This window comes from Oryza sativa, chromosome 1, assembly GCF_034140825.1.
Source record: "Oryza sativa Japonica Group chromosome 1, ASM3414082v1".
NCBI lineage: Eukaryota > Viridiplantae > Streptophyta > Magnoliopsida > Poales > Poaceae > Oryza > Oryza sativa.
Genome location: NC_089035.1, coordinates 19,790,241 through 19,892,876, shown reverse-complemented (window position 1 = coordinate 19,892,876; position 102,636 = coordinate 19,790,241). Strand labels below are relative to the sequence as shown.

Below are 102,636 nucleotides of genomic sequence, written 5' to 3'. Positions count from 1 at the left end.
GGTCGGCCTCCTCTCTCTCTCTCTCCCTCCTCCGGTCTCGCATCCCATCTTCGGCCTTGCTTTGCCTCTCCCGACTCCTCCGCCGCGCTCGCCCGCCTCCGCTTCGCTCGCAGCCCGGTGCCGCTCTGCTTCCGCGCGGGCCCATCGCCGCACTCTCCCGCCGCTCGCCAGCCGCCGACCTCTCTCACTGAAGAAGAGGAGAGAAAAGAGAAGAGAAGGAGAAGAAGAAAAAAAGATGTGCAACTGACATGTGGGCCCCACATACTTTTTTTAATTTTTTTCTGACTAGGATGCCACGTCAGCAAAACCACCCATATATACTGGCATAGGACCTTGAGTGCACGGTTTGCGTGAGTTTAGGGGTACATATTTCTGGTTTTATGGTTAAGGAACCTAAAAAATCTCGCTGTTAAGTTAAGGGACCTCCGGTGAACTTATTCCTAATTGGATCCATGCCATTATAAATTAGCACATTTGGAAATATGCCACTACAATTCGCAAAATCGAAACTACCATTATAATTTAACAGATGTTTGAGATATGCAACTAATCACCTCTTTGATGCAATTTCTAAATTTTTTTTGACCAAAATACCCTTGTCTTCTTCCTCCATCAACTTCTTCCTTTCCTCTCTGTCTAACCTCTCACCTCTAGCTGCGGCCGATCGTTGCCCCTATGGGGCATGCCTTCACTCCACAACAGGCTTGTGGAGCAAGCAGCTATAGTGCTGGAAGAGCTGTTGCAGGGGCACCACTGGTGGAGCTGGAGAGGACCGGTGGTGCCTCTAGATCCGATGGCTTGACCTTGCCGCTGCCGAGATCTCACACCTAGAGCTTACTCACCCACGTGACTCAGCGTCGCTGGAGCAACAAGCCAAGAAGCGGCGGTGCACAGGGAGATTAGCGCTGGCTGCAGTCCTCGCCCTCGACACAGGCTCTAACATTGTGGTCGCCTGTAGCTCATGGACACTGCAACCGCCACTCTCTTCTAGCTCCCCCGGTGACGGTGGCTTGTTGCAACCCTTCCACTATGTGAGCTCATCGGCTAGAAGAGAGGAGAGAGGGGGAAGGAAGAAGGGGATGGATGGAGAATGGATAATTTGGTCCTAAAAATATGAAAAATGCAGTGAATAGGTAAGTAGTGGTATATCTGAAGTATATGTGAAATTTTAATGGCATGGTTCCAATTTCGCAAATAGTAATGATATATTTTAAAACGGGTAAATTTATAATAGGATGATCCAATTAACCATATTTTATAACAGGTGACGGTGGGCTGAATCGTGTACCTTTTTCTGGGCTAAAAGAGCCAGATGTTCTTGTACGAATTTTGAATTGCTCCACCTTTGCAATCTAGGTCTATTATTCAACCAAACGCTTTTTGTACAAACTATAAAGAACGCAACACTCATGATGGACATGGCAAAGCTAAGCATCGGGCAAAGCTAAGTGAGTACAATACTCCTCCATCTATTTTTGGTAGTCATATTTTAAATCTGAAAAAAATATTTTTGATAGGCATATTTTAATCCAACAACCTATCCTCTTAATGATTTTCTCGGATTTAATTCGTGACTCTCAATTCTTTCACACAAGATTGGCTACATAGGCATCGAGAAATATAAATATTAATAAATTACTTGTTTACGAGGAATAACTAGTAGCATGTTTAAATAAATGATAAGTAGAGTTACTTATCCTTGGTCTGTGTGCCAAGATGAAATATGACTATATGTAGATGTAGGATAGATGTAGGGAGTAATATTTTGCCAAAGTACCGAACTGAAAAAAAAAAGCCCTTCTCTTTTCTTTTTTAAATTTGAACTGAAAAAGTAGGTACTTCTACTACCTCTGCAATCGGATTACATTGGACCACGGGACGTGTCAGATCTTTTGATCGCTCGGAGATTGCTCGAAAACGCCCAAAGTATACGATTCCAGTCCACCGTGGCGGTGGCGCGTCAGCTTTCCAGCCCAGCCAAGCCCAGTGGCACGCACCATCCACCCGCAAGAGTGCAGAGCCGTTGGGAAAACTAACGGGCGGCGCAAGAGAAACTGATCAGTGCACGTCTGACGTCTCGTTTATTGAACAGCTGAATAATAATACGTTTAGTATAAAAACAATCATTTTAGAACCACTTCCGTCCCATAATAATTATATTATAAAATTTTAATTTATTATAAAATATTTGCTTAATTATCTCATTAATCATTTCTCATTCAAATTTCCTCATATTCTACTCTCAACCAATCTTTCATTCTTACCTATATATATTTACACAATTCTAATCTTTCTTCTCAAATCTTAATATCTTAATATATGCTCTACAATTTAGAATTATAATTATTTTGGAACGGAGATAGCAGTTAATTTGAAAAAAAACAAATATATTTTAAACCTCTTAATAATTAATAATTATATGTTAATTACATTTCAGTTTTACATGTGGCTAATCATCCAAAGCTATAGTACTCCCGAGAAAGCAAAGCACCGCACCTCCAACGGCCGAAACTCGGAGTGAGAAAGAGAAAGAGAAAGAGAGAGAGAGAGAGAGAGGCGGCGAGCTCGATTCCTTGCTTCCTCCTCGCCGGGGGGCTCGACCGACTCTCGAGTAGGGGAAAGGAATACCGCCCGCCTCCGCAAGCGCTCCTCCCTTCCCCTTCCCTTCCCGCCGCGCGCCGCCGCTCTCTCTCTCTCTCTCTCTCTCTCTCTCTCTCTCTCCCATGGCGTATAAAGCGGCGCCGACCGAGCCCTTGCTGCTCACACCACCACGATTCGGGGGGAGACGGCGATGGCGGCGTCGACGTCCACGGAGGTGGTAGTGCCGGCGGGTGCGGGTGCGGGGGCGGGGGCGGGGAGGTGGAGGCGGGATGCGCTGGCGCACACGCTGGGGTCGCGGAGGCTGCCCGAGGGCGTGGCGGACGCCGGGGAGAGGGTGCCCGACGCCGTCGCGCCGGGGGTCATGCCCTTCATCCGCGCCGCCGACAAGGTCGAGCAGGATAGCCCGCGCGTCGCCTTCCTCTGTAAGCGCTCACCCCTCACACACACATTGTGATGAATCCCTTTGTGGCTAAGGTCGCCGAAACCCCGGCTTCAAATGACGTCTGTTTAAGCTGATAATGCTGACTTGAATTGACTAATTCATTCATGCCTATTCCACATTAATTTGAAGTAACTTGCGTTTCCGCTTCATGTGTCGAATATGATGGGCGCAAGCGCAAACCATTTCCATGCTGCATAGTGCATACTATTGAGTTGGCTGGGTTGGGTTGTTTGTTTCACACCTTGACAGATTATTAGCGGGAGGTCCTGAAAATTATACAGCTAAACTTTGTACTGTTTGGCCTACATTGCGATCTCGATATTCATATTTCGTTGGAACGTTTACCCATGCTTGTTGTGTACAGCAGACATTCATGTTGACATGCACCTCTGGTGATTGTGTGACTAATTATGGCCTGAGTAACTCATATGCATACCAGGGTTTGATAGCCTACTTTATAACGGGACAGGATAGGAGTTCTCGCTTTTCAGTGTACAAGAGTGCAAAGGCACATTTATGCTGGATTTGAGTAGTTTTTTTTTTCAGAGAGCAGATGGTTTAATCCTTCACTTCCATCAAAGCTTAGATGAAGTCATGAGAAGCTGAACTCTCAACAAATACTGCACTTTTATGTGTAAATTTACTTGGGACAGCTAGTAGTTGGGTATACCGTGCAATACACACGACAGTTTTATAAAAGTAATCATGAATTCATTTTGTTGATACAAATGCTAACTAGAAATTTGTTCACTGCATGCCATAGTGCATCATGATTCATGAACCGATTTGGTACTAGGTGGTTGCTTCCGTGTTTGTTTATCTTATCAGCTATTTGGTTCCTTCTTTCATGTATTGTGATGTACAGGTCTTTCTGATATGAGTTTTGTTCCTACATGCATTTTTGTATCAAGGTCGCCGATATGCGTACAACAAAGTCCAAAGAATGGATCCATCATCAGTCCAACGTGGAGTTCGACAGTTCAAAACATACATGTCAGTTAAGCTAGATCAGGTATGTCTGAAATTGTAATGTTGCAGGTACCCTCCCTCAGTGTAGATAAAATCTGCATCTTTCTCTTTGAGTTTCTGTTGAAACAGCCTTAGTGCATATTTTCTGGTACTGAACTTACCCTTGTTCTGGTTAATATGTAAATACACTGTCTATTAACTCTTGTTTTCTTACTCTTCGGAATCAGATATTAGATAAGTCTTCTATAAAGAACAATTACGATGTAGATAATCTTGCTAGTCATTTACAACCTTACAAATGGGAGCAGGTGCCCTCCAGGGGCATTAAAACCTTATTCTCTTTCAAATGGCTGCTTAATATATTGCCGTGACCCATGAGGCCAAATACGTTCTTTCATTACTTCATTTATCTTGATATTAGGGAAAAATATTCTTTTCAGCTGGCATTTGAAGCAGTCAAACATATAGAGTCCTATATTTACATAGCCAATAACGGCTCTGGCAATCATTCATGAGTCATGACTGTGTATCATCCTTGGCATGGAACTCTAAAATGATCCTGTTGTGATTATGTTTGCAATATTACCTTTACTTTGATTAAAATTATCTTTATGTTCCATTTTAAAAGTGTTTTCTTTCTCATAATATTTTCTCCAGTGATGAACCCTTGAGTTTACTCTCTGTTTAACAGGACGACACCCAAGTTATGGGCAATGATGCAAAGGAAATTCAACGATTTTATAAGAGTTATTGTGCTGAGCTGAGTAGGATATCAGAAAAGAGAAACTTGTAAGTATCAATGCACTGATTAGCTGTTTCCTTATTGATGATCTGTTTTAACCACCTTTTGTGATGTTGAATGCTCAGTGAGGAAGTGGCTAGACGTTACCAAGTGGCATCTGCTCTTTATGAAGTGTTAAGAGATGTGACAAACAACAAAGTTGATTCTGAGGTACTTCTTGCATATTGTTGCTTAAGGCCCTGTGCTTCACTTGTTACTGGTAATATTCTTCTCTACAACCTTCCAAACTTTGTGTTATAGGTGATGAAGATTGCGAAAGTGATTGAGGAGAAGAGTGTTCATTTCAAGAACTACAAGTACAACATTATTCCCCTGAACTTTCCAGGTTCATCTGAGGCAATTGTGGAACTCCATGAGGTTAGTTATAATTCTTCACACCTATGTTTGACTCCTTGCTCACACTATTTCTACCTGTATATAAAACCTTTTATTAATGATGGTATTCTTGATGTAAATGATATAGATAAAAGGTGCTATTGATGCGCTAAATAGCATCGATGGCCTTCCAATGCCACACATGTCTACTATGCACACGGATGGGAATAAATCCATACGAGATTTACTTGACTGGCTTTCACTAGCATTTGGATTTCAGGTAAAATTTTTAACGTCTATGTATATGGTCCGCTGGTTCCAAATGGAAGTGATACAATGTTATTTTCTGCCACATGTCAGTTTTATTTATGTGCATGTTATTATGTTTGACAACCGTATTTAAACATTGTGACATTTGAACTTAATTATTCTCACTATAGAAATCAAATGTGGAAAATCAAAGAGAAAACTTGGTTTTGCTGCTCGCAAATATTGGCACAAGGACTGCTGGGCAAGACCATCCTCTGGTAAGATGAATGCTCTTTCTGTTTCATTTAAAAGATATATGCTTTCATGCTTTAAGTTTATTATGTGCTTTTCTTTAGCGAGCTACCAATTTTGGTATTCACATTAAAAAGGAAATCTAACAGTATGCTGGCATGTTAACTTTCAGGTTGACACTGTGAATAAATTATGGAAAAAGATACTTCAGAACTACCAATCATGGTGTAGCTATTTGCATGTTAGTTCAAGTATCATGTACGTTCAACAGTTTATGAAGATTTTGCTTATTTCTCTTCTCAATATCCTTCAATATTTAATGTCTTCAAATACCATTATTCTGTTTTCTGGAATCAGGAACGTTGAGACAGTCACACAAAATAAACAACAATTAATGCTCCTTCACATTGGGTTGTATCTTCTTATCTGGGGTGAGGCCTCGAATGTTCGTTTTATGCCTGAGTGCCTGTGCTACATATTTCACCATGTAAGTATCGGCTTGAATGGAAGGGTTTTCCATGCTCGATTTCATTTACTTCTGTAAGGGCTTCTAGTTAAATAACTTCTTGATCATGGTTGATCTAGACATATTCCACCATGTAAGTATCTGTTGGAACAAAAGGGTTTTCCAATCTAAATTTTCATTTATTTTTGTATTCCAGTTTGAATAACTTGTTAATCATGGTTGATTTATTTAATTTACATATATAATGTTTCGTTGCTATCTTTTTCAACAAATCATTAAATTATATGCCAGTTCACGCTTTCAGAAATTCAAGAACTGACCCTGGCTTGTTTATTCTATGAATTATTTTAACAGTCTCATGTACTTTTGGTTAATGTGGGGTTGGTGCTCCTTAAACATTTGCTTCTTTATAAATCACAAATATGCCATTTTACACAACGAAAAAAATTTCTGCTGAAATATCTGAGGCATGCTAGCAAGAGTGTTCGATTTTATCTTCTTCTAGATTTCGATGCCGTATGGGCTCAACACAAATTATTTTGGACTTTATGGTCTGAACAAATTCAGTCCAAGCAAATGGAAATAGCTCAATATTACTGCTAGCATTGTAGATCTTGTGTCCATTGCATGGCTACTGGAAATGATAATATGACTATGGGAGTTATTCCATGTGATGCAATCCTTGCCTACATCAAGGTTCAACTGTAAGCATACCTTAATAATGAATTTGTGAGGTGATTGAATTGAAGCCATGAATGTGTTATCAAGCTGTCAAGGTGAATTAGTAATAATATCCAACCAGCTACAACATCCATTCAAACCATCTTTCATCATGAACCATCACATAAGTTGCAATATCTATTTTATGGTTTTCTTATTTCTCCTGTATATAAGTTTTGACTGTTACTTTCTGATAATTTGGCAGATGGCAAGACAGTTGCACAAAATGATCGAAGAAAATAATTTTCAATCACCACCAGGATTTGAAGAAGAGGGATCATTTCTGAAAACTGCCATTGAACCTATCTACAAGGTTTTGCAGAAAGTGAGTATTTAAAGTTTGATAAATAACTTAATTTTTCCTTGCAGGAGAAGCTCTTGTGCTTACAAACTGTTATTCTTATTTTAACCAAAAAAAGGAAGCACATAAGAGTAAAGGTGGTACAGCTGGCCACTCTACTTGGAGAAACTATGACGATTTGAACGAACACTTTTGGTAATCTCATAATCTTCTGTGTGGTTGTTTATTTTTTCAGTCTGTGAGTTTTCGTTTTCTTCCACGCAGGTCAGAGAAATGTTTTGCAAGGCTTAACTGGCCATGGGACCTTACAGCGGACTTCTTTTATCAAGGGGTAAGTAGCAGTTATTATTGATTTGATTAATGTCAGCATGGTGCAAATGTGTGGTCCCTCATCAAAAGGATAGAATCTGGTTGTCTTATTAGGGAGATCGCACCAATAGTTTGGTGAACCACATGGTGATTTCATCATTTTTAGATAATAGAATTTAACATTATAGTTTCATTATGAATGTATGAATAGAACTTTGATCTTGAGAACAGTCAAAATGATACTTATAATCAGTGGCATGTTTTGATGGTTTTATTTTGAGGAATCATACTATATCCTGCAAAATTATTGTGTTCCTAACAGGCAGTCTGCAATGACTATAGTTCAATACCTTAGGCAAGAAGGCTAGTTCTTAGTTAAAAAGAAAATTTAAGCAACTAGACTTGTCCTTATGTTAAGTGACTTTCACAATTGGGTAAGCTTGTGCTCGCTTTCAAATGATTTTGGGGCTCTTTAAGTCTTAAGAGATTTTTTGAGCCATAGCATATACATTTTACTAGAAAGGAATATAATACAGGAGAGCCCCTGCCGTCAGGGAAGAAAATACTAGTTACAAATTATCTAGAGGTGGAAAGGAGCTTAATACATAGCTAGACATTGTCATTTCTAACCTTATTTTTATGAATTCACCACTAACTCTTTTGAAGATTTCTTCGCTGTTTCCGAGCCTACATTAAGGGGAGTAACTGTTTTCCATAGTGACCTGTCTGCCAGAATCTCATCTTAAGACAAATCTGTTCCATTCAATCCAAATATGCCTGTGCCAAATCACGTTCTGTTGAAATATTGTGTCAGAGAACTTATCACAGATTTTGCTCTAATACAAGTGAAAAATATTGGCTGGAAAGAAATTAATTTGACAGTATGTGATTGGCTGGTTGCATGGAAAGATTATTTTAGGATGATAAGTATTCAGATCTTGGAACTGTTTCATGTTCACTTGAAATAAACAGTATACGCTAGTTGCTTTTTAGCTAATGTTTCTTTGTTTTTTCTTCTTACAGCGCACTACATCAACAAAGCCCAAAACGAATTTTGTTGAAGTCCGCACATTTCTACACATATTTAGAAGTTTTAATCGAATGTGGATGTTTTTCATACTAGCTTTTCAGGTGACTCCTCTTTCTGAAGTACATCAGAATCTTTTCAACTCTTTAAACTTGCAACACAAACACCTTGAATTTCCACTTCCAGGCAATGCTAATAGTATCATGGAGTTCGTCTGGATCTCTTTCTGCGCTTGCTGATGCAACTGTTTTCAGAAGTGTTTTAAGTGTCTTTATAACAGCTGCTCTACTCAACTTCATTAAAGGTGTAGTACTCTCTTCTAAATGCTTTTCATTTTGTCAGGTTGAACTATTTTGTTGTACTACATAGTATTCATTTCAAAGAGCTATGCTATTTCTATAACTCCTATTTTCTACTCGTGCAGTAACTCTGGACATAGTGCTTACTTTCCAAGCATGGGGGAATATGGACTGGATACAAATAGTCAGATATCTATTAAAATTCTTCGTGGCCATTGCTTGGATAATAATTCTTCCATTAGCATATTCTAGTTCCATCAGATACCCATCTGGTGCTGGAAAACTCCTGAATAGTTGGGTAGGAAATTGGCATAACCCGTCAGTATATAATGTTGCAATCATCATATATATAGTCCCGGACATTTTGGCTGCCTTTCTTTTCTTGTTGCCACAACTTCAGAATATCATGGAACGCTCAAACTGGCGTGTAATTGGTCTTATTATGTGGTGGATTCAGGTCAGCGTTTCATATTTCCTTTAACATGATGCACACATACAAAACTAATTTGAGTGTTGAGCATAATTAGCGCTTACATGATGTTTTGCCACATATCAGCCAAGATTATATGTTGCACGTGGTATGCATGAAGATATATTGTCCATTATTAAGTAAGTGCTTCACCTTTTCAATTTATTGTTTTCCTTTGAATTGAATATGACTGTTCATTTGGATGCAACAGGTATGTCTTCTTTTGGGTCGTTTTGCTCACCTGCAAGCTTGCATTTAGTTTTTATGTTGAGGTAAATTACTGAAATATTGCACTATTTTTCAGTACATATTTGAAAGTTGTCAATTACTAATGCTTTCGCCTGGTGCAAATTAGATAATATTTTCAGAAGATTGCCAACTTGTTTGAAGGATTACATTTGTCACACCGTACTATTAGGATTTGGATCCTCCAAAAGTTTCTTCTCTGATTTCTGTTGGCAAACTGTCACAAGTACACAACTTACATACCACTAGTTAAGTGTGTAACAAGAAGTACAAGAAAAGCTCATTTTTTGCTAGCATAAGACAACTCTAGGTCTAGGCAATAATATCTCATAAAAAATGTTACCAATTAACCTCAAGGTTGAGAAATTTCTGTTGCAGAAAAATAGAAAACCATGTGTTCATTATTACTTCATGTTGTTTTGGCTTGGCTAGTGCCACTTCCAACATGTTAGTGAGAGTGATGTTTCCTTGTTCTTCTATCCAATGTTGTTCCTCTCTTGTCTCTCCCCTGTGCTCTCATGTACAGTGATGATAGTACAAGCCAGTGCCTGCTACACCAGTGAACGTGCATCTAATGCTCACATTTGTCTTAGTGGCTTGATTATGCATGTTGGCTCCTGCATACTCAGCGGTTTGGGTAGGTGTGGCTAAATGGGGTCTGACATGAGCTCCTGTACACAGAGTCGGGTTGGCTCGACCTAATGAATGCACCGCAGGTACTACAACTTGAAAGTACAACACATGCTGTACCATGCTGGGCGTGAGTACCGAGTAGTCTTATGGGCCAGAGACTTAACCTTGTTTGCCCTGAAAAAATGAAAAATCTAGAAAAATATATACAAGTTTGAAAATGATATGTCTTCTTTACCATATAAAAGGAAACAACTATTGAAAATCTAATAATGAGCTATATTAATGTTTACACAGCTGCCAAGTAAAAAACTCAATTTTAGAAGACCTTGACAAAGAAGTACTGTCTATTATTTTTTGTTTCAAAAAAATATCTATCTTCTATTCTGCAACAGGAATTACGATAACAGTTTTAATGTATGCAATTTCTTTTTTTCCTTACTCTATGGAATGTGTTTTCGTTTTGTGCAGATATCCCCAATTATTGGTCCGACAAAGTTCCTTCTTAACCAAGGAGTTGGGAACTATGAGTGGCATGAAATCTTCCCTTTCCGTAAGTATCTTGTGATATAGCTAGATTGGACCAAATGTTCAATGCAATCCTGTCCCCTCTGAATTACTCTAATGAGTAAAGTACACCAGCAGTACCACAAGTTGTAAGGTGGGTGCAATTAAGTCACTCATTTTGCAAATAGCTCAAAAGAATCACCCATCTTGTTTCCGAGGTGCAAATCACATAAAACATATGCCATGTGGGATGTTCATCTTCGAAGTTGGATGCCATATTAATTTCTTTCATAAACATGGCTACAAATAAACCAATGGTGTAAAAGTATTGACAGTAAAATCCAATTTAAGATGAATTTTGTTGTTTTATTGCTAAGCACTATGCGATTGTGTTGACTGAAAGCATATGCATGTAGGAGTGCACGTAAAAATATGGAGGTTAATTTGCTTAACTTGAAACTTGTAACCTTGCTCTGCGGTTCACAAGTGCATCAACTTACGCCAAAAGTTTTTAATTTAGCAACAAATAGTTCATGTGACATGTACTCTGTGATATTTGAACCCCCGAAACAAGTTGTGTGACTTGCTTGAGCAATTTACAACTGAAGTGCACCCACCTTTCAAGTTTTAGTACCCGTGGTGCATTTTACTCTAATCAAAACCACCATAGAATAGGGTTGAGGGTGTTATCTGTCCAGATTTTAGAGTACTGGGGAAGACAGCCTTTTTTGAGTTCAGAGTGAATAGCTTTCCAACAGAGGTTGAGGGCCAAACTTGATTTTGTTCTCTTGCAATAATGTTGTTTCATTTGGTGATTTCATTTCCTATAACATTAGATGAAAACCCTGTGCATTGCTGCGTGAATACTGTACCACAATGATAAAATATGGTGCAAGATAATTGATTTTATATGCTTTTTGCAATTTACACCTTTGATCAAACATGCAAAGGCTAGAAATAATTGAGATGATGTGACTTTAAAAGTGAAGAGAGATAATTTGCTGCATAGGTTAATCATCCAAAGGTTAGAAACAATTGAGGCTATTTATAAGAGAAGTGAGACAATTTGAACTGTAGTTTGATCATCCAAAGCTACAAACAATTGAGGTCATGTGGTTTCATGAGAGAAGAGAGAAATACATTAACTACACTTAGTTTTCTTTATTTTTTATGTGTGTGTGTGTGTGTGTGGCAGTTGGGGGAGGGGGGCAACTATATAATTAAGTATATGGGGCTTCTCCTTATTTCTTTTCTAATATTCTCTTGTTATTTTGGATATACATGTTATCTGCATGGTTCTTATGGTGATTATATTTTACTTACAATATTCTTGTTAATTTTTAACAGTGCCACACAACCTTGGTGTCGTCATTACTATATGGGCCCCAATCGTCATGGTATGTAATTATAATCATGAAGGTTCAATTTTTTTTTCTCGAACTTGGAAGGTTCTAATATTGTTCCATGATTGATATAACCTACTGCTCTATTTATAGGTGTACTTCATGGATATACAAATATGGTATGCTATTTTTTCAACTGCATTTGGGGGTGTTTCAGGTGCCCTTAGTCATGTTGGTGAGGTTAGTGACTCTTTTATGTATGACAATATATTTGCAGTGTTAAAAATGTTTAGTTGTAAGATATCTTCTTTTTCTTTTAATGTAGATACGTACCCTTGGCATGTTAAGAGCCAGATTCAAATCAATGCCAGAAGCTTTCAATAAAAGCCATGCAACAGCGCATAGAGAGGTTTGTATTTTCCTCATGGGACTGCTAATCATGGTTAAAAAGTCAGATTGATGGGTGAACCCATCGCTGACAGTCGGTCTAGGCAGTCAAACCGTGGTTGGTTAATATTAATATACTTAAATGCAGTATATGTTCCATTTAAAATGCAGCAGCCTTCATGGTAGGATGGAGAAGGCACACTGCTTTGAATCTCTCAACCAGGGATCGGATCCCATTGACACACCCTTTACTGGTTTTTTGACAAAAGAATGCTGTGGTGGGCCTCGAGGGAAAGGATTAGGATTTTGTTTGGGCCACCACAGACACTCTTCCTTCCCCAGCCAGGCCAACCTGTCCCAGTTTAATGCACATTGGTTCTTTCGGCACAACCAAACTGTGTTTTTTGCCAAAGAAATTAAGCTGTGGTGGGTCTTGAGGGAAAGGATTAGTCTTCCGTTTGGCCCATTACAAACACTCTTCCTCCCCTGCCGGCCCAGCCTTTCCAGGTTTATAATAGCCAGTTCACCTCATGACCTCAAGACTGTTGGTTCGAGCTGTTCAAAGGGGTCCAAATGCACATCTGGTCTTTTGATGCAACCAAACTGTGCTGAGATCTGGTTCTGGTTTTTCTGATTGAACCACCAGTCTGGTCCCCTTTTTACAACTATGCTTAACACGGACAGCCTAAGTAAATGAGACTCCACTCCCCTCATCATCTGATAGCTATCTCCTCTGCAGAAACCCCCCTCTACACACGTAATAATTGTCATCTCCCTCTTCATCCCTACCGCAAAAGCAGAGATTTTTTCACATTGGCTTCACAACTTTTGACTCAAAACTTGAAATATTTCAAGTGAAGCAAATTCATCTTGTATTTTCAGAAAACATTTACTATGGAAGTTTCAAATGTCATTTTGAAACTTTCAAGCATGGAAATTTCCTCTTGTTGGTAGGAATAGGATCACTTCTGAACTGTACTTTAGTCTAGCTGAAACTGAGCTGAAAAGCTTACTAATTTAGGAAGGGTACACGCCCTTCTACTGTAGCACCGACTTAAAAGTCCTATAGAAGGACATGTACCCTTCCTAAGTTACTAAGCTTTTCAGCAGCACATAATCAGGTTTTCAGCTAGACTAGCGTGTGTAGTTCAGAAGTGATCCTACCAACACCTCTAAGATTGTGAAACTTCCGACTTAGTGAGACTAGGTAGGCTGAAGCTATTATATAAACAAGAGATCTGGATATCCGAGTTTACCCTTTTACATGCAGTGAGAATGAAAGTGTAGGTGGCTACAATGCATACAGGGGCCATCTTTTAGGGGGAAAATCTCCTCTGACGTACTGCCCTCTGATGTGGGTCGCTGACATATGGGCCCGCGAGCTAGGGGCCCACATGTCAGCCACTCAAAGTCAGAGGGCAGTAAGTTAGGATCTGTTTCCCTTTTAGGTGGGCTGAAGACATAGAAATGCATAATTTCTTTAGTATTTGCTAAAGGCACTTGAATTTTGAGTGATTTTATTACCTTCATTGCAGCAAGCATGTGGTGAGGGGAGATTTTTTTGTGTTTGGAATTCATTCATCAATTCCTTACGAGAGGAAGACTTCATAAGTGATAGGTTGGAACTGTAAACTTTTTTTGAATAGTATTCCACTATGCCATTCACTGTAGGGTTAACCCTCAACTTTTATTTTGATAGAGAAAGGGACATACTGATGGCTCCGTCATTTTCAAGTAGTTTTTCTGTTACTCCATGGCCTCCTTTCCTTGTTGCCAGTAAGGTGCGCAAAGCCTGTTTGCTCAGAAATAGATAATAAATTATCCAATATTATTTGATTATTTTGCAGAGATGCTCATGGTCTCAGGAATATACCAGGTACCCACAGCTCTTCACATGGCCATGACTTCTAAAGAAGGGGATTACCATGAGTTGATTGAAAAAATCAGACTAGACCAAGCTAGATTCAATGCTGTCATAGAATGCTACGAGTCCTTGGTTCTTATTCTTAAGAATCTTCTGCTAGACAATAATGATCAGAAGTAAAGGCCATACTCTTTCATTTACATGGTGAATCTATTCCTCTGTACAATATATTAGAAATTACTGATTTGGCTCATTTGACATACTGCTGCAGAATCGTCGATGCCATTGATAAAACAGTGCTTGATAGTGTGGAAAATAATACACTTTTGGAAGATTTTCATATGGCAGAGATTGGCAAAGTCAGCAACACGCTGGCAAAATTATTGCATCTACTGGTAACAACTGTTATGCCTGATTCATTTTATTAGTTTGTTTTCTGCATATATTTACATTTAACGCAGATTCATTTAATCACTCGTTTTGCAGAAGAATGAATGGATTTATTTTATTAGTTCCTTTTCTGCGTATATATATATTACATTTAATCTGTATTTATCACTCATTTTGCAGAGCAATGAATCTACTGATGGTACTGCTGAGAGAAAAATCATTAATGCTCTGCAAGATTTTATGGAAATTACTACACGGGATTTCATGAAAGATGGACAGGGGTAAGAACTATTGTAATTAATAAGTTCCTTAGATATGAAATGTGTTGGTTTAATTGTTTGAAAACTGTGGCAGTATTTTGAAAGATGAGAATGAGAGAAAGCAGAGGTTCACACATTTAGACATGGATATGATAAAGGAATCGTTTTGGAAGGAGAAGGTGTGCAACTATCATTGTGACTTCTCTGAAAGTTGTTTCTTAATTGTTTAATACTGAAATAGATGTTTTGCTCCCAGTTTGTCCGGTTGCACTTATTGTTGACTATGAAGGATTCCGCAATGGATGTACCAACAAATTTGGATGCTCGGCGTAGGATCACCTTCTTTGCAAACTCACTGTTCATGAAAATGCCAAAAGCACCTCAAGTTCATGATATGATTTCATTTAGGTGTGCATTTTATCATCAATGAACTTTTATTTCAGAAGTATGGGTAGATTTGATTTCTAAGTTTATTCTGTCTGCATATGTTGGTTACAGCAGAAATTGATGAGATTCTGATACCTGCCTAAATCTATAAGACCATTAGATTACACCATATTTGTTTGTACATAACATATCCTAATATATTGGTATGTGGACTAATAAATTAATTAAATAAAACTCTGTACGGCGATTTTTTATAATATGACATTCCGTGCATACATGCTGCATTTTGAATAGTTAACTATAATGGACCGACGGTTAAACTGGGGAAACTAGAGCCCGTACCTGGTCTGGTTTGCATAAAAGACTAGAGATGCAAATGAAACAGTAGTAACCGGTTGAACCCGATAGTTTTGCTCAGAACCAAACTGAAAATTGGGGATGGTCCGATGCCTGATAAGGTTTTTTTTTTCCCTACTGACTGAAGTTTTTTTTTGGGAGGGGACATCAGATTGTTTGTTAGATAAATGGTTATAGAGCTATATGCACAAGTGCTCGTCATGTGAACATTGAGACATGGACAAATGTATGTTCTTTTTAATTAACCATATTCAGATTCATGTCTTTCGAAATAAATCATGTTAACGATATGATGTTTTTAATTTTTTATTATATCTTCACTCAGCCCTGTACACCTGTACATAATGCGCAGTGTTACTTCTGTTATTAATTTACTATCCTCTGCACTCATTTTGAGGAACTTCACATTCTAACAAACTCCACTATTTAGTGTTTTGACTCCATATTATAATGAGGAAGTGCTCTATTCTTCTCATGAACTGAATAAGAAGAATGAAGATGGCATTTCAATTTTGTTCTATCTACAAAAGATTTATCCAGGTGAGTTGCAGATTCTTTTTTATCAATAAAAACTGCTGAACACAATTCGTGAAGGATCCGCAGATCAATGTTACAAATTAAAAATAGTGACATGATAAATGTGAAGAGTGAAAGAGTATGTGTTCCACCAATCTGGTTTTCCATACTATCAACCATCTTACTCATCAGATTTTAGTGTATCCTAAATGTAGTTCATCTTATTTCTGTGTTCATAGTAAAAATTTAATGAGTAATGCTTTGTCACTTCACCAGATGAATGGAAGAACTTTCTAGAACGCATTGGAGTTGACCCAGAAAATGAAGAGGCAGTAAAAGGGTACATGGATGATGTCCGTATCTGGGCATCTTACCGTGGTCAAACACTTGCCAGAACTGGTACTATGAATGTTTCTATCCTCTAGTAAGCTGCCAAACTTATATCTATTCTCCAGATCTTATTGTTTTTATCTTCTTATGTCTAGTGAGAGGAATGATGTACTACAGACGAGCTCTTGAACTACAATGCTATGAGGATATGACAAATGCTCAAGGTTAGGCAGATAGTGCTCTTGTTACAAAACACTGGTCCTCCATTTTTCATTTTATGTGGAAACAATTAACTTTGGCTACATTGTTATACCTTAGCTGATTTAGACGGAGAGGAATCTGCAAGGTCCAAGGCCATTGCTGATATAAAATTCACTTATGTTGTTTCCTGCCAACTCTATGGCATGCATAAGGCATCAAAGGATTCCCGTGAAAAAGGTCTTTATGAAAACATCTTAAATCTCATGTTAACGTAAGTTGCTGAACACCCATTACATTTTATAAAGTACATATCTTTTGTGCATCCTTCAGCGTTATGTGCAATACAGGTATCCAGCATTGCGTATTGCTTACATTGATGAGAAAGAAGTGCCATTACCAAATGGTAAAATGGAGAAACAATATTACTCAGTTCTTGTGAAAGGCAATGATGAGGTACTGAATTTTCATTGCTTGAACTCAAATATCTACCTTTTTCTGTAGATATTTTATTATCCATGATAGTGATTATAGATCGGTTTTACCTTTAAGTGATAAAGTGCTTGTAGATCAAGTTGTGGATAGTAATATTTATAAAATAAATTGGAACAGTATTCAAATGCATAAAGACATCAACACTGATGTCAGGGTGCAGTTGTCAACATTCCAGGAAATGGCAGCGAATTGAATAACCTCTTAATTGCTCTGGAAATATGTTGCACACTAATGAACTTAGAACAAATATCTCTTGTAAATAGAGCTCAATATTGTTGTTAACCGAGTCAGTACATGATTAAGTTAAACTGACTAGTGATGCCTTGCAATTTGACATTTAACCTTTTTTTAGGAAATTTACCGGATAAGGCTCCCAGGTAAACCAACAGATATTGGCGAGGGAAAGCCTAATAATCAAAATCACGCTATAATCTTCACTAGAGGAGAAGCGCTTCAAGCAATTGACATGAACCAGGTATGCAATCTCTGTGTAAAATAAGTCCCACTTAGTAGTTTATCTTATATTCTCTGTTGTGCAGGATAATTACCTTGAGGAAGCATTTAAAATGAGAAATCTACTGGAAGAGTTCCTTATTAAACACGGAAAGTCTGAACCAACAATATTGGGTGTTCGCGAACATATCTTTACTGGGAGGTTTGGCTTTTCTTTTTTTCTATTAATCACCTCTAGACTTTAGCGCGCCATCAATTTTGCTGATAGTGTATTTATTTTTTTAACTCCTTTTGTACTAACATTATGTTGTTCTTACTTGACATATAGTGTTTCATCCCTTGCGTGGTTTATGTCAAACCAAGAGACTAGTTTCGTTACCATTGGACAACGTGTTCTTGCGAACACTCTCAAGTATGTCTCCTTTCACCTTCAAAATTATATTGGCCAATTCATTTTATACAACTTCTGCAATATAGTCACCATATTGCACAACCTTAATGTCTGCTTGATTCATATTCCTTTCATGTTGTTGGCTTCTCCTCAAGCATTCAGTATGGTTTTGTCTAAGCTTTGATCCTATCTAATTCATGGCAGAGCTCCTACCCACAAATGTGTAGCTTTCATATTATTGGATTTTGATAACTACTAAATGTTCCATGGAGCCATAACCAACCACCAAACTAGAATATTTTTATGAGTTACACAAGGAATAAAGGATCAATATATGCTGGGAGATTTACTTGTTAAGGTGTAAAGGAACTATAATTTTGAACAATAAATTGCTAAAATTGTTAAATGGCATTGACTAGCCAAAATCATAGCATAGCAAAGCAAACACAAGGCCATGCATGCTATGAACACAGGGGTTGAAGGCAATATACTTAGAATTTAGAAATGATAATTTACAGCACATAAATTCAAGGAACGTACAGCTGACAGGGTTGTAAAGGCCTGTGGACCAGCCAGTTCTTACCTGTTTATGGTCAAACTGGTCAGATGTGACAAATCAATTATTCTTGTTATTTACTCATCTCATTTTCAGTGAGTTAGTAATGATATTTATACCAATTTACTCCCAAGTTAGACTGGTTTGACTAACTTGAACAATTTTCATCAATCCCAAACTGATTGGCAGTGCCTAGAGTGAGTCTAGAAACCACCCAATAACCCACCAGTTTTAGGGAACCAGTGGGGGCTAGGTACTATCACAATTCTCACCGTGTAAAACCTGATTTTAGGTACAATTTATCGTGTAGGAGATAATTTTTTGAGAGGATAGGAGATAAATTGTTAAGTAAATATAGGAATTATAAAACTCAAGTGATACAGGTTAGGCTAGAATGATTTTCACCTTGCTGTGTAGATCTTTGTACAATTGTACCATGAGCAGCGGAGTTATTTTCTTTGGTTATTTTTCCAAATTTCTTATGCAGGGTACGATTCCATTATGGTCACCCTGATGTTTTCGATAGAATCTTTCACCTCACAAGGGGTGGCATAAGCAAGGCATCAAAGGTTATCAACCTTAGCGAGGATATCTTTGCAGGTAAAATTTCCAGAGATTATGTGCATCATGCAAATTAGTTTTGTTCTGTGCAGTAAGCTTATGGTTGTTCTGATTAAAGGATTCAATTCAACCCTGCGGCAAGGAAATGTTACTCATCATGAATATATACAGCTGGGTAAAGGACGTGATGTTGGAATGAATCAAATATCCAACTTTGAGGCCAAGGTGGCAAACGGAAATGGTGAACAAACACTCTGTCGAGATATTTATCGACTAGGGCACAGATTTGATTTCTACAGGATGTTGTCTCTATACTTCACTACAGTTGGTTTCTACTTCAATAGTATGGTATGAATCTTATTCTTTGACACATCAACTTAGTAACATATAAAGTTTCTGGAGCTGCAATAGCTGATTGGTTCACTTTGTGGTTTGTAAAGCACGACAACAAACAAGATATGAACTAGAAAAATCTTGCCACTAAAACCAATAACCAACCAGTATTATTGCAAAAAAAACAAAAAGTCCCAGGAAGATATTTGGATGTGAAGTTAAGTTTGAGGCACATTTAGCATGTTGGCCCAATAATTATGCTCCCTTATCTTTGCATTCCGTTTGAGGAGATAAATTCTCTACAAAGAAAACAACCTAGTAGGGAAATAAAATGGTCTATATTGTTCTTCATGATTTTTAAAGCAGTGACCAGCAGATTATAAAGAACTAAAAAATGTGACATAAGGTTTGTACTTTTGTACAAAGTGTGCTAACGCATTTTATGGCTTTGATTACTTTCAGGTGGCTGTTCTTACAGTGTATGTATTTTTATACGGGAGGTTATATCTTGTTTTGAGTGGCCTAGAGAAGTCAATTCTCCAGGATCCACAAATTAAGAACATCAAGCCCTTTGAAAATGCACTTGCAACTCAATCTATTTTCCAACTTGGAATGTTGCTCGTCCTCCCTATGATGATAGAGGTTGGCTTGGAGAAAGGATTTGGCAGAGCCTTGGGAGAGTTTGTAATAATGCAACTTCAATTAGCTTCTGTTTTCTTCACTTTCCATCTTGGAACGAAGACTCACTACTATGGAAGAACAATACTTCATGGTGGTGCAAAATATAGAGGTACAGGCCGGGGGTTTGTTGTGCGCCATGCAAAGTTTGCTGAGAATTACCGGATGTATTCCCGGAGCCACTTTGTGAAAGCACTGGAGCTACTCATTCTTTTGGTTGTCTATCTAGCTTATGGCATTTCGTACAGGAGCTCAAGTTTGTATCTATATGTCACAATTTCAATATGGTTCCTTGTTTTCTGTTGGCTGTTTGCACCTTTTGTCTTCAATCCATCATGCTTTGAGTGGCACAAGACTGTTGATGACTGGACTGACTGGTGGCATTGGATGAGCAATAGAGGAGGTATTGGCCTGGCACCAGAGCAAAGTTGGGAGGCTTGGTGGATAAGTGAACATGACCACCTGAGGAATGGTACAATACGTAGCCTGCTGTTGGAGTTCGTCCTCTCCCTTCGCTTCTTGATATACCAATATGGTATTGTTTATCATTTACACATAGTGCATGGGAACAGAAGCTTCATGGTACTTATCCTGACTAGAGTGCTCTGCATCAATGTATGAATTCTGACCGGACTAATGGTTTTTCTTTCTTTTTTTTGTTTCCACAGGTGTATGCACTATCATGGCTGGTTATAGCTATAGTTCTTGTATCACTTAAGGTAACAGTTTATTTGGTATTGTATTATGTTCTTTGCAATAGTAATCCTACAGTTGAGCATATTTCTTCTTCCAGGTCGTCTCAATGGGGAGAGAGAAGTTTATTACCAATTTTCAACTTGTATTCCGTATCCTCAAGGGCATTGTCTTTATTGTCCTCATCAGCTTGGTGGTCATATTATTTGTTGTTTTCAATCTGACTGTCTCTGATGTTGGTGCCAGTATTTTGGCATTCATCCCTACTGGCTGGTTTATTCTTCAGGTAAGTGATGCATCTGTGCTCACAACTTCAACCTGATTTTTTCCCCCTTCCCACTAGAATTGTCCACTCATTTGTCCATTGTATTCAATCATCACATTCACTTTACTCTCGTAGATTGCACAGCTCTGTGGACCATTGTTCCGGAGATTGGTGACGGAGCCGCTCTGCGCCCTGTTCTGTTCATGTTGCACCGGGGGCACCGCATGCAAGGGGCGTTGCTGCGCCAGGTTTAGGCTGAGGAGCCGGGATGTGCTCCGCAAGATCGGGCCATGGGACTCCATCCAGGAGATGGCGAGGATGTACGAGTACACCATGGGGATCCTCATCTTCTTCCCCATCGCCGTCCTGTCGTGGTTCCCCTTCGTCTCCGAGTTTCAGACTCGGCTGCTCTTCAACCAGGCCTTCAGCCGGGGGCTGCAGATCTCCAGGATCCTCACCGGCCAGAATGGTAGCGGCTCAAAGAGGGACTGATCATGATGAATATATGGGTTGTGCTTCTCTGCAGGTTTGACTAGTACAATCCGATGTAACTTTTCCTGGCACCGATATGGCGGTTCTGGGATTTATTTGTTTCTGGTTCCATCGTGTTCATATGAGGGCATGTGTGTAGTAGCCCCTATTGTTTTATTGCTTGGTTGCAGTGTTTGGGGAACAAAAAAACAATGAGAATGACGACCAGGATTTTCTATAACAATGAATTTCATTTTCAGAGCGCAGTTGCTTGCTGCAAATAATACTCTTTTTTATCTAATTGTATCACCTTATCTAATTTTATCACCTTTGGATGTAATTATCTGAGATGATCAACAAAGCTTTAATTCCTTTATCTAAATTATTGTGGAGGAATCATTGGTAAAGGAATCAAGTCATTCATTGAAGACACACATGCTGGAATCAAGATTTCACCACAGGATAACAATTTTCTTGGTTTGCATGATAGACTCGTTACTGTCACAGGACCCTTGGACCATCAGATGCGTGCAATATATTTGATATGAAGCATAAGTTATCGGAGGACGTTCACTACCCACCTAATCTGAGTTCCCCATTTCCATATGCAGGCCTTAGTTTCCCTAGTTACCCTGGTGTTCCTGTTGGGTATTATGATCCCACAGGTGCCGTATAATAATGCTGTGAATTATGGACCTAATGGGTATGGAGGAAGGGACCAAAACAACAAACCCAGTACACCTATGAGATCTCACCTGCTAACAATGACGCCCAAGATTCTCACTATTGGTATTGCTGATGAACATTTTGGTGCTGTCGTACGACGTGCCGGAAGGAACATTACAGAGATCATTCAGGCTAGTGGTGCCAGGATCAAGATATCTGATAGGGATAACTGGAACATCAGAAGCTATTCAGGCAGCAGAGTCTATGATAATGCACAGGGTGTCAGCCAGTTCCGAGAGGTGATAAAATCTCGTGAAGAGACGAGGGGCATTATCATCTGATGGAAAAGAATTCTGATGCCAAGTTAGGAGGAAAAATTTGATAATTTAACGCTTTTTTCATTGTCCAATTACTTTAATTGATATTTTTGTGAGGATGATATGTGAGACCATATGAGTGTATGAAAGTGAACCAGAATGTCAAATAATCGAAACCCATTGAAAATAGTGTTAAATTATCAAATCTCTCAGTTAGGAGGAGGGGATGGAGATTGTCTTTTCTAGTTTTAGCACTATCCGCAAAAAAAAAAGAAACGGCACGCAATCTCGATTTTACGGCTAACCACTAATTATCGTATCATACGTCTTTATCGTATGCATGGCGATCCGGCTTAACTACTTTGTTTGTTTCTCTGTGCAATAGTATCTCCAAGATTAACAAACCCATGCCCACGTGTACTACGTAATTATCCTCTATTGTATCTATCTCCAACGTACGGCGCATCGTATCGCTGCGGCCTATAAATTCCGTATCACCCCCACGCCCGATCTCTGCAATTCGATCGCTTGCATCTGCAAAGTTGCAACTCATCTCGTCTCCTCCTCTCCTCCCCTCCTCCCCTGTAGCCTAGCTAATTAACTTCAAATTAGCAGCAGTATGATGGGACGGCGCGGCAGCAGCTGGTGCCGGTGGTGGGTGGCGCTGCTGGTCCTCGCCGTGGCGGCCGATGCCGTGGGCTGCACCAGCGTCAGCTACGACGACCGCAGCCTCGTCATCGACGGCCAGCGCCGGATCATCCTCTCTGGTTCCATCCATTATCCCCGGAGCACTCCCGAGGTAACCGACTTGTTATACTAGCCGTCAACCCGTGCAACGCACGAGATAATTTTAAATATTATTTTTTAGCCCTATAAAATTTTACTCTGATAGTATTTCAGTCATACAAAATCGTATAGGAATGGTTTAAATTGATGGCAAATTAATGCCAACTGCAATATGGTGATTTTTAATTTATTTTCTGAGTGAATTATATTTTAATCATAGAATTCGTTGTATATTTTTAAAATTGTAAGATCCATGTATTATGAATGGTGTACAATATTGATATTGTTATCACCGTTGAGAATTATATTGAAATTGTAACTATGCGTAGTAATGTGTTAAGTGGAAAACTAATTAATTAAATAAATTTTGGCATTAGATCCAATCTGTACATGTAAAAAGAAATAAAAAAAGTAGCCACGGAATTAATCATATGTTGGTAGCAACATAATCATTGTCCAAAATTCTGTCCGTGTAGTCAACATAATCATAGACTAAACTCTGTCAGCAAAGTAATTAGCACGTTACTATGTACTCTTCCAGGTGCTCATTTTTCAACCGTGTCATATATATAGTTTACCCAGGTTAAAATTGTTTGAGATGAGAAACCAATCTAGATTGAGAAACAATAATACCCGATCGACTTGGAGATATCTGAGCGCGTCCTAAAGTTCATCTCTATTTCCATTTGTGTTGATGCCTCCGCTTGAAATCCAGATCATCGGCAATATATCCAACTGAATTCCCAACAAAATTGTATGTAGAGATTATTGGATGGGATTTGTGAGGCCCATGGGACCATGATATTAACTATAAATTAATAATGTGTGGGTCTATTTGATCAACGGCAGATTCACCAGGTTAACGCTGTATAGGTATAGATATTCCTAGTGTATACTATTTTTGTTTTTCAATACATGATGTCGTTAATTTTTTAATATGTTTGAACATTTGTAATAATTTATGGAGATACATAAGATATAAATCATGCTTAAAATACTTTGAGTGATAAAACAACTCACAAAAAATAAATTATAATTATGTTTTTTTAATAAGAAGAATGGTTAAATGTGTGAAAAAATCAACAACATCATGTATTAAAAAATAGAGATAGTTGATAATATTAATCTGCAAATTAAATGCATATACAACTTTGAGTGTTTTGTACTAGTAGGATACAGAGTTGCTTGCTTGAGTGTTTCTTTTCTTTTTGTGCCATAGATCGTGATGAGCTAAGCAGTGCGAGGAGTTTTATGTTCTATACTTTTATATACTTATGCATGCATATTATGTTGTGACTTATATTCGTTCGATCTTTATTTTCTTAATTTGTGTTAAGAAATTAATGAACATAAGCAATATATGTACGTGCGCAAAAGATTAATTTGATTTTTTTTCTATCTAATCTAATCTTATTGTTGCTATGCAGATGTGGCCGGATCTGATCAAGAAGGCGAAGGAAGGTGGTCTCGATGCCATCGAGACTTACATCTTTTGGAACGGCCATGAGCCGCACCGCCGCCAGGTTCAATATTACTACTTTTGCTTTAGCACATAAACACTACTACGTACTGCAGCTATTACATACAATAACAACCATGGATAAATACTAGTAATACTATAACAATGTTTTTGCTTTGATCGGCAGTACAATTTTGAGGGTAACTACGATGTCGTCAGGTTCTTCAAGGAGATCCAGAATGCCGGCATGTACGCCATTCTTCGCATTGGCCCGTACATCTGTGGCGAATGGAACTATGGGTATGTATCATGTATATAAATGCTAAAGCATTTGTGTGTCAAAGTGATAAATAGAATAGAATATTATATTGATCTGCAAATTAATCGAATATTATATCTATAATGTTCATATAGAATTAGAGAAAAAAACGAAATAGAATAGACTATTATATCGATCTGCAAATTAATCAAATATTATATCTATAGTGTTCATATAGAATAAGAGGAAACAAGCGAGCACACTAAACTACTCTAGTTTCTTTCTATAACATTATTATGTGTCCATGCATGCATGTTGAAGTGCTCACTGTGTTTTGTTGTTTTCTAAAACAAATGCCAAATGTGCAGAGGACTTCCAGCTTGGCTACGCGACATCCCTGGAATGCAGTTTAGGCTGCATAATGAGCCTTTTGAGGTTAAATAATAATAATAATAATAAAATTCTCATCTATTTTTGTGTACTTTTACATATACTAGCATATAATTAATGCAAGTGTTTTTTTCCATGATATAGAATGAGATGGAGACATTCACCACTCTTATAGTTAACAAGATGAAGGATTCAAAAATGTTTGCTGAACAAGGAGGACCGATCATCCTTGCTCAGGTATTGTAATGATCATTCTTCAATATGATTGAACAATGGGAAATTAGCATGTTAATAATTTGTACTATTGTCATTCCACAATATATATTGTCAATTAATATCAATGCATTAATGGATCAATGCACAGATTGAGAATGAGTATGGAAACATCATGGGGAAATTAAACAACAACCAGTCTGCATCTGAATACATCCACTGGTGTGCTGACATGGCGAACAAGCAGAACGTCGGTGTCCCATGGATCATGTGTCAACAAGACGACGATGTGCCGCACAATGTGGTGAGCATGGGTTTTAATCCCACAAGAATATAGAATATTATATGAATTTATTTGTTTATCACTCATCTAATAACATGAGTTTGTCATTGTTTTGGACCGCTCTAGGTCAATACCTGTAATGGATTCTATTGCCATGACTGGTTTCCAAATAGGACAGGCATCCCTAAGATTTGGACAGAGAACTGGACTGGCTGGTATTTTTTTTTCTTCCATTAGTATTTCTCTCATTGTTTACAAAATTAACTTTTAGTACATATATCTCTTTGTTTGCAAAATTATTTTTTGATGAACATGGAGGAGATTTATCTTAATTTGTTGATGTACTTAACGTTAGGTTCAAAGCTTGGGACAAGCCGGATTTCCATAGGTCAGCTGAAGACATTGCTTTTGCGGTTGCGATGTTCTTCCAAAAGCGTGGATCTCTGCAAAATTACTATATGGTATGCTGGCTAGCTTGTATCTCTTTCACAATGACTGAATTTTCGTTGATTTATGCTGAGTTTTTTTTTTCCATTTTTTGTTAGTACCATGGTGGAACCAACTTTGGTCGTACCTCCGGAGGTCCGTACATCACAACAAGCTATGATTATGACGCGCCTTTGGATGAGTATGGTAAGCTTTGATTAATATATTTTACCGTACTGTTAATTATATGGTGAATTTGAATAAGAAAGCAATTTTTTGTCTTATTTTAATTATAATCTTGTTGGTCTACTTTTGATTTATTACAGGTAATCTCAGGCAACCCAAATATGGTCACTTGAAGGAACTCCACTCCGTGCTCAAGTCCATGGAGAAAACTCTTGTCCATGGAGAGTATTTTGACACCAACTATGGCGATAACATCACAGTAATATTCAGATCACGCCCTTCTTTTAATCAAAATTATCACGTCTAATGCAAACATATCTAATGCATGCATATTGGTACTATCTCTGATCAATGTAGGTTACCAAGTACACTCTGGACTCCTCATCTGCTTGCTTCATCAACAACAGATTTGATGATAAAGATGTCAATGTGACCCTCGATGGAGCCACTCACCTCCTGCCTGCATGGTCAGTCAGCATCTTGCCTGACTGCAAGACTGTTGCCTTCAATAGCGCCAAGGTATTTTTCCTTTCTCAATAATCAATAATGAAATTAAAATGAGACCAAGTGTAAGGTCTATAATTCATCTCTTAATTTTGTTTTCCTCTTGGTATGACCTAGATTAAGACCCAGACGTCTGTCATGGTGAAGAAACCCAACACGGCGGAGCAGGAGCAGGAGAGCCTAAAATGGTCTTGGATGCCTGAAAACTTGAGTCCTTTCATGACCGATGAGAAGGGCAACTTTAGGAAGAATGAGCTCTTGGAGCAGATCGTCACGTCAACCGATCAAAGTGATTACCTGTGGTACAGAACAAGGTATTTTTTTAAAAAAAAAATCTCTTTATACTAAAGAAAAGAGATCATGATGATGTAAATTTGAAATGATTCCGACAAAAAAATATATATATGTTACAAATTTAGAACGTCACCAACAAAAAAAAAATTGCAGTCTTAATCACAAAGGAGAAGGGAGCTACAAATTGTACGTGAACACGACTGGCCATGAACTTTATGCCTTTGTGAACGGGAAGCTTATTGGTGAGTATCAAAGTTATTTTTTTTCCATATTTTCGTTGCACCATTCTTTTAATTCTGTGTGGGTCGAAATTAAAGAATGTTTGTGAACCTGCGGGTCAAAATTAAAGAATGTTCATTGACAAACATGTGTGTTCATAATTTGTCAGGGAAAAACCATTCTGCCGATGGAGATTTTGTCTTCCAACTAGAGTCGCCGGTGAAGCTCCATGATGGCAAGAACTACATCTCTCTTCTGAGTGCAACCGTTGGCCTCAAGGTTCCTAATTTTCTTTCTTGAATGCTCACTTCCATCGTATCAGCAACGAACTCATCTTCTTTATTTGCAATTAATCATGTATACCAGTGATAAATTGTTTGATCATTCTTGGTAAACAGAACTATGGCCCTTCGTTCGAAAAGATGCCCACGGGCATTGTTGGAGGCCCTGTTAAGCTGATAGACAGCAATGGCACCGCAATTGATCTCTCCAACAGCTCCTGGTCTTATAAGGTTACACATTATTTTTCATCAATGCTTAGTTGTTTGTTAACTTTGCTGGTATTGATCATATAGTGTTTCTTGCTTTGATGTTTTTTTGTGTTGTAGGCTGGCTTGGCTAGTGAGTACAGGCAGATCCATCTTGACAAGCCAGGCTACAAATGGAATGGCAACAATGGCACCATCCCCATCAACAGGCCTTTTACTTGGTACAAGGTACAGTATATGTCCATTATTTACTCACTCTCTCCGGTTTTATAATTCTTAACATTCTGAACAATGACATAATTTTCAAAATATATTTCTGACTATATTTCTCTATTACAATATATTAATATAAATATATATATATATTACTTTTGTTATAGTACTTTGTAAGTCAAATTTATATATGTTGTTTTGGTGCCTTTAAACTAGATATTTTTAAAGTCATTATTAGTTAATTTATAAAAGTTTAACCTAAAACTTATCAATTATGAAACTGGAGTAATTTAATTACCTGTATGATTTCATTTCATCGTTTCATTCTTTCACCTGCAAAAATAAAAGGATTTTTAATACTTTTTTTGTTTTCTTATGAAGACTACAATTTACTTAATTTACCTTCCCTATGAAATTTCATCATGTCATTAATTCTTTCACCGCCAAAACAATCTTAATACTTTGGTTACTTTTTTTTTTGTTATGAAGGCTACATTTGAAGCTCCGTCCGGCGAGGACGCGGTGGTGGTGGACCTGCTGGGCTTGAACAAGGGCGTGGCGTGGGTGAACGGCAACAACCTCGGCCGCTACTGGCCGTCGTACACGGCGGCGGAGATGGCCGGCTGCCACCGCTGCGACTACCGCGGCGCGTTCCAGGCGGAGGGCGACGGCACCAGGTGCCTCACGGGCTGCGGCGAGCCGTCGCAGCGCTACTACCACGTGCCGCGCTCCTTCCTCGCCGCCGGCGAGCCCAACACGCTGCTCCTCTTCGAGGAGGCCGGCGGCGACCCCTCGGGCGTCGCCCTCCGCACCGTGGTGCCCGGTGCCGTGTGCACCTCCGGCGAGGCCGGTGACGCCGTCACGCTGTCGTGCGGCGGCGGCCACGCCGTGTCGAGCGTCGACGTGGCCAGCTTCGGCGTGGGGCGCGGGCGGTGCGGCGGCTACGAGGGCGGGTGCGAGTCCAAGGCGGCGTACGAGGCGTTCACGGCGGCGTGCGTCGGGAAGGAGTCGTGCACGGTGGAGATCACCGGCGCGTTCGCCGGCGCCGGGTGCCTGTCCGGCGTGCTCACCGTCCAGGCCACTTGCTGATTGATCTACATGCATATATATGGAGTGGCCATGTCTTTGATTAATTAGGTCTTTAATTAGTCGCTTAATTAGGATGGTTTGTTTATTGAGTTAAGCTGGTAGTCGCCCCTGGTGCATGTGTTAATTCGGGGGTAAAAAGTGAGTTTATTAATTAGGGTTCTCTGATCAACTGTTGATTGCAGAGACGCAGAGTGTGATATATACTGGGACCAAATATTTCATCTATGAAGTACTTTTACGATCGAGTGGTTAAACATGTGTGTTAATGCCCTTGATTTTTTGTTGTTTTTCATTTTTGTTGCTCTAGAAACTATATGCCCTTCTTGGGAATTCATTGCATAGTTCATTCCCCTACTTCACTATCAAAATAGTTTCTAGTTTCCTTATCCGATAACAAATTAACAATATAATGAGAGGAACCAGAACCTCCTTTCCACCACTTTTGAATTGATACATACTCCTCTCCTATGTATGACTCTTCTCCACCAAGTCAACAAAACCATATTTTTAGATGAGCCTATGTTGTAAAGTAATCTAATTACTACTAACTAGTAATCTCAACTTTGATGTCCTTTTGCCATGCAAAATTTAAGGTGGACTTGGTTTTGGTTTTCTACTTCAAGCCGTACATTACCTTGGTATTGTGCAAAGTAGTGGCGAATTATTTGTTGCTGTATTGTTCAAAGCATTGTTACTTGGTCTATATGTAAGTCAAGTCTTCTTGGCTTTACAAACGAATTTTATACTTACTTGATGGTGAAGTAAGGTGGTACAAGCAGATGTTCCCTACATTAATAGAAAAACCTCAGCTAAAGTAGTTATGGAAAAGAGTGATATTGACAAGTTAGGTAATTAGCATTTTCACTTTTGCTGGCATAACATTGTGATCTCTCCAAAAAGACACAAGTTTATCTTAGAATCTCATTCCTATATATTAAAACCTTAGCCTCCTACTTTCAATTGTGATTTTATCCCTGCTTTTTAGGTTTGTGTTTTTGCCCCTACTTTTTAAAATGAAGCAACCGTTTACCCCCAGTTGTGACAGTAGTTAGGTAGACTCGGAACTTTCAAATTAAACAAAGGGAAAAAATGATATTGTAATTTGTGAATGGCCATTATACCCCTTATAAGTAAATCAGTCAACCAGGGTGTGAATCGGGTTAGAAGGTTGCATTTCACCCAATCCCAAAACCCTAGAGAGGTTTAATGTGTGTTCTTGAGTATGTGCTACTTTGTGATGCTTGGACATGTTATATAAGGCGAGATGTTGAACATATCTGTTGAAATTGTGCCAAACTTATTGCTGAAATTCTGTCAAAATTTTGTCCAAAATATTGTATTCTATCGAACTTTTACAAGATTGTGTTAAAATTATGAGATAATCCATGAAATGCCATTGACAAGCGTCTAAGTCCCAGAAATGCCATCGACAAGTGTGAGTTCCAAGAAATGCCATCGTACAAACGATTTTGTCCCAAAAATACCATTGTTGTTAGGGTTCCGTCCATTCCGCGCCGTTAAGTTCTATAGGATGAATAGTGTATTTAACGGCATGGAATGGACGGAACCCTAACGGCGATGGTATTTTTGGGACAAAATCGTTTGTACGATAGAATTTCTTGGAACTCACACTTGTTGATGGCATTTCTAGGACTTAGACGCTTGTTAATGGCATTTCATGGATTATCTCTAAAATTATTGCTAAAATTTTGTCAAACTTTGACAATTTTTTTTCAAAATTTAGGTCACATCTAAAATACATACAAATTCACCTTGAAACATGTATGATGTTTATGCCAAAATTATTCATCTCAAAAGTAGGGGTAAATATGCAATCAAGGGTATATATTTCCATTCACCACACATTTACACACGATTACCATCAGTTAACAGAATAGGGGCAACTGGTTGCTTCATTTCAAAAAAGTAGCAGCAAAAACACAAACCCTATGTAGCAGGGGTAACAATCTAACTAGAAAGTAAGGGCAAGAACACAATTGTCCCTTTTTTAATCGGTTATGCTAATAGTACCCTGGGTAAAGTCCAAAATACTCTTTGAACTATCTCATTCGTTGAATTTAACATCCACTAAACTTCTCAAACCAGTTGAATTACCCTCTAAGGATAATGAAGGGTGGTTTTGGTCCTACTTGCGCACATATGGCAGTAACTTACCGATGATAGACGGTCTAGTTTTTTTAACAATTAATTTACCGGTGGCAATCCAGTCAGGAACATCGATAAATTAATTGTTAAAAAAACTAGACCGTCTATCATCCACGACATATTTTTTTCTCCATTCTCTTCATTCTTCTCTCTCGTCCCACTACAGCTGGACGTTGAGTTGTCTATGTCAAAGCCACCCAAGATCCCACTCGCATGAGAGCTTGCACCTCCCTAACCGAAAGTGTGTAGACAGAGAGGGAAAGCTAGATCTCAGGAGGAAAGCATATAGGATGGCACCATCGCTGCCAATGAAAGAGAGATGATGTGGTTCTACTATGGAGGTAGAGTGCTGAGTTGGATCGGAAGGTGGCTACTGATGTGTTCCTCATCGTGCTCAGGAGGCCACTACCAACACCGAGGAAGGAGGGGTGAGGTGGACGAGGGAAGCGAGTAGGGGAGGAAAGAAAGCGGTGTCTGGTGGCGACAAGGAGGGTGGAGGTAGATGAGAGGCGAGGCTGGACATGGTGCCAAAGAGGGAGATTCAAGGGGCCGACAGAGCTAAAAAAGAGTTGCAACTTAACTAGCAATGACCGCGTTGTTGACTTGGATGATTCCCTCCTCACCATGGATCCCCAACCACTTGTGGGAGAAGGCCACAACGGGGAAGCAAGGCAAACAAATTGAGCTGAAGAGCCCCATTGATCATTGCCTAGGCCTCGACCTTGACCTCACCCTTGCTGGCTCCTCATTCTGCCGCATCCCCTTGCTTACTGCCTAGACCCTGACCACTACCAACCATCGTTGGTCTCCAACACTCATTCGTTTGGTGTTCACCTCCTTGCTCCTCAACGGTGACAACAACAAAATCAAGGATGGGGAGGGGAATGGATGCCAACGCCTCCATGGTGCAATGGTGGGTAAATAGAAAAGGGGGGATGAAATGAGGACTAGCCAGCGCCTATGCTGAAGGAGTGAAGGAGGCTACTTGGTCGCTAGCATTGTCACCAAGGAAGTAGGAGGAGGTTACCGGTGGTAGAAGCAATAGAAGAGAAAAAATAAGGATAAAAACAAAAGGAAACATGAAGCAATGGTTGATAGGTGGCCTCCAATGCCACAAGGGCAAAGCAATGGCACGCAATAATAAAACCACTTTTATTCTTACTCAAGGGATAAAATTTTAACGATTGAGGAGAGAAGAATGTCTCGTATTGTAGTTCACGGGTAATCCAGAGTACCGCAATAGTTTATGGGGTAAATTGCACTTTACCCAAAGTAGTAAATGCCTTCCCACAACTATATAACACTATCAAGCACCCGCAACTATAAAATGTCTACCAAAGTATTAAATGCCTACTGTAATTGCAGAACCTCCACCAAATGCAAAGATTGGTCCTCATGACACAAATACCCTTATGCAATTGCAAATACAGTAGTACATAATCAGCCATCAACATTTGTTCATAACAAACTTCATTGTTGGCTTTTGAACCAATTGAGATATTTGGAGTATCACAATTGGTTTCAATAATGAGTATCATTGGTTGTTCAAGAGCCCAATCGTCAGTTTGCATGTTTTCAGCAAAAAATAAAAAAAATAAAATAATACTACCATCATCGTAGGAGGGACTTACAACCACCGCTCAGTCCGCTCTCTTGGTCGTCACCGCACTGCCTTCATGATCATCTCATGCTTCTTGCTCTCCTCGCTTAGTCATTGATATGCTACCATTGTAGTCATTGCTGCATTATCATTATGGACATCCCCATGCTTGTTTCCATCACCTTTCCCATCATAGCACTTATCACCATTGTGTGCCATCGCCTTACCCATTATAATGCCATTAGTTGTGCCACCGCACCACCCTACCGTTGGGTTCAAGTGACCCAAGCTTGGAGGGTGGGATCTGGTGGCCCTAGTGTTTGGAGTGGTCAGATTCAATGGCCCCATGCTAGTGGAGAATAGATCCATCACCTCTAAGTTAGAAGGGAGATGGTGTGGCGACATTGATGGAACTAGGGAGGAAGTGGGGGTAGCCTCGGGGGAGAAAATGGAAGGGAAGAGGAGCTCCCAGCGGCATAGACGAGACTTCATGCATCACCAGCGAGACAACCATGGTGGTGTGTGTGGTCAGATTTAGCCCTCTACACCTCCCTATTATGAGATCCAGCAGCCCGGATGTAACATCCTGAATTTTATGAAATAAAAATATGGAACCCAAAATTTTGAATTGTCAAAAATCTTTTCTGAAATCCTGCATCCATGATGGTTCTGGCGGTTTCTTGTTAGCCATCTCACCAACTTAAATAAAATTCCTTTAACTAAGAAAAACATCTGAGTTAAGAATATGAAATATGAAATAATTTGGTCGAAAAAAATTTTCAACTAATTAATAAATTTGTTGGAAATAGGAAATACTTTCTTAGTAGGCTCGAGACAATGCCCCCAATTCGACCCATCCCCACTGGACAACCTCAACTGAGCTAGCTAGTCAGCCCACTAGGGCAACCAAGCCTCACCTTTCCTTGCGCCAGCTAGGCCCGCGTCACCCACAACTATAGGCTAGCTAGCTCCTCACGGGTGTTGACGGTCATTAAATACCGATTTCAAGTGTCAATTAGCTCAATAATAAAAGGAGAACTAGCATTTCTTATACGCATATTAGTTATAAATAATGTAGTTCCACTTGTCTTGGAGAAATACTATGGATGTAAGGATTATACAATAAAGTGAAGGAGAAATGTGTCGGCTTGCAAAGAAACACACCTCTAGCGAATCACGTGAAAGCACAAGGATTGGAGGGCTCACAAGTCATACCAAACCGACTTAATTCAGGGCTAATCCATCGTGCACTGACCTAGGGGCCCACCTGGCAGCCTCTGGGAGAAGGTCGGTGGAGAGAGACGGTTGCCCTGGTTTGGCTAAACCAGGGGTCAGCCAAACCAGGCATGGCCCCTCTCACCTCCGCCTTCCCTATGGCAGCTCTCCGTTGGCCCCTGATGGTGGTTATGGGTGCTTCTCACTTCACTCCACACACTCAAGAAGCAATCTCTCTATTCTACATTTTGTATACTCTTTAGTTTAGTGGAGTTTAGGATTAGAATATTTCTTCAATTTCCCAATCTTCTCGGAGATTCGGGTATGTTTTTAGTAATGTACTCTTCTTGTAATACTATGAGCTCAATAATAGAAATATCTTATCTACCTAATTATGTTTTTAATTCATATACTGCTTTGTCAGTTATATGGTTTATGAGTAGTTTATACTTATTTCATAAACTATACAGTTTAGATTAGTCGATCTATGCTACGACATCGGTCCAATGATCTTAACGGATTGCACTAGTTTTAACTTATCCATCCGAAGGGTGGGAGAATTACTGACATTATTTAGAAATGTAAGCATGGTGCTTAGAATGATTAAATGTCATTGGATGCAGGTGTGTGGTGAGCCCCATGGACACATGAGTAGGGGTAGGCACAATAATACCGACAACCGAAGACCGGAGCGAACCATACCGAACCGAGCCGAAGTAGCAGTTTTTTTTATCTTTGGTTTTTTCTTCGTTTTATTTTTGCTTGTGTTCAATCTCCGGCTTAACCAACAAAGCCGAACAACTGATCTAGGTACATGCATTACTAGTCCAAAGTACTTCCCTGGTGTTTCCAACATGAAAGTCTCAAAGGCTCACTTAACTCAATAGGCCAAAGCCCATTACCTTAACTTTGTTGCTAACTAGCTTGTGGGAGATGTTCGCTCCGTGAAGGCCGCAAGGGAGATCGCATCTAGCTATCCCAATGCTATCTGGAACGCGTGCTTGGTGAGCAGGTCGGTTGTCTTGGTAAACCGAGGAATCGAACCGACGTGATTCGGTTTATTTTGTGTGGTTACATTTATTTTATCGTTTACTTCAGTTGCCATTTATAAGAAACTAGAATTCTGCCATTTATAAGAAAATGGAATTAGGTATAACCAAAGAAACCGTACCGATTTAACCGGAAAAACTGAACACCCAACCCTACACATGATGCCGATGCCAAACCCGGTTATGTCATTCCACCATGTTCTTGGTAATGCATAGCTCCAACAACCTTGGCCCATGCAATTAGCCACCATTTACACCTTCTCACAATGGCCTCCACATGCCCTCCTTTCTGACCCTGATACTCTCCACCATTCGTCAGCTGCATCGTCATCTAACCACCACAATAGAAGGATGCGAAGGCCACTTCGGGAGTTTGCCTAGAGCCCTAGACTATGCAATGAACACTTAACCCCACATTTTCTTCACCACGAATCCATGTTGATTGAAGTTTGAGCGGAAGCCTCAGACTCCTCCAAGTTCTCATGGAGAAATGAAAAGGGTAGCACTGTAACATATCGCAATAATTTCAATTAATTTAAATTTGAATCTTTTAGAGGCAATATCACAGCCAGTTTAACTCCAAATTGAGTGGAACTTAAACTTAAATTCATCTAAAATAAAGGTCTATCCAAGAAGATTGATTTCGTAATTTTGGAATTTTTAGAATTTTTATGGATTTATTTAATTATGTTCTAATTGAAATTAAGTTCCCATCCATGTAGCTGGCTACTTATACAACGAGGAACCCATGTGCAACCCAGATGACCACTAGTGCGGATTACATTACCCCCTTCCCTTGATCATGTTATGCCAAAATTTTCATATCGCATTGTTTTCAGATAAAAATTGCATGCTATGATAAAAGTGTGTGCCTAATTGCTTAAGTCTCCATGATGCCATGTACTCCCTGTCATCTCTCCCGTCTCTCTGGTAGACAATTCATACCATGCACACGATGACCCTGATCACGCCTCCCTGCTGCCTACTCCTTGACACGCTAGGAGCACATGCCGACCTCCTCCTCATTGCACACTTTCCCGATGAGCTGAACCTGAGCATGGTTCTAGGACGGCAGTGAGTGTGGTGACCATCGCAACATGGATCTAGGGCAGCAACTGATGATGGCATCACTGCTTTGGATGTGTATGAGCGAGGGCTAGGAAGCACTTGGAGAGAGGCTTGGAGATGGAGGCCCAATTCATATTAAGTTTGAATCCATCTTGGAATCCAGGAGAAGCTCGCACCAAAATCATCGCCAAGATCTCATTCGAATTACTTTTTTACTTTCTACATATGTATGGAAAGCTAACGAGATCAACTCTCCAATGGATCTGGTCTCATGTTAACACTCCTTCTAAGTCAACGAGAATCATCGAAATATGTTGGCATCCATTAGGGACGTGTCCATGGGTCCTTGGTCAACCCTAGAATCTATTTATTCAGTAGCCGTTGTTGAATTAGGGTTGGGTTTTGCTTAGATTATTCTGTCATTGCAGTTTCACTGCTAGTTTGGTTTGTGGAACTCCAACTTATGAGATTCATCTTATATTCACCGCTAGCTCATGTCAAAACTAGCTAAAATAGGGGAAGGGTGTTTCGTCCTGTTTGAATAGTTTAGTTTTAAAATGTATAGATTTAGAGGAAATCTAGATGGGAGAGTTTCCCTAAAAAAATCTAGATGGGAGAGGTCAGTGCCAAACTAAAGGCTGCGTTCATTTGTGCCAGTTGGAGCCTATCCCTCTGGCACGGAAAACGGAATAGCTTATTATCGCATAATTAATTAAGTATTAGCTAAAACTAACTTGAAAAATGGATTAATAAGATTTTTTAAGCAACTTTCCTATAGAACTTTTTTTTTGCAAAAAATACACCGTTCAGTAATTTGAAAAGCGTGCACGGAAAACGAAGAGGGGAGTTGGAAACATAGGCTGCCGAACACAGCCTAATTGACATCAAAACCCATCCCTTGGTGTCAGCTCATCTGGCGTCGAGACATCACACCTTGGTGCCAACGTCCCTGATACCGAGGACCGAGGATGTGCAATAAGGTTTCTAAATTGTAAGGGTCGATTTGTAAAATATTTTTCTAAAAAGGTTAAAATAGCAAAGAAAAAGTCCAGTCTTTTTTTTATTTACTGCTCCTAACACCTAAGTAGTATTTTGTCCTACAAATTACTTCCAACTATTTTTTATGTAATTAGTATAATTTACTAGTTAGCATATATTGTTTTGTTACATAATGTGCAAGAGCTGGTTAACAAGTCTAATGAGGTGGGGAAGAATTAGTGTTGGGATGGCGGAGTCATGGTGCATGATTTTATTCATCAGGGTTTAAATCCTGTACCCACGAATATTACGTATTTATAGGCGAGTTTTTAACATGATTTTAGTAAGATCAAGGATGTGCATTTGGTTTTCGTCTCTTTAAGCATGCGTTAGAGGCACATTCGTAGGGGATGTGAGTGTAATATTGCGCATGTAGTGGTGTGTGTACCGTGTAATAAAAAAAAAGAGAATCCATGAAATGCCATTGACAAGTACCCTAATCCCAGAAATGCCGTCAACAAGCACAACTTCCTGAAAGTGCCATTATACAAGCCTATTTGTCCCAGAAATGCCATCACAGTCAACGCACTGTTTAGTCCACACTGTTAGAACAAAAAAAGTTTACAAAAATGACTAAATCGCCCTCACTCCAAATTATACTATCTCAATCCGTTAAAAGAAAAGAAATTGGAAAAATAAGAAGACAGCCCTAAACCTAACACGATGGGTGACAGGGGCGATGCGGTGGCCCCAGGCGGTGGCGCGGCGGCCCTCAGCGGCGATGCGGCGCTCCCAGGAGTATTAGATGCTTAAGCAGATGGAGAAAGACGGGGACGCGGTGGAGTCGCTGGCGGTCGATTTGGAGGCAATGGTCGGGAGCATGGAGAATGCCGGTGACGGTGGCCTGCAGTGGCTGAAGTCTGTCAGCCTCGACATGCTTGGCGGGATCATGGACTCCGGCCCGAGCCCCGGCGCCGGGCACTAGACGCCGGCGGTGGCAGGGGTTTTGGGAATTGGGATCCATCAGCGATGGAGCACGCATGCAGGCTGAATTGAGGGAAAGCCTATGGGTGTGTTTAGTTCACGTCAAAATTGGAAGTTTGGTTGAAATTGGAACGATGTGACGGAAAAGTTGGAAGTTTATGTGTGTAGGAAAGTTTTGATGTGATGGAAAGTTGGAAGTTTGAAGAAAAATTTTAAAACTAAACTTGGCCTATGTTTTTCATGTCCCTTTGCTCTGTATTACATTTGTTCTTTTATGTTAAGTACCCAGACAGCAAATGCTCAACTAGCAAATGCTCAAATGCTCAACTCCCCGTCTCTCTCCATCCGCTTTAGGGTTTTTTTCAGGCCCAAATCCTCGCTTAAGCATCATAATTGCTACTTTGTGTGTTGATTGCCCTGATGTGGGTTACATGAAAGTAGTATCGAATTTTGACATGATTATTAGTCTGCACGTTCAATGCCTGAAAAATGATTGATGGTAGCTCTATTTTATTGTCAGGCAGTCTACCTATTGTACTCAACTCTGAAACCATGTTTTGTTATTTAGCTCAGATTGATAACAAAATTTCTAAAATCATTGATAGCCTGATTTCTGCTCATATCACAACCCTGATAATTGATAGCGAAATTTCTGAAATAATTTTGATGGCAAAATTTGTGAATTTAATTTTGAAATAATTTGATTGATAGCAAAATAATTATGTCTGAATTCAAATATGCATCAATGCAAAAATAATGTTGTGTGGGCAAACAATACAGAATGATGAGTGAGCAAATGTTTGCCCAGGGGTAATATTGTCTTTTCATACAACTTAACGGAGAGAAGTTAACAACAGTTTGGCTGTAATGGCATTTCTTGGATTAGGGTGCTTGTCAATGGCATTTCATGGATTTTCTCAAAAAGAGAAAACATTTACTACAAGACACGCAAAAAAACGTGTAATTGGCTGAGGGACACCACAAAAACGTGACACTGCCCATGGACACTGCAAAAGTTATGTAATTGGCCGTATAACACCGAACACATTATTTTATCATTTTCGAGATGAAAGTGGTGAGATTTTTATTGAATTGTCCGGATTGCCCCCCAAGTGTCGATGACTTCACCGTTGTATGCTTGTCCATCTTCCTGTTCTGCGTGCTCACCGCTTCTGTCATCGTCTTGAAGGCGTGCGTCTATGCTGCCTTGGCCGCGCTGGTCCCTTCCAAAATTCGAGCAAAGATGGGGTCATCGAGGATGGCGAGGACAAGCTGGGACAGCTCGACCTTGACGGCAGTGAGAGTTGCGGCCGTGGGAGAGGATCTCGGTGATGTGGCAGCAGTTCTCCTCCCCAACGCCGGCAAGGTTCCCGGCCGGCGAAGGGACATCAACGTCATCCACGGTGGCGAAGCTGCAGAGGAAGAGAGGCGGCGGGTGGGTGCACGTGGGGAGGCGGCCGAGGAGTGGCATGGGTGGAGCCGGACGGAGGATGGTGAGCTTGATGTCCCTGCTGCGGAATCCGGCCTCAGGGAAGACACGACTGATGATGGGGTCATTGAGGATGGCGAGGACAAGCTAGGAGAGCTCGACCTTGACAGCGGCGGGAGTTTGGGCGGTGGTGGCCTGGTGGTAGAAGTGGAAGGTGTCCGGGTTGCGGCGCTGGTTGGCCTGGGAGTGCTTGATGGCGGCCATGAGGGAGTTGGAGACGGGGGGTTCATCGGCGTAGAGGCAAAGGAGGAGGAGGCGGAGACGGAGGGGAGCCTATCGAGGGAGACAACGAAGCAGAGGTCGAGGGCCTTGAGTTGGATGCGTGGGGAGTAGGCGGCGCTGTGGGTGCGGGCGAGGGCGTCGCGGTGAGGAGGGAGGAGATGAGGTGGAGGGAGGTGGTCTGGGCGTGGGCGCGGTGGCCGGTGGAGGTGACGATGGCGTCGTGGGCAGGGACGGCGGCCGACGAGAGGCACTGCCTCGTTGTAGCCACCGGATTGGGCATCGCTGACTCTCTCACCGAATCGATCGGATTTTGGAAGGGATGCAGTGGCGTCGGTCGGCATTGGGCGCTGGCGAGAGGAGGATGACGACACTGAGCGTGGGTCCACATGTCGGCTGCATTGAGAGAAAGGAATAAGGAGTACAGGGGCATTCCCATCATTTCAAAATTTCTCTCCCCTCTTTCAGCCCAGAAATTATAAAATAATGCCTTTGGTGTCCTAAACTACACAACTTTTGTACTGTCCATCGGCAGTGTCACATTTTTACAGTGTCTCTTAGACAATTACACGATTTTTGAGTATCCTATAGCAATTTTTTCCTAAAAAAAACAGTAGAAACTGAGCCCTAGCGAGGCAATATAATTAGCTATTCCCATCCCAGGTGTACGTAGTTCCACCCGTGGTAGTCCCGTATCCATGCAATCCACACTAGTAGAATATGAAAGATGATCCTCTAATGTTCGCCGTGACTGACATGTGGGCCTCACCACTTTCGGGCCCACATGTCAGCCACCAAGTTAGTGAGAAGTTATGTCAGAGGATCTCAATCCAGTTGAATATATATGCTAGATTGTTCTGAGTATATATATATAGCTGCCACTTGATGCTAACTAAACACGCCAGTGAAGCTAGTGATAGCTAGCTTTAGAGTTGAGACGTGCCCAAACTGTATCTTTTATTTGATTAAAGCACTCTCTTTTGCGTGCATAATTGAACGATCGCCCAATGAACAGATCCGGAGAGAGCCGGTTTCAAATCCTGTCCTGTTCAAGTTTCAATTTGGAGAAAGCGAAAGAAGAAATTATTAACGACTCCCTGCCACTCTACGAGGTTATAAAACATTAGAACTTAGTACTCATATATAGGAAAGCAAAGCTTACCGATGCTCATTGATCCCCTCCATTTATACTCATTGCTTTAATCTTGACCATTAGTTCGACTATGGAGTTGTTTCTGTAGTGAATAAAAGCATAAATCTTCCTCCGTTTCATAACGTGAGTCTTTCTAGTATTGTCCATATATTTATAGAGATGCTAATGAATTTAAATATATATATGTGTCTATATTTATTAACATCTATATAAATATGATGAGTAATGCTAGAAAGTCTTACATTATGAAATGAAGGGAGTATAACGTTATACTACACAAATAGATTTCTAAAGATTAATGATCGAACTTAAAATGGTTAATTTAGATAAGACGACAAATAATTCGAAAGCGGGTAGCTGTACCTTTATCCATCCTCTCATTCCCTCTGCAGTACGGCGCCGACATACGGTGGTACACATGACATGAAACACAGACATTTTGAAGCCAGGAAACCAGGTATAAACATTATTCGTTTTTTACCTCATAAAGAAAAGCGCACACGAAAGAAAGCGAAGAGCCCGGCCCTGTGTTCGGCTCCTGTTGGAAACTAAGGCTCTGTTCACTTTGATGTCATTTTTGATCTTACCAAATTTTGATAAAGTTATCAAAAAAGTAGCTATATTTAGTTTGCTGTCAAATTTTAGTGAGTATATAATTTTGGCAACTATGTCAAAATTTTGGCAATGCCAAATTTTAGTAAGTCTTTTTTTGCATTAAAGAGAACATGCCCTAATACTCTGTCCATATAAAATGGGTGTACTCCCTCCGTACTCGTAAAGAAATTCGTTTCGGACAGTGACACGGTCTCGTTTGGACAGCGATACGGTCTCCGAAACATAACTTTGACTTCTTGTTTCTATAGAAATATTTATTGAAAAGTGATATATGTATACTTTTATGAAAGTATTTTTCAAAACAAATATATTCATATAATTTTTACATTTTTAAACTCAACAACTTGATAGTTATTTATGATTTATATTCCCAAGGTTTAACTTAAACATTGTGCTAAACGACTTCCTTTACGAGTACGGAGGGAGTATTCATTAGCATATATAATTAATTAAGTATTAGTTATTTTTAAATAGGTTAATATAATTTTTAAAGTAGCTTTCGTATAGAAAATTTTTAAAGAAACACACCGTTTAGAAATTTAAAAAGCGTGCGCGTAAAAAAACGAGAGATGAATTAGGGAAGTGAAAAAAAACCTCAACAAAGCCCCTGTCCCTGCCTACCTGGCCCCACACGTCAGCACCGTTCCAAATTCCAATTCCTTGCTTCCCTCGCCGGCCACCCCCGCTCGATCCGCATCTGCGCCGCAAAAAGAAAGAGAAAGAAAAAAAAAAAAAGCAAAGCGAAGCACAATCTCCTCCTCCTCCCTTCTCCTCCCCTCGAAGAAAGAAAGAAAGAAGGCCAAAGCGGCAAAAGCGAAAAAGCGCGCACTCCGCACTCACACTCCCCCCTCCCTCCCGCTTAAGAAGATGCCTTGCCCCCATCTCCTCCTCCCCTTCCTCGCCGATCCTCACCACCACCACCGCCGCCACCGCCGCCAACGCCGCCGCGGCGTTGGTCTCGATCGTTGTCGAATAGGGAGGAGGGGGTACGTTGGTCGTCGTCGTCGTTGTCGTAGTCGCCGCCGCGGGGCGGGGGAGGCATGGCGACGGGGGGAGGGGGGTTGTCGGGGCCGCAGCCGTCGCTGCGGCGGGGCTTGTCGAGGGCGTTCACCATGAGGCCGGAGGGGTACTCCGGGGAGGACGGCGGGGAGTACAGCGAGGAGAGCGAGCTGGTGCCTAACTCGCTCGCCCCCATCGTCCCCATCCTCCGCGCCGCCAACGAGATCGAGGAGGAGAACCAGCGCGTCGCCTACCTCTGTGCGTGCTCTGCGTTCCCCTTTCCCTTTTTTTTTTTTACTTCTCTCCTATGATTTCGCTATCTGTTGCCTGCATGCGCAGCTATGCTCGCTCGTTGACACATATTGGTGTTTTTTTAATTAAAAAAATCTATAGAAAATTTGCTTAAAATTCATATTAATTCATTTTTCAAATTTATTTTAGTTGATGCTTAATTAATCATACTCTAATGAATTGCTCCGTATTACATGCACGGACGCAGCCGACCACACCATTTAGGTAGTCTAGTGCCATCATGAATGTTCTGAGCCAGTGAGCCTTGGAAATTGGAAGAATCTCATTTCGCAGCTATAGTATCGATTGCAGAATTATTTTTATTTTTTTTTCTGTTTATGTAAGAAATGTGCATGTTTATCTCCCTTGTATACCTCTGCTTTGAACTTAGCCTATTGTGATGACTTGACTGTGGTTTTTGGTTGGTGGCTTGGTGCTTGCTAAAAGGTCGGTTTACCGCGTTCGAGAAGGCTCACACCATGGATCCAAACTCAGGTGGACGAGGAGTTCGGCAATTCAAAACATACCTCTTGCATAGGCTGGAGAAGGTATCTGCTTTTCCTGCTATTCCTCCACCTATCTATCAATGAGCACACGTAACAAACGTCTTTCCCAAGTGGCATGTAAGTGTTTGAAAGTAGCTACGTGCAGGAATCACATAGCTTTTGTTGTTAAGTGCATGTGTATTTCTTGTGATGGTGTTAAACTGTTTGAACTTTTATGATGTGAAATGGAAATGCAAACAAATTGCAGTAAGCACCTGGAATCGTGACACAAATAAACAATAATGATGTGCCTGAATAATTTAACTATTGAGAGAGACTGTTGCGCCGAAAGAAAATTTCTGCACCTCGATATGCAGTTTGCAATGTTATCCTTAGAAGGTGAAATGTAGCAGTTCGTCTACTTTACACCCTAAAGTATAGTACCACGTAATATAAAAGGAAGAAAAAGAACCCACTGGGCTAGTTCCGTGGCAGTATTGCCACTGTGGAGGATAACACGGCCAGCAGCATGGATATGACTCAACAATGTGTAAAATTTGTCTTGAATGTGGGCCCCCTTTCTCTATGAAGTCTCTCTTCTTCCCCTTTCTACCCTCTGTCTCATTCTGCCACCTCCTGGTTACCGCCATGGATGCCTCCATCAACAGTCTCTGATCCATGCTGGTGCAACGCACCTAAGCTTCCTCATATGCTCTCTCTTTCTCCCCTCATATGCTATTAGCATGATGAGATCTGGATGTGCAAAAGAAGGGTCTAATCAGAGTCAACAGGTGACACAGGGTGGTGAGAGATTGATACAATTTCATACCAACAATATCGCGCCCAAGCTATGAGAGCAATAAATCTCCTGCAATTTCGATCCTACCACGTACCAAAAGTATGTTCTCAACTAGTCACGAGGAAATCGGTAATTGTTAAAATGGTAAGATGACTTAAAGCTACTTGATGAAGTATGTGTCAGTAGAATTGCGGAGCTAAGTCTGGTCTTAGAATAGACGGTCAGAGCGGTTGTGCTTTCGGCAATAGCAACTATGAACCTGAGGAATGCCAAGATGCCCATGGGAAGCAGGCTCGGTGCAAGCCCTGAGATGATTGAGAGGAATATGTCACTAATGCTCTTACTCATAGTTGAAAAGACTGGACCAGTGAGTGACCCGGTCAACCTCTTGGTTCACTGGTCCGACGGTCTGACTGGTGAACCGGCCGGTCTAACCGTGGTTCGCTACTAGATAAAAATTACTTTATATTCTCGTATCAGAACTAACAACCTAATGCTTGGATGGCTACCGGAGTCAACTTCAAACCCACCACCAGGGTTTGACTCCCCACCATTCCCTTTTTCTTGGTCATTTTTGCCTAAATATCTAGTTATTTCGGGCCTTCGAATTAAATGGGCCTTCTTCCGGCCCATTTAAGCAATTCAGATGTCTAGGCCGGTCCGATCGAGGCTGGTTTATCACCGGTTCACTTAAAACTGGCCGGTTCAAGCGGTCTAAAGCGGGTCAATTACATGTCCAGTCTTTCCATCCAACCGAACCGCGCTGACCTCTGGTTCCGGTTTTTTCCGGTCCAAACACCGGGCCGGTCTGGTTTTTTTCACTATGCTCTTACCTCACAAGCAGCATGGCAGAGATGCGGGGAATGTGCTCTTTTTTTTCTCCATAACAAACAGAGGGGGGGGGGGGTGAAAGATGAGAAAGAACAAGAGTATACCACTGACATAGGGGCCCACTGTGCAAGAGATATTTTATATATTTGATTTGCTGAGTCACTATCATGTTGCCAGCTTGATCTGCCATGCTGGCAATACGCCTACATTTGCTCTGGTTTTTGTTAGTTAAGGTGGTACGATACCTAGTGTTCAGGGTGCTAAGGAAATAAACCATTACACTTGAGGGATTTAAGTAGATATTTTCCCTATTGAAGTTATTCTCACTTGCACTGCAAATCTTAGTAATGGAGAGTCTCTATTTTAATTGCATATTAATTGTGTATGATTAATTATAGAGTAAGGACCCACCTTTATATCTCATCTTTCCAAACTAGAGGATGAATGGCCATGATGCTTTATAGCATCCATGTAGTTTAAATTTGTTCCTTTTATATTAGTACAGAGGAATGGGCAGAGCTTCTGTGGCCCTGCCATCTGTTTCAGAAAAAAAAAATTCCTCTAATCAAGTATGATTTTTTGAAGATTACAAAATGTTACTTTCTCACAGTCCTTGCTTGCAGCATAAAGCACCAAAAGCCTGATTTTATGTGACCCCCAGAGAGTACTTTGCCAACTGGCCTTACAGTTTTACCATACGGTCAGAGGTTTCACAATCCCATAGTTCCGTTACCCACTAGAATTCGCATGGCAGTGTCTAGAATTTCTCCCAAACCAGGTATCACTTGGTGTCCTGTTTTTGTTGGAGTTAGTTACCGGTGATAGCTTGTCTTGATACTAGTGGAGACAATATTTCTATTAAGCTTGCAATAGTGATTCGTGCAAAAAGAAATGAGTCTCCATTATTTTCCAGAACACCATTGTGAAGTGAGAAGTTATAATTAACTCCACAAGGAATAAACTGGAATAAAGTTTTCATGTAGAAGATTAATATAAAGCCCCAAATCTTTTAACATTCTTCCTTACTCAGATTAGAAGTGCTTCAGCATGTTAATTGCTCCTATTCACTTTCAACATATATGCATTGCATGGTTTGACGTTTGTTATTTCACAGGATGAACACGAGACACAGCGCAGACTTGCAGGAACAGATGCGAAAGAGATTCAGCGGTTTTATGAGCATTATTGTAAAAAAAATCTTGTGGACGGTCTTAAGACAAAAAAACCGTAAGACTGGCCATTGTTGCATCGCATTAACTATCTCTCGGTGCAAAACTACAAATGGCTCAGACTTTATCAATGTTCTCATACTATTCTTTGAATGCCTTAGGGAGGAGATGGCTAGACACTATCAGATTGCGTCCGTCCTATATGATGTGCTAAAAACCGTGACACCTGAAAAATTTCACGCTGAGGTTCTGCATTCTGCATCCAGTAATTACAAATAATTGCAAGATATTATTGATTTTCCCAGTTTCTGTAAATCATGAAATATGATAATATTGAACAACTGGTTGCAGTTTGATATATATGCTAAAGAGGTTGAAAAGGAGAAAGCTTCCTTCTCACACTACAACATTCTACCCCTTAATATTTCTGGTCAGCGACAACCAGTAATGGAAATTCCTGAGGTCATGTACTTTAAAATTTATTTTAAAAATACCACATTTATTTCATAAATAACATAAGTAGTAAAAGTGATCTGCTCTAAAATTGGCAGATTAAAGCAGCAGTGGACCTTCTTCGCAAGATAGACGGCCTCCCGATGCCAAGGCTTGATCCAGTTTCTGCTGAAAAAGAGACAGATGTACCTACTGTCCGTGATTTGTTTGATTGGCTCTGGCTGACATTTGGATTTCAGGTGCAAAATAAACTAATGCCTTTTTTTCACTTTCTTCAATCGTACTCAATTACTTAACTTAATCCAAAAGTTTGCATGATTGCATGATCCAAAAGTTTATTGCATTGAACTATTTCCTTTTTTAGAACTTTTCTATTTAAACAAATTATGCATATCAACTTGCAAAGTATAAAAGTTTCAGTACTTCATTGGGTATGGAACTAAGTTTAGTTTGCACGACTGCGTGCTCTGGAACCTTCTGATTCTCCATTCGTTTTTTCTGAACTATTTCCATTTTATAGAACTTTTTTTTCTCTAAACCAGTTATTGATATCAATTTGTGAAGTATAAATATTGAGTACTTCATTGGTTATGTAACTCAGAAGTTTTAATGATATGGAAATGAAAACATACACGGTGCGGTCACATCATATAATAATTCTTGCAAGACTTACAATTTTGGTTATTCCTGAACCATGTTCATTGATGATGTTAATATCATATTTAAAGTAAATTCCTTCATGTAAATTCTTTATGCAATGCACCAAACATCTGTTAATTACATGGCAGTGTTAACTAAATAGTTTGTACCTATCATTGCTGCACTCATGGGAAATATATTTTTTGTCTCTAACATGCTGTAGATACAATAATTGTGGTGGCTTTGAGTTGGATGGCTAGACACCACTGTTTATCTTTGAACACCTACCCTGTTTGTTTAGTATTTGATACATGCTTTGATTTGTTGTTACAGAAAGGCAATGTTGAGAATCAGAAGGAGCATTTGATTTTGCTGCTTGCAAATATTGATATGAGAAAAGGGGCTAATGCCTACCAAAGTGACAGACACAATCATGTGGTAAACATTCTCTTTGAAGCTTCATTTAATATCACTAATCTTGAGTGAGCTTGTTGCCTTTTCACACATCATTCTCAGTCCGCATAAATGTAAGAATATTAAACTGATTCATGAACTTCTAGTATGGCTCGCAGATGCATAGTGATACAGTTAGATCCTTGATGAGGAAAATCTTTGAAAACTACATTTCTTGGTGCCGATATTTACATTTGGAGTCAAACATAAAGTAAGTACCACTAATGATCATTGCACATCTGGTGCTCAAAATCTGCAACCTTGTCAACTGAGAATATTGACATTGCAGAATTCCAAACGATGCCTCCACACAACAACCTGAGATTCTTTACATAGGGTTGTATTTGCTGATCTGGGGTGAAGCTTCTAATGTTCGCTTTATGCCTGAATGTATTTGTTATATCTTCCATCATGTAAGTGATTTTTTTTCTATTATATTTGAGGTAAATTCAATTTATGATACATCCTTTCATTCACTTGTGGCTCTACTCTGTTTTATCGAAAATCTGTTATGATCAATTCCTTTTTTTGTAACTGCACTTTTGGCAGTAATACTGACAAGGCAGTTAATGCCAAATATTGTTGGTTTATAGAGCATTAGAGCTATGTTGGCTTCTCTGCTTCAATACTGCGTGCATATGAAATTTTTTTTTCTGTACTGCTCTTTGTATCATGCCAGTCTAATTTGTCTATGTATAAACTGATTATATCGTGTCGAGAAGTATCGTTTTCATCCAAACCTTAAGGTTATGATGCCATGTCACTCTAGAGTAATGAGAAAAACAAATTAACTTCTTACTTCTGAGTAATGTGAAATATAAACTTTTGCCATCTTGTGCAAAGTGATGCTACATGCAATTGCAGATATATCAACTCTTTACATTTATTGCATATTTCAGAGCCATCAGTACAAGAACACAATTATACCCATGTGTTTATTCATGGAACATGTGTAAGCTGCTTAGGAATGGGCATAAACTCCAAGAGAACCTATTTAAAGACTGAAGTGTATAAAAGTTGTGGACATGGCCCCGCTGGGCCAGTGCGCATAGAAGCTAATGTTATGGCTGGCAGTAGTTAAATGGAATAATAAGTTCAAGTTTGTTTCCTTGGGATCAAAGTTGAGTCACCCTTACAAAAATGGATAGCATGTAATCACCATTAGCTAATCAAGAAATATACTTCATGCCTCTATTTGCTATGTGTCAACTAGTTCTCTCATAGCAATCAATGTCTACCTCTCCCTTCTAATACCCTAATGACCTAATCCGTTTCAAGCCACTAGTGATTATCCCCATAAACAAGCTTAACATTATCAAAATAAGACATTCCCACCAGTTGTTTGACAAATAAAATGATGTATGTTTTTCTTTTCTATTCTTTTATAAATTTTTTCTTACACAGACCGCTAGACTAATACCGTGCATATGCACTAAACATACACTAACTCTTTTATTAATCATTTTCACCCTAATTCACGAGTTAGATGGCAAGGGATTTGTATGACATCATATCTGATAGAAGACAAGATTTTGATCCACCCTTTCGGCGAGAGGGGAGTGATGATGCCTTTCTACAGCTTGTTATTCAACCCATCTACAGTGTTATGAAGCAGGTATGTGCTGATATGTTATATCCTATGTAGCCCCATGTTCTCTGGCTGTATTTATTTATTTTTCATTTGATGTGAAAGGAAGCTGCAATGAATAAACGTGGTAGGACAAGCCACTCAAAGTGGAGAAACTATGATGACCTGAATGAATACTTTTGGTAAGTTGTTCTTAATAGTTCGTTATTGACTTATGGTGCTTTAGTTTTCAGTGGGTTCTAATGTACTATAATTTCAGGAAAAAGGTAATGCTTTATCTGTCACCTTTTTGTCATAACCCTATACAATTTCAGGTCAAAGAGATGCTTCAAACAGCTTAAATGGCCGATGGATTCAGCAGCTGACTTTTTTGCGGTTCCTCTGAAAATTAAAACTGAAGAGGTTAGCAGTTGATCCTTTGTTTTTTTACAACAATGCAATATTTTATCTGGCATGAGAACAAGAAATTCTTGCTTGATTTTACATCATGTGACATAATATTGTTAGAGCATATATCATCAATTTGATGTAGCGATTTCTGTCTAGTATAGTTATTACATACTTTATTCTTTATAGTACGATGGGACTTGTTAAGAAAATGTGGGAGGTGCTTTGAGGATACATCAACGTCATAATATGAGAGAATTTCCTGTATGGCCTTGAGATTTCACTCATTCCCTTTCATACCCTTGAATTTTGCTCATCGACTTCATGCCCTTGAGTTAACTTGAGCATGAGTTGGCTGTTACACTTTCCAAAATGATCACGAAGCCCTTGCCCGCAACCATAATCAATAAGCCTCTGCACTAAAAATAAACCCTCAAAAAAATTCAGCTATATAATTTTTTTCAGAGGATGTGATATTACCTAAATCATTGAAGTCTCAATATTTAACCAAATTTGAAACCCAAAATTGAAAACATTAGTATGAATAAAAAAATGAATGGAACAATCTGTTTGAAATTTACCAAAATAAAAAATATTAGTTTTTGTCTTCAAATACTTGGTGAAAATATCTTCTTTTTAGTTGAATATTTTCACCACCCTCCTTTATTATATCTTGAAATTTGGTTGAATATTAAAAATTCTGACGGTCAACTAACAGAATGAGCAAATAGTGAATCAAAATGAAAATTCAGTACCATGCAAGGGATTATAGAAACTCAATATAGCATAATTTGGTCTTTGGTTTGTACATGTTCCTGGATATAGAACAGTCACTAATGGTAACTGGAAACACTTAGCAGCTAATAAAAATATGAGTAAGTGTAAAGGATAATAATACCAATATATTGGCAGTGAAGGAAAAGAAAGTGAAAAGCATAGTTGAACAAACTAGCAATGCATATCGACGAAAAAGACAGGGATAAAACTCTCGTTGAACATAAAAAACTCGGTTCTTTTGTGAACTAATTACGTGAAACCATTGCTGGAATATCTTTTTTAGATGGAAAGAGAATTTCCATTAACTCTCTTGAGGCATCTGCATTGCCTTCCACACTGCTTTCGTAGCGGAGTGCCATCTGCATTGCCTTCCACACTGCTAATAGCAAAGGATGCATTGCACTTTGTAGATTCTTCAGACGTGTTGCTCAAGCTGCTAGCAGTACACAAGCTGAATATCTTGCCATGCATCCACATCCTCCCAGACTTGTCATTTGAACATATGCTCCATCACAGTTAATTTTAACAAAGAATTAGATGTACAATCATGCAAAGTCACCCAAAGAACAGATGTATGTTTGGTACTGTGTATGTTACCGATATGATCCCTGATCAAAATGAAAGTATATTGGAAGATAATGTAACTAATTTTTGAATTATGCAGCATCATGATCGTGTGATTACCAGACGGAGAATACCCAAAACAAATTTTGTTGAAGTTCGTACATTTTTGCACCTATTCAGAAGTTTTGATCGAATGTGGGCTTTCTTTATATTAGCCTTCCAGGTATATCTATTGCCCTTTGTCTTGCATACAAAGCTTCTATGTCTTCTATCTATTGACCATACCATGCTTCGTTTTATTTTGTAGGCGATGGTAATTGTTGCTTGGAGCCCTTCTGGATTACCGTCTGCTATTTTTGATCCTACTGTTTTCAGAAATGTTTTGACAATATTCATAACGGCTGCATTTCTGAACTTCCTGCAAGGTACATTTTAAGTTTGGAACTTATGAACTTTAAGTATCTTGTGAACTTATTAGCTATTTCAACTTGTGGTTGTTCTATCATGCTCATTCTTAAAGCTTCTATCAACAAAAAAAAATTAATGTTCTGTTTTTAAACCAGATTGGAATCGTATAAACCATTTTACCCCAATAGTTGTCTTAAATCTTTTCGTCTCATATGATTGAGAACATGATAATTATCCATGTACAACTTGATCAGGAAAAGGAGGGCAGATATCCAAACACTCAAGTATCAAAAAGTGATTCAACCAAACAAAATTATCATTACCACCCTCATAATCCCAAATAGTTCCTTAGGTATTTACTCCAAATTTTTTGAAGTAAGGCTTGCTTAACTTTTTTGGGTTAAAAAATTCCATGCAGTTACTTTTATAAATATAAAATATTTACAAAAGAATTACAAAGAATACATAAAAGAGAAGCAAAATTACAATGATTCTACCCAATCAAGTACTGTAATTATTTGGGCAATTGTTCTCGTGTACTCTTGTGCACAATTTATGAAATTATTCTCTTGAACTTTTCAGCCACGCTTGAGATAATTCTTAACTGGAAAGCTTGGAGGAGTCTGGAGTGCTCGCAGATGATACGATATATCCTGAAATTTGTTGTAGCTGTTGCTTGGTTGATAATTCTTCCTACAACGTATATGAGTTCTATTCAAAATTCCACGGGCCTTATCAAGTTCTTCAGCAGCTGGATTGGAAATCTGCAGAGTGAATCGATATATAATTTTGCCGTTGCTCTTTACATGTTACCAAACATATTCAGTGCTTTGTTTTTCATATTTCTACCATTTCGAAGGGTATTGGAGCGTTCAAATTCTCGCATTATTAGATTTTTTTTGTGGTGGACACAGGTAATATTTGATTAGCCCTAACTTAGCAGAGCTATTTGTTGTTGTCAGTTCTCACCCATATCTTTTATTAATCAGCCAAAGCTATATGTTGCCCGAGGCATGTATGAGGATACATGTTCACTTCTAAAGTAAGTCCTAGACTTTCTTGTTACCTAGATTTTGAGTCTTATTATCTCTGTCTAAAGCTGTTTTTTCTCTTCATGAAAACAGGTATACATTATTCTGGATACTATTGCTCATATGCAAGCTCGCCTTCAGTTTCTATGTTGAGGTTGGTATAATCTGAACATTACAGTTCTCTGCTAATTTAAGTATAGGTCAGATTTGCTACCATGTTTCCATGGGTGATTATATGATTTATTATTGACTAACATGTAACTTCTTTTTGCCAAAACTACTGCTTCAAAGAACTCCCTTTTCTTGCTGTGCTTTATAGTAAAAATAAACTAGAATAAAAAATAAAATAAAAAAGAGAAAAGGATTGATTTTGGGTAGGTTTTCTAAATAAAGAGGTGACTGAAACTATAGGCGAGTGCCTGTTACTCATCCGAATGAATTTCTATTCCAATAGTGGATTTTTTCAGTCCAATCTTTGAGAAAATGCACGTGAATTCAAGAGCATGGCTTGCTCAACTGAATTCCCCAGTTTATTTATAGTTTGTTTTTCACTAGATAACAGTTACCTCTTTTGGTGATTTGGATGTATCTTGTGTGTTAAAGATATATTAGAGTGCCAACTCTGCTGCTCAGATGCCTGGTAGATTAATATGCAGATATATGGAACATGATGAATTTGGGTCCATATATTGTAACAGCCCAGCTTTCAAAATTCACCGGCCAGCCCTTATGGGATGGGCTCATATGTATACATGCACCTCACTTACACTTTTGTTCTCGTTTTGTGTAAAGAAAGGGTAAACTTGAGGTGCTATGGTTGGAATGTGTGGATTTATATGATGGCACCCACCTATCTTAGCTCATATGGAACTAATCCCACAAAAGCTACATGACATGGGCCACACAGGCCTATACTAGTGTCTAATGGGCTGGTATTACATATACTAGTTAATAATGGATGCATAGGCATGTATGGTTGATTCCATATACTCACATGTGTCCTTTATTTGAGGTGACGAGTGACGACATTAGGTTGGGACTTGTAACGTACTATCTCAATTTGGACATGACTAGATAATGTTGTTATTAGACTTATTTTTAGGAAATTTTAGACTGTTTATTTGTTGTGTTTTGAGAACACACTGTTCTCTTAGCACTTTAGGCCTGAGGATGAAAACATGACGCTGTGTTTGGTTTGGAATTAACATGTAGTGTAGAGTTTCTCTTTTATGTAATAGTGTAGAGTAAAAACTTCAAAAACACAGGAGAACTGCGCTTCATTTCACTAAGAACAGAGAAATATTTCCAAAGAAGGGGTCAAGGAACCCCTCACCAAAAGAACATTTCCCAACAAGTGTCACACATAAGTGAGGCCTGACCAATTAGGCCTAGTTATTTTAATGCAGAGAAAACAACTTATCCTTCTGTAAGTCTTAACCAAGACTTGAAAAAATAATAAAAGGTGAAATAAGCCTCCTCATTTAATCCCCTTCATCTATTGCTAACTGATTACTCCAGTTAATGAAGCTAAATGGTATTTTAGACTAAATTTATCTGTTGCACTAGGCAGGAGCAGGATCAGGACTAGTGGATTAACTAACACTTTTTTTTTTCTATAATTCCCTTGTTATGTGCCTGTAGTTTGTTCTCTTGTGAAACTTCAAATATTCTCTTGTGAGATTTTGTATAATCTGTGCGTTGTGATTACTGTTCACAGATTTATCCTCTCGTTGGACCAACGAGGACAATTATGTTCTTGGGACGAGGGCAATACGCATGGCATGAGTTCTTTCCATACTGTAAGATTATGTAATAGTACACAGATGATATGTAATTCTTTTGAACGATGTTTTAAGTGCTGATTGGATGCTGAATATTCCCAGTGCAGCATAATTTAGGTGTTGTAATTACTGTATGGGCACCAATTGTCATGGTACGTATCAGTTCATGCATTTTAGGGGGGTTTTCTTTCTCGATGTCATTACCAAGCTGTTTAATTAAATTTCTTATAAAGGTATACTTCATGGACACACAAATATGGTATGCCATTTTTTCAACAATATGTGGTGGAGTGAATGGTGCCTTCAGCCGCTTGGGTGAGGTTGGTACTTTGTAGCATATAAAGGTTTGTACAGTTTGAGTACTGGTGCTGTTAAGAGTACTAATGCTTGCAGAGTATTTACCTTCCTGCAGATCCGGACCCTTGGAATGTTAAGATCACGATTCGAGGCAATTCCAATAGCATTTGGCAAACATCTTGTGCCTGGACATGATAGTCAACCAAAGAGACACGAGCATGAGGTTCAGTTCTGCAAAACGTTATACTAGAAATCTTTTTTTTAGTTTACTTGATAGCTTACTTACTGCTGTTGTTTTTATGATAACCCTTTTCACCAGGAAGACAAAATTAACAAGTTCTCTGACATATGGAATGCATTTATTCACTCTTTGAGAGAAGAAGACTTAATAAGCAATAGGTTTGCATTTGGTGTTAATGTTTTTTCCATTTCTTTGACACTTTAAAAATTTTAAAAAATACTGCAAAAATGTTTAAAGTACTGTGTTTGATTTGTTTCTAGGGAGAGAAATTTACTGATTGTTCCATCATCTATGGGTGATACTACTGTTTTTCAGTGGCCTCCTTTCCTTCTCGCTAGTAAGGTACACTACTCAAATATTCCCTTATTTAACTACTAAATTTTCTTGGAGAGGCAGTACTGTGTTGCTCATGACTACGATATTCCAGATTCCAATTGCACTTGACATGGCTAATAGTGTCAAAAAAAGGGATGAAGAATTGAGAAAGAGGATAAATCAGGATCCATATACCTATTATGCTGTAGTAGAATGCTACCAGACATTGTTTAGTATTCTAGACAGCCTTATTGTGGAACAAAGTGATAAGAAGTGAGTAGTCTTTCCTTTCCTTATTTTTTCAGCTTATTATGTTTGAGTCTATGTTTATTCTGAGAAAATTAATTTAGCATGGTTATCAGTCTAACTAATTTAATTAATATTGCATTGTTCATTGGCGCAGAGTTGTTGATAGAATACATGATAGGATTGAAGATAGCATAAGACGTCAGTCACTTGTAAAAGAGTTCCGATTGGATGAACTTCCTCAGCTAAGTGCTAAGTTTGATAAGCTGCTAAATCTATTGTTGGTACTGATAACATACCTTTGTATCCTATTGACTATATGTTCTCTGTACCACATTTTCTTTCTTCTCCAAAAAATGATCACTTGCGTTTGCAGAGAACTGATGAAGACATTGAACCGATAAAGACACAAATTGCCAATTTGTTACAAGATATAATGGAAATCATCACACAGGATATTATGAAGAATGGACAAGGGTAAGATCTATATTTAAGTGTGCATAGTCAAGAGTTCTTTTTTTTTTGTTTTTTCACCAATATTTTGCCAATCATGCAGTATTTTGAAGGATGAAAACAGAAACAATCAATTGTTTGCAAATATAAATCTGGATTCAGTAAAAGATAAAACTTGGAAGGAGAAGGTTATATGTCCATCCAAGCAACTTATTTCAATATGAATATTCTTTTCTACCATAAGTTTACAAGTACTGATGTCCTCTCATTATGAATTGGGATTCTGTGTTAACAGTGTGTTAGGCTTCAACTATTATTGACAACGAAAGAATCTGCAATATATGTACCTACAAACTTGGATGCTCGTCGCAGGATCACTTTCTTTGCAAACTCACTTTTCATGAAAATGCCAAAGGCTCCACAGGTCCGCAGTATGATGTCCTTTAGGTAAGAAACCGAACTCTCCCTCCACTTCTTTCACCAACCAGTGTTGCCGAATGTCTTTTGCCTTTTACTTTTTGGCACATAAGTGCTCTCCAATCTCCATAATTATTTGCCAAGGTCAATGTAGTTTTCTTTTTGTGAGGGGGTAAAGTCCATTTTTGGCCCTTGAAATTTTTCTCAAAGTCCATTTTTTACCCTGAACACAAAACCAGTTACTTTCCACCCCCAATTTTCAGAACCAAGCATATAGCACCCTAAATCATATTTCACAGTCGTTTTGATCAAGTTGCTAGCATGAACTTCAATTAGGTAAGTTTCATGGTTGTGGACCTAACTAAGTGACATTTGCCTATGCATAATAAGGGTATGAACTACAAAAACCACCTCCATTACAAATAAAACCACTAAAATATATGTCCCGAAGTGTTCTTTGTCCGGTTTTGAAAGTTGACTTGAAAAAAAACACCAGTTTTGTAGTTCAGGGTGAGAAATGGATTTTGAGAGAAGTTCAAGGGCTCAAAATAGACTGTACCCTTTTTCTTTGGTCTGCTCTATGATACTACTCCCTCTGTTCCATATGGTAAGTCATTTAGTTATGTTCTAAGTAAAATTTCTGTAGCTTTGATCGAGTTTATAGAAAAATGCACCAACATCTACAACATCAGTTTCGTTTCTCTATAAACTCCATATAAGTTACAAAAGTTGGAGTTAGGACAAAACTAAAACGACTTAAAATAGAGGGAGTAATTATTTACTGAAAAGTATATTTGATTGACAGCCTTTCTGCTTTTGCATCAGTGTTTTAACTCCCTACTTCAAAGAGGAGGTGCTCTTTTCAGCAGAAGACCTTTATAAAAAGAATGAGGATGGAATATCCATACTGTTCTATCTACGGAAAATATATCCAGGTATCTGTACGTGTTTGATCTCACAATTGGAGCAAAGTCTCTCAGTAAATCATTCATGACCTGTTGCATGCTACAGATGAATGGAAGAATTTTCTTGAGAGGATAGAATTTCAACCAACGGATGAAGAATCACTGAAAACAAAGATGGATGAAATCCGGCCCTGGGCATCTTATAGGGGGCAAACACTCACCAGAACTGGTAATATCACCAATATGCAATTGTGTGGCACATTAACTACATATTAACATACTGTCTAATTATTTACTTTTTGCTTTACTAGTAAGAGGAATGATGTACTACCGCAGAGCACTTGAGATTCAGTGTATTCAAGACAAAACTGATATTGGTTCGTTTAATTCTCTGTTTTTATTCCTATCTTTGTAAATCTATATATTTGTTGACTCAACTTTAACATTTTGCAGTTAAACTGGAACATCGTAGAACAGTAGAGTCTTCTCAACAGGGGTGGGCCAGTTTCGATATGGCACGGGCAATTGCTGATATCAAATTTACCTATGTTGTCTCTTGTCAAGTCTATGGAATGCAAAAGACATCCAAGGATCCCAAAGACAAAGCTTGCTATTTAAACATCCTTAATCTCATGTTAATGTATAAAAACCAAGTGCTTGTGACCTAATAAAGCTATATCATAAATAATAATGTTACTACAACCCATCTGACATTTAAATTGGACAGGTACCCATCGTTACGTGTTGCTTATATTGATGAAGTAGAAGCTCCAGCTGGTAATGGGACAACAGAGAAGACTTATTATTCTGTTCTTGTCAAAGGAGGTGAAAAGTATGATGAGGTACCCCCATTGAACAGAGAGCTTTACGCGTTTGTGGAACTATGTTTACAAAGATTATGTTCAATTAAAATTTTCAGAAGGTAGAAGACTTCATATTGATGTCCCTTTTCTAGATGAGCACCATATATAAAGTTTTTCACTTCTATTGAAGTTTGTAGTTTCATGCGCACTTCTTAAGTTGTTAATACCTACTCGTCATTTTTCAACAGCTCACTATATCTGTTCTGTGTGTTTAGTTCTATGGCATAATTCATACATGGTGCTTTAAACCTGATTTAGGAAATTTATCGCATCAAGCTTCCTGGCAAACCTACAGATATTGGAGAGGGAAAACCTGAAAATCAAAACCATGCCATTGTTTTCACCAGGGGAGAGGCACTCCAGGCCATTGATATGAATCAGGTATACTCATTTCCGCATTTTATTTTTCAAGACCCTTTATGTTGACTATTTCACTGAAGTTGTTGAGAAATGTAAACAAATAGTCATAAATACAGCCCCTCACGCCCAGGCTCAACTCAGCCATATGGACAAAGTATGTATATTGGGATCATACATGGTCTTCCCCTATGACCCACTTTGGATAATATTTTGCAAACAATGGCTATGGTACACACTGCATTTTGTTGGTTTTTGCTGACACACACTGCAAAATTGTGTCACTGCCCAAGAAAATTACAGAATCATGTTCATATACCCAAAAAGGGAAACACTATAAAAAAATCATGCTCATTTGCTAGTAGACATTGTGGTGTCTTGAAATTTTGCTAGCTTAATTTTGAACTCAATATGTTGATTTTCTTACTATATTAGATATGGGGGAGAAACACTAGTAGTCTTAGTCATGGATCAAATGATCAATATATACATGTACAAACTGTACAAAACTGCGTTGGACCAGCTGGGACTGACCTAAACTATTTCTAGCACACATTTTTACATGTACAATACAAAAATAATATTGTTCCTTTACTCGTAGGATAATTACCTCGAAGAGGCATTTAAAATGAGAAATGTGCTGGAGGAGTTTGAGAGTGAAAAGTATGGAAAGAGAAAACCCACTATATTAGGCCTCCGTGAGCACATTTTTACTGGGAGGTATGTGTATCTATCCAAAATTCTGGTCAATTATATCTTGTTTATGCCATCTATTAGTAACCCTTTTCTGTATTTTGTTTTCTATTTTAGTGTTTCATCACTTGCTTGGTTTATGTCCAACCAAGAGACCAGTTTTGTTACCATTGGGCAACGAGTCTTGGCTAATCCTCTCAAGTATGTAAATCTTCATTTTAACATTGTGTTAGAAGGATTTTTTAAGGATTTTTTTTTCTGATGCATTTCATCAGAATGGTAACCTATTTGAATTGGGTGCGTCATCCATTTAAAAGTTAAAAAGTATTTGATGATATTTTTTCCTTTTACCTAACTAGTACTGTGAGAACCATTTTAAAATCATTTCAGCTTTATCTTGAGGCAATCATGCATAAAAGGCCATTATATCCTTACATAAGTATTTTACAAAACAGATCAATTATGGATAAGTACTATGCCCAATTCTTAATATGTCAAAAGTAATTGTAACCTAGTATGGATGGAATACTCTGTTGATACAAAATGTCAAATGGTAAGGAAAAAAAATACAATTTACAACCTTGAACTGTCACGGCAGTCTGAGAAACAACCCTGAACTATCAACACCGTGCATTTCTTAAACTTTTCTCGGTCAGGCGGGACATGATGTAAAGCTAAAACTACTTTTGATTTCTGAATTTCAACGACTAATGAATGACTTCAAAAGAAATTCTCATTTGCTCTATGGGGTAATTATAACATTGATAAATTTGATCCAAGTGAATTAAAGTATAATTCTATGGCAATAAATAGTGTTTAATGATTAAAAAAATAATTTTACCTCAGCTAAATAGACTTTATTTTTTCCTTTGCAATGGCTGAATTTGTTTTGGCTCTAAATAATCTATGGTGCAACTGAGAATTCGCCTAGAATTGATCTGAATCATTTAATAGTTTTACATATGCAAATATCTTGTTAGCCTTGGGGTATGTTTTGAGTTTTAAAAATTAGTAAATGATATCAAAATATTCTAAAAATCTAAATTTACAATGGAATATATAGAACCTGGGTACATTTGTTGTAGAGGTCAATAAAATTTAATTATCTCATAAACAGTGGCTTCTTTTTGTTTAGAAATACTCTTTTGGCAGTTCAATTATATTTTATTTCAGTTGTAGCAAATTTATCTAAGTAACAAATAATCCATAGATCAAATAAAAAAAAAGTCATTAGCTAGTTTGAAAAGTTGTTTCAGCCTCAGTCACATGACCACATCACTATGCCCACAGCAGTCACCAGAAACCACTATCTTTTTATGAACAGTTTTGATAGTTCTAATATTATTGTTTTAAATTTTGTCAGTTTTTATGGCCCTTCATTCATTGATAGACACCACTAACAGGATAGCCAGGTGGTGCTAGCATGTGAAGAGGGAATACTATAAATTGGGATGAGTGATTTGAGCATGTAACTAGATTAGTTCATTCTTTGCTTAATGTGAATAGTTGATGTGGCTCGTCTCTAACTTTTATAGGGGTTTATCCCCTAACAACTTTCTCCAATAGGAAGTAATAAATCATATCTCTAACTCTATCCTTAAACCAAACATCTCAAACTCTTATATCTAAAAAATCTATTTTTTTCTCGAAAAAACAAGAGAATTGCGTATCATTTCATTAAGGGGAAGAAATAAAGAAAAAAATATACAAAGTAGGAGATCCAAAGCCCTCCTACCGAAAAAACACACCCACACGCCCCAGCCAACACCAGCAAGCTCTAGCTGCTTAGGTTTGCCGACCTATTAAGAAACTTTTGGAGGGCAGGCGCCCCCGCTAAACACCAAAGATTACCCTCATTCTCTACCACCTGCAAGACCGTCGCAATACTAGGATTGGCGCCCATTGAAAACACAGTCATTGCGATGCTTCCAAATCTCCCAAGCCACTAAGATGACCAAGGAGTTGAGCCATTTTCGCACGTCCTTTGGCCGGTCTTTTGTAGCTTGGCTCACCACCTAAAAAAATGATCGGCTGAAGGTTGAGGCACTGCATCAGAGAACCCTAGCTTCAAGAACAGTGCCATCCACACTTGGCGAGAAAAGACACGAAATCAAAATGTGTTGGACGGATTCTTCACTTTGATCACAAAAGGGACAGGCCGTGGGGTGCTGCAGTCCGCGCTTAGCAAGCCGGTCGGCTGTCCAACACCTCTTATTGACGGCCAACCAAATGAAGAACTTACAGCGAAGAGGAGCCCAACTCTTCCAAATGTTTTTCCATGGAGCAAACTTGATCGATCCCAGGAAATAAGCTTCATAGATAGATTTACAAGTATACATCCATCGGCGGTTAGCTTCCAAACATGCTGATCTTGTACATCTTGTAGCAGAACCACCTCTTCTACCAAAACCCAAATGGTCAAGTACTTATAGATGGCCATATGGCCCGAGGCCCAATGGCCCGGCCCAAGGCACGACAATTTGGCCCGACCCAAGCATGGCACGGCCCGACTAGGGTCATGCCCGTGCCGGCCCGGCCCGACAGCCGTGCCGTGCCTAGGCTGCTTCCTCGGCACGATGGGCCGGCACGGCCTGGCGCGAATGAAGAAAAAAAGTAAGAGAGACCCAAAATAGACTTAATCAACCATATAAGGTAAGGCCCAAAGAGAATAGGAATACAAAATAGACTTATTTTCCAGCCATATAGACACAGCCCAATGAGTTGAGGAGCAAAAATAGACTTATTCTGTGAAGAAGAATGATGGGTTGTCGTGCTTTCGGACGGCTCGGCACGGCCCGAGTCTTATTGGGCCGTGCCTGGGCCGTGTGCAGCCCGTGGGTTGGCACGGCACGGCTCGACATGTAGGTCTGGCTGTGCCAGCCCGACTTACCTCAGCCCAGGCACGGTCGTGCCTGGGCCATGCTGGGCCGGGCAGCCCATTTGGCCATCTATGCAAGTACTCATTAAGAACCTGAACAGATAGCCCCCATTTATGTCAGCCGCCCATCTTCTGTTCTCCAAAGCCTGCGCCACAGTACGTTGCTTGCTTGTGCTCTTAGAGATCAAGGCAAAGAGATTAGGCGCCAGCTCTGCTACTGTTTTCCCTTGCAGCCACCTATCACTCCAAATTCAGTATTTTCTCCATTTCCAACTATAGTTTTGACAGCCACATTGAAAAGAGAACGTACATTGAGACACATGAATAGATAAACCGCCCCAAGGTCTAGCAAAATCAGTTTTTTGAAACAATAACCACCTCAGGCGTAGTGCCCACCCCATATTTTCTAGGTTAGGGATACCAGGGCCTCCATAGGACAAAGGCCGACACACACGATCCCAAGAGATCAAACAATTTCCTCCATTAGTATTTTCTCTTCCCTTCCATAAGAAGCCACGACACCTTTTATCTATAGCCTTGACCACCCACTTAGGAAGATCCAACGCCATCATTGCATAAATAGGAATAGCCAAGAGGACCACCTAACTGTTATTAGCTGACCCACCCTGTTCATTAAAGAGGCTTTCCAACTCGGTAAATTATCTGCCACTTTGTCCACAAGGGGCAACAAGTCTGTCTTGGTTGATTTACGGATTGTAAGAGGAAGTCCGAGATAAGAGCAAGGGAAGCTCGCCACTTCACAAGACAACTCATTAGAAATCACTTCCAGATCATCTTCCAAGCAGTGAATAGGAGTGCAAGAGCTCTTGATCATATTGGTCCTTAGTCCAGAAATCTAACCAAAAAACTCCAAAATCTGCTTGATAAGAGATAGGTCCCCACTTGTAGGACACAAAAACATGACCACATCATCCGCATACAGAGAAACCTGGTGTGCTGTCGCGGGATAGTGAGAGGCTCCAGGAGATTTCCACGATCCGCACACGCCACAACTAAGTTCAACGCGTCCATAACCTAGATAAAAAGGATAGGAGACAAGGGGTCACCTTGCCGGAGGCCTCTACAGTGAGCAATGTCCTGGCCGGGCTCTCCATTCACCAAAACTCTTGTGGAAGAGGTTGACAGCAAAAGGCATAGCAAATTACACCATCGTCTCCCAAAACCCAAATGGCACAAAACTTCAAGAAGAAAGGACCAGTCGTCTTATTTCTAGCCACTTACCTCCTAAAGCTAAATAAACAACTAACCATCATTGTAATTTCTGCACATGGCAGCCTTATTCAAAAAGAATGTATATCCTGTGCTGTGAAAAAATCCAAAGGATTTTTGAACTGGGAAGCTCATTATTCTAATTAAAACAAAACTTGTGAAGTGTTGTTAGTAATAAGTTGACCAAATAAAAAGAGCTAGTCGTGAGCCCATGACTGTTATACCCATGAGACCATGACCAGTATTCAAGTTCCACATCTTCCTAGACAGAGTAGACTTTTGGCCTAATTGCTAACTGCAATTTATCTGAAAATTGTTTTAAAATCTTTTATTGTTTCCATAAAACACTGATAAGTATCTGGAGTTACTCTTACTTTGATCGCAAATAGCTTTGTCAATTGGTTCACACAATCCTTATTGCATGTTTGGAAATCATAAGTGGCTCATGCCCGTGTTAGTATGAACTGGAAAAGGAAACTACCAAATATGCTTTGATAATTTGTTACACAACTATAAAAATAAAGTCAGACCTAGCTTTCTGGAAATCATTCTACAAATGTAACTAAACAGTTATGACATGGAGCGGGGTTCACTAAGATTTGAGTAGTTTCCACATGGTTAGATATTGTTTCATTTAACATTGATTTATGACTGTATATTTTTTATCATGTTGTGCTTTTATGTCTACAACTCATTATTGCAAGATGAATACAGGGTTCGGTTCCATTATGGTCATCCTGATATTTTCGATAGACTCTTCCATATTACTAGAGGTGGCATAAGTAAAGCCTCAAAGACTATAAATCTAAGTGAAGATATATTTTCAGGTAAGCCGTGCATCTCATACATGTTTACAAATCCATTACCTAGCATGCAGTTACTGAAACGCAATTTTCTTATAGGTTTTAATTCAACAATGAGAGAAGGGAATGTCACACATCATGAGTATATGCAAGTTGGTAAGGGGCGTGATGTGGGAATGAATCAAATTTCAAGCTTTGAAGCTAAGGTGGCAAATGGCAATGGTGAACAAACATTGAGTCGTGATATCTATCGGCTGGGGCGCAGATTCGATTTTTATAGAATGCTATCCTTCTACTTTACTACAGTTGGGTTTTACTTTAGTAGCATGGTAAGAATATTAATTGAACATGTTCATTTGGAAGTTTATATTATTGATAGCTCCTAAAAAGGTATTTCTGTCTTGTATAACACTACTAAACATAATCTTCCTTGAGAATCAACCCTACTAAAAATTGTATAACACTAAAATTGTAGAAAGTTACTTACAAAAGAACAAAAAGGACATCTTTCCTCTACCAGATGGTCTAACGTGGAGCCATTTGTTTCTTCATGGACCAGTCACCAGTATATTGAAAATCATCAAGATTTGGAAAGTCTTTCATGTAAAGAAAATATTTTGTTTGGCCATTCTTGCTGTAGTTCCTTAGTATATAAATATGAAGTATATTTTGGTCAGCCTGAGAGTATAGGCATGGTTTTACAATGTGTTTCACTTTGGCATTTGGGATACTGACATCCTTCTTCCTTTATCCAGGTTACAGTACTTACAGTTTATGTGTTTCTATATGGGAGGTTATATCTAGTTATGAGTGGTCTGGAAAGGTCTATTTTGCTGGATCCACGTATCGAGCAGAACATTAAGCCTCTTGAAAACGCACTGGCCTCGCAGTCTTTTTTCCAGCTAGGTTTGCTGCTTGTTCTCCCTATGGTAATGGAAGTTGGCTTAGAAAAGGGATTCCGCACAGCATTAGGAGAGTTTGTTATCATGCAGCTTCAGCTGGCATCTGTGTTTTTCACATTCCAGCTTGGCACCAAAACGCACTACTACGGAAGAACAATACTGCATGGCGGGGCTAAATACAGACCTACAGGTCGTGGATTTGTTGTCTACCATGCAAAGTTTGCTGACAATTACCGCATGTACTCCCGCAGCCACTTTGTTAAAGGACTTGAACTGTTGATACTTCTGGTGGTTTATTTAGTGTATGGAAGTTCCTACCGCAGCTCAAGCATGTACCTATTTGTCACCTTCTCCATATGGTTCCTGGTTGCATCTTGGCTCTTCGCACCCTTTATCTTCAATCCGTCATGCTTCGAATGGCAGAAGACAGTTGATGACTGGACAGATTGGAGGAAGTGGATGGGGAACCGTGGGGGTATCGGCATGTCTGTGGATCAAAGCTGGGAGGCTTGGTGGATAAGTGAGCAGGAGCACCTTAGGAAGACTAGCATTCGCTCTCTCCTCTTGGAAATCATTCTTTCGCTCCGCTTCTTGATCTATCAGTACGGTATTGTGTACCATCTGAACATAGCACGCCGCAGCAAAAGCATTCTGGTACCTCATCTAAACACAATCTGTTCTGCTTGCTACTTTCATAGTTCCTACTATTGCAGGATATATACCTTAATTTACTGGCCTCTTTTCAATATCTAGGTATATGGATTGTCATGGCTGGTTATGCTCTCAGTCCTAGTAGTTCTAAAGGTAAAGCTACAGCATGTCAGGTGGTATACTACCTCAGATGATTAATAATCTTACCTGTTGTTTGTTGTTTCTTCCATACAGATGGTTTCGATTGGGCGACAGAAGTTTGGAACAGATCTGCAGCTTATGTTCCGCATTCTCAAGGGCCTCCTGTTCCTTGGTTTTGTCTCTGTGATGGCTGTATTATTCGTCGTTTGTAACCTCACAATTTCGGATGTTTTTGCTAGTATTCTTGGGTTCATGCCTACTGGTTGGTGCATTCTTCTGGTGAGTGAAACCCTTCTGCACCACTTATTTGTTTTTTTTTGTAAGCATAAAACTTAATTCCAAGAACAAATATAAAACCCTGTCCATTTTCTCAATAAAAAGATAAATTTTAGCGTTCATCGTAATCTGGACCCAAATGATTTGTATGATCTTGTCATTCATCCACAGATTGGGCAGGCATGTTCGCCGTTGGTGAAGAAGGCAATGCTGTGGGATTCCATCATGGAGCTCGGGAGGTCGTACGAGAACCTGATGGGACTCGTCCTCTTCCTCCCCATCGGCCTCTTGTCATGGTTCCCCTTCGTGTCCGAGTTCCAGACACGACTGCTCTTCAACCAGGCCTTCAGCCGTGGCCTCCAGATCTCAAGGATCCTCGCCGGGCAAAAGGACATTGGAGAGGAATGAATGAATGGATGAATGGCCCCTCCTGGCCTCGTCTCCTCCGGTGAACTCGCTTGGACGAAAAAACCATCGATTTTGGGCGGCTAGTTCGTTGATAGGGCCTTTTTTAAATAGTTCTGAACAAACAAATAGTAGCCGGTACATCTGAACTGTAGTATAAATGTTTGTTCCTCTTTAGAACAAGGCATATATATGTAGTAAGCAATTAACATAAATGCAGTACGTTGGTATATTTCCAAGGGTCGGCATGTCAGGATATATTAATTAGTTAGTGACTGGCTAGACATCAGTTTCCTTCTGTTCTCGAACGTGTGTTCTTCTGTTCAGCCGTTCTGGATGTAGCATGTCAATCTTTCATTTTGTTTGACGTTTAGAAATGTCATAGTTCGTGTTTTCGAAGGACAAGCAACCTCACCAGCAAGATTGTGTGCGACTATCGAGGTCGAGGATGAACGGGAAACTTGGAAGATGGTGGGCCTGCTCGCCACGCTTTGAAATGCATCGGGGCAGCTTTCATTTGTGTGTACCTAGAAAGCTATCTTTGATATAAGCAAGGTTTACAAAACCGTACAGTTATCGTAATTATCACGTGCGGTAACCTTCTAAGTTTTTAAAAACACGATTTACCTTGTGGTAACCACATGGTTTTCACGATAACCGCTAAATCGTGGGATGCTGGTAACCTCACCTTATACCCTATAAGGTTTGGTAAACCCTGGATATAAGTTGTAGGTGCTCTGTTGTTCAGTGCTCTAAGCAAAACTGTAAATTCCTGCTCCTCTTAATATACTTAGGCCAGCGGTTGGTTATAAAAAAAAATATACTCCATCCAATTAAGAATATTTGATATATAAAATAAGATTTGGTTCAACTTTTAAAATTTAAACTATTAATAATTTCTCAAATAGTTAGTTTAGAAATAAAAGAGATGTTACAGGCACATTTGCCTCGAAAAGTCCTAGTACATCATGAAGTAATTAGATCTTGTAAATTTGTTCTATATAAAATTGATGTACTTAATTTACATTTTCCTTTATTTTTCTTCCCTAATGAAATGAAATGCAATTCTCTTACGTTTTCGAGAAAAAAAATAAAATTGATGTACAGATTTAACCAAATTTTATCACAAACATCAAATAGTGATGATTGGAGTACTGTCACAAAGGAATCACCTTGGCAAAACAACCATTTTCTCTACTTTATATTTTTATATATAGTTCATTAGGTCAACTAGAGTAAATGATAGGTTACCTATATATTAGCTTAGCGCAATCCAATAATCTGCTGCTCATTACATAATACATAATCTTCAACATACAAGGCAATCTAATAATACACCGAGAACGAGAAGTCCCTAACCAACAAAAAATAAAACAAACATGCACAACATATTGAACTACAGGATTACTTCACGAGAGATGAAGCAGGAATGTATATGTCAATTTCATCCAATGTTGGACGATCACGTAAGGTCAAGCTGTGCTCATTTGCCAAATGCAAGAGGCAAATGAAATATAGGTGCGGTGAAATTTCTGTTGCTGCAGCATCAGGGTTGCAGCTTGGAAGATCTTGCAATACTTTCGATAGGCACAGGGGTGATTCTGTGTCCTTGTCTTCCTGCTGAACAAATTTTAACCGAGTACAATATTGTTAACATATTAATATAGAACAACAGAAATTAGGGAGAAAGGTTCAGTTCGAATTTCAGAGTATCAAGTCTATCATATTGATGTTTCGATATATTCAAAGAAAATTACACAGATATTCCTTTTTTTAAAGCAAATTTTTCATGTTTGTTAGTATCACAGTTCACAAATATCCTCCTAGACACTCTTCATGAAAATTTTCCAAGGCAAATTAAACTAGGATAACAAAGCAATAAAGGGCTCTTGAAACATTTCAATTTGCAACAAACTTATTTTCAGCAAACAGATACAGGTATTAGTTTTGAATTATCAAAATATTAACCAAGTTCCAAACTTGTGTCTGGTGGGTGGGCACAATGTTATTAGTTATACTTGAGGAAAGCCAGAAACTAGCAAAAAACTGGCTTGACTTTCAAGTTTCAAGTATAAATAATAATCATTTCCTCATTATCCATGTCCTGGCAGTTGCAACTGGTAATTAATTTCTACCCATTTTATATATTACAAAAAATATCAAACACGACATCAAAAATAAACTTTACCAAAAGAATATAAACAAATAGTTTCCAGAAAGCTGGTTGTGGCAGTATGGATGATAACAGCATAGTTGTTAATATTCCGTTTTAAGTCCCTAGATGTTGTAAAGCATATGCCAGTATGCCACGTGTAAACCCTGTACTATATAATGTAGCACAATAAAACCTTAAGTTTTGTCAATCATATATGTCACGGGTAAGATTAACCAAATAACAAACATACGTGTTTTATTGATTACATTTTAAGCTATTCTATTTACGAAAATGAAAACAATATTGTATTAGTGTTATTCAGATAGCAATTTTTAGCAATAACAGAAGATATTACCAGGTCATCAGTGTCAGCAGATGTATTGATGTGATTCCAGAGCACTTCTTTCAAGGCATGAACATCGACTTGTTTTGATACCTTGTCATATTGTATATCAATCTTGTTGACCTTTGATTTAGGAAGGAAACAGGTATTAATTCAGACTTTACCAGGCCAAGTAAGTTAGTAACATTAAAAAAAAAACAAGGTCATCTTAAAAACTCAAACACATTACAATAATTTATTCAGATCACTAGTTTTTTCATGTAAGTCCTCTGGCAGAGCACTCTGTCGAAAGGTCAGCAATTCTAAGCTCACAAGAATAGAAGCTCCTGAGTATAGGTAAGGTGTAAATGCATAATAAATTTGCAAGATACACTTTTATCGTTTGTTTGGATACATTTATTGTGCCATAAAAATCAGCAGCATAGATGTCCACCACTACGAACAGCCAACTCATGTCAAGCCAGATCAGGCATGTAAACCCTATACATTTGCAAAAAGTCAAAACGCCCTCCTTTTTTTTGGAGGGGAGTCAAAACACCATTTGTCGTACAGAAAATATAACAGAACTCTAGGGACTGTTCAGTACCCAAAGTATAAGAGTTAAATCTGCACTGACTTGGCATAAATTTAACATATATTGATGGGCATGTGATTCTGCTTTCTAGGAGGCCACAAATTAAAGTTTATGGGACAGACATCAATATACATAATGTTAAAGCTTGAATTAATTACTCCCTCCATCCCAAAATATAGCTACCTGTCTAGTTCAAGAACTAGAAAACTAGAAAGGTAGCTATTATCTCTGCATTCTGTTTACACAATTTCTTTTGTGTAAAGTTATTCTGATGTTATAGTGCTTTTTAGTTACTACATTCAGATCTAACCAGCTTTAGTATTTCAAATGGTGTCAATTGCAACTTTGTACGAGCGCCCATCGAAATATCAATACAGAACCAGACTCCAATATAAGCACACAAAACCAAAATGTCTAACAAGGGAAGGCAAAAGAAAAAAGGAGCGCACCTGTCTTGGTTTGGTAATAAGATCTACTGCATCCTCTACATCGGTATCACCATTTCCTTCATCGACATGATCATTACAAAAATCATCACCATCCCAAGGTTCAGATGGGATGAAGTCATCAGTATTCTCCCTTGAACCACCTACTAGAGAACAAAGGTGTTCTGTGGTTAACAAATGTAGGAAAACAATTCTATATAAATAGAAAGGCATTAACAAGAACAAAGGCTGTCCATACATACATCAACTTGCCACACATTAGCAAACAGACATAATCTAGTATGAGAATAGTAAAGTTCTTCTCTGAAAAGGGAAAGTCAATTTGCTACCTAATAGCCAACATAAGTATCACATTACCACCTTTCTTGGAGTTGTGCAGAGCATTCTCTATAAATAAACCCAGTCCTGAACTTTATACTTATTTGCATTCCACAGTTTCAGATAATAATACTCTAACATCATACGATTCACAGATTGTTTCGTTTAAGTATTTAAGTAGCAATATGAACTTACCAATATATCAAGGGTTAATTGGATCCATGCCATTACAAATTTGTTGTATTAGAAAAATGCCACTATTATTCGTCATATCGGCTGGTGGTGGTCACCGCTCATGCCTTGGCCTCTTGGGGAGGAGCAGCAGCAGTAGCAATAGCAGTGGAGAGAGATGGGGAAGATGAGCTGCTGCTGGTGGTGGTCGCTGTCCACGTCCTGGGCAGGAGCAGGAGCAGTGGCAGAAATAGCAGTGGAAGGGAGAAGAAGGAGCAGGTAGAGGAAGAAGAGGAAGAAAAAGGAGAGGAGAAGAAAGGAAGGAGAGTCTGACAGAAAATATAACGGTGATGGCATAGATCTAATTTTACAAAATTATAATGGCACTCAGCCGATATCACGAATAGTAGTGGTATTTTTCTAATACGGTAAATTTGCAATGGCATGAATCCAATTAACCCATATATCAAATACCAAAAGGAGCTGGAGGAAAGTAACACAGGTAATATGAACAGGGAAGATGTGATAAATAATTTAAGAACCTTCAGAATTTACAACAGGACTTCAAGATATAATAACAAGGCAACAAGAAAACTTCATGTGAAATACACAATGCAAGAACATAGAAAACTTACCAAGTGGTTTTTTCCTTCTCCGAGCCAGACACTACAAAAAGATCCATAGTTACTATAACCACCCCAGATCCATATCAAGAAAAAAATTATAAGAAATTGCCATTACCAAAACATCCGGAAGAAGGAATAATTTAACAAGGCTTTCAGGTCTATAATGGCAATCCTCTGGAAGTTTGTTATTGCTGGTAGCCCTATTTGCCGGCAGCAGCAATGATTTTGAATTCTTAGGAGGTGCAAAGATATTTGGCATATCATGTTCCAATGCTTTGCTGAAATCAATGTCAGGTTCATCCTTGCCTCTTTTCTTCTTTGTCTTTTTTGGGGCGTCTGAATCATCAGGTTTAGTTGGGACAGGGTCCAAATCTAGTTGAATGTAAGCCCAAAGGTTAGATTAAACAAGCCTGCCTGAAACAAAACTAAAACAGGACTATGTACCCATAGTACCTTTAGCTTTTCGATATTTCCAATGCTCAGGTCCTGCCCAGGCATTTGTTTTTGCAGAGAATCCCATGCCAAATGACAAGAAATCTGCAATTTTGTCAATTCTTTCATTTACATCAAGACCTTCAGCAGACTCAAAAGTGTACTCATCAGTTTCCTGCAAAAAAATATACCCTCAGATATTTATACTTCAGAAAACAAACAAATAAACCATAATTTGAACTGAGTACTTCAGACATTTCAATCAAAGAAATGTCATTGGATGGTGAATGAATGGATAAGTAATAGGCATCAAATTGCATCCTACAAAGTTACTCAATTTGACTTTTATCTTAAAAAAATATTAATTGATACCATGATTAATCAATGTTTTCTCACATTCATTTAATGTCAATTCTCATAGATTTTTAAACTGCGCAGAAAACTCCAGTAATTGGAAACATTGGGAAATAAAAAGAAGAAAAGAACAAAAGCTGTCAACCCCCAAAAAATGCATGCTCTAACCACACACAAAATGTGTCTAGGTTTTACTGTTTGCAGGAAGTACCTCTTGACCGTTCATGGAGCTATGATCCATTGGGTCACAGTGTTCATCATACACGCTCTCTTGATCATCACAACCTCCAAAATCCCAAGTTCCACAATCATTTTGCATATCATTTTGTGTGATGTCATCATTCGCCACATCATTACCGTCAACCACCTGATCTTCCATCACTGGAATTTGCCTAGAAATTGCTTCATGAGGTGGTCTTCGGTTTTCATCATCAAACTGATAAACTATATTGCTCAAGGTAGGAGAAATATCATTGCAGAGGGGCATATGAATTATCATCTGCTCGATTTGCTCTGTTTAAGAGTAGACCATTACAAAACCTTAAATGGAAATAAAAAAATGCAGAGCATAGACAGCAGAATAGAAACAGATTGACAATCATACCTTTAGCAAATGAAAGACCAATCAACTCAGCCATCTCAGTTTGCATATCACTTAAGATGCACTTGTCAGGTGCTTCAAACGAATCAAAGAGCACACGGCAACTGTCATATACTCCGAGGTTATATGACAAGAGACCCTTTGCCCCACCCTCATCAAATTGCGCGGTAGTTTGATGGTACAAAGGATCAACCGTGAAGGCAACTAGCAGAAAGTGCAATAAATTAATATTATACTCTACAATTTTAAACTTTTGGTCCTATGATAGTAATCCCGACAGAAGCACAAAGCAAAAAAGTTTTTAAAAGATCTGCTTGGAGCTTACCATCAAACTTCTTTACATTAAGCGAATCAAATGAGGACTCCAAAGTTGATGTGGGTGATATCTGCACATATGAAACAGCACTAGGCTATTAGAAAAAAAACCAAGCAGAACTTAAGTGGAAAAACGAACAGTAACCAATTCAGATAGGCATACCCTCCTATCTGCATCCTTTTTGTTTGTACCTTCTTGTGAATGCTTTGGATTGCTACCTTCTTCTGAATCTTAAGTAAAATAAAACACCAAATCAGGACATCATAATGAAGCAGCATGCATTTACCAAGGGAAAGCTATAGGCACAACAAAGGTGTATTTATGATAATTTGCAGAATTACTGCCTAACTTTTACCTTAAGGGTGTCTTTAGTTCCTGAAAAAAGTTGGAAGTTTGAAGAAAGTTGGGAGTTTGGAAAAAAAGTTAGAAGTTTATGTGTGTAGGAAAGTTTTTGATGTGATATGATGTGATGGAAAGTTGGGAATAGGGGGGAAACTAAACACGGCCTAACAAATAAAACAAATGATCAAATGCAATTCAACTAATCCTCGTGCATCATTTATCATCTAAGGTTTTGAGATACAGTAGTAGCATGATCGTGAAAACTGAAGAGTGCTCCAATGAACCAAAAGTCAGAAAAGGCCATTTCTCACAGGGACTTGATTTCTTAAAAAAAATCTTAAAACATCTTTCTATTTATTGTTCGATCAATTTATAGATGGACATTTTTTTTGGTACAAAGCCAAATTTCTATCATGTAAGTTGACTTAGTTTGAATTTAACTGAAACAGTTTAGTGGTGCCCAGAATACTAATAATACTTTTGCAACTCGAAGCTGACTCACATGAATAAAATCGAATTACAATCGAATGGCTACAGTAAAAATTGGAAAGCGCTATGAAACTCTAGTGGGTATTTACCAGCCTCATCGCCTCTTCCAGCACGGTTGATGCCTCCAAGCACCTTGTACGCCTCAGAGTGCACTGAATCTACACGCAAAGAGTAAATCTTCACGCCCGCCTCGAGCGTGCAGCTAGCCTGGTCACAAGAAAATGGTTAAAAAAAAATTTCTCAATCGAAGTCAGAAGAGGTCACAAATCTCCTCCCACGGTAGTAGTAGAAAGAAGGTCGAAAATGGAAGAAATCAGCACAGCCGCACCTTCTGGAAATTGGTCTCGTCGTCGTCCTCCTCCCCGGCCTGGATGATCTCGCTGAGGTGGTCGATGAGCCCCAGCTCCCACGTGTTCTTCTGGTTAATTTTCTGCTCAAATTCCCCATCGGAAAAGAGGGGGAAAAAACAAAAACACAAAGAAGGCGAACTCAATACGAGGCGCGCGCGAGTGGCCCTAGGGTTTCGGCGCGGCGGTGGGGAAGAACAACGACGAGGGGGGGTAAGGTACAGAAGGCGCGTACGTTCTCGGAGGCGAGCTTGATGCAGTTGTGGAAGAGGTCCATGACCTGGTCGCGGTTGAGGAGGTCGTGCTGCTGCTGCGCCGCCGCCCTGGGGGCGAGGGACGCGGCGAGGGAGCGGCGGCGGACGGAGGCCGCGCGGGCGGCGGCGCGGGCCCGGGCGCGCTCGAGCTGGTCGTCGTTGGAGCCGAGCGGGAAGGCGGGCGGCGGCGACTGCAGCAGCAGCAGCCGCGGCCCCGCCGCCGTCCCGCGCGCCGGCGGCGGGGTCGGCGCCGGCGCCAGCGCGGTGGCGGGGTCGGCGGCTGGCATCTTCGCGGCCGATCGATCCGCGGAGAGGAATGTCGATTTGGGGGATTTTTTTTTTTTTTGAGTCGGTTTGGTTTTTGGGGGGGTTTTAGGCGGCGATTTCAAATTTTCGGGGAGAGCCGCCGGAATGGGAAGGGGTTTGAGGGAGTTGGAACGATGGGGGGAATCTGTCTAACGGGCGGAAAGAAGTGCATCTCTCTCTCTCTCTCTCTATGCCACGTGGGCCCACTGGTCAGATAAGGACATGTGGTCGTGACAAAATTCAGTATATGTATGCTCATCATTTCATGATTTTTTTTTTTAGATTTTCCCTTGCTTTCGTCAAGATTCATAATAATCTGCTCTTGTTTTTCTGCATTTTCTAGTTTTTTCTTTTACTTCTTCTTTTTTTACTCCTGCCGCATCTACCACATGAGGGCATGTTTATCCGATGAAGTAGGAACCGAACCAAATATCCACATTTTTTTAAAAGTAACATGGGTGAATCTACTCCACAAAATACAAAGGGTGCAGTTACTTTTTTAAAACTCCAAAACTCTAGCTTCATATCTGAAATATAAGTATTTTTTGCTGCATTAATCTGTATCAATATTTTTGGCAACGTTATCTCGTGATGGTGGTGGTTCTATGTACATGAAGCCAATGTTGATTTTTATAAGTTATGTTTATGCTTGCGATTTGGCTAAATGAGGAGAGAGGATTGCTATCTAGCGTGTACGTGCCAGCAGGTGCTCCTACCCTGCGCATTTTTCCTTTTTTATTGCTGTTTTTGCACGCTCCCCAACTTTCCGGTGCGTTTTCCTTTTTTCATGATTTTTTTAATCTCCAGCGCATGTTTTTCCTTTTTCTGTTTTTTAATGTATTTTACAATTTAGATCTTTTATCTCAAATTTAAAAACTTCTATTTGAAACTTTCAGCTTAAAATTTGAACTCAAACTGCAAAACTTACATCTCAAATTTCGAAACTCTCAACTCGAATTTTAAAAACATTAACTCAAAGATTAAATAAATCTTGAGTCAAAAGTTTTTAAATCCGAGTTAAAAGTTTTAAAATCTTGATTTGAAAGTTTTCCAATCCGAGTAAAAAGTTTCAAATATTGAGTTAATGGGATGGAAGTGTTGAATTGTAATCCAAATTCATTTGCACACGAATAAAGGCCAGCTTTAAATGGAGCGAAGCGGAGGCCCGTCGCCGGAGGTTTGGGATACCGTGGTTTTTTCTCTCCTACTTTAGAAGGGTTTTCCATGTTAAATCTTATGTCTTTATGATTGATTTATTGTTTTTTATGGTTTATGTGTCTATCATTTTCTAACATGATGGAGTTGGGAGAGCCGCTCGACACCGTCGTGTGATGGAGCCCACTCCCGTCAAAGGAGAAATTCAAGTACAAGTGCACAACAGAAACATTGACATGATCACTTGAGCATATCGCTTCGATCAGATGAATCATCATAAAAGAGATTAGTAATTGCTCGCCCATCTTCATACGCCATAATCTTCAGTTTTGAGATGAACCACCCAAATTATCTTATTACTAGAGGAGGTTGAAACAAGGGCTTTATACTGTGACACGACGATTATTGTTGCTGCTGTCGACGAGAGAGATGAGATAGATGAGGCAGGTGTACATGTCAATCTCGTGCTGCGCGGAGCTCGTCGGCCATCCGGGCGCTGAGGAGCAGGTAGTGGAGGTAGTCGCAGTCCTCCTGGCATGCCGTTACGAGCGCGTAGCACCGCCACACCTTGGAGCCGTTACGAGCTCAAGCTCCCGTAGCAGGCCGCCGCTGAGATCCACGTGCTGCCCCATGCGGCGGAAGGTGAAGGAGAGGGCAGCAACAGGCGGCAGCACGGCGCAGCTCGGTGGCAGGCAGCGATGCGACCGATCGAAAGAGAGAGAAAGATACAGACAGAGAAGGGAGAGAGCGAGGAGGAAGAAGGATCGAGGAGAGGATGACAAGGGGGCCACATGCCAGTGGGCCCCACATTTTTTCTTTTTTAATGACAAATATGTCCCATTTTAATTGTAGTGCCACCTAAGCGTCATGTCAATATCATAAAGCCAAGTCAATACTGGCACATAGACACCACGTCAGCGAAATCATTCTCCAAAGCTATCGAGGGAGTTAAATTACACCGATTTTAATAGTTAGAGGGTCAAGATATCCGGTATTGTAATTAAAGAATACGGATCAGATTCAGTCACTAGTTAAGAGGTTCAAAGTGAACTTATTCCCATCCAGAACTCCTATTCCTCGAATCTGTCCCAGTTTAGGCCCACTCACTCTCTGTCATACTTTACCTTGTCTGTCCAAGTGTCGAGTGGAGATTAGGCCGGATGGGGCGAGGGAGAAAGGACAAAAAAGAAAAAAGAAAAGGAAAAAAAAAGAAAAGATCAAATCAAATCAAATCCCCCGTCGAGGCCAAACCCTAATCGCCGCCTGGCGATGGATGGCCGACGGCGGCGCAGCGGGAGGCCGGATGTTTCCTACGGCAATTCGGATGGAATCGCCCACAACCGATCCGTGATTTTGGGCACCATCCACGGCTACTACAAGGAGGCGCTCGCCGTGCTGCCGCTCGACGACTTGCCGGAGCTTGCCCCGCGCCTCGTTGGCGCCGGCGTCTGCTTCGGCTTCGGCGACCCTACCACCAACATCATCGCCAACACCCTCTCCTCCTTCCTCCCCGACAAGCCTGATCCCGATCACCGGGCCAAGAAGCACAAGCGCAAGGCAAGCATCAAGACGCCATCGGCAGCAGCGAGGTCGGATGCCGCCGGCGACGCCCCCTCCCCTCCGCCGGAGACACGAACCATCGCCGAGCGATCGCTGGAGGGCCTCATCACCTTCCTCACATCTTACTTCCGCTACCTCCCCACCTGGGATGCGCTCCGCTACCTGTGCCTCGCCAACGCCGACCTCCTCGTCGCCGTCCGCCTCATCGAGCTTGATCGCTGCTACAACACCAAGGATGAACGGTTCCACATCTCCTCCTACGCTGCCAGGGCTGCCCTTACATGCGCAGCATCATCGGCGAGGCAGCCTGACGTCGACGGCTTCATTGCTGGTTCGTTTTCGCTGGCGTCTCATCTTGAATTCGTCACCCAGACCGTGCTAGCAGATCGCAGCTATGTATTGTCTGTTGAGAAGATCTTGTTGCTGTCTGGAATGCTGAAGAAGAAGCCGCGCATGCTTGACAAGTCTGACAATCCAATGATTTTTGCTGATGAACGGCGGCTTCGTAACTGCCATACCGATGCTAATGCTAGTGGTGATGCTAATTGTGAGAAGGTGCCAGGTGGTTTGACAATATCACTTCGGGCTGTTCTACTTGACAAGATTCATGCCAAGTACCTCAAGGCAATCTCTCGATTACCTATGCAAGATGTTCGGGCTCGTTACCACTTACCACCGTGCCCTTGTCAACGGTGGTTACTGCTATGGCCCATTCAGTTGTGTGACCAACATCATCGTCAACACTCTCTGGTATGACTCTACTTTCCCTGCTATGGAGAAACTTGAGGTGGACATGATCTGCACCTCCACCTTTGTTCGTGTGGAGTCCCGGTCCCTTCGTGGCCTTATCAAGCTATTGCTTACATGCATTCCTGAGATTTCTGAGCATGATGCCATGATATATCTGCTAAAGAATAATCTGAAAGTTCGCAAAGCAATTGAAATGGCAGGAGCGGAAGGGTGGAAATCCAGCTGGGATGTCAGTGCCTACAAGGCTGCAGCGGATGCATCGTTTCATCCTGAGCCCGAAGCTTATGTACAGTTTTCCACTCAATCTCTACCTAAGGTGCAGGCTGCCGTTAAATCACTATTGCGTGCTTCTACCCCACTTTCCTCGAATGATGTTCTTCAGCTAGCTACGTTGTTGCCATCTTCAAACTGCATCTCTGCTAAATCTTTGGAGACAATTGTTGATCTGTCTACAGATGCATTGGATATGTTTATAGCGTTCAAGGAAAAATTTGTCACTCAACAGGGTTTTTTTCATAGAAAGATTGAAGCTGCACTAAGGAAAAGGGTTAGTACTTTCCATTCCATATTATGTGCTACTTTCAAAGTATTGCTCTCTAGTTAGACTATTGATTTGGATAATGAAAATATATATTTAGTGCAGAATTATCTATTTCATATTGTCATTATAACTGCTCTTCTCTGCATATTCAATTCTTACCTGATGATTGAGATAATGAAAGGATCTGTTATCGCCGAATTATCATTTCATAATGTCATTATAAATTAATAATTGCAGTTTTATGCAAGTTCACTTCTTTCCTGGTTTTAGTATCTATTTAGCATGGAATTATCCATTTCATGATGTCATTATGGTTGCACTTTTCTGCAAGTTCACTTATTCCCTAATGATTTGATTAGGATAATGATGAAAGGATTTGTTCGGTGTGGAATTACCCATTTCATAATGCCATTGTAGTTTATTTTTTTTGCAAGTTCACTTCTTCCCTATTGATTAGGATAACAAGAGTATATGTTTAGTGTGTAATTGTCCTTTTCATAATGTCATTATAATTGCCATTTTTCTACAAGTTCACTTCTTTCATGGTTGTAGGGATATCTATATGATCTTCAAGTAATCTGTGTTGCAAATGAGCGTGTGGGCAGCCAGATGAACTTCTTGGACTTCAAATGTCCATATTCACATGTAAACTTTTTGGCAAGACCAAAAGTTGGAAGTGGACTTAAGTTATTCTTTGCTGAATTCAGTAATGATGATGATGATGTATCCTTTTGCTGTACCGTCTCAAGAAAATCAAAACACGGTATGTTTGATATATGATTGTGTCCTTTTCTTAAATATAATTTATAGAATGATTCTTTCTTGTATTTTGATGCTAACCTTTTTTTGGTATTGTCTTTTTTGGAGAAGCTCGTTGTTGTTATTGTGAATATGAAGGGACCAGGATTATGCATCCTGCGCATCCGATTGAAAATTATTGTGGTGGCGACATGGACTTCATAGAAATGGCGCATGGCACTCATAAGCTGACCAATGCAAGAATCATTAGTTGTGGGAAGTGCGCAGGCAATAGAGTAGGCATGTGTGGGGACGATTATATCTATTTCGATCCTACCCGAGATGCTAAGTTCGCCCAATGCATGAACCGGACTGCTTCAAGGGCGAATATAAGCTGGAGTGACATTTTAAAGGTGAATACAAGCTAGAGTGACATTGAGAGGCATGAACCAGAACTGCTTTATGGGTGAATGCAAGCTAGAGTGATATTGATAGTATAGGTGATGTGTATTCCGATGTCTTATTTTAATGAAGATATCTTTTTTTATTATAATTTTATGTGGACTTGATGGTTATTTATAATATACTGCAGTGATGGCTTAAAATGAGTTTCAGGATGTGTACCGATGCCCTTTGATGCTTTCCATGCTTGTAGTTTTGCATGAGTTGTGGTGTTCATATCGTTTTGGTACAGTGGGGGTTTGCTTTCACAAAGTTAGCTTCTTCCCTTTTGCTTGCAGTCTGTGGATACTTTGGTTGTTGTTTTTTAGGGATTGGTTGTTATTTTTAGGATACCACAATGATCTTATCAGAGTTTGTTAGGTTCTATTTCTTTATTATTTTATTTCTTGCTGTAAATAGTGATATTATAGCTGATTATGATTCATCTTTATTATAGTATACTCCTTATATTCAGTACTAGTTCCTTGAGGGGAATGGTTTATGAGATTTCTGGGATCTTTTCAAACATATGCAGATAGATATATACAATCACAGATTGCTTGTTTTTTTTTTCATTTTGATGCGACACTGGTTTCTGGACGAATAAACAGATTCATCTTGGCTGAAGCAATATATACCATGTGACCATCACCATGACATTATGATTTCTGTCAAAGTTCATATGTAATTGTGCAGCAGCAATTATAGGACAATTCATTTTCGTATGCACTAAGCTTCACTACTCTACAAGTCACGTGTGTCAAATTTTCTTTATATATTTAAGAGCATGACGCCCATTGTATCAGGATGTTGCAAGAGATTTGAGATCATTTTATCTCTTGGTGTTCATCAGCATAATTCCAGCATGATGAACACCAATTGTTTTCTTAATACAAAAATAGATGCTTTAAAGCCAGAGCTGCCTTGCCCACATATAAAAAACGCCAACAAGCGACTGATGTTGGCAAGAAGAAGCTCAACTTGGTTTGCAGAAGATGACTAGCATTTACCATGAATGCATTCGTAGCAAGTTTCAGAACTTCAGAAGCATTGGTAGATATGTTGTTCATTCACTTGTTCTCATCTATCAATTCATTTGAGAACATGTTCCCCCCTGTTCATCGTCTAGATACTTGCATGCAACATGATCCTGGCTGTGATTGATCAGTTAAATTAATGTAATTTACTAATTGATATAATAAAGGTTAAAGGGGGAGAAATGTGCTCTTTTTTAATCCATTAAATTTTTAAGAAAAGGAGGGGCTTTTTTCACTGTCTGCATTTGTGAAAAATTGCAGGAATTGCAACGGCGCCGTCTGTTCGCCGGCGGCGAGCTCCGGTGCGGCACTCCCGCGAAGGGCATCACCCTCCGCCGCCGCCGCCGCCAGTGGTAAGTGCGCCGTCGCCGATCATTGAAATTTGAACATAGGGGCAGATCATAGTTGAGGGCATCCATTTTTCTTTTCTTTTTTTTTGATGGGATGGTACACTGCATTCTTGATTCTTGCAGAACATCGATCGCATACTGATCGCTTCTGATCATCATCACCTAGTTCGTGCGCTTGTGGAATCCTTTGAGTTGAGCCTCCCGCAGAGCATTGCAAGAACAAGAATCAGTTTCCCTGGTTCACTCCACCACCCCGAGAAGTTGTACGCCTTCTCATGGCAGGCAATCCCCTCCTGGTGCTGCAGCTGCCTCGAGCAGCTGTAGCCAGTGGACAACCCAATGTTCCCGTAGGCACTGTGTGCAGAAGCAATGGGTGATGAATAACTCAAAATAGTCATGGAGGTGAGCAAGAACATTATGAGAAGAATTGTGTGTGTGCAAGTGTTATTTGTTACCTTATCACCTCAAAGATGATGTTAAATGTGGATAAATTGAGAGGGTCAGTGGAGAGTGATCTCCTTTCAGTGATGCAGACCAGCATTATCACTGTGGTGTTGAAGCCGAGTGGTGAAAATGCCATCATCTTCAGGAATGGTTTCCCCTTGCTTGTTCTATCGTCGCTTTCTGGGCCGATTCGTTTGTGATCTTGACATGCTGAGAACAACTTTGTCAAGGATGGAGTGTACCTAAGAAATGTAAGCAACCATGTTATGTTATCTCTTCTGATTGTTGCCTGAGACTGTGAAGAACTTGAAAGAGAGGAACTCACATCATGACCATGAATAGTACTAAAGCCGCTGGCGCAACAAGGGAACAATCAATGGAATTTTCTCCTGCCTGCCTTGCATTCACTGCCATGAACAATGCATTGGTTATCTTCTGGAGGGAGCTGAGCCCTGCAAACACTACAGAATCCCAGTTCAAGCAGCAGAAGAGGATGACTGTCATGGCTACAAAAGCAACCTCCACAACTGCAAGAAATATTGTCTGCAAGTTAGGCAGCAGGTGACTGAAACCTACTGCGCTGCTGTTGTTCATCATGAAGTCAGGCTCTTCAGCTTTTGCTAATCTTAGTCCTCTCAATGCCCATATCACCAACCTCAGAAACACAGGGAACAGTGTGCTGCCTGCAAGAATCTGGCCAATGAGTAGCAACAGGAGGCCATTGTTTGAGGAGAATACAACCATACTCTCATTTGTCGGCAATAACCCTCCATTTGTGAATGAGGAGACTGTGACCGATATCGAGAAGAGAGCTTTGTTGATGCTTTTCCTTGTTAGCACATCTCTAGCACTTGAAACATGAGCTATGTACATGAACACCAATAGAGAACCAGTGACAAGAATAATGATCATGTATGCCAGCACCACAAACACTAAGTATTTGAGGCATCTCTTCTTGATATCAATGGAGTTCATGGATGGAGTTTGGGGAGTCGCCTCTTCTAGCTGTGATTGCTTGCACACAGTAACTGAACTGACTCTACGGTTTTCAGGATCATGCTTGTTTTGCTTGCTTGACTCAAGGACAAGGCCAAGAAAGGAAAGGAACATCTTACTGTCTAAGAACATCAAGAGAGTCAGGATAGCTATCTGAGAGCTGGAAAGATCCTCCATTTGTATGGTGGCTAATCCTATGACTGTAACTGCAGATGTCGATAGGAAAAACATATCAACATAGCGAGGATTGTACTTGTGGTTGCTTGGCCTGAGCACCACCAAGGAAACAAAACCAAGTATATCAATGATAAGAAAATAGGATAAGTGAATCAAAAGCGGGCTAAGATGGTATGCGATGAACCGACAAATGAATGCCGATGAGTTGATGGCATGCCTTGCAGAATTGACAAAGATATGCAGCCGAATAGGCATTGGAGATAGAGGGCAGAGCCTCTAGCTCCTGATTGTGTTTGTCTTGATTCAAGATGGAACTGCAAACTGCTGTGTTGAAATATAAAGGGGACAACCAATCTCAGTGAGAGTATATATACTGTGATAGTATATCTGTCTATTGGTTAATATTAGTGGAGAGGAGGAAGACATGTGCAACATGGTTGAGGTGCCTTTCAGAACATGATGTTAAGTTGCAGAGCATGCAGGTAGATACACGAATGCTTATATAAAAAGCATAGAAAGAAGTGCTCGACTGCTTGCATGCGTGCTGAATTTTTGTTCCTCTATTTGCCATACTGGTAAGGCAACTATGACTGGATAAGCAAGTGTAAAGGGTGAAAACAGCAACTGTTTGAGCAAGATGACATGTTAGTGAAAGAGCAGGCAGGCATGCTCCTCAACCAATTGACTGAAATTCTTGGCAATTGGTATGATATTGCCGACATCCGAAAGTATTAACAATTGATATCATCTCTGAATTTTTATGGAGAATAATTAGAGTACTTCTGAGATGATATGGAAAGCTTTTATGGATGTCGAAGAATCTCTGCATTTTGCATTCTGAACAAGAAAGTTAATAGAATTATTACAGTACTTCCACTTAATGTCATTTAGGTAAGTCTATCCACCTTACTCTCTTTTGGTGCAAGTTATTTTGAATTTGGTTATTGCCTTGAGTATGTCTTGCACTGATGATCCAGAAAGAGATTGCAGCTACTACTGATCGATAGCACTGGAGCATGTTTAGCTGTTACCAAATTCATGGCTAGGATGCATTCTGATGCCATGCTTCAAAGGGCATGTACAGAAACCACTGGACAGAAATCGTTCCTCTAGCAGCCACTGCTCTATTCAGTTCCTTGCTGACCATGGTACACCATAAATGCAAGCATGCTGTTACAACCCAACTCATCCAGACAAAGGACGATTGTTCGAGTGGACAAGCATTTCTGGACTGAAACTGGAGGTAAACTCGTGATCTATTATATACTAAAATTCCATTAAACGTCCTATAAACACTTCTAAGCCACCACATGGACTCCTACAAACACTCCTCATTCGCTACATGGCACACCATTAAATTAAGAAAATCCTATAAATTCTGAGAAAAAAAAAGCAAAACATCACATCCTTAATTTTCACTTAAAACGGTGGACTCATTATCGTAGACTATTAGATGTATATCTATCTATTAAAAAATAAATCTGCGAATCCTTAGCCCTCGCATGTCACATGCCCTATGCATACCATCGGGCTTTCCTTGCGCCTCTCCTCTTTTTTAACTAAGGGTTGGGTTAATTGGATCAATAGATCCATGCCACTGCAAATATGGAAAATTAGAAAAATGCCAATACTATTCGCGATATCGACTAGGTGCCACTAAAATTTTGAAAAATTGAATCCATGCCACTCCATCGCGTTTCCCGTCATTCTTCCCGTCCTTCCCGTCACTCTTTCCAGGAGGCCAAGGGCATGGAGGCCAGCGTCATGGGCGGGGGACGGCGGAGCCGATGGGTCGAGGAGGCGGAGCGACGGAGTTGCCGGAGCCGCCGCTTTCTCCGACGCATTCCGTCGATGAAGCTGTTGGAATTAATAGATGGGCTAAGGCCCATTCAAGAATTAATTCTTTGGAAAATCACAAAAGCCCATCTCATGGGATGGCATGCATGTGGAGTTTAGTACCACCTTGCTTATTCTAGGAGAGGGGGACCTCCTTAAAAGGGAGGATGCCCTCTTAGTTTACATGTGTAGATCTAATGATGCGTTCATGCTAGTTTACATCTGCAATGTCATGATTTATTTATGGAATATATTAAATCATTATATGCATATAATCTCAACAATCCAAAAACCTTATTATAGGCGCTGTGATTTTACTATGGCTGGTATTGCCGATGCACTGAGGCCGGATAAATTCACCGGTGTGCACTTTAAGAGATGGCAGATCAGGGTCACTATGTGGCTGACAGCTATGAAATGCTTCTGGGTGAGTACTGGCAAACCTGAAGGAATTCTTACTGCTCAACAGCACCGGTGTGCACTTTAAGAGATGGCAGATCAGGGTCACTATGTGGCTGACAGCTATGAAATGCTTCTGGGTGAGTACTGGCAAACCTGAAGGAATTCTTACTGCTCAACAGCAGAAGCAATTCGAGGAAGCCACTACTCTCTTTGTGGGATGCATTCTTAGCGTTCTTGGCGATCGTCTGGAACGAGGTGTATATGCACATGACCGACGCTAAGGAGTTGTGGGATGCACTGAATACTAAATTTGGTGCTACTGATGCTAGCAATGATCTGTACATCATGGAGGAGTTTCATGACTACAGGATGGTTGACAACCGTTCTGTAGTCGAACAGGCTCATGAGATACAAACCATGGCTAAGGAACTCGAACTCCTTAAGTGTGTCTTACCCGACAAATTTGTGGCAGGGTGCATTATTGCGAAACTACCTCCATCTTGAAGAAGTTTCGGTACTGCACTCAAACACAAGAGACAGGAATACTCCATTGAGGGGTTGATAGCGTCTCTTGATGTTGAGGAGAAAGCTCGGGAAAAGGACGCCGCGTCTAAGGGCGATGGTGGGCAGTCCAGTGCCAATGTTGTGCACAAGGCCCAGAACAAGAGCAAGGGGAAATACAAAGCTCAACAGACCACCAACTTCAAGAAGCAGAAGAAGAACAACAACAATCCTAATCAGGATGAGAGGACTTGCTTTGTGTGTGGCCAACCTAGTCATCTAGCTAGGAAGTGTCCACAGCGCAAGGGGATGAAGGCACCTGCAGGGCAGACTTCTAAGTCTGCTAATGTGACCATTGGCAATACTGGAGATGGAAGCGGGTATGGTAATTTACCTACTGTTTTTTCAGTTAATCAGTCTACTAATTGGTGGGTTGATACTGGGGCCAATGTACATGTTTGTGCTGACATCCCATTGTTTTCTTCTTATCAGGTTGCACGGGGTTCCACCGTCCTAATGGGGAATGGGTCACATGCTCCTGTTCATGGTGTTGGCACGGTAGATCTGAAGTTTACTTCGGGAAAGATCGTGCAACTGAAGAACGTGCAGCATGTCCCTTCTATCGACAGGAATCTTGTTAGTGGCTCCCGTCTGACTAGAGACGGATTTAAGTTGGTTTTTGAGTCTAATAAAGTAGTCGTGTCTAAACATGGATATTTTATTGGTAAAGGTTATGAGTGCGGAGGCTTGTTCCGCTTTTCCCTTTCTGATTTCTACAATAAGTCTGTGAACCATATTTGTGGCAGTGTGGATGATGAGGCTAATGTTTGGCACTCACGTTTATGTCATATTAATTTTGGCTTGATGTCTCGGCTTTCCAGCATGTGTTTAATTTCTAAGTTTTCCATTGTCAAAGGTTTTAAGTGCCATAGTTGTGTGCAATCGAAGCAACCTCGCAAGCCTCACAAGGCTGCCGAGGAGAGAAACTTGGCACCACTAGAACTCCTACATTCAGATCTTTGTGAAATGAATGGGGTGTTGACGAAGGGTGGAAAACGATATTTCATGACGTTGATTGATGATGCTACTAGATTTTGCTATGTGTACTTGTTAAAAATGAAAGACGAGGCTCTAGACTATTTTAAAATTTATAAGGCAGAAGTTGAAAATCAAATTGACAGAAAGATAAAAAAACTCAGGTCTGATCGTGGTGGAGAGTTTTTCTCAAACGAGTTTGACTTATTCTGTGAGGAACATGGCATCATACATGAGAGGACGCCTCCCTATTCTCCCGAGTCTAATGGGATTGCTGAAAGGAAGAACCGCACACTGACTGACTTGGTGAATGCCATGTTGGACACCGCGGGACTACCTAAGGCATGGTGGGGGGAGGCATTGTTGACCTCGAATCATGTGTTAAACAGAGTTCCTAACAGAAATAAGGACAAAACACCATATGAGATATGGATTGGGAGAAAACCATCACTTTGTTATTTGCGCACATGGGGGTGCTTGGCGAAAGTCAATGTACCAATAACGAAGAAGCGCAAACTTGGACCTAAGACTGTGGACTGTGTCTTTCTGGGATATGCTCATCATAGCATTGCCTATAGATTTTTAATAGTTAAATCTGAGGTACCTGACATGCATGTTGGTACAATTATGGAGACTCGTGATGCTACCTTCTTTGAGAGCTTTTTCCCAATGAAGGATACACATAGTAGTTCTAGCCAACCTTCTGAAATAATTCCCAGTTCAATCACACCACCAGAACAAACTGAATATACACATGAACATGTCACTGAGGAGGATGGCAGTGAAGCTCCTCGAAGGAGTAAGAGACAAAGGACGGCTAAGTCCTTTGGTGATGATTTCACTGTGTACTTCGTGGATGACACTCCTAAGTCAATTTCAGAAGCATATGCATCTCCTGATGCAGACTACTGGAAGGAGGCTGTCCCTAGTGAAATGGATTCCATTATCGCTAACGGGACTTGGGAGGTGACAGAGCGACCCTATGGGTGTAAACCTCTGGGGTGCAAGTGGGTGTTCAAGAAGAAGCTTAGGCCTGATGGTACTATTGAAAAGTACAAGGCTCGGCTTGTTGCTAAGGGCTATACTCAGAAAGAAGGCGAAGATTTCTTTGACACTTACTCACCTGTTGCTAGATTGACCACAATTCGTGTGCTACTTTCCCTAGCAGCCTCACATGGTCTTCTCGTTCATCAAATGGACGTTAAGACAACTTTTCTTAATGGAGAGCTGGATGAGGAGATCTATATGGATCAACCTGATGGGTTTGTAGTTGAAGGTCAAGAAGGCAAAGTGTGCAAATTATTGAAGTCTTTGTATGGTCTGAAACAAGCTCCTAAGCAATGGCATGAGAAATTTGACAAAACATTGACATCCGTAGGCTTTGCAGTCAATGAGACAGATAAATGTGTGTACTATCGCCATGGTGGGGGTGAGGGAGTTATTATGTGCTTGTATGTTAATGACATACTGATATTTGGGACAAACCTTTAGGTGATAAATGAGGTTAAATCATTCTTGTCTCAAAATTTTGATATGAAGGATTTGGGAGTAGCTGATGTTATCCTAAACATTAAGCTAATTAGAGGTGAGAATGGGATTACACTCTTGCAATCCCATTATGTGGAGAAGATCTTGAATCGCTTTGGCTACATTGATAGTAAGCCTTCTCCAGCACCTTATGATCCTAGCTTGTTGCTTCGCAAGAACAAGAGAATTGCTAGGAATCAACTGGAATATTCCCAAATCATTGGCTCGCTGATGTACCTGGCTAGTGCAACTAGGCCTGATATCTCCTTTGCTGTGAGCAAGTTGAGCCGGTTTACCTCTAATCTAGGAGATGATCACTGGCGTGCGCTTGAGCGAGTAATGCGCTATCTGAAAGGTACTATGGCATTGGGGCTTCACTATACTGGATATCCTGCGATACTGGAGGGTTATAGTGATTCTAACTGGATCTCTGATGTGGATGAGATCAAAGCCACTAGTGGATATGTCTTCACACTGGGTGGTGGTGCTGTTTCGTGGAGGTCTTGCAAACAGACCATTTTGACGAGGTCAACCATGGAAGCAGAGTTGACGGCACTGCATACTGCTACTGTTGAGGCAGAATGGCTGCGTGATCTATTAATGGATTTGCCTATTGTTGAAAAAATGGTGCCGGCTATCTTTTGAACTGTGACAATCAAACGGTAATTGTCAAAGTGAATAGTTCTAAGGATAATATGAAATCGTCTAGACATGTGAAAAGACGATTAAAGTCTGTCAGGAAATTGAGAAACTCTGGAGTTATAACGTTGGATTACATCCAAACAGCTAGAAACCTGGCAGATCCCTTCACAAAGGGACTATCACGAAATGTGATAGACAATGCATCGAAGGAGATGGGTTTGAGACCCATGTGAGTTATACTATGGTGGTAACCCATTCTATGTGATTGGAGATCCTGTGAATTAGAACCTGGGAAGAACAAACCATCAGTAAACTAGAGGAGAGTACCAATATATACCCTCTCTAAGTGAAGATGCATATACTCTCGTGAGCTGCAAGGCAGGTTGGCTATGCTTTAATGAGTTCTGTTGGCTTTAATTAGCAAAGATGTTGTCCTGCAGAGCATTTTTGAAAGAACTCACCTTTGTGAGCTTGTTGGTCGCAGTCTATGAAGATTTTGGGTGAATCTTCTAGGAAGCTTACTAAAGACCTAGGAGTATGACTTATACACTCCACCCGAGGGGTAGTCTACAGACGGTCTAGTACCAGATAAGACTCTGAGTGAAACTTGCTTGCACAAGACTTGCAATTCAAGGCGTAGTCCATTGTTCAAGTTGTGAGTAAGTGTAGCTTGAAGTTCTAGATGGATGTTCAACCTTAATCGGTCTCCATCGAACCGCTGGTATATAAACAGTACATTGGAAAAGGCAAATCTCAGTGGGATTTTGAGATTTGGTGGGGGATTGTTGGAATTAATAGATGGGCTAAGGCCCATTCAAGTATTAATTCTTTGGAAAATCACAAAAGCCCACCTCATGGGATGGCATGCATGTGGAGTTTAGTACCACCTTGCTTATTCTAGGAGAAGGGGACCTCCTTAAAAGGGAGGATGCCCTCCTAGCCACTTGAAGCATGTGTGGTGGAGAGAAGAGGGGAAACACACGCGCGCGCTCGCTCGCCTGGCCTGGCCTGGCAAGGCAGGCGGCGCGCGTTAGCAGCCGGGAGGCGGGAGAAGGCATCGGCGGCTGGATCTGGTGACCGGCGGTCAGGAGGTGGCGGCGGCATCGATGTTGAAGGCCCCGCGGTGACCGGCGGTCCGGCGGTCAGGAGGTGGCGGCGGCATCGATGTTGAAGGCCGCGGGGCCCGACCTCCTGGAGGTCGACGGTGGGCGAAGGAGGTGGCGACCCCGAGCTCCTAGAGGACGCCGAGGGGCGAAGGAGGTGGTGACGCAGCCGGCGCACGGTTGAGGGGAGAGGCGATGGTGGAGGAAGAGAGAAGAGATAAGAGAGAAAGAAGAGAGAAAAGAGATGGGTTGTGGGCGGTGGGGGTGGGTTGGGGTGGTGGGCGGTGTGGGAGGGTTGGGGTTTCCGTTTTTATAAGTGAAAATTGATTGAATATATGAGGTGAGGTTACTCACCTTTGACGGGTGTAAACTTAAAACCCGTCACAGGTAAGTACTCATCAGTGACGGGTTTATATGTGGACACGTCACAATCATTATGTGTTGGGTCCTTATATATACCCGTCAGAGGTGAGTATTTACCTGTGACGGATCATTTTCTTTAGCCTCATCTATGACGAGATTTATTTTAACCCGTCAAAGGTGATAGTATCTGTGACGAGATATTTTGGTCCGTCACAGATAGGTCGTCAAAGATGGGCTGATCTGGCGTAGTGGCTGGTGGACACGTACCTCGCCGAGCTCCTTCGCCACCGCTCGGCCGAAGTTGGAAAACGGCACGGAGTTAGGAAATTAATGGGGAGTGAATGAAAAACGTGACGGAGTGGCATGGATCTAATTTTTCGAAATTCCAGTGGCACCTAGCCGATATCATGAATAGTAGTGGCGTTTTCCTAATTTGATATATTTGTAGTGGTATATGGATCCAATTAACCCTTGTTTAAAATAGAGAGAATCTAATCTATACCACCGAGTTTGTTTGAGTTCAACAATTTGCCATCGACATTGTCATTTTGTATAATATAGTGACGACTTTATTAATTTTCCTACAATACGCCATTAGGTTAGGTATTTTTTTCAAAAATACCCGAAATACCCTTATGGACATACAAAGTTAACAATTGATTTATCTAATTTAAAGTTTTAAAAAATGAAAACTTTTATGAGGACTGCTTACACAACATGAAAGTTTGAATACAAGTTTCAATTTTTTTGGTATATTTAGTTTTTAGAAAAAAATATTTTTATGTGGTATGTGGGAGAGAATCTGGTTATACAAGACATAATAGCATTAAAATATCTTATGTAGCGTATGAAAGAAGTTTCAAGCTTTTTATATTTCTATTTTTTTAAAAAAATATAACTTATTTATTATATGCTATATAAATACGTTTTTCTTGTTGTTTTTATTATGAATCATCTTTCATACACTACATAAGATATTTTAATGCTATTATGTCTTGTATAAGCAGATTCTCTCTCATACCACATAAAAAAATATTATTTCTAAAAACTAAATATACCAGAAAAAATTTGAAACTTGTATTCAAACTTCCATGTTGTGTAAGGAGGCCACATAAAAAAATTATATTTTTTTGAAACTTCTGATAAGATAAATCAATTGTTAATCTTGTATGTTTCTAAGGGTATTTTGGTTATTTTTGAAAAGAAGGTCTAGCCCAATGGCATATTGTAGAACAATTGATAAAGTCGCCGGTATATTATAGAAAGAGACAATATCGATAACAAATCGTTGAACTTGAATAAGGCTGTGTTTAGTTCACACCAAAATTGAAAGTTTGGTTGAAATTGGAACAATGTGACGGAAAAGTTGGAAGTTTATGTATGTAGGAAAGTTTTGATGTGATGGAAAAGTTGGAAGTTTGAAGAAAAATTTTGCAACTAAACACGGGCTAAACTTAGTGGTATAGAATAGATTCTCTCTTTAAAATATGGTTGCATGAATTGTTAGTGCTACTTAATCTAGATCCATACTGCGCTGAAAAATGTGATCATGAGACCACAAGAATCATATGTAGCACCAATAGTCTTCTCGTGTTCACATTGAGTTCATTCAAGGACAAGTTTACCAAGCTTCTCATGAGAAAAGAATGGTTGACAAATCTAAAAGAAAAATTTTCAGAAATTTATTTGTCTGTTGATATTGCCAATGACATAACAAAAACTTGTTGAGCTTGTCGAAGGATTTTGAGGATTTATGTCATGGGAGGTTACGCGACAAACGTGTCCAGTGGACATTTGGATTAAGTTCAGTTCCTTCTAAACTGAATTATTTAAGGCTGCAATGCGTGGATTTCATTCGAAGTTTCAGAAGCTCACTCAAATTACCAAAGTTTGTGGAAAGGAAGTTTCTTGAGGACTTCTGCATCAAACATGCTAAAGTCATCATTTCTACAACTTAGTCAACTTTTCGGCTCCATGAAGCAGCTATGGAACCAATCAATTTATTAATAGTAGATGATGCAGCCAAAATCAACGAATGCGACCTCATTATTCCATTGCGCCTGCTGGTGACACACATTTTGATGCTAGGCGACGACTTCAATTTGCAGCCAAGCAAGGTAATCTTTTCTTTCTGATTTTCTAGTGTATTCGTTTACATGACTAGACAGTAAACTAGACAATATTAATGCTGGCTGATGCAAATGATATATCTTATTGATGAAATGGTTAGGTACGGGAAAATGCCAGGTTTACTATGAGTCCTTTCAAAAGATTGCTCAATTTGGGTTTTCGGAAGCATATGCTCACTGAGCAATATGCAATTCATCCATCAATCTGGCAGTTCCGCAATGAGAAATTTTATGAAGGGAGAATCACAAATGGTGCGACTGTATTTCTCCTGAATACAACAAAAAATTCAAAGGTCTTAAATTTCCCAATTATTGCTTTATTGATGTCACTGGAACAGACGGGCCTAGCTGCAAAGAGAAAAACACCATTGAGCTTGCCACAATCCAATACATGCTTGAGATCATTTCCAAGGTATGTCTTCTAGATAGCTGTCACTTGTAGTTGTTTGAGGCTGTTTTTGCAGCAATACTATAAAGACCTTAATTTACGTTCTTTGTAAAAAAATTGTTCAGGTCTGGAAGATACTGAAGTGATTGATGTTGGTGTCCTGTGTCTGTGTGGCAGCAATATTAGTGAAATCAAAAGTTCTCTCAGACAAAAATATGCTTCTCACAATAAAATCAATGTGCACATTGAGTCTGCTGATAGTTTTGAAGGAGAAACTTATCAAGTGGTTATTCTATCAATGCTTTTCAAAGACGAGAACACGATTCTTCAGATTGAAAAGATCAATGCTGCAATTACCAAAGCAAGGTTCGTTAAAAATATTGAATTCAAAATTTGATTCGGCTGTATATGTTACTTTAGCTTCTAATAACAGCTATATATATTGGCTGCATTTTTCCTTTCATATAGACACTGTTTGTGGATGTTTGGTGAAGCTGCTAGTGTATCTGCTAGAGGGGGAGTCTTCAGAGAATTAGTTGATGATATGATAGAGCGAAAGTGTATATTGAAATGGAACACTATCGCTACAAGTCAATCAAAATATGCACTTGAATCTGATGACTTCCATGGTTCTAGCTCTGCAAGTTCAAATGAAACCATACACCAGGTAAAGTTTATATACTGTAAAAGAAAAGGAAACATATTCTTTTTATTTCCTAAAAAAGGATACCCGTTAGAAGAAATTTTGGTTCGTTTTCATGGCATTTGCAATGCAGCATGAAATAAGTGTTAAAATTTTGTGTTACCGATTTTTCCTTATTATGATGTTAGAAAACCTTTTCTTTTCAAAGAGCCAGGGGAAACTTAATTTTACCCTCTGTTTGTATCCCAGCCCTGTGTGCAATGATGTGCAAATTGTATCTTTCTGATGTGTAATGTGAAACCAGATTATGCTAATTTATTTGCGAGTGTTATTTAAAATAAGCTTTTACACACATTACTCTCATCACAATTTATTCTACAATGACAATATGTAACAATTTCCATCAAAAGAAGTGTAACAGTCACATATTTATTTTTGCCCTATATTTTAGGTATGCAAAGAATTCACATGGTCTGGGAGACCTAAGACGACAAAATATATCTAGCACTTCTGCGTGACCAAGGAAATTCTGGTACACATGAAGTATCTTGAAATTCTTCCTTGCTGTTGTTTACTTGTTATTTGATTTCACATCCACATGCAAAGATTTTACAGTTGGATCATCTTACTTCTCTAACAGATACATGCACAATGCATTCCTGTTTGGGAGCAATGGAGTCCATTTACAAACACCAGTATGCTTGTTTGGAACCACCACAGGACTTCAGTTGGATTTTATCCACTGATAATTTGATGGAAGAATACAAGGAAGTTGTTGGAAAAGAAATTAGAATCATCGACTTGCTACTGTACTGCAAATTCTAGAAGAATGTGGTGTCCTAGGCAGAAGAAAGCAACAACCTGAGGTAATATCTGTTTTAGATGTATCATGTCATGTGTTGTTTGATAGGCTAAAGTGTGCCTTTATAGTCATTTTATTTTAGTTGTTACTTCAAAAATTACAGGCGCTCTTGGATCAAGCACAGTAGCACTACTTCATCTGTTTATGTTCATAAATTTTGCAAATAGAAAATATGCACTAGTTGATGGCTATATTCCTGCAAAGTGATTGTATTTTGCATATTCCTATGCCCTGCTTTCTGAGTTACAAGCCACACCATGATTTTCAGAAACAAAAGGAATAAGGCCTAAAAGGAGGATCATATGTAAGGTTTAGTGAGGTTACCAAGCTGCAATTCATGATTTTAATTAGTTGGTATGCAATCATCCATTTGTTTATCTCCTGGACAAAAATAACTCACAAGAATATCCTGCACATAATCCTATTGTAACCACAATTCCATATTTTGTTAGTAAAAATACACATTTCCGGTGTTCTTGAAACAATTAATTAATATCATATCAGGAAGATGCAACACCTTGTATGAGCAATTGCATTCTGTCACACCAAGATGCCCTTCTTTGTCGACTTTCTTATCAATATCATAAGTATCGGACGCTTCAGTGGCCATTCCTCATGGTTGTCCTGGAAATTTCAGTGGAATTAAAGTTTAAACCTTCAAGACTGGACTAGTGTTCCAGAAAGGTTTGGAAGCATAATATGATGTGCATCTATTTTTAAACTGTCCTCCTAGTCATATATTAGTGAATCTGCCATAACAAAGTAGCCTTAGAAACTATTTAAACATTATTTTCATTTTCATATCTAGTGTTTGCGCTTTGGTCAAGGAATTGAGGTTGTAGTACCTCTTTGATCCAGTTCTCAATTGTTTACTTGTTTCTTCCCACAAAGGCACAAACTGCATTTCTTGCTACACTTCTTGTCCATAATTCCATATAGATATGGAATCAATAGGGTATTTCCATCAAAATCCAGTAGTCCACTTTTCGTTCCCTGTCTTTCAAAATTAACATTCCTTTATTAATTTTCCTCATGATCAATTCTTAGGCCTGACAATATTGTTCATTATTTTACCTTGACTCTAAGTTTTGACTCTTTTGCAGGTTGCAAGTAATTTCAGAATCAAATCCCAACCTCAACTTCCCATCAAGAAGGACCAAGAGATAAAAACCGTCTTCAATACTGTCAAGAATGGAAAATTTCCAGTGGCACATTTCCGCATGTCGGAAAACTTCTTCTCCTTAAGGCCAGGGGAGATTGGCCACTATGACTACCAGAAGCCCTACCTTCATCCCGTGTGTTCTTTACTAGCTTCTCATGCAGTGATGATAATTGGCTCAGCGATGACCATGACAGAGGTGAATAAGAGAAGAGAAAACAGTGCGCTATCCATCTGAGCCTACAGAATAGCGCGGGCAGTCTGTTTGGCGAGAATGGTAGTGGTTACGTTGGGTTGGAATCTATACGAGGCCTGTATCAACTCGATCTTTGAAACTGTGCTACTTCTCTAGCTAGCTGCTGCTCCTGCTACTTTTAATACGTTGCCAACTTGCAATGTAGCCCGATTCAGGCATCTTTTTGTGCCCAGGTTTTGATGCTTTTACTGGAGTTTAATTTGTATATGTATCACATTTGCAGTGAACTTGCATCGTTCCTGGGTCAACCTGTCAAATGCCCAAATTGGTTGCCCATTGGCCTCCTTCCAACTTAACTTACAATCATGTCAATAACCCTTAAGAAGATTTGTGTCTACCGCTCGCAGCTTCAAGAGGTCATAGAGATTGTCGAAGCCTATTAAAATATAGCCAGATGGCCCAAGAAATGGCTCTGGGCCATAAAAACCCAATATCTATGTCTCTCTATTCTTTCTCCTTGAGTTCGACTTCTCTATGTAGTACCCGTGCAACTCTCAGTAAGTTTGATCCATCTTGGTAAGCTCGTGGTCTCCAACCAATGGCATGCCTAACTGGAGCTGCTCTGAGCTAGGCTCTTAGGACAATCTGATACCTCCTTGCCTATATCTAGCTTCTTGGGAGCCAATGTTGAGTTGTGATCCAAATTCATTTACACACATATAAAGGCCAACTTCGGTCGGAGCAAGCGGAGGCCCGTCGCCGAAGGCTACAACAAGTAATACTTAAGAAGTTTTGTGTCCACCGCTCGCAGCTTCAAGAGGTCATAGAGATTGTCGAAGCCTATTAAAATATAGCCAAATGGCCCAAGAAATGGCTCTGGGCCATGAAAACCCAATATCTATATCTCTCTATTCTTTCTCCTTGAGTTCGACCTCTCTATGTAGTACCCGTGTAACTCTCGGTACGTTGGACCCATCTTGGTAAGCTCGTGGTCTCCAACCAATGGCATGCCTAACTGTAGCTGCTCTGAGCTAGGCTCTTAGGACAAACTGATACCTCCTTGCCTATATCTAGCTTCTTGGGAGCAAATGTTGAGTTTATATAGTGAAGATTTGCTGGCTGGCGCCCGTGGTTTTTTCTCTCGTGCCTTAGGAGGGTTGTCCACGATAAATCTCGTGTCTTCTGTGATTGATCTGTCGTTCTTCATCGTTTATCTGCCGATCATTTCCTAACAGCCAAGAGTGAGGTTGTCACCTTTCCTTTCCTTTCCCTCTACTGGCTTTTTTGCTAGATACCGCTGGTGGAGAAGAATGTGCCTTGCTCTTTTTCTGAGGAGGGGAGAATGTTAGCCATATCGTCAGCTTCCACAAAATCAAACCCAAAATCAATATCATCTTGTGGTGCGCCTTCGATGGTAGGAGGGGCTGAACGAGCTGGAGTGGAGATAGGCGATGGAGCTCGTGGTGCATTTGACTTAGGAACCATCCTTATGACAATTTGATCCTTAGGCCATTGGATAAAGGTCCCACGTGTAGCTCCCAGTTTCAAAATTTAGTCGTTTTGTGGGATCTCTAGAGGTCAGTTGACTTGATCATGTCAACTTGGACTTTGGCATGCCCAGCCACCAAATCCACCCCGTGCACTTTGGTTTTTGGGGTAGGCTTGAAAACTGAAAGGGCATTGATGTTGCCTAGAGGGGGAGGGGGGTGACGTGCGCTAAGATCTTAGGGGGTGTGTTCCTAGACATTTGCCTATGTGGCTGGGTAAGTTGGGCCGACGGGGACGTCGGGTCCTTTGATGGGGAGTGTATGTGACATCCTGGCCCAATTAGGATGAGGCCTGTGTGGCCCATGTGAGCTGTGTGCGCATGTTTATTACCATCTTGCTAGTTTAGCACGAGTGGAACCAACTTATAAGGCCTCTTCCCTCCAACCATGTTACTCCCGGGTTAACCCTTTTACACGAAGCGAGGACGAAAGTGTAAGTGGGGTGGTATGTGTAAGTGGGCCCGCCCGTCGGTTGGGCTGGCTACGTGGTTCTGGAGGGAGTACTATTACAAAGTATGTAAAGAAACTTAAAGTCTAAACAATCAAGTAATTAACCACTTTTTAGGATGGTAGATGCCTTTGCTATAGTCGATATCAGTGAGAACCCTAAAGCGAGAACCAGCCGATAGGGCAACCACTTTTTAGGGTGGTAGATTCCTTTGCTAATCTAATCTAGCAAGATGATTTAGTCGATATCAGTGAGAACCCTAAAGCGAGAACCAGTCGATAGGGCTAAATCGGGATACTAAGACTAGATTACTTAAGACATATGATAGCAAATGGTCATGATAGAAGGACTAAAATATCTAAATCGACATAATAGCTCCAATAGCACAAGTCATCGAGACAAGTTACCTCTTATCGAGAGAACTCGCCGAAAAGAAGAACAAAAAGGGTGGCGATGCGCCAAAGTTGTATTGCATTTGTCGTCCCTTTTTTACAATGATCTCGGGTTCATATTTATACCCCGAGTACAAACTTAGTCCATTATAGACACGACTCAAACTTTCCTAAAGATAAAATACAAACAAGACCACACGGTGGTCTCTTACCATATCTCTAACAAAAACCGACATAAATATCCTAATTAATAGATACAATTGCCTTAATCAAGCTCCAATTGCGGTTATCTTAGTCTAGGCCCAAACCAAGCCCCAAGTCATACCATATCGGTTGCTTGCCATATCGGCTAGGCTAAGCATTTGCTCTGTTTTTAGCCGATATGATGTCCAACCGATGCACAGTCTGACTCTGAATTCAACTCGATTCTGCACCAAATCCGCTTCGAACTTTCTTCTACCTCTCCGAGTCTGATGCAAAATTCCGTTGTTATCAATACCCGAGCCTCTCAAAACTAGCCGTTGGAGGCCAAGATTCCATTTTTCGGAATTTCCGAAATGCATTTCGGGCAAATCCAAAAATCAACAGAAGACAATCTCAATATCGCAGCCATTTTTGGAATTTCCGAAATATTTTCGGACTTTCCGGAATTTTTTCGGATTTTCCGAAAAACACATGGCAAAACGGCCATAACTTTTTGCTCGTAAGTCCGTTTGATGATCTTGGACTCTATGGAAAGCTCACAAAGAGAACTACTCAAATCAACCAAAAGGAATGTCTAAAACCACTCAAAGGATGGGTCACTTTGAGCAATGAGACATACACAAACACATCGACGTTACATCCCTCTTAATAGTACAACATTCCTATACTCAAATTGATGGAGCTTGGGGCTCCTCACCGGGAGACCGCGCAGGTCCCCCTTTGCCGGTTCGGCCGGGGGCCCTGGGTGAGGTTCTAAGCTCCTGGTCTGTGTGTGGAAGGTTCGCGAGAATGGAAAAAGCACAAGACACGGGCGATGTATACAGGTTCGGGCCGCTGAGAAGCGTAATACCCTACTCCTGTGTTTTGGTGGATCTGTGTATGGAGAAGCTACAAAGTGCCAGCCAGCCCCCGATCGTTCTGGGATCGTTTTTTTTTTTCTTTTCTAAGTGGGCAAGGTCCTCCTTTTATATCTCAAGGGGATACCACATGCCCCATCTCTCTCTTTTTTGTGGGGACTTATCCTATCTTTTCATAAACAGACGGAGACTTGTATGGTTGCCGTCCGAATGACCTTCTGATGGGACGGCCCACACCTACCTCCACTTCCGCCGGAACAGGCGCGACGTGGGAACATGGCTGTCTGCTGACGACATGACCAGTGTCAGACCGGTCACAAATCGGTCATTCTTGTCGACCACGTGTCAGTTTATCAATCTGCATTTCGCCCTTCTTCATACAATATCTTGCCTGTAATGGTTAGGATGAAGCCTGGCATATATCTGACCGGAACCAACGTGCCATCTCCAGGAGCTAACACGCCGGCTCCGGCTAGGGACGAGTGCTTGGAGGCTCTCGTCCTGACGGGATGGGGCGAGGCGTGCGTCAGACCGCCTGTCGCCACCTAACCCACGATCTGACCGGTCTGGTCACAGACCGGATAAACGAGTGCGCTGCACTGCGTTACATGCGGCGTGATGCGCTCGTCCAAACCGCAATAAATGTGGTTAGGTGAGCCCCGCTATGCTCACCTACCCCATATACGCGGCGCAAAACCCACAAGGGGTCGGGGCGCCTTGGCCCTCGGGGCCGAGACAGGAGCGGTCCGACCCCTCGGGAAGACAAAGAGAAGGGCGGCCGTATCACCCTCGGGCCCGACCCCCCCCCCCCCCGAGGGGGTTAGGCCACGTGGGTGATCGTGTCTGCCTCAAGTCTCTAAGTCATGATACTCCCGGTCCCATGTCACCGACAGTAGCCCCCGGCGTTATGCCAGGGCGATCGCCCTCCTCGAGGGAAGCGGTCGGGTGTGACGCCACTTCCTAAGGCCTGGTGACAGGTGGGACCGGTCTCCACAGTTGGGCAGAAACCCAACGGTCGCAAATCACGCACATCGGCAATGGTTACTCGGCTGTCAATAATGAGCGGTCTCTTCAAGACTGCCACATTACTCGAGTAACACGGGAATCGGGACAAGCCGGTTCGTTTTTCCTGGAGATATGATGATGGCGCTTCGGTCGGCGAGCGTGATTAACGCGCGCACGAGATGTTCCATCTCGACTGCCACAGCCGCATATCCACCTCATGCACCGCAAACGGGCGAATGGGATTAGTGGAAGCGTGGGCGCGAGAAACGAGGGGGCAGATAGTGGGCGCGAGAAACGAGGAGCCGGGCATAGCGTTGGCAAGGGTATAAAGTCGCCGAGGAAGAGATTTGCTTCCTTCCTTTCGCCATTATTCCCCTTGTCTTCGCCGCTTACGCCCTGACTCCTTGTTTCCTGTGCCCTACCTTCGCCACACGCGCTCGCTCTCAAACATCTCTTCTTCCGGCGTCATGGCACGGGGCTCCGCTCCGCTTGACGGTAGCGTGCTGCCGCCTTCCCGCATCGTGAGCGAGAGACAGGCCGGGCTGCCGCGCCGCTTCATGCCGGAATCTGCCACCGGCCGGGAGATAGTCTCGCTGGGCGAGGGATGCCCGGCGCCACGCTACCCGGGGCGGTCTGTCTTCTTCCTCCCTTTTGCTATGGCAGGGCTGGTTCCGCTATTTTCTTCTTTCTTCATGGATGTTCTGGAGTTTTACGATCTCCAGATGGCGCACCTCACCCCCAACGCGGTAATGACCTTGGCCATCTTCGCGCACCTGTGCGAGATGTTCATCGGGGTGCGCCCATCCCTTCGGCTGTTCCGGTGGTTCTTCATCGTACAGCCGGTGTCGCCGCCGTCGGTGGTTGGTGGTTGCTACTTCCAGCCGCGGGGGCCGGTGCTAAACCGCTACATTCCCTGCGTCCTTTGCAAGAAGTGGGATGACTGGAAGAGCGACTGGTTCTACACCCCCCTCGCCGACGAAGCGCGCCTCCGACTTCCGAGCCAGCCTCCAGCGCAGGCCTCCAACTGGCGGGCGCCGGTAGATCTGGGAGATGGCTATGACGCCGTCCTCGATCGCCTGGCGGGCCTGCGATCCTAGGGGCTCACAGGGGCCATGGTGTTCGGCGACTATCTTCGTCGCCGGATCGCGCCACTCCAGCGGCGCGCCCGGGGCGCCTGGGAGTACACCGGGTCCGAGGACTGTATGAGGACCCACCAGGGGGTCAGATGGGACTGGGCTCCTGAGGACTTCAAGATAGTGGTCCAACGGGTGCTGAATCTCAGCTCCGTGGAGGCATCCCTCATTCCTCAAGGAGTCCTCCCCCTCTGTAGCGATCCAGACCGCGCCTCCATCCTGACCATCATGCAGGCGGTCGGGGCGTCGGAGGAGCGGGCTCCTCGAGGCCACGATGGCGCGGGTGGGAGCCGCAGGGGGGAACAATCTACCCCGGGAGGGGGTCGTGCTTCTGGGCCCCGCGTCGGGGGCCCGGGGAGCGGCCGCCCTGCCGACGCCCGGGGGAAGAGGAAGCAGGAAGGAACCCCTCCCCCATCTCCTCCCCGAGGGGGCGGGGCGGCCCGTGCCAGCAGCAGGCGCCCGGAGGGGGCCACGCCGACGTCGCATCCCGAGGGGGAGCGGAAGAAAAAATGACTCCGCAAGACGGGGGGGACAGAACCATCCCGGGGAAACCTCATTTCCCCTCCAAGGTGGTTGTTTAACCGACCCCCTCGCAGGTTCGTCCCACGCCCATTGCGGCCGTATTCATTCCCTCAACACGAGTTTTCACTCATCCATCTTGTTTGTCTTCTGGTATTTCTTCTGTTTCAGCGAGATCCCGTCGCGTCCCTCCCGCCATTCCAAGTCCGGCCAGTCTGAGGCCGAGGACCCGGCGACCACAGAGGCCCGGAGGCGGGAATCCGACCGGCGAGAAGCCGCGGATCGCCTTCGGGAAGCCGAGGAGGCCGCTCGGGAGGCCGCCCGGGCTCGTCAGACCGAGGAAGCCGTTCGGGAGGAGGCCGGACTCCGCCAGGCCGAGGCGACGACATCCTCCGAGGCGACCCGTGAAACTGACCGGCAAGAGGCCGCGGATCGCCTTCGAGAAGCCGAGGAAGCTGCCCAGGTGGCCGTCCGAGCTCGCCAAGCTGAAGAAGCCGCTCGGGAGGAGGCCAGACTTCGCCAGGCCGAGGCGGCGATGACTTCCGAGGCAACTCGCGACGAGGCCGCGGGCGCATCGCTTGGGCCCACTTCCTCGGGCAACGCTCAGGACAAGCCAGGTCTGGGGGACATCCCTGAGTCCGGCACGTCCATCGGCGGGCCGAGCCGCGCGGCATCCTCTTCGAGGCGGCTCTTCCCCACGCCTTCCGTTGCTCCACTGAGCGCAGAACCCCTTCTGCAGGCCTTAGCCGTCGCAAACACCACGGTGTTGGACGGGTTAAGTGCCCAGGTGGAGGCCCTGCAAGCAGAGCGGGCGGAGCTCAACGCCGCATGGGCGCGTGTCGAAGAGGGGCGACGCTCGGTGGAGGCCATGGTGGAGGTGGGCCGCAAGGCACA

At 40.7% G+C, this 102,636-nt stretch overlaps 6 protein-coding genes, 2 long non-coding RNA genes and 1 pseudogene across 13 annotated transcripts; 7 read left to right on the top strand and 2 right to left on the bottom strand.

Moving 5' to 3' along the window:
* The first annotated feature begins 2,558 nt into the window (after positions 1 to 2,558).
* LOC9271759 (callose synthase 7) lies at positions 2,559 to 21,833 on the top strand. The gene is made up of 42 exons (XM_015766129.3): positions 2,559 to 3,023; positions 3,955 to 4,055; positions 4,704 to 4,801; positions 4,880 to 4,964; positions 5,055 to 5,171; positions 5,278 to 5,409; positions 5,570 to 5,656; positions 5,803 to 5,888; positions 5,988 to 6,117; positions 7,022 to 7,141; positions 7,236 to 7,312; positions 7,382 to 7,448; positions 8,450 to 8,557; positions 8,640 to 8,757; positions 8,878 to 9,209; positions 9,309 to 9,361; positions 9,433 to 9,493; positions 10,569 to 10,650; positions 11,952 to 12,001; positions 12,101 to 12,187; positions 12,273 to 12,356; positions 13,870 to 13,952; positions 14,034 to 14,115; positions 14,211 to 14,374; positions 14,470 to 14,593; positions 14,769 to 14,869; positions 14,943 to 15,027; positions 15,105 to 15,256; positions 16,023 to 16,132; positions 16,385 to 16,507; positions 16,594 to 16,662; positions 16,757 to 16,910; positions 16,987 to 17,092; positions 17,484 to 17,606; positions 17,671 to 17,786; positions 17,913 to 17,996; positions 19,019 to 19,131; positions 19,211 to 19,440; positions 19,888 to 20,685; positions 20,772 to 20,822; positions 20,897 to 21,082; positions 21,197 to 21,833. Exons 1-42 carry the CDS (start codon positions 2,792 to 2,794, stop codon positions 21,551 to 21,553), a joined length of 5,718 nt encoding a protein of 1,905 aa, XP_015621615.1. The 5' UTR covers positions 2,559 to 2,791; the 3' UTR covers positions 21,554 to 21,833.
* Positions 21,834 to 21,918: 85 nt separating this feature from the next.
* LOC107277739 (protein BTR1-like) lies at positions 21,919 to 22,501 on the top strand (annotated as a pseudogene).
* A 527-nt stretch (positions 22,502 to 23,028) lies between these two features.
* LOC4327808 (beta-galactosidase 1-like) lies at positions 23,029 to 29,598 on the top strand. The gene is made up of 17 exons (NM_001401728.1): positions 23,029 to 23,314; positions 24,729 to 24,824; positions 24,948 to 25,060; positions 25,388 to 25,454; positions 25,554 to 25,646; positions 25,774 to 25,926; positions 26,032 to 26,120; positions 26,261 to 26,366; positions 26,451 to 26,538; positions 26,658 to 26,776; positions 26,875 to 27,036; positions 27,139 to 27,335; positions 27,469 to 27,557; positions 27,704 to 27,813; positions 27,933 to 28,046; positions 28,143 to 28,250; positions 28,725 to 29,598. Exons 1-17 carry the CDS (start codon positions 23,135 to 23,137, stop codon positions 29,322 to 29,324), a joined length of 2,484 nt encoding a protein of 827 aa, NP_001388657.1. The 5' UTR covers positions 23,029 to 23,134; the 3' UTR covers positions 29,325 to 29,598.
* A 13,077-nt stretch (positions 29,599 to 42,675) lies between these two features.
* On the top strand, positions 42,676 to 66,892 carry LOC4327807 (callose synthase 7). 2 transcript variants are annotated; one of them, XM_066310795.1, is made up of 42 exons: positions 42,676 to 43,117; positions 43,598 to 43,698; positions 46,380 to 46,492; positions 46,596 to 46,680; positions 46,786 to 46,896; positions 46,986 to 47,126; positions 47,860 to 47,964; positions 48,099 to 48,190; positions 48,269 to 48,392; positions 49,466 to 49,594; positions 49,673 to 49,749; positions 49,882 to 49,969; positions 51,396 to 51,518; positions 51,603 to 51,720; positions 52,286 to 52,617; positions 52,693 to 52,745; positions 52,828 to 52,888; positions 54,452 to 54,533; positions 54,618 to 54,667; positions 54,749 to 54,835; positions 54,928 to 55,035; positions 55,132 to 55,211; positions 55,314 to 55,395; positions 55,481 to 55,641; positions 55,772 to 55,898; positions 55,991 to 56,091; positions 56,171 to 56,255; positions 56,363 to 56,514; positions 57,310 to 57,419; positions 57,496 to 57,618; positions 57,701 to 57,766; positions 57,843 to 58,029; positions 58,117 to 58,231; positions 58,511 to 58,633; positions 59,211 to 59,329; positions 59,420 to 59,503; positions 64,125 to 64,237; positions 64,313 to 64,542; positions 64,969 to 65,769; positions 65,869 to 65,919; positions 66,001 to 66,186; positions 66,355 to 66,892. In XM_066310795.1, the coding sequence occupies exons 1-42, from the start codon at positions 42,901 to 42,903 to the stop codon at positions 66,589 to 66,591; spliced, it is 5,730 nt and encodes a 1,909-aa protein (XP_066166892.1). In that variant the 5' UTR covers positions 42,676 to 42,900; the 3' UTR covers positions 66,592 to 66,892. The 2 variants fall into 2 exon arrangements, with proteins under 2 accessions (XP_066166892.1, XP_015613872.1); XM_015758386.3 differs by having other exon boundaries at positions 48,087 to 48,190.
* A 927-nt stretch (positions 66,893 to 67,819) lies between these two features.
* Positions 67,820 to 74,689, bottom strand: LOC4327806 (condensin complex subunit 2). Of its 4 annotated transcripts, none has more exons than XM_015758417.3 (13): positions 74,338 to 74,689; positions 74,084 to 74,185; positions 73,845 to 73,962; positions 73,087 to 73,154; positions 72,934 to 72,994; positions 72,612 to 72,812; positions 72,219 to 72,520; positions 71,675 to 71,828; positions 71,337 to 71,593; positions 71,231 to 71,261; positions 70,110 to 70,252; positions 69,099 to 69,209; positions 67,820 to 68,208 (listed from the first exon to the last, which is right to left on the bottom strand). In XM_015758417.3, exons 1-13 carry the CDS (start codon positions 74,641 to 74,643, stop codon positions 67,993 to 67,995), a joined length of 2,070 nt encoding a protein of 689 aa, XP_015613903.1. In that variant the 5' UTR covers positions 74,644 to 74,689; the 3' UTR covers positions 67,820 to 67,992. The 4 variants fall into 4 exon arrangements, with proteins under 4 accessions (XP_015613903.1, XP_015613916.1, XP_015613911.1 ...); XM_015758430.3 differs by having other exon boundaries at positions 67,820 to 68,205; XM_015758425.2 differs by having other exon boundaries at positions 70,110 to 70,249.
* Positions 74,690 to 77,036: 2,347 nt separating this feature from the next.
* Positions 77,037 to 80,014, top strand: LOC4327805 (uncharacterized). Of its 2 annotated transcripts, XM_015773060.3 has the most exons (5): positions 77,037 to 78,127; positions 78,328 to 78,443; positions 78,583 to 78,674; positions 79,221 to 79,431; positions 79,539 to 80,014. In XM_015773060.3, the coding sequence occupies exons 1-3, from the start codon at positions 77,087 to 77,089 to the stop codon at positions 78,644 to 78,646; spliced, it is 1,221 nt and encodes a 406-aa protein (XP_015628546.1). In that variant the 5' UTR covers positions 77,037 to 77,086; the 3' UTR covers positions 78,647 to 78,674; positions 79,221 to 79,431; positions 79,539 to 80,014. The 2 variants fall into 2 exon arrangements, with proteins under 2 accessions (XP_015628546.1, XP_015628536.1); XM_015773050.3 differs by lacking the exons at positions 79,221 to 79,431; positions 79,539 to 80,014 and having other exon boundaries at positions 78,328 to 78,657.
* Positions 80,015 to 81,066: 1,052 nt separating this feature from the next.
* HKT2;3 (probable cation transporter HKT3) lies at positions 81,067 to 83,331 on the bottom strand. Its single transcript, NM_001401727.1, has 3 exons — positions 82,004 to 83,331; positions 81,690 to 81,920; positions 81,067 to 81,588 (listed from the first exon to the last, which is right to left on the bottom strand). Exons 1-3 carry the CDS (start codon positions 83,104 to 83,106, stop codon positions 81,393 to 81,395), a joined length of 1,530 nt encoding a protein of 509 aa, NP_001388656.1. The 5' UTR covers positions 83,107 to 83,331; the 3' UTR covers positions 81,067 to 81,392.
* On the top strand, positions 83,210 to 86,470 carry LOC136354992 (uncharacterized). Its single transcript, XR_010738957.1, has 3 exons — positions 83,210 to 84,094; positions 84,991 to 85,970; positions 86,083 to 86,470. It is a non-coding gene; the product is annotated as an uncharacterized lncRNA (long non-coding RNA).
* Positions 86,471 to 93,252: 6,782 nt separating this feature from the next.
* On the top strand, positions 93,253 to 95,973 carry LOC107278534 (uncharacterized). The gene is made up of 4 exons (XR_001547780.3): positions 93,253 to 93,444; positions 93,872 to 93,952; positions 94,061 to 94,286; positions 95,386 to 95,973. It is a non-coding gene; the product is annotated as an uncharacterized lncRNA (long non-coding RNA).
* The last annotated feature ends 6,663 nt before the right edge of the window (positions 95,974 to 102,636 follow it).

What these genes read in the sequence shown, in the direction of transcription:
- LOC9271759 (XM_015766129.3), top strand. Translation starts at nt 2,792, where the DNA reads ATGGCGGCGTCGACGTCCACGGAGGTGGTAGTGCCGGCGGGTGCGGGT. An exon ending in TCTACTCAACTTCATTAAAG is followed by an intron (nt 8,758 to 8,877) that starts GTGTAGTACTCT and finishes CTACTCGTGCAG; the next exon opens with TAACTCTGGACATAGTGCTT. An exon ending in GAACATATCTTTACTGGGAG is followed by an intron (nt 17,787 to 17,912) that starts GTTTGGCTTTTC and finishes CTTGACATATAG; the next exon opens with TGTTTCATCCCTTGCGTGGT.
- LOC4327808 (NM_001401728.1), top strand. Translation starts at nt 23,135, where the DNA reads ATGATGGGACGGCGCGGCAGCAGCTGGTGCCGGTGGTGGGTGGCGCTG. An exon ending in TGCATAATGAGCCTTTTGAG is followed by an intron (nt 25,455 to 25,553) that starts GTTAAATAATAA and finishes TCCATGATATAG; the next exon opens with AATGAGATGGAGACATTCAC. An exon ending in CTCTGCAAAATTACTATATG is followed by an intron (nt 26,367 to 26,450) that starts GTATGCTGGCTA and finishes ATTTTTTGTTAG; the next exon opens with TACCATGGTGGAACCAACTT.
- LOC4327807 (XM_015758386.3), top strand. Translation starts at nt 42,901, where the DNA reads ATGGCGACGGGGGGAGGGGGGTTGTCGGGGCCGCAGCCGTCGCTGCGG. An exon ending in CCAGCGCGTCGCCTACCTCT is followed by an intron (nt 43,118 to 43,597) that starts GTGCGTGCTCTG and finishes GCTTGCTAAAAG; the next exon opens with GTCGGTTTACCGCGTTCGAG. An exon ending in CTGGTTGGTGCATTCTTCTG is followed by an intron (nt 66,187 to 66,354) that starts GTGAGTGAAACC and finishes ATTCATCCACAG; the next exon opens with ATTGGGCAGGCATGTTCGCC.
- LOC4327806 (XM_015758417.3), bottom strand. Translation starts at nt 74,643, where the DNA reads ATGCCAGCCGCCGACCCCGCCACCGCGCTGGCGCCGGCGCCGACCCCG. An exon ending in TGGAAGAGGCGATGAGGCTG is followed by an intron (nt 73,155 to 73,844) that starts GTAAATACCCAC and finishes ATTTTACTTAAG; the next exon opens with ATTCAGAAGAAGGTAGCAAT. An exon ending in GCTCCATGAACGGTCAAGAG is followed by an intron (nt 71,829 to 72,218) that starts GTACTTCCTGCA and finishes ATTTTTTTGCAG; the next exon opens with GAAACTGATGAGTACACTTT.
- LOC4327805 (XM_015773050.3), top strand. Translation starts at nt 77,087, where the DNA reads ATGGATGGCCGACGGCGGCGCAGCGGGAGGCCGGATGTTTCCTACGGC. An exon ending in ATCATCGTCAACACTCTCTG is followed by an intron (nt 78,128 to 78,327) that starts GTATGACTCTAC and finishes TTGAAATGGCAG; the next exon opens with GAGCGGAAGGGTGGAAATCC.